This window comes from Oncorhynchus mykiss, chromosome 15, assembly GCF_057628025.1.
Source record: "Oncorhynchus mykiss isolate SJ-2025 chromosome 15, ASM5762802v1, whole genome shotgun sequence".
NCBI lineage: Eukaryota > Metazoa > Chordata > Actinopteri > Salmoniformes > Salmonidae > Oncorhynchus > Oncorhynchus mykiss.
In genome coordinates, this window is record NC_143036.1 from 58,640,578 (window position 1) to 58,784,017 (window position 143,440).

General features: G+C 43.9%; 6 protein-coding genes, 1 long non-coding RNA gene and 1 pseudogene across 14 annotated transcripts; 5 read left to right on the forward strand and 3 right to left on the reverse strand.

Moving 5' to 3' along the window:
* Positions 1–391: 391 nt before the first annotated feature.
* LOC110490344 (calcium/calmodulin-dependent protein kinase type 1D) lies at positions 392–66,307 on the reverse strand. Its single transcript, XM_036944671.2, has 11 exons — positions 65,633–66,307; positions 26,797–26,928; positions 24,296–24,370; positions 15,462–15,600; positions 14,834–14,960; positions 11,585–11,660; positions 9,672–9,784; positions 4,491–4,569; positions 4,310–4,397; positions 3,806–4,076; positions 392–3,694 (listed from the first exon to the last, which is right to left on the reverse strand). Exons 1-11 carry the CDS (start codon positions 65,725–65,727, stop codon positions 3,570–3,572), a joined length of 1,320 nt encoding a protein of 439 aa, XP_036800566.1. The 5' UTR covers positions 65,728–66,307; the 3' UTR covers positions 392–3,569.
* A 1,464-nt stretch (positions 66,308–67,771) lies between these two features.
* On the reverse strand, positions 67,772–78,207 carry LOC110490346 (translation initiation factor eIF2 assembly protein). Its single transcript, XM_021563680.3, has 13 exons — positions 78,073–78,207; positions 77,590–77,661; positions 77,013–77,073; positions 76,842–76,874; positions 76,633–76,728; positions 76,408–76,514; positions 70,277–70,328; positions 70,105–70,180; positions 69,811–69,933; positions 69,705–69,733; positions 69,466–69,594; positions 69,069–69,206; positions 67,772–68,705 (listed from the first exon to the last, which is right to left on the reverse strand). The coding sequence occupies exons 1-13, from the start codon at positions 78,144–78,146 to the stop codon at positions 68,649–68,651; spliced, it is 1,047 nt and encodes a 348-aa protein (XP_021419355.1). The 5' UTR covers positions 78,147–78,207; the 3' UTR covers positions 67,772–68,648.
* Positions 78,176–82,352, forward strand: LOC110490345 (ADP-sugar pyrophosphatase). 3 transcript variants are annotated; one of them, XM_036944672.2, is made up of 10 exons: positions 79,206–79,594; positions 79,954–80,014; positions 80,118–80,185; positions 80,276–80,325; positions 80,400–80,507; positions 80,641–80,736; positions 80,975–81,076; positions 81,216–81,224; positions 81,315–81,368; positions 81,527–82,352. In XM_036944672.2, exons 1-10 carry the CDS (start codon positions 79,551–79,553, stop codon positions 81,634–81,636), a joined length of 702 nt encoding a protein of 233 aa, XP_036800567.1. In that variant the 5' UTR covers positions 79,206–79,550; the 3' UTR covers positions 81,637–82,352. The 3 variants fall into 3 exon arrangements, with proteins under 3 accessions (XP_036800568.2, XP_036800569.2, XP_036800567.1); XM_036944673.2 differs by lacking the exons at positions 79,206–79,594; positions 81,216–81,224; positions 81,315–81,368; positions 81,527–82,352 and adding an exon at positions 78,176–78,463 and having other exon boundaries at positions 80,975–81,183; XM_036944674.2 differs by lacking the exons at positions 79,206–79,594; positions 81,216–81,224; positions 81,315–81,368; positions 81,527–82,352 and adding an exon at positions 78,358–78,493 and having other exon boundaries at positions 80,975–81,183.
* Positions 82,353–82,710: 358 nt separating this feature from the next.
* LOC149978122 (F-box DNA helicase 1-like) lies at positions 82,711–87,655 on the forward strand (annotated as a pseudogene). Its single transcript, XR_016486784.1, has 4 exons — positions 82,711–84,937; positions 85,038–85,290; positions 85,402–85,473; positions 85,559–87,655. The product of XR_016486784.1 is annotated as an F-box DNA helicase 1-like (transcript).
* Positions 87,656–88,743: 1,088 nt separating this feature from the next.
* Positions 88,744–91,177, forward strand: LOC118938815 (uncharacterized). Its single transcript, XR_016486785.1, has 2 exons — positions 88,744–89,481; positions 89,640–91,177. It is a non-coding gene; the product is annotated as an uncharacterized LOC118938815 (long non-coding RNA).
* Positions 91,178–91,235: 58 nt separating this feature from the next.
* LOC110490348 (uncharacterized) lies at positions 91,236–111,369 on the reverse strand. Of its 4 annotated transcripts, none has more exons than XM_090200463.1 (8): positions 111,105–111,369; positions 99,695–99,886; positions 99,474–99,499; positions 95,040–95,150; positions 94,739–94,903; positions 93,378–93,407; positions 93,185–93,257; positions 91,236–93,090 (listed from the first exon to the last, which is right to left on the reverse strand). In XM_090200463.1, the coding sequence occupies exons 2-8, from the start codon at positions 99,700–99,702 to the stop codon at positions 93,027–93,029; spliced, it is 477 nt and encodes a 158-aa protein (XP_090056589.1). In that variant the 5' UTR covers positions 99,703–99,886; positions 111,105–111,369; the 3' UTR covers positions 91,236–93,026. The 4 variants fall into 4 exon arrangements, with proteins under 4 accessions (XP_090056589.1, XP_036800571.2, XP_036800572.2 ...); XM_036944676.2 differs by having other exon boundaries at positions 99,470–99,499; positions 111,105–111,352; XM_036944677.2 differs by lacking the exon at positions 99,474–99,499 and having other exon boundaries at positions 111,105–111,352.
* Positions 111,370–114,850: 3,481 nt separating this feature from the next.
* LOC110511067 (splicing factor 45) lies at positions 114,851–120,360 on the forward strand. 2 transcript variants are annotated; one of them, XM_036944679.2, is made up of 12 exons: positions 114,851–114,999; positions 115,143–115,259; positions 115,354–115,520; positions 115,742–115,860; positions 116,016–116,069; positions 116,220–116,358; positions 116,538–116,689; positions 117,203–117,265; positions 117,714–117,790; positions 117,894–117,992; positions 118,344–118,416; positions 119,927–120,360. In XM_036944679.2, exons 1-12 carry the CDS (start codon positions 114,871–114,873, stop codon positions 120,028–120,030), a joined length of 1,293 nt encoding a protein of 430 aa, XP_036800574.1. In that variant the 5' UTR covers positions 114,851–114,870; the 3' UTR covers positions 120,031–120,360. The 2 variants fall into 2 exon arrangements, with proteins under 2 accessions (XP_036800574.1, XP_090056587.1); XM_090200461.1 differs by lacking the exon at positions 117,203–117,265 and having other exon boundaries at positions 116,538–116,743; positions 119,927–120,356.
* Positions 120,361–122,079: 1,719 nt separating this feature from the next.
* Positions 122,080–131,806, forward strand: LOC110490350 (6-phosphofructo-2-kinase/fructose-2,6-bisphosphatase 3). The gene is made up of 12 exons (XM_036944681.2): positions 122,080–122,534; positions 125,013–125,141; positions 125,462–125,558; positions 125,689–125,830; positions 125,954–126,010; positions 126,179–126,303; positions 126,506–126,713; positions 126,827–126,973; positions 127,069–127,173; positions 127,341–127,533; positions 127,757–127,995; positions 129,951–131,806. The coding sequence occupies exons 1-12, from the start codon at positions 122,462–122,464 to the stop codon at positions 129,999–130,001; spliced, it is 1,566 nt and encodes a 521-aa protein (XP_036800576.2). The 5' UTR covers positions 122,080–122,461; the 3' UTR covers positions 130,002–131,806.
* The last annotated feature ends 11,634 nt before the right edge of the window (positions 131,807–143,440 follow it).

Below are 143,440 nucleotides of genomic sequence, written 5' to 3' on the forward strand. Positions count from 1 at the left end.
ATGTACGAAGGGCTATATAAATACATTTGATTTGATTTTGTGAGCATGTAGATCAGGGTCTTCACATGCACTCAGACACAGTGTCATGGCTGGACCTGAAGTGAGTGTGTGAGAGTAACATCTGGCCCTACATCTGCTAAACGTCTGTCAAATGTGTCTGATGTCTGTTGAGCATCCGGGGTATGCGTCGTCTTTTTGAAGTCAGGGTGTGTGTATGGAAGGGTTATGGAGGGACGCGACTCCTTTCTAATCTTTCTCTGGTTGAACGGAAACTGGTCAGGGGTCAGCAGACAAGCCAATTAGAAGTGGAAATCAATCTAAGTGCAAAAACAAACTCTGAATGGCTTAAAGTGTAGCAGTCCCTGCACACACAGACACACGGAGACGGTTGCTTTATGATCGTTCAGGATTTATTTCAGGAGAGAAAAAAACAACTCAGTCATTCTGGCTTCTGTCATCGTCATGGTAACTGATATGTGCACATGATTGTCGAAGGCATCGGATATACAAGCCCCATAACAGAAGGTCATCACAGCACAGTAAGAGTGGCAGGGCAACTCACTCTGCCACACAAAATGGAAGGAGGTGTCTGCTTAACGAAGTAGGACGAAAGTTGCCCCTTACCACTGATACAAGGTCAGATATTTTCTCATCCCCCTAATGGCTTAGGTTCAGATCAAAGGAGGGTATTCTGATCCTAGATCTACGGTTGTAAGTATCTATTGATTAAGGTTCAGATTTAGGGAGGATATTTTTATGATCTATGTTTATGTTTATATCAAACGGTTAAGGTTTAGATTAAGGGAGAGTTTTCTGATCCTAGATCTGTGGTTAAAGGGAACATCTACCAGGAGTCGTTAGTGAGAGACCGCCACACAAGATGGACGTTTGTTTTGGTCACATGCAGAGTAAATAAGGCCCATTCCCCGGGCTCTGGACCTCACAGGAACCCACAGGGAGATGCAGTGGTCCCCAACAATACTCTGCTCTCTATGGACACATTGATCTTCTTCTTTAGATATAGATACAAACATCATTCAATGGCATATCAAGTTAATGCAAACAGTTGTGGAGGTGGATTTCTTTAAGCACTTTTCAACATGCTTTGCATTTCATCTTCAGAAAAACCTTGTGATGCATTGTGGGATTTTTTTTTCTCATGACAGTTGATCATGGGCATGTGTTTAGGTGTGTTGTGATGCCTGTTGCCGTAGTGTCAGTGAGCAAGGGGGCAAAGTGGACGACCGATGACTTAGGCAGATACGTGTAAAAAAAAAAACAGCTCAGCTCCATAACAGTGGATGTCGTATCAGTCAAAGCTTCAACGTTTACACACATTGCAAACTAAAGCCTGAGTTTACTTTTACAATTTTTTTTTTTTTGATCAGATATTGTTTAGAATGCTGATGGCGTTATCTCCATGGTAACTCTGTAGATGGCAGTTACTGAGTGTTTGGTACAGTATGCTCTGAATATTGTGGTATCAAAGCCCAGTATTGTGTGGGATGGAGGGGTGCTGTAGCTCATTTAAAACACATTAATCATTCCAAAGAAAATACAATCAACCCCCCCACACACACGCCGGCACTGCACAACATTCGCTAAGGTTATCTTAAAAATTATCATTCATATTCACAATTTATTTACAAGACGTTTCCAACAAATATATTAATTCATATCAGAAAACAAAATGCTTGCCTCAATAAAAAATAAATAAATAAACAAAAACAGACCCCTAAAGTAAAGTCTACCCACCCCCTAAAAGAATCCAGTCCATGACATCACTCTTAATGATGGTTGACCCAGCACCACGAAGCCAGGTAATAATACTGCATCATGACCCCTAAATGTAGGCTATATGCATGCTGTGTCTGGCCCTTGTCTGGTTAGGGGACCCTGGTGTCTTGAGCGTAACAGTCCCAGTGTTGGGTGAAACTTCTACAGTATACAGTGAACTGGTCTTAAAGAAACTAGAAAGAAAAAGAGAGGGAGGGAGGGTGGGACAGAGAAGAAAGAAGAAGGCAAGGGGGAGAGAAATCGAAAACATCTCGTCTTCGGTCATCTTTCTCCAGATAATCAGAGTTCAGCCCTTAAGTTTCAAAACAATCCATTTCTCAGTGGGGATCGGCCAGGGTTATAGGTCTAGCTCATAGCTAACCATCAGTTTTTAATCAGGTAAAATCAGTTTGTCCTCATGTTCTCTGTTTCAAGACTGCTTTGGCTAGACATTACAATGACAAAGGGATCGTTGGACTTGCATTTAACAGAGGCAGACCACTGGACACTCTGTAGACAAATCTGTGCTCTCCAGCGGTTTCTATAGCAACAAGGGTCACCACGGCGCCCAGTCCAAATCCCTGAGAACTTGTGTACTGGGTGCCGATTGATGATGTCATCATGATGATGGCTCTTGTGGTGAGGTCATGGCTTTGCAAAAGGGATGGGGGTAGAGACAACAGCTCCACCATCTTGGATCGTGGGAAACTGATACTGTAGGTCAGGGGTTCCCATGCTTACACGACACTACAGAAATGGCTGCTCTTCTACATGGACTTTTTCTGGGGCCCATTTGGAAGTGCCTGGTTTCCTACCTGTAGCCCCTGATCTTTAGGGTGGGAAACCCCACATATAACTAACTGGTGATGGTTAAAACTAACAGCACTCTTCAACTCTATCCTAAACCTGCAGTGCGTTTCATAATATACTGTATATGCGTCCCCTATAGGATGGTCGTTATGAAAGTCTTCTAAAGTAAGACAATAATTAAACATTGTGCATGTTTCCCTTAACAAAGATGTTGTACAATGCTCTTACCCCATTTTGGGCATTTTACAGTTTACATTCTCTATTCTCTGTCTGATAAATTCACGTAGATGAAGAGTCTAACTTGGTGGCTGTACACACATTATCTACGTCTGAAACCGCGTCCAAACCTCATGTGCAAATAGATAAAGCGCTTACTCATGAAACATCACTCAACAGTCTTATGGTACTTTTAAAGCACGTCTTAAACATGGATGCAAACTAAGAGAAATCAACATGAACATGGAAAAAAAGCGCAAGAAAATAGAAATGAAAAATAATCCAGTTGGTAACTGTTAGCCCAGCGGATGAAATATAGAAAATAAACAGAATTTTAAAAACTCACAAGTAGAACCTTATAGAAGATGTAGGAAAAACTAGAGGGAAATTGAGTTTGACTGACATAGACAACACCCAATTCGACAGAAGCTTTTGAAAACACACCCACTTCACTCATCATGGTCTCTGACAGAAACAAACACTCAAAGGTAAACCAATCAGTAATACTCTCGGAGTGGGTGTGGTTCCACAGAGTCGACACAATGGGCGTGTCCAAGGTGAGTATGGCATGTTGTTATTGGTGTAATGGGTTTAGAGTCCTCTGCTCTCCCAGTCCTCCCAGATGCAGCATGGGGGAGGGGCAGGGCAGGGGGCAGGCTGGGAGGGGGTAGTAGGGGCAAGGTAAGGAAAGGGAGGGTGCGGTTTTCGCTCCGCTCTCTCTCTCACAGCGCCGTAGCCTCCCAGCTGGTCCCCCGCGGGACCTGGCGTCACTTAGTCTCTGTTAGTACCGTGGCAACAGTAGAGGGGTGGGGCCGGGTGAGCTCCGTCCCCCCGGAGGGGGAGGAGGAGGCTGCAGATGCCAGGCTGCAGGGGGTGGGAGTGGCTGGGGCACCTGGAGGGAGAACAGAAGCTATGAACACACAGTCAGAACTAACAAACTGGTAGTTGGTGTTTACTAGTTCATGGTTTGTGTGTTTGTGTGGATGCATACATGTCCACTTACAGTCCTTTTGAGGTGAGTCCACAGAAAAGCTCTTCATAATGGCTGCATTAGGGTTCTGGCTCCGAGTCTGGCTTGGACTTGGAGAGGGTTGAGTAGAGCTCTGGCTAGGGGTCTGGTTGGGAGTCTGGTTGGCCTGGTTCCTTTGGTTCTGCATCTGTGCGGCCCGGCTGTTAGGAGGGTGAGGGTGAGAGCTGTCCATGCTGTGGCCCATACTGCTGCTCAACTGCAGTCTCCTCATGTGTCGCACCACTGCAGTGGCATTGAAGGCTTGCTGGAGAAGGAGAAGAGAGAGAGAACGGGAGAAAGAGAGAGAGAAAAGGGGAGAGAGAGAAAGAGAGAGAGCAAGGAAGAGAGAGAGAGCAAGGAAGAGAGAGAGAGAGTAAGGAAGAGAGAGAGAGCGAACAGTATATGATTTATAAAATCTACATGAAATAAGCAATCACTCAGACACACTCGGACACTTGAATGACACTCAGACATTTATTACCATACATGCAAACGTACCCTCCATTTGCTCTTAGCAAAGTTTTTTCTGATCTGTCTGCTCACAGACTCGTGGATGTTCTTGCAGAGGGCTGTGTCCCCAGCGATCCTGAACACACACACACACGCACTCATGTGGGTATTATGGGATGTTAATGTGTGTGTGTGTGTGCGCGCATTTACGATCAGTGTGTTCTCTCACCATGGGTGTCTGAGGGCCTGGTCACAGGTGAAACGCTTCGCCGGGTCTTTCTCCATCAGACTGCCGATAAAGTCTTTGGCTGTGAAAAACAGAACAGTTGCTCACACTCATCACATCATACACAAACAGTAAACAGTCAGTGTAATGTTTCCCACACTCCCTGGCCAGTGTACTGAATACCTGGACGAAGCCTCAGCTCTCTTTCCTGTAATAACTATTGTTGTTTTACGGTTTACTGGCAGGCAGGGGGAATGGTTTGACTGGTGCCAAACTGGAGAATATAAAGTTCACAGATCATGTCTGTGAAGAACTCTTAAAACACCCCTCCCCACCCACCTTTTGGCAAATCTGACCATGACTCCATCTTGTTGCTCCCCTCCTATAGGAAGAAACTAAAGGGGAAGCACCCGTGCTTAGGTCTATCCAACGCTGGTCTGACTAAATCGGATTCCACGCTTGAAGTTTGCTTCGTTCACTTGAACTGGGATATATTCCGGGTAGCCGCAGACAATAACATTGACGTATAGTCTGACTCGGTGAGCGAGTATATAAGGAAGTGTATAGGAGATGTTGTGCCCACTGTGACTATTAACCTCTTGAAGCTAGGGGGCACTATTTTTATGTTTGGAAAAATAACGTTCCCAATGTAAACAGCGTATTTCTCAGGACCAGATGCTAGAATATGCATATAATTGACAGATTAGGATAGAAAACACTAAAGTTTCCAAAACTGTCAAAATATTGTCTGTGAGTATAACAGAACTGATATTGCAGGCGAAACCCTGAGGAAAATCAAACCAGGAAGTGGCTTCTATTTTGAAAAATCCATGTTCCATAGCCTGCCTTTGCTATGGGTGCCAGCAGCGTTTTACTTGGCGCAACAGAGTTTGGGCAGCCATTGCCTTTCCCTCTCCTACTGAGAAAGACAGTTGCGGTTGATATATTATCGATTATATATTTTAAAAACAACCTGAGGATTGATTATAAAAAACGTTTGACATGTTTCTGTGGACATTACGGATACTATTTGGAATTTGTCTGCGTTGTCGTGACCGCTCTTTCCTGTGGATTTCTGAACATAACGCGCCAAACAAATGGAGGTATTTTGGATATAAAAATAATCTTTATGGAACAAAAGGAACATTTATTGTATAACTGGGAGTCTCGTGAGTGAAAACATCCAAAGATCAAAGGTAAACGATTAATTTGATTGCTTTTCTGATTTTCGTGACCAAGCTATTTGATGCTAGGTGTACATAATGTTTTGTCGAGCGATCGATAAACTTACACAAACGCTTGTATTGCTTTCGCTGTAAAGCATAATTTCAAAATCTGACACGACAGGTGGATTAACAAAAGGCTAAGCTGTGTTTTGCTATATTGCACTTGTGATTTCATGAATATAAATATTTTTAGTAATATTATTTGAATGTGGCGCTATGCAATTCAGCGGTTGTTGATGACAATTATCCCGGGATGGGTAGCGTCAAGAAGTTAAAACCTTCCATAACCAGAAACAGTGTATTGATGGCAGCATTCACGTAAAACTGAAAGAACGTACCACCACATTTAATCATGGCAAGGCGACTGGAAACATGACCGAATACAAACAGTGGAGTTATTCCCTCCGCAAGGCAATCAAACAAGCAAAGCGTCATTAGAGACAAAGTGGAGTCGCAATTCAACGGCTCAAACACGGACGTATGTGGCAGGGTCTACAGACAATCACGGATGACGACAAGAAAACCAGCCCTGTCACGGACATCGACGTCTTGCTTCCAGTCAAATTAAACAACTTCTTTGCACGATTCCAGGACAATACAGAGCCACCGACACAGCCCGCTACCAAAGACTGTGGGCTCTCCTTCTCCGTGGCCGACGTGAGTAAAACACTTAAACGTGTTAACCCTCGCAAGGCTCCCGGCAAAGATGGCATCCCAAGCCGCGTCTCAGAGCATGCGCAGTCCAGCTGACTGGTGTGTTTACGGACATATCCAATCCATCCCTATACCAGTCTGCTGTCCCCACATGCTTCAATATGGCCACCATTGTTCCTTTTCCCAAGAAAGCTAAGGTAACTGAACTAAATGACTATCGCCCCGGTCATCATGAAGTGCTTTGAGAGACAAGTCAAGGATCATATCACCTCCACCCTACCTGACACCCTAGACCCACTCCAATTTGCTTACCGCCCCAATAGGTCCACAGACGATGCAATCGCCATCACACTGCCCTATCCCATCTGGACAAGAGGAATACCTATGTAAGAATGCTGTTTATTGACTATAGCTCAGCATTCAACACCATAGTACCCTCCAAACTCATCAAGTTAGAGTCCCTGGGTCTTGACCCCGCCCTGTGCAACTGGGTCCTGGACTTCCTGACGGGACGCCCCCCAGGTGGTGAGGGTAAGAAACAACATCACCACTCCGCTGTTTCTCAACACTGGGGTCCTACAAGGGTGCGTTCTCAGCCCTCTCCTGTACTTCCTGTTCACCCACGACTGTGGCCATGCACGCCTCCAACACAATCATCAAGTTTGCAGATGACGCTACAGTGGTAAGCCTACCACTGTAGTGTCATCTGCAAACTTGATGAGCCTACCACTGTAGTGCCTACCAATGTAGTGTCATCTGCAAACTTGATGATTGTGTTGGAGGTGTGCATGGCCAGTCGTGGGTGAACAGGGAGTACAGGAGAGGGCTGAGAACGCACCCTTGTGGGACCCCAGTGTTGAGACTAACAACAACAACAACGAGACTGCCTACAGGGAGGAGGTGAGGGGCCTTGGAGTGTGGTGTTAGGAAAATAACCGCTCACTCAATATCAGGAAAACAAAAGAGATGATCGTAGACTTCAGGAAACAGCAACGGGAGCATTCCACATTGACAAGACAGCAGTGGAGAAGTTGGAAAGTTTTAAGTTCCTCGGTGTACATATCACCGACAAACTGAAATGGTCCATGCACACAGACAGTAAAGTGAAGAAGGCACAACAGCGCCTCTTCAACCTCAGGAGGCAGAACAAATTTGACTGAAAACCCTCTAACTTTTACAGGTGCACAATTGAGAGCATCCTGTCGGGCTCTATCCCCGCCTGGTTCGGCAACTGCACCGCCTACAACCACAGGCCTGTCCCAGAGGGTGGTGCGGTCTGCATCACCAGGTGCAAACTACCTGCCCTCCAGGACACCTACAACACCCAATGTCACAGGAAGGCAAAAAAGATAATCAAGGACAATAACTATTCGAGCCACTATCTACAGTTGAAGTCAGAAGTTTACATACACCTTAGCCAAATACATCTAAACTCAGTTTTTCACAATTCCTGACATTTAATCCTAGTAAAAATTTCCTATCTTAGGTCAGTTAGGATCACCACTTTGTTTTAAGAATAGGAAATGTCAGAATAATAGTAGAGAGAAAGATTTATTTCAGCTTTTATGTCTTTCATCACATTCCCAGTGGGTCAGAAGTTTACATACACTCAATTAGTATTTGGTAGCATTGCTTTAAATTGTTTAACTTGGGTCAAATGTTTCAGGTAGCCTTCCACAAGCTTGGCAGAGCTGGTGTAACTGAGTCAGGTTTGTAGGCCTCCTTGCACACGCTTTTTCAGTTCTGCCCACAAATTTTCAATAGGATTGAGGTCAGGGCTTTGTGATGGCCACTCAAATACCTTGACTTTGTTGTCCTTAGGGCATTTTGCCACAACTTTGGAAGTATGCTTGGGGTCATTGTAAACTTTGAAGAACCATTTGGAACCAAGCTTTAACTTCCTGACTGATGTCTTGAGATGTTGCTTTAATATATCCACATCATTTTCCTACCTCATGATGCCATCTATTTTGTGTAGTGCACCAGTCCCTCCTGCAGCAAAGCACCCCCACAACATGATGCTGCCACCAATGTGCTTAACGGTTGGGATGGTGTTCTTTGGCTTGCAAGCCTCCCCCTTTTTCCTCCAAACATAACGATGGTCATTATGACCTAACAGTTCTATTTTTGTGTCATCAGACCAGAGGACATTTCTCCAAAAAGTACGATCTTTGTCCCCATGTGCAGTTGCAAACCGTAGTCTGGCTTTTATGGCGGTTTTGGAGCAGTGGCTTCTTCCTTGCTGAGCGGCCTTTCACGTTATGTCGATATAGGACTTGTTTTACTGTGGATATAGATACTTTTGTACCAGTTTCCTCCAGAATCTTTACAAGGTCCTTTGCTGTTGTTCTGGGAATTATTTGCACTTTTCGTATGACGGCTGCGTGGTCCCATGGTGTTTATACTTGCGTACTATTGTTTGTACATATGAACGTGGTACCTTCAGGAGTTTGGAAATTGCTCCCAAGGATGAACCAGACTTGTGGAGGTCTACAATTTTTTTTCATGAGGTCTTGGCTGATTTCTTATGATTTTCCCATGATATCAAGCAAAGTTTGATGGTAGGCCTTGAAACACATCCACAGGTACAATTCCAATTGACTCAAATTATGTCAATTAGCATATCAGAAGCTTTTAAAGCCATTACATCATTTTCTGGTATTTCCCAAGCTGTGTAAAAGCACAGTCAATTTAGTGTATGTAAACTTCTGACCCACTGGAATTGTGATACAGTGAAATAAACTGTCTGTAAACAATTGTTGGAAAAATTACTTGTGTCATGCACAAAGTAGATATCCTAACCGACTTGCCAAAACTAGTTTGTTAACAAGACATTTGTGTAGTGGTTGATAAACAAGTTGAGATGAATCGAACCTAAGTTATGTAAACTTCCGACTTCAACTGTATCTATTCTTTACTATCTACTGCATCTTAGCTGCTCTGTCACTGCTCATCCATATAATTATACTTATATATTCATATATTTATACTTATATACTCATCCCATTCCCTTACTAGATTGTGTGTATTAGGTTTCTTGTGGAATTTGTTAGATATTACCTGTTAGATACTGCTGCACTGTCGGATCTAGAAGCATTTTGCTACACTCGCAATGTCATCTGCTACCCACGTGTATGTGACCAATGAAATGTGATTTGACAATACACAAATTCCAAGAGGACGACATCACAGCATAGAGAAAGTAGCCATGGTGGTGTGGTGTCCATATGTGCCAGGTGGGAGGTGGAAGAGGAGGAAGGTGCTCTGTCTGAAGGGGATCCTCACTCCACCACCCACAGCTTACCTGAATCAGATATGTCGTCCCAGTACGGTGCGTCAAACTCGTAGTCTGCTTTGAGGATCTGCTCAAAGAGCTTGGAGTCATTTTCATCATAGAATGGAGGATAGCCACACAACCTGCAGACAGACAGGAAGTGAGCTCATAAAAGTTAACACATGCATTTACTTCCTACTTCAGGGAATAGTTTACTTTTAAGATGATAATAGAATACCATGAGGATGAATGAGATAAATGCTGGAACAACTATTCAATTGATAACAATAAACTGACAAGGTTAATGTAATGTATCCTAAACCTTTTCTCTGTCTGCTCTCCTAACCTAATTCTGGACTAATTGAACTTCTTCAAGTGGCAAAACGATTTCCATAGAAAACATTAGCCGCCATTATGATCAAACCTCATTAAAATGCCTTTCTCCATCGAACTCTGTTCTGCCTGATGTGGTCGCAATGAGCTTTTTGTTTTTGTGCTTTCACATTTGGTTAAAAGACTTGAACGTCATTCCCCCGCAGGAGCCCGAGCGATTATTCCACCTGATTACCTGATGCGATCCCCTCACACCTGAGGAGAGACCCAACCAGGCATGCCGAGACGGATTGTGTTGAGATGCTCAGGATCGGCTAACGAAGTCCGAGGCCTGTTCTAATGGTGCTAATGGCTAAATGACAAGACGGGAGTAGCTCACTGATCACTGGGAACTCACTGAGGAAACATCAGGGGGGGTCTACCATCCAGAACTGGATATTCTTGGATTTAATATATTTGCATGAACTCTAAACACATATTTTGTCTAATTTAATATTGCCTAGGCTATTCACAAGGATGTTTGAGGACTACTTATTGAATATATACAAACATTGACAGTTTAATCCACCAGCTGGACTGACTGACTGTGTGAACGCTATTTCTCAGACCATTATTTCTCCTCGCTCACATGTGTAGAGGTGACAGGAGCGCGTGCGCGCGCACACACACTCCCACACACACACCCACCTCTAAGGACCCTAGTGACACCTAGTGATCCTTATATCCAAAGCTGTGTAAGCATGGAAAGTTACATAACAGCTACATCAACAAACAGACAGAGATGTATATAAACAGGTGAAAACGGAGAACAGAGGACGTCTGAGCAATTGGGGCGAGAGAAGGAACAAGGGAAGAGGGGAAGGATGAGAGAGAACCAGAGGGCAGAGCCTGCTTTGCACATCACAGAGCTCATCTTGCGACAAACCATTGAGAGCCAAGAACAACACAGAAAGGGAGAGAGGAGCAAAAATGAGGAACGTTTTCAGGGGATGAGGAAGATTTGCACTGATGCTCTAATGACTGAGGTAAGGCACACCTTTCTCTCGTTCTCACAGCCTTTATTGTTCTATTACCCCTATTCACCCTGTCCCTAACCCTGAACTCTAACCCCTAAACACACACACACACACACGTCTGGAACTCAGTCAGCGAGAGCTGAAACACACACAGCGCTAAATCTGCTCTGACTCAGAGGTTGTCCACACACAGACAGAGGGGTGAAAGACAAATGAAAAACAAAAGAGACATGTTGAAAAGTCTGTTTTTTCTCCTCAGAAGCACTATGTCCATACATGGTGACTGAGCAGAGCAGAGTGTAGCAGACTAACATCTGGCTCTGATGAAAGGAAAGAGAGAGGTATGATGTTCTGTCATTCTCCATTAATGGCTATTACAAAACACAAACATCCACGCACACACACAATAAGTCAAACTTGTGTGAACTTGTGTAATGCATCTGCACTCTAGAAGACATGAAAATCACAGAGTGACCAAGGATCCAAACCAAGGCCCTCAATATAAAGCTGTGAATTCTGCCCTCATGGCATTGACTGGTTATGGGAACACATAGCATGTCTGTAGGAGTTGTACAATAGACTGTAAATACTTACAGAATGTATGCAATGACTCCGATGGACCAGCAGTCCACTGCCTTACTGTAGGGCTTCTGAGCAAGAACCTCTGGAGCTGAGAGAGAGACAGAGAGAGATATGTGACTCTGATGACATAACTGGAGACAGTCAGAGATGGAGAGAGACGGACATAGAGACATGTTCTCCGTCCTGGATTACCCTGCTGTCGAGCCCAGAGCTGGAGCTCATCCTATCAGAGGCTGTGACACTCCCCCTCCGTGGGCGATTATCGAGACAGAGAAGCCTGTCCAGACTAATCAATGATAACGGCCCAGACAAATAAAACTGATATCACCCAAACAACAGCCGCCAGACAGGACAAAATAAAAGATTAAGGTAAATACAGATTACGGAACAGGAAACACACACACAGTCACAAGCATAGACTCACACACACAGCATAGATGCGTGTGCACAGAGAGGCTCAAATGTAATACTTTTTTCACTTGTGCTGGGCTGAGCGTGTGTGGTGCGTATCTCCTTTAACAATATGGCCAACGTGTGTGTGTGTGCGTGTACCCAGTATGTGTATGCGTGTGTCCACTCTGACGGTGGGCCTGTCCAAACCACAGAGTCTGGTCTTAATTCAGCCATCCCAGGCGCTAACCCTGGGCTATTCATACCTCAGGAATGCAGGCTTCTCAATGCCATCATCCAGGACCTGCTATATTTAGCAGCATTTCTAATGCAGCAACCATCACATTACAGCCTCTTAGAATGGAAAAGGCCTACAGCAGCCCACAGCAGATGGGGAGGGAGGGATGGAGGGACAACAACTGCAGTGGCCTCATCTGAAGAGATTGTTGGATAGAGGGATGAGGAAGGAGAACAAAGGAGTGTCTGAGCATTTAAAGCCAATGTGATGTGGATGGGACAGTTCCAATGTCATTAACTAGTAAGGTGTTGTTTAGCTGGCCTACAGTACACCGGCTACAGTTCCCTATGGATAAGCTTAAACAAGTGTCTGCTAACTGACTTGTGTGTCGATGTAGGAGCGTGGATAGGACCCGGCAGATAAGACGTCAACATGATGAGTCTTCAGAGTGTCTGACTACCAGAGGCACCGTCCTACAAGTCAACATGATGAGTCTTCAGAGTGTCTGACTACCAGAGGTACCGTCCTACACGTCAACATGATGAGTCTTCAGAGTGTCTGACTACCAGAGGTACCGTCCTACACGTCAACATGATGAGTCTTCAGAGTGTCTGACTACCAGAGGCACCGTCCTACAAGTCAACATGATGAGTCTTCAGAGTGTCTGACTACCAGAGGTACCGTCCTACAAGTCAACATGATGAGTCTTCAGAGTGTCTGACTACCAGAGGTACCGTCCTACACGTCAACATGATGAGTCTTCAGAGTGTCTGACTACCAGAGGTACCGTCCTACAAGTCAACATGATGAGTCTTCAGAGTGTCTGACTACCAGAGGTACCGTCCTACACGTCAACATGATGAGTCTTCAGAGTGTCTGACTACCAGAGGTACCGTCCTACACGTCAACATGAGTCTTCAGTGTCTGACTACCAGAGGTACCGTCCTACACGTCAACATGATGAGTCTTCAGAGTGTCTGACTACCAGAGGTACCGTCCTACACGTCAACATGATGAGTCTTCAGAGTGTCTGACTACCAGAGGTACCGTCCTACACGTCAACATGATGAGTCTTCAGAGTGTCTGACTACCAGAGGTACCGTCCTACACGTCAACATGATGAGTCTTCAGAGTGTCTGACTACCAGAGGTACCGTCCTACAAGTCAACATGATGAGTCTTCAGAGTGTCTGACTACCAGAGGTACCGTCCTACACGCCAACATGATGAGTCTTCAGAGTGTCTGACTACCAGAGGTACCGTCCTGCACGTCAACATGATGAGTCTTCAGAGTGTCTGACTACCAGAGGTACCGTCCTACAAGTCAACATGATGAGTCTTCAGAGTGTCTGACTACCAGAGGTACCGTCCTACACGTCAACATGATGAGTCTTCAGAGTGTCTGACTACCAGAGGTACCGTCCTACAAGTCAACATGATGAGTCTTCAGAGTGTCTGACTACCAGAGGTACCGTCCTACACGTCAACATGATGAGTCTTCAGAGTGTCTGACTACCAGAGGTACCGTCCTACAAGTCAACATGATGAGTCTTCAGAGTGTCTGACTACCAGAGGTACCGTCCTACACGTCAACATGATGAGTCTTCAGAGTGTCTGACTACCAGAGGCACCGTCCTACACGTCAACATGATGAGTCTTCAGAGTGTCTGACTACCAGAGGTACCGTCCTACACGTCAACATGATGAGTCTTCAGAGTGTCTGACTACCAGAGGTACCGTCCTACACGTCAACATGATGAGTCTTCAGAGTGTCTGACTACCAGAGGTACCGTCCTACAAGTCAACATGATGAGTCTTCAGAGTGTCTGACTACCAGAGGTACCGTCCTACAAGTCAACATGATGAGTCTTCAGAGTGTCTGACTACCAGAGGTACCATCCTACAAGTCAACATGATGAGTCTTCAGAGTGTCTGACTACCAGAGGTACCGTCCTACACGTCAACATGATGAGTCTTCAGAGTGTCTGACTACCAGAGGCACCGTCCTACACGTCAACATGAAAGGTTCTGTCATGGAAATAATGTAAAACATCTGTCTCTCACACACTCCACTGAGATGAAAAAGCACGCACGCACACACACACACACACACACACACACACACAGTCAGGGATGCAGTATATAAATCCCCATGTCTGACACAGGGATGGCAGTCGTCTGGCGCGTAGTGCACTGCAGTAGAGCGCCCCGCCATGTTGACTCTCTGACTCAGTCGCTCTGTTAAAAAGGGGAAAGCAGGCGACTGGGGGCAGGGTCTGTCAGCGTGTGATAAGAGCTTCTTACTCCAGAGGCAGGATGTCTGTGTGTGTGAGCGGCACACAGATGCACCCTCTCCCATTGCAGACACATAATTGAAGCAGTGTGATTTTTCCTACACTATACTATATTATAAAGTGTGTCACTGTGAAGCACAGTGATGGCATCACACTCAGTAAGAGTGAACACAACGTAGCATACGACTTTTGGAAAGGATGGTAGCTTAAAAACCTAAAAGGCTTTCATTTGTTTCCAGAATTAACCTTTCAGTAGCCAACGACACAAGGTATATTAACATGTGGCATTAACTTCTAAGTCAGGATATTTAAGATTAAGGGGTGGGGAGGCATCTCTTACCCACGTATCCCGGCGTGCCGCACGCGGTCGACATGACGTCCCCACTGCCCTCCATCTTGGACAGACCAAAGTCACTGATCATGATCTTAGACTCGTCCTGGGGGTTAAAATACAGCAGGTTCTCTGGCTGGGAAGAGAGGACGGAGGGATGAGAGAGAGAGATGGAGCAATAGATTGTGATTAACACTCCCTCTATCACTCAAACTGAGCTCTCCCATCCATTGATCTGTTTACTTACATACATACCCTGAACAGACTGTAGATATAAAATCGTAGTAATTTGTTAGGTAGGCTATAACCGACCACACAATACAGTTATGTTGCTGTCTGTTTTATGAAGCCGTATGACCGTACTCCTCTCTCTCAGGCGATTCCGCTCTGTGGTGTATTTCCCAGAAGCCACTGCGTGTTGTGACCCGCTGAGTGGCCTAAATCACAAATGCATGCTGCACCACATCACCGCAATGAATCATGGTCCATAAAACACAAGTGATCCGCACATGTCGAGATGCAGGGGAGAGTAGACAGGGTTTTTGTGTCTGTGTTTCAGTGTGTGTGTTTCAGTGGGATTGTGTGTGTGTGTGTGTGATGGGAGGGAGGGGAGTGCAAGCTTGTGTGTCACCATCACCTTCAGGTCTCTGTGGACGATGCCCAACTTGTGGAGGTAGTCGACAGCGTCTAGCACTTGTCTAATGAGCGTACTGGCATCTTTCTCTGTGTAGAACCCCTTCTCCACGATACGGTCAAACAACTCACCTCCCGACACTCTGTAGACACAGACAGAGAGGCGGTCAGTAAACGAGGTAAGTGAAACAGATGTGCACACACGCAGACACACATCTGGAGGGAACCTGTTATGAGACAGATCCACTGAGACTTAATTTATGAGCTACACGAATCTGCCTCCATTCAACCGTGTGTGTGTGTGTGTGTACCCCACAGTGGGGAGTGCTTTGACCCATTCCAACCCTCTGTGCCACTAAACGCATCCCTTCATGCTCTATACTATCACAACCAATCAAAGTGCACCATACAGTCTAAAACTAACTGTATAGGGAGAACTGTAGCAGAGAGACAGGACAGGAGATGGGAAGGATACAACATCTAAAAGAAACTGAGAAAAAGGTGCCTCATATTTCTCGGACCATAGATTCACACCATGGAGGATACTTAAGCTTCAGACTGTGTGTGTGTGTGTGTGTGTGTGTGTGTCAGACGGTGCCCTTGCTGTTTTACAGGTTTGTTTTAAGACTCTTAGCCAGATTATGGGGTTTTTAAAGTGCCAGAACAGCCACAGGCCAGAAGCTGAACATCCCATAACTTTCCTCAGTCCTCTACAGCCAACTGGCACAGGGCAGTATAGATGGCTGCTAAGCACTGATCTAAGGACAGATTTGTAGTATGTCCGGCCGTCCCTTATGGTTATGGAAAGGGTAAACTGATCCTGGGTCTGCCACTAGTAGAACAGCTCAGTGCACTGGTCATTAGCTTAGTGGCACTCCGCTGTATGTGAGCAGGGTGTCATCACTTCGTTTCACTGCAGAGAACCCATGTAACACTGTACGTCTGTCGGGGTAAAGCATCTTTCTGTCACATTCCACCACAAGGGGGAGTAGCCAACCACTCATCTCTAATAGTGCCACAGTCCGTAAAGACTAGTTCTGAGGGAGGAAGGGAGGAGATAGGGATACATTTTTACATTTTTTTAAGTCAAATGACTCTATATTAGGTTTAACATGCGTTAGAACAAAGAGATACATTAAAATGCCTAGTATGTACGGTAAGAACATTAAAGAGGTAGAATCTGTCTCTTATGACTGTCTCTCTTGGTATTGACAAGCACAATATGGAAACAACGGAGGAAGGACATTTTGCATTTCCATAGGTACACAGCTCCCTCTCCTGGTTCCTGTATTGACCCCATCGACTGTTTCTGTTGTCTCGCGCTCTCATGTTTGACATGTCCCCTGAAGGCATCTGGCTGCAGTCCTTCTATAAACACTATATTGATAAACAGACAGCTGACCTTCAATAGAACGCCAAGGGCTACCAGGACTCAGCGGTGACAACAAGTACTGTTTTGACCCGCTGATGTTAGTGCTTTCACATTGACCCAATAAAGTCCCTCCTTCTCTCTCTGTGTATGGCATTTGGGAGGCAGATGTACTGTGCCTTCTTCCTCAGTACTGAGTTGACAGATTGTGCAGCAGGAGCCTGAGGGGCTGCTCCTCTCCTCTGATCCCCATGGGGGAGCTGTAACCATGATCATTACTGGTATTCATATTAACCCACACACTGAACCTAAAACAGACGCAACTAGATCTCTTATCGTCTTCTAGTTACTCTCTGAACCTAAATACTGATCTTGGATCAGCTTAAATCAATCTCAATTCTAACCTTAACCGCCATAAGATACAAACATAACTATCAATATAAAATAATAACCTATATACTACACAAGAACAACCAGGTTCACTGCACCTCTCGTTGCTGCACAGAGAGATTGATGGAGAATGAGCATAGGGTCAAATATATTTCTCTCAAAAACTGCAGAGATTTGCATTGGATGAATATTGAATACACAAACAAAAAAGCACATGCACACACACATTGGCGGAGTGAGTGTGAATCTGGGGGGCATCGTCACAGTGACAGATCAAATAAGAGCAGGAAGAAAGTTACATTCTAAGGAAGTCTCTGAAAAAAGGAGATAAGAAATTAATTGCTAATCCGCTCCGCTCTCTCTTGCCCTTTCTCTCCTTCCTCCCTCTCGCTCTATCTATCCCCACGCTCCATCTCTCCCTCTCTATCCCCAAGCTCCATCTCTCCCTCTCTTCACTCTCTATCCCCACGCTCCATCTCTCCCTCTCTACCCCAAGCTCAATCTCTCCCTCTCTTCACTCTCTATCCACAAGCTCCATCTCTCCCTTTCTCTTCTCTCTCTATCCCCAAGCTCCATCTCTCCCTTTCTCTTCTCTCTCTATCCCCACGCTCCATCTCTCCCTTTCTCTTCTCTCTATCCTCACGCTCCATCTCTCCCTCTCTATCCCCACGCTCCATCTCTCCCTTTCTCTTCTCTCTCTCCCCACGCTCCATCTCTCCCTCTCTCTCTCCCCACGCTCCATCTCTCCCTTTCTCTCTCTCTCCCCACGCTCCATCTCTCCCTTTCTCTTCTCTCTATCCCCACACTCCATCTCTCCCTTTCTCTTCTCTCTATCCCCACACTCCATCTCTCCCTTTCTCTTCTCTCTCTCCCCACGCTCCATCTCTCCCTTTCTCTTCTCTCTATCCCCACGCTCCATCTCTCCCTTTCTCTTCTCTCTATCCCCACGCTCCATCTCTCCCTTTCTCTCTATCCCCACGCTCCATCTCTCCCTTTCTCTTCTCTCTCTATCCCCACGCTCCATCTCTCCCTTTCTCTTCTCTCTATCCCCACGCTCCATCTCTCCCTTTCTCTTCTCTCTATCCCCACGCTCCATCTCTCCCTTTCTCTTCTCTCTCTATCCCCACGCTCCATCTCTCCCTTTCTCTCTATCCCCACGCTCCATCTCTCCCTTTCTCTTCTCTCTATCCCCACGCTCCATCTCTCCCTTTCTCTTCTCTCTATCCCCACGCTCCATCTCTCCCTTTCTCTTCTCTCTCTATCCCCACGCTCCATCTCTCCCTTTCTCTTCTCTCTCTATCCCCACGCTCCATCTCTCCCTTTCTCTTCTCTCTCTATCCCCACGCTCCATCTCTGCCTTTCTCTTCTCTCTCTCCCTCTCTTCTCTCTCTATCCCCACGCTCCATCTCTCCCTTTCTCTTCTCTCTCTATCCCCACGCTCCATCTCTCCCTTTCTCTTCTCTCTCTATCCCCACGCTCCATCTCTCCCTTTCTCTTCTCTCTCCCCCCACGCTCCATCTCTCTCTTTCTCTTCTCTCTATCCCCACGCTCCATCTCTCCCTCTCTTCTCTCTATATCCCCACGCTCCATCTCTCCCTCCCCACGCTCCATCTGTCCCTTTCTCTTCTCTCTCTCTCCCCACGCTCCATCTCTCCCTTTCTCTTCTCTCTATCCCCACGCTCCATCTCTCCCTCTCTTCTCTCTCTATCCCCACGCTCCATCTCTCCCTTCTCTCTCTATCCCCACGCTCCATCTCTCCCTTCTCTCTCTCTCCCCACGCTCCATCTCTCCCTTTCTCTTCTCTCTCTCCCCACGCTCCATCTCTCCCTTTCTCTTCTCTCTCTCCCCACGCTCCATCTCTCCCTTTCTCTTCTCTCTCCCCACGCTCCATCTCTCCCTTTCTCTTCTCTCTCTCCCCACGCTCCATCTCTCCCTTTCTCTTCTCTCTCTCCCCACGCTCCATCTCTCCCTTTCTCTTCTCTCTCTCCCCACGCTCCATCTCTCCCTTTCTCTTCTCTCTCTCTCCCCACGCTCCATCTCTCCCTTTCTCTTCTCTCTATCCCCACGCGACATCTCTCCCTTTCTCTTCTCTCTCCCCCCACGCTCCATCTTTCCCTTTCTCTTCTCTCTATCCCCACTCTCCATCTCTCCCTTTCTCTTCTCTCTCCCCCCACGCTCCATCTCTCCCTTTCTCTTCTCTCTCTCTCCCCACGCTCCATCTCTCCCTTTCTCTTCTCTCCCCACGCTCCATCTTTCCCTTTCTCTTCTCTCTATCCCCACGCTCCATCTCTCCCTTTCTCTTCTCTCTATCCCCACGCTCCATCTCTCCCTTTCTCTTCTCTCTATCCCCACGCTCCATCTCTCCCTCTCTATCCCCAAGCTCCATCTCTCCCTTTCTCTTCTCTCTCCATCCCCACGCTCCATCTCTCTCTTTCTCTTCTCTCTCTATCCCCACGCTCCATCTCTCCCTTTCTCTTCTCTCTCTATCCCCACGCTCCATCTCTCCCTTTCTCTCTATCCCCACGCTCCATCTCTCCCTTTCTCTTCTCTCTCTATCCCCACGCTCCATCTCTCCCTTTCTCTTCTCTCTCTATCCCCACGCTCCATCTCTCCCTTTCTCTTCTCTCTCTATCCCCACGCTCCATCTCTCCCTTTCTCTTCTCTCTCTCCCCACGCTCCATCTCTCCCTTTCTCTTCTCTCTATCCCCACGCTCCATCTCTCCCTTTCTCTTCTCTCTCTATCCCCACGCTCCATCTCTCCCTTTCTCTTCTCTCACTCTCTCTCTTCTCTGCCAACAGTGACTTGTTTTTTCCAGCCGAGACGAGCGTGGCAGGGAATGACAAGCAAAAGGCTAAGCTGACAACACACACGTTGGCTGGACATAACGGTGTGGTAGTGACGGAGGAGATGGGCCACCATCCTGCAGGATTGCGTAACCATTTGCGTAGGGAGACCATGGCAATCAGACAGGAGCCAAATCTACTTCCCTTTCAATACACACACACACACACACACATATACACACACACACTAATTGTGCACACACACTATTGTCTTTCCATTTGGTCTCACTCGCTTCTGTATCGCTCTTTCTTGCCATCTCTGTCCCGTTCTCCATCCCTTTCTCTTCCCCCCCCCCCCCCCCCCCCCTAATTTTTGTCGTAGAGGATGGTCGGGGGGCCGGAACATAATTATAATAATTTATGCACTGCAAATGAACCACAACTAAGCTAAAAAAAAAAGAGATTATTACAATAAAATAACAATAATTTCATACCTTGATTACATTGAGACACGATCACATCTCTTTCATTCGTGGGAATACACATTTTAGCTGAATTCCTGGTGAGTTTACAGTATTTGTTTGACCAAAAACTAAAATCCCGTGGGCCGTTGTTGCTGACACTTGCTGTAGTGGTTTCTACAGTAAGGTAGTGATGTGAAGGTGTTGCTGACACTTGCTGTAGTGGTTTCTACAGTAAGGTAGTGGTGTGAAAGTGTTGTTGCTGTAGTGGTTCCTACAGTAAGGTAGTGGTGTGAAGGTGTTGCTGTCCCTGCTGTAGTGGTTCCTACAGTAAGGTAGTGGTGTGAAGGTGTTGTTGACCCTGCTGTAGTGGTTCCTACAGTAAGGTAGTGATGTGAAGGTGTTGCTGACCCTGCTGTAGTGGTTCCTATAGTAAGGTAGTGATGTGAAGGTGTTGCTGACCCTGCTGTAGTGGTTCCTACAGTAAGGTAGTGATGTGAAGGTGTTGCTGACCCTGCTGTAGTGGTTCCTATAGTAAGGTAGTGATGTGAAGGTGTTGTTGCTGTAGTGGTTCCTACAGTAAGATAGTGGTGTGAAGGTGTTGCTGACCCTGCTGTAGTGGTTCCTACAGTAAGGTAGTGGTGTGAAGGTGTTGTTGCTGTAGTGGTTCCTACAGTAAGATAGTGGTGTGAAGGTGTTGCTGACCCTGCTGTAGTGGTTCCTACAGTAAGGTAGTGGTGTGAAGGTGTTGTTGACCCTGCTGTAGTGGTTCCTACAGTAAGATAGTGGTGTGAAGGTGTTGCTGACCCTGCTGTAGTGGTTCCTACAGTAAGGTAGTGGTGTGAAGGTGTTGTTGCTGTAGTGGTTCCTACAGTAAGGTAGTGGTGTGAAGGTGTTGTTGACCCTGCTGTAGTGATTCCTACAGTAAGATAGTGGTGTGAAGGTGTTGCTGACCCTGCTGTAGTGGTTCCTACAGTAAGGTAGTGGTGTGAAGGTGTTGTTGCTGTAGTGGTTCCTACAGTAAGGTAGTGGTGTGAAGGTGTTGCTGACCCTGCTGTAGTGGTTCCTATAGTAAGGTAGTGGTGTGAAGGTGTTGTTGACCCTGCTGTAGTGGTTCCTACAGTAAGATAGTGGTGTGAAGGTGTTGCTGACCCTGCTGTAGTGGTTCCTACAGTAAGGTAGTGGTGTGAAGGTGTTGTTGCTGTAGTGGTTCCTACAGTAAGGTAGTGGTGTGAAGGTGTTGTTGACCCTGCTGTAGTGGTTCCTACAGTAAGATAGTGGTGTGAAGGTGTTGCTGACCCTGCTGTAGTGGTTCCTACAGTAAGGTAGTGGTGTGAAGGTGTTGTTGCTGTAGTGGTTCCTACAGTAAGGTAGTGGTGTGAAGGTGTTGCTGACCCTGCTGTAGTGGTTCCTATAGTAAGGTAGTGGTGTGAAGGTGTTGCTGACCCTGCTGTAGTGGTTCCTACAGGAAGGTAGTGGTGTGAAGGTGTTGCTGACCCTGCTGTAGTGGTTCCTATAGTAAGGTAGTGGTGTGAAGGTGTTGCTGACCCTGCTGTAGTGGTTCCTACAAGAAGGTAGTGGTGTGAAGGGGTTTTAACAGTAACACTCACAAGCCTGTGGCTGAACCTGCTGCTTCCGTAGAACAGATCTGACTGTACAACTGTTTGGTTTGTTTAACTCACATGGTTTCAGTGTTGTTGGGGAGAAGAGAGAAAAAAACATAGCCGTGTTTGTATTTTCTGTAAAACACTACGCACTTTTACAACCCTTTTCATTCATCATTAATTAGCCACCGACTGAGTCGAAAAGGTTCAAGCTTTGCTCTACTCTAGATTCGTTTTTCGCTCTCTGTCTTCTGCCTGCTTGCTTTCTCTTTGTCTCCCCCTTCAAATCCCCTCCTCTTGTTCTTGGCTTCACTTTCTCAGTTTTGGCTTTCACTCATATACAAAATTCCTCCTAAAGCAATCTCCTTGACACATTGACCCACTGAGTATATTCTGAATCCAATCTCATTCTCTCTCCCCCTCTCTCTCTCTCCTCACACTTCCATCTGCCTCTCATACCATTCCCTCTCTCCCTCATTTATTTGAACAGGATTGGATGTATCAGCCATGTATTGATGACATGGTTGTAGAACGCTGGAGACAGCAGGTCTTCATCCAACCAGAGATGGAAGCATCACACCAGACCCAACTAACTAATCACAGCTAGATCGGACGACATGACAACCTCCGAGCACAGATGCCGTTAAACCAAACCCAACGTATCAAACTCAGAGCCAAGTTAAATCAGATATGTCAAACTCAGAGAGAGTACAGGTATATCAGACCTGACATGTCAAACTCAGAGCCAAGTTAAATCAGATATGTCAAACTCAGAGAGAGTACAGGTATATCAGACCTGACATGTCAAACTCAGAGCAAAGTTAAATCAGATATGTCAAACTCAGAGAGAGTACAGGTATATCAGACCTGACATGTCAAACTCAGAGCAAAGTTAAATCAGATATGTCAAACTCAGAGAGAGTACAGGTATATCAGACCTGACATGTCAAACTCAGAGCCAAGTTAAATCAGATATGTCAAACTCAGAGAGAGTACAGGTATATCAGACCTGACATGTCAAACTCAGAGCAAAGTTAAATCAGACCTGACATGTTAAAATCACATCAAATCTAAATCAAACTCCGAGCACAGGTACTGTATATCAGACCTGACGTGTCAAACTCAGAGAAAAGTTTAATCAGACCAAACCTGTCAACCTCTGAGGATGATTCATATCCAGGCAGGATCACAGGGGGCTGGTAAAGACGGCAGACCTGGTCCAACGTTTCTACTCGGAGGTGACGCTTGATACACGGATGATAGGTACCGACTCAGAGCTCAGATGAGTACTGCGATCCCTAACTGCTGAGGTGTTATTCCTGGTTCTACCAAGTTAAGCCCTGTCATAAGTGGAGTGAGGTGACCTTTCACCTCTGTATCCGTGGTAACAGAGCCTGATATGAGAAGGTGCCTTGCTGCAGAAGAGACATGGGAGAATCATTTCACACCTGCTGCAGGTGAAGGGAGAGGTAAGGGGTAAAGGTGAGAGGAGAGGTGGGGAGGAGAGATGAGGTGTGAGGGGGGAAGAGAACAAGGGTGAGATGGAAGAAAAGAGAAGAGAGATGAGGGGAGGATGAGAGGCAGAAGACTGAAGTGAAAGATGGTTCTGATGGGTGGGTGTTTTTCTCCTCTATTCTCAATTCAACAGCCTGTTAGCACTGAAACTAATAACATTACGTGTGCCGTGACTCAGCAATAAACATAATGATCAAAGTTAAGAACTGCTCTACTTTCCTGCACACACACATAACTCACAACACATTTAAATCCATAACTCACACGCCCTCCTTCGACAGACTGATATAACTCAGCTGATTAATTTGGCCAGGACTGCATAGTGGCACGTTGGCCTTGCTGTAACGTTAGAGTAACATTATGTAAACGTTAGCTGAGCGCTACGAGCCAGGTCCCATTCCCTCTCCTGTCGTCCGTCTTAATGGAAGTCTAATTGGAGTAATGAGGGCTTATAAAGTGTGTGAGTGTGTAAGCTAAAACAGTCACCCCCTGCCCCATTCCTCAGTGCTGAGTCAGTCTGAGGGTACGGCAGGTCAGGTCAGTGAGCGAGACAGACAGTCAAAGAGAGAGACAGAAGGAGAGAGAAGAGAGAAAGAGGGTGATAAGAAGAGACAGTAAGAAGTAGAAGGGGAGAAAGAGAATGACAGGAATTAAGATCAAGAAATAAGACTAGATGAATGGAGGAGAGAGAGAGAGAGAGAAAGAGAAAACTTACAGCTGCATGATCAGGTAGAGGTGGTTGGAACTCTCATAGATGTCTTCCAAAGCTACTATGTTCTCATGCTTGATTCTGGAGGGACATAAAACGCAGACAATGTTAGTATATTAGTCATGTACAACTATAACCCTTTAAACAGATCCCAGACCATCTACATCCCCCTTTACCTCCGCTCTAGAGTAATCTCAAACACTTACTAAACATAAGCTCTCTCCCTCTGTCTCTCCCTCCCTCCAACACCATACTCAGGCCTTGCCATGGTAACTGCTCCATGGTGAAAGTGTATAATGTGTACACATGGGACATGCTTGTGCTGCTGTGGTGGTGGTCAGTGTGCCTGTGTGTGTGTGTGTGTGTGTGTGTGTGTGTGTGTGTGTGTGTGTGTGTGTGTGTGTGTGTGTGTGTGTGTGTGTGTGTGTGTGTATCCCTGTTGAGCGGCAGAATCCAAATAAACTAGTAGGCGACAGAGTGGGCAGAGACTGTGGCACGACACTATACCCCAACTTCACATAAAGGGAGAGAGCCTGATTATATCTTTGTGAATGTGTGTCTACTAGTTCTCTATTTTTGACGCATGTGTGTTTCTGAATGTGTGTACACACATGACCACTTTAAGTGTATACATATATATTACAAAGGTATGTGGACAGTTGCTCGTCAAACATTTCCTTCCAAAATTATGGGCATTAATATGGAGTTGGTCCCCCTTTCGCTGCTATAACAGCCTCCACTCTTCTGGGAAGACTTTCCACTAGATGTTGGTACATTGCTGCGGGGACTTGCTTCCATCCAGCCACAAGAGCATTAGTGAGGTCGGGCATGGATGTTGGGCGATTAGGCCTGGCTCGCAGTCGGTGTTCCAATTCATCCCAAATGTGTTCGATGATGAGGTCAGGGCTCTGTGCAACCATGACAAAACAGCTCAGGCCATTATTCCTCCTCCACCAAATTTTACAGTTGACACTGTGCATTGGGGCAGGTAGTGTTCTCCTGGCATCCACCAATCCCAAATTACTCTGTCGGACTGACAGATGGTGAAGCGTGATTCAACACTCCAGAGAACGTGTTTCCACTGCTCCAGATCCCAATGGCGGCGAGCTTTACACCACTCCAGCCGAAGCTTGGCATTGCGCATGGTGATGTTATGTTTGTGTGAGGCTGCTCTGCCATGGAAACCCATTTCATGAAGCTTCCGACAAACCGTCTCTGTGCTGATGCTGCCGCCAGAGGCAGTTTGGAACTCGGTAGTGAGTATTGCAACCGAGGACAGACGATTTCCACACGCTTCAGCACTCGCCGGCCCCATTCTGTGAGCTTGTGTGGCCTACCACTTGGCTGCTGAGACGTTTCTGCTCCTAGACGTTTCCACTTCACAATAACAGCATTTACAGTTTACCGAGGCAGCTCTAGCGGAAATTTTACGAATTGACATGTTGGAAATGTGGCATCCTATGACGGTGCCACGTTGAAGTTGACCGAGTTCTTCATTAAGGCCATTCTACTGCCAATGTTTGTCTATGAAGATTGCATGGCGGTGTGCTTGATCTTACGCACCTGTCAGCAACGCGTGTGGCTGAAACAGACAAATCCACTCATTTGAAGGGATGTCCACATACTTTTGTATAAATAGTGCACATGTGAATGACGATGTTTGGATACGAAGCATTGACCCTGAGGAGGTGTGTCTTGTGACCTATGCAGGCCATATTAGCCTGTCAATCAGCTGGTTGCCAGGAGATGCTGAGAGTGGCAAAAACCCGAAGATCAAACATGGAAGGCGTCAGAGGCTAGGAAACACCCCCCCCTCCACTGACTGGATCACTGTGACAACACTTATCCCGCATGAATATTGTCAGGGTCAGTGGTGTCTCTCCTGTCCCTAGGGAACAAGCATGGTATACTGCAATAATAACACCAACACATACTGTAGCCGCCTACTTCTGGACAGTGAGTGACTGAGTGAGTGAGTGAAACCTTGTGGAACTACTGAGCATTGGGCCAGATCCAAGGTGATATCTGAACACACACACACACACACACACACCCAAGTCCAAGTCCAAGCAGTGGAGAGGGATTACTGTTTATCCAGTGACGTGGAGATGCATATCTTTGGTTTTATCCCCTGGTGTGTGTGTGTGTGTGTGTTCATACAGGTCTCTACTCAGCTACCTGACAATATGTATGAATAATATGTGTAAAATACATAATGTGTTCCTCACTGGAAGAAAAGATTAGAAGGTACATTCAGTTCAGTATCATCAACACAAGGTCGCTAAGCAAAGAAATAGAAGACAGAGAGGGTGTTTTCTATAGTCGCTACCTACCTTAATCTCCTGTTCTGTCAGTGTGAGACTGTGGATGGTGACCTAAAGATAACAGTGAATGGGGAGTAGTGGGAGGGATGCAAGCGTGATGCGCGGTGGTGAAGGGTGGCGGTGTTTCCGTTCGGTCGCCAGGGTAACAGGTGTTAGGAAGGAGAAGGTAGGTGGGAGACTTACTTGCGGAGCACGTTGATCTCGTTCTCGATGCTGCTCTCTTTCCCCTTAAGGGCCTTCTTGGGGATACACTTCACAGCAAACATCTTCCCTGTAGACCTCTCCTGGGCCAACACCACCTCAGAGAACGCCCCGCTAAGAGAGAGAGAAAGAAAATATTTGATTAATCAATTAGCAATTGTGTAAGACAGTTCAACACAAGTACAGATACTAAACACAGACATGAAACAGCAAAACAAGTTAACAATGTTTCCATGAGAGAGCGAGAGAGAGGTGGCAGAGGGGAGCTAGAGAGAGAGATTTATGAAGCGTAGTTCATTAATGCAGTCTCAGCTCCATGAATCTCATTGTTCTCTGTCCAGCTCATCTGAAACCCTCCAAACCACTCACTCACTATATCACCATCTCCAACACACTTTACAGCCACTCAGCTATCACTCTTTCGCTCTCTCCATCGCTGTCTCCCCCTCTCTCATTTCTCTTTATTTATCACTCTCTCGTTGTCCTTCACTCATTGTTTCATGTTCAATCGCTCTATAATATGCTTGATCTCCTCCTTATCCTTTGTCCCAGTTCCCTTGGTCTCTCTCGCTCTCCCTTTCTCCACAGTTCATGTTTATTCTTACTATGTTCTCTCCTCCATATATCGGCTCCCTTCTTCCCACTTCCTCTCCTTCTCTCCCTGCCCCTCCCTCACCTTGTTTTCCTGCTGCGTTCTTCTTGTTAGCTCGGTAGGAAATCAAATTTCATATCTGGTTTGCTTTCATTCATCAGCTGACTAATGGTCCATGCTGCTATGTCAATCAGCAATGAAGGAACGAGGGGAGAGACAGGGTACACATCCTCCCTCTTCCTCTCCACTATTATTCTACTCTTCCGTTCCCCGCCTCTCCTCTTCCCGCTCTCGTCGCTCCTGCCTTTGGGACATGGTACTGGTTATGAATTAATTCATACTTCCTCCTTTCTGTCCTTCTATTTCACTCTGCTGATGGCCTTTACATAAGGCACAACAAGCATGACAACATCATTTTGGAAAGTGTACAATTTTAGTAATACAACCATGGTAATATTCAACCTGTGTGTGTGTGTGTGTGTGTGTGTGTGTGTGTGTGTGTGTGTGTGTGTTTAGTGCTATAGTCCAGATAGCCCTAGAGCCATTTAGAAGCCCCCATTTGTTGATGACCGCCGACTCCAAAACACCACCATCTGACACAACACTGAAAAGCTCTAAAAGCACTGACGCAGAGATTAAACAGCAATGCAGGCCTGTCACCATGCTGCGCACACACACACACACACACACACACACACACACTCCCTTTCATTTGTGATTCGCAATTACAAACTGGATAGTTCTGGTCCCACTTGATGGTTGGTCGATTATTCACAAAATCATGGTCTCAGAGTGTTCGCTCGGTATCGCACACGTTTCAATTACTATTGCAGGGACATAACAGCCAGGCATTGTTTTGGGAACGCACACATGATTCTCATACATCTCCCTCCTCAGTCCTTCGCTTTCCTTCCTTTCTCCTAGCCTCCATCGCCATCCTCTCTTCCTCCATTTCTCTCTGCTGGAATTCTTCTTCTCCCTTATATTTCTTCTCACGTTTATCACCAAAAGATGATTCCCTTCTCCACCCCTCACCTCCTCTTCTCACTCCCTCTGCCCTTTCGCTGAGTTGCTCACACATCTGTCACACATCTGTCACACTGGCAGCTGATCTTATCGGGTGTTCAGGTCTCTTCATGTGAAGAAGGTTTATTCTCAATGGAAACTAGTAACAGACCCATTGAAGTTAATCAAAGCACACACAGCCTTATAAAATACTGTAAACACATTAAAACAAGTGATCTGTGATTAAGCTGGGTGCTGGTCGTCACTTTTACTCAGTGCATGAATTAATGAAGCGAGAGCACACACCTGCTACACACCTTACAGAGGGGTCTGAACTGAGCTCCCTAATCCTACCAGCATGACCTGGGAGTACACATACACAGGCAACCCCTCTTACCCAGGGCGAGGTCACCCAGCCTCCACCCATCTCCCTGGGCTGCAAGAGCCAGCTGGTCCCCCACCCACTCACTCACTCGCTGGTCTGTGTAAGCAGCAGTCCCATTAGGAAGGCTAGGACTGGGTCACCATCTCTTTATACTATGAATGTGGATTTAGTCACTGCCCAGGGAGAAGGAAAGAGACTGGCCACATACCGTGAAACCAAAAGGCCACAAAAGACAGGGAAGGAGAGAGAAGAGGAAACAGGAGATAGAGACATATACAGTAGAAATGGTAGAGAAGAGAGGGAGGCATGCGTGGGTGAATCCTGTAATTGATAGCGAGAGAGAGAGAATCCTATGTGTGGGTTTGAGACAGAAAAGACCCGTATCTGTGAATGAGACCAATAAGAGAAAAGCTGAACGGCGGTGGTGCAGTACAACAAAGACAACCTTTAAAGCATTCACACAGAACAGAGATAGAAGCGAGTTGAATAGAGCCACTACAGGGTACATACAGTACAGTATCAACCCCGTCGATTGGCTGGAAATCTCTTTTTCTAAATTATTTTGGACAGGGAGCGTGTAATACAGCATCTCCCCGGCTGTGTTCACATGCAAAGGGGCTTTGAGTGTGTGTGTGGGTGGTTATTGGGGATTGACTAGGGGTTATGCAGTTCAAGTTTGGCCCTGCTGCTATTGCAGTTGATGGCAATATTGGGCGATTGCTTTTCCTCAGGTGTATAAACCTGGGTAATTGTCTCAGCGAGGCTCCAGTGGGTCTGTGATTGCATTGAATGGAAACTACATGGGCAGCCTGCAGCCAGTGTAGAGTGTGAGTGTCACTCTTAGACTGATATCCATTGTGGCAGGTCCTCTTGGTTAACGGGGGTCCAATTGAATAATGCTGGCGCTAAGTGATCTCTCCTACAGAGACAAAGATAAGCTCTCATATGGGAGAAGCACGCAGACAGACAGACAGACATGCACACAGATGCATGTGTGAGTGTGTGTGAATATTTTCCCAAGGGAAGAGTTGTCAAAATCAGACAGAGTCTTTGTCTCAGAGAGAGAGAGAAGAACAATAGACTCACAAGGTGACAGTGACACAATAACACTGATACAGACATGCAAGATTAGTGGCTTCCCCATTAAATACAGTGGCTTTAGGGGGGCCGATTGAGTGGCTGCTTTAACCTTCCTGTGACTACACTACCTAGAAGCCTCTATTGTCATTCCATTCCATGTCTCAGCTGCAAGCTGTAATGCTTGGTTTCCTCTGAACAAGTGTCAGAAGCATTTTGTATTTTTAGATGATCATTGACTTTCTATCTTTATTTTATTTTTGTACCTTTATTTATAGATACAAATATAACAAAAACAGTACAACCACAACCCCTCATTCTCCCATCCATCCATCCATCAAGGCATCTATAAAAATAAGTTAAATAGGAAAGAAAAACAGAAACAAACAGTAAGAAACAAAAAACAATGGGAAAAAATGTATCTAAAAATTCTTAACAGCATAAATGGCCACTAGAACAGACATGACTGCTTACCGAAACTACGCAAGTTACAAAGTAAAAGACAGGCTTTCCATGTATTGTATTAATGGGGACCATTTTTTTCTTCAATTTAAAGTTTTATTACGTTTTCTTGTTTTTCAAATCAACCAACACAACACATTCCACATTCACAGATGTGACAGGCTAAAAAAATAAATAATAATAATAAATAAATAAGTTATTTTTTACATACATACGTACATGTACATACACACAAAAAAATAAACATATATACACTGCTCAAAAAAATAAAGGGAACACTAGAATAACACATTCTAGATCTGAATGAATGAAATATTCTTATTAAATACTTTTTTCTTTACATAGTTGAATATGCTGACAACAAAATCACACAAAAATTATCAATGGAAATCAAATGTATCAACCCATGGAGGTCTGGATTTGGAGAGACACTCAAAATTAAAAGTGGAAAACCACACTACAGGCTGATCCAACTGTCCTTAAAACAAGTCAAAATGAGGCTCAGTAGTGTGTGTGGCCTCCACGTGCCTGTATGACCTCCCTACAACGCCTGGGCATGCTCCTGGTGAGGTTGCGGATCGTCTCCTGAGGGATCTCCTCCCAGACCTGGACTAAAGCATCCGCCAACTCCTGGACAGTCTGTGGTGCAACGTGGCGTTGGTGGATGGAGCGAGACATGATGTCCCAGATGTGCTCAATTGGATTCAGGTCTGGGGAACGGGCGGGCCAGTCCATAGCATCAATGCCTTCCTCTTGCAGGAACTGCTGACACACTCCAGCCACATGAGGTCTAGCATTGTCTTGCATTAGGAGGAACCCAGGGCCAACCGCACCAGCATATGGTCTCACAAGGGGTCTGAGGATCTCATCTCGGTACTTAATGGTAGTCAGGCTACCTCTGGCGAGCACATGGAGGGCTGTGCGGCCCCCCAAAGAAATGCCACCCCACACCATGACTGACCCACCGCCAAACCGGTCATGCTGGAGGATGTTGCAGGCAGCAGAACGTTCTCCACCGCGTCTCCAGACTCTGTCACGTGCTTAGTGTGAACCTGCTTTCATCTGTGAAGAGCACAGGGCACCAGTGGCGAATTTGCCAATCTTGGTGTTCTCTGGCAAATGCCAAACGTCCTGCACGGTGTTGCGCTGTAAGCACAACCCCCACCTGTGGACGTCGGGCCCTCATACCACCCTCATGGAGTCTGTTTCTGACCGTTTGTTGGGACCCATGCACTATGTACCTAACCTTCTCCAGAGGCAGTGATGAGATCACCTCCTTAACCCACTGCATAAAGGAGGGAGGCTTTGCAGACTTCCAGGTAAAGAGGACAAGGTGGCGAGCTAGCAGCTATCGCATTTGCCTGATGCGTGGTAGCATTCTAGTCTAGGAGAAGTACACCAAAAATGTCAGTGACTGGGTTGGGCCTAACTGTTGTATTACACACATGAGAATGCGTCAAAAATGGGGTCCCAGAGGCCACTCAAAGATTGGCATGACCCAAACATATGTCCCACAGTCGCTGGACTCTGGTGGCATCTCAAACACTTGGGGTTAACATGTGGGTTTATTTTTGCCAACCTGTCATTTGAGTAATGGAGACGGTGCAAAACCTTAAACTGAATAAGCCCATGCCTTATGCAAAATAATGTGTGGATATGTTCAATACATCGTCGGGGACATTGCCACCTATGTCTTGCTCCCTTGCAGATTTTGTATTTGCAAAGGAAGGTGGATTCATGTCCTGTATTATGCCGTATAATGTGGAGATTGGGCCCTTCAGATAAGGGTTAAGATCTAAGCACCTCTCGACTGGACACTTAGTAGGCTCGAGTGGAAATGAAGGGAAATGCTTTTTTGGCAAAGCTGTGAGTTTGCAGGTATCTAAAAAAGTGGCTATTGGGAATATTATGGTCAACCCTCACAGTATCTAATGAGACAAATGTGTTGTCAACAAATAGGTCACAAAAAAACAGCAGACCGTTCCTATGCCAGAACTGGAATGCCGTGTCAATCTGTGACGCTGGGAAGAGATGATTAGATGTTAATGGAGAGAATCGCTCTCACTTGTTTAAGGCTAAAGTGACTTCGGAATTGGACCCAAATTTTAAGGGAGTTCTTAACCATGTGGTTCAAAACATGGGTGCCAAGGTTCATGGGCATTGGAGAGCACAGGAGTGAGACCGGAGAAGTTGGAAGGCTTGACTGTAATATACCTTTCTCATTTGTGGATTTGACTTATTTCAAAGTTGGAAATGCAGCTGTCCAGTTGTTTGAACATCAACTTCGGCAGAAAAAATGGAATAATTTGGAATAAGTAGAAAAACCTAGGTAGTATAATCATCTTAACATAATTCATGTGAACTGTTAATGAAATGGAAAGAGACGACTGACTACCTTATGAAATCCTGCTTAGTGTGCTCCAGGAGGGTTTTGAAGTTATGTTTAAACAGAGCCTTAAATGAGTGTGACCTTTATCCACAAATAAGTAAAGACCTAATGCTCCACCTTAAATGGCAAATTGGCATACCCAATTCCTTCTGCGAACTGATTAATGGGGAGCTTAAGGTTTAACTTAACCAGAGAATGTCCCAAAACCTTGTAGCATGTCCAAGAGATAGGGTATAGACTCCACATAGTTAGAGATGTATAAAACATTGTCTGCATATAAGGACACCTTGAGAGTTATGTTGCCCCTTAGTATTCCCTTAATCCTCTCCTCCGCCCGCAGGGCGATAGCAAGAGGCTCAATAGCCATATCAAATAGGAAAGGGGATAAACAGCAACCCTGCCTGTCCCCCCTGTGGAGAGGGAAGTGGCTAAAGTAACATTGTTGGTGCGAACAGAAGCCACTGGGGACAAAATCTTAATCCAGGAAAGGAATGACGGGCCAAACCTAACTCTCTCTAGTACTGTAAATAGATATTCCCACTCAACCCGGTCGAAAGCCTTTTCAGCATCAAGAGAGATGACAACCTCTGGCTGTTGAGTTGAGTGGGCAGTATAAAGAACAATAAAATAGCCGCCGCATATTATAGAAAGATCACCTACCTGAGAGAAATCCGGTTTGGTCAGAGTTAATTATATTAGGCATCACTGTTTCTAAACGGCATGAAATGACCTCAGTGAGAATTTTATAAAATCCAGCACAAAAAGGCTTACAGGGCTGTATGAACCACAATCTAGGGAATTCTAGTCTTTTTTAAGCAAACCCGAAATAGTCGCCTGGGTAAGTGTCTGTGGCTGTTTCTGACTAGAAATTATTTAATTGTACATTGAGCTGAGGATAGAGGATAATTTAAAGAAAGCTTTATAAAATTCAACAGGGAAGCCATCAGGCCCAGGGGCTTTACCGCTCTGCATGGACTGGATTGCCAGAGTAGCTTCATGATCACTTATTGAGCCGTCCATGTTGGTTTGTTCATTTCAGTCGGAGAAGAGGCATATATGTTGTCCACATTTAGAATGAGTTGAGATAGCTACGGTAAGTGTTTGGTGCGCTGTTTGTTGTATACGCTGTGTATGAAATCATTTGGCCCCTTAGATAAGCTTTTAACGACTCCCACACAGTGAGACACATCAGGGGTGAGGTTGATCTGTAAAAGACAACAATGTGAGTCGATATGTATTTTTTAAACACACCACAGGATAGTAGTAGTGGCACAGTACTGTCCGGAAAGCGGATATCTAGCTGGACAGGGCTATGGTCAGAGATGACGATGCTATGATATTGGCTATTAGTTCCAAAAGGAAGAATTCTATTGTCCAGCAGGAAAAAATAAATCCTAGTGTATAAGCGGTGGACTGGAGGGAAAAAAAGGACTACTGTTTAGCAGTGGGACTGCGCCTCCTCGATGGATCAGACAAATTATAGGATTCGAGAAATGAGTTTTGCCAGATTTGAAATTACAATGTTGGGCTTCGGTCTGGATCTGTCTAGACTTTAATACGATACACAATTAAAATCTCCACCCAATATCAAATGATGAGAGTTAAGGTTGGGAAATGTTGCGATGAGGTCAGATAAAAAAATTGAGCGTCATCCCAATTAGGACCATAGAGGTTAGTCAGAATAACCTGTGTGCTAAACCATTTCCCCATCCCTATATCTGCCATTAGTATCTGAAATGACTTTGGAGGAGACAAACGGGGTGCCTTTTCTGATAAGGATGGCTGCCCCTCTGGCCTTAGCACCAAAGTTGGAGTGAAGTATTTGGTCTACCCATCCTCTCTTTAGTTTATCATGGTCACTGGCCCGGAGATGGGTCTCTTGGAGAAAAACAATGTCCGGACTTAAGATGAGCATACACTCGGCTACACTTGACCACCTGGTTAATTCCTTTCACGTACCAGCTGATAAAGCATGTGGAGCCTAGAGTATGTGAATTAGGCATAGTCGTAGTAATCAGAAATTAATGTTATTACGATCACATGACCAGTGTGCTGAAAGGTTTGAGTAATAAAACATAAATAAAATTTAAAAAACAGCTAAAAACTACAAAATACCCAGAAGAAAACCTTGGACCCCTATGCTGGCCTTCCCCCTGTTGGAAGGCTGCATTCTACCTCTCCTAGACTAGAGCAAAATGCTACCTTTCATGTTAAACTGAACCTCGGTAGAGCTCTATCCAGGGCGAACATAATAAGTTTACACCTATGGAAGAGATTCTGGCAGTGGTGGGTGATGGGAGCCTCTCGCGCTGCCTTACGGAAGACATCCTCCTTCTCCTGAAGGAAGTGGAATTTAACTACTATGGGTCTGGGCGGCTCTCCATTCTTCGGTGTGGACTGTATGCTTCTGTGCGCACGGTCAATGTTGTGGGCGTCTTGAGTCCCTCTCTCATGCCAAAAATGTGACAGTTCCCCCGGCGCTGTCTGTTCTCGAGATCCTCAATCTTGGAAGTAAGTTTGACGACATCTGATGATAGCCGGGTGACTTGCTCTTCCAGTGTCACCACTTTGTCGAAGTAAATATTTGCACCATCTTCCAGGCTATTCAGACAGGTGTCATGTCTCGCCAAGTCTTCATTAACTTCTTTGGGACTGGGGGGCAGTATTGAGTAGCTTGGATAATAAGGTGCTGTTAGTATAATTTAATTAAGCCAATATGCTTTCATCAATTGAAAGCCCTTCATCTATTTTATGAGAATTCATAAGATTTCTTGTTTGCATAAAATAGACGCAGACCAGTCTTTAAATAATAGGTAATAGAATTTATTCTCGGAGCGCGCTGCCACTCAAACACATGCATCAGTTTAAATACAGATCATGACGTCATTTCACTGCCTTAACCGAACCCCCTCCTCTCGACAGGACAAAGTAAGGTGAAAAGTTCATTCTCACTTACTAACACACTCCCAGATAACTTTTGACCCCTCAACATTATCGATCACCACTGAACTGACAGTTTTAATTAACAGAAACCCTAGGAATGCACTCACTGCCTAATCTAAAAACCCCAGAGCTAAGTTTCAGGTTGGGTCAACCATAGGCTAACGACCTTATGTGTTTACAGTCCACAACCCATTTGTTCCTGTCCAGTTGGAATGGTGTTCTTTAACATTTTATTACTCCTTTCTCCTGTCACACAATTTCTTCTTATTAACTCATATTGTCTATTAAACATAATATAACAGAGTATAAGTTTACTTACAGTTCCATTTAAAATGATTTGTTCAGTCATATTAATCATAATTTCCTAACAGGTGCCCAGAGTAAACTGCCTGCTACTCAGGCCCAAAAGCTAGAATATGCATATAATTAGTAGATTTGGATATAAAACCCTCTGAAGTTTCTAAAACTGTTTGAATGATGTCTGTGAGTATAACAGAACTCATATGGCAGGCAAAAACCTGAGAAATAAATCCAACTAGGAAGTGGGAAATCTGAGGTTTGTAGTTTTTCCAAGTCATTGTGTCATTTATGGTCATTTATGGTTTTCTGTGACTAGGTGCTGACCTAACATAATCGTTTGGTGTGCTTTCGCCGTAAAGCCGATTTGAAATCGGACACTGTAGCTGGATTTACAAGAAGTTTATCTTTAAAATGATGTAAAATACTAGAATGTTTGAGGTATTTTAATTATGGGATTTCTGTTGTTTTGAATTTGGCTACCAGCAATTTCACTGGCTGTTGGCGAGATATAAAACGGAGATATATGGTTCTTCGGTTGAAGGGTTCAGTTGTTAGTGTACAGCTGACTACACAGACTGGTGGCAATTCCATGGGAACGGAATTACACTTTTACTCAGTTCTCACTTTAAAACGTATGTCAAACAATAACCATTGATTTCAAAAGTTTAACATACAATACACATCTATCTATCTACAAGGACTACTTTTAACAATTTCCACTGAACATTTTACAAAAATGAATTTAGTGGAAGAACTGTGCAGAGGCTAACTTTAGTAACGGATTTTACCTCCAGTTTCTATTCAACCAAGTTCTCCAAAATCTAACACACTTGCTCCAAACTAAGATTCAAATATGTCTGCAGAAAGAATGGGTTGACATGCTACCTTGAATTTGAACAAATCTATTTTGGTTATTGAACTATAGTAAGTGAAGTAGATTTTACACCCGGTAACGGAATAACACCTAAAGTCCATTGTTGTAGGAAGCTACTATAGACCAAGTGCTAACAGTCAGTATCTGGATAATGTGTGTGAAATGCTTAATAGTGTAAATGATATCAACAGAGAGGTATATTTTCTGGGTGATTGAAATATTAACTGGCTTTCATCAAGCTGCCCACTTAAGAAAAAGCTTCAAACTGTAACCAGTGCCTGCAACCTGGTTCAGGTTATCAGTCAACCTACCAGGGTAGTTACAAACAGGAATGAAATCATAAACATGTATTGATCACATCCGTACTAATGCTGCAGATATTTGCTTTAAAGTAGTATCCAAATCCATAGGATGTAGTGATCACAATATAGTAGCCATATCAAGGAAAACCAAAGTTCCAAAGGCTGGGCCTAATATAGTGTATAAGAGGTCATACAAGAAGTTTTGTTGTGATTCATATGTTAATGTAAAGAATATTTGCTGGTCTGTGGTGTGTAATGAGGAGCAACCAGACGCTGCACTTGACAGATTTATGAAATTGCGTGTTCCAGTTACTAAAAGCATGCAAACATAAAGACAATTACTGTGTTACCTGTTAAATCCCTGTGGATTGATGAGGAATGGAAAAATGTTATGGTTGAGAAGATACCACTAAAAGAAATGGCAAATAAATCTGTCTGCAAACTGATTGGCAAACGTACTGCAAATTGAGAAATCATGTGACTAAACTGAATAAAAAGGAACTATTCCATGAAACAAAGATAAAATATATAAAGAACGATAGTAAAAAGCTTTGGAGCACCTAAAACGAAATTATGGACAAAAGGCAAACTCAGCTGCATCATTCAGATGCCTCATTAAAATCACAAAACCCACTAATTGGCAATATTAGCATTTGTTGCAGGCATGTCATGCCTAACACTACACATTCAAGTATAACTGATACAATTATGAAAGACAAGCATTGTAATTTTGAATTCCGTAAATTTAATGTGGAAGAGGTGAAAAAATGGTCTATCAACAATAACAAGTCACTGGGGTCTGACAACTTGGATGGAAAATTACTGAGAATAACAGTGAACATTTGCCACTCCTATTTGCCATATCTTCAAACCTAAGCCTACTAAAAAGTGTGTGACCTCAGGCCTGGAGGGAAGCAAAAGTCATTCCTCTACCCAAGAATAGTAAAGCCCCCTTTACTGGCTCAAATAGCCCGTTACCAAACCTTAGTAAAGTTTGGAAAAAAATTGTGTTTGACCAGATAATGCTATTTACTGTAAACAAATTGACAACAGACTTTCAGCACACTTACAGGGAAGAACATTCAACAAGCAGGGCACAAATGAGTGATGATTGGCTGAGAGACATTATTGCAAAAATATTGTGGGGGCTGTTTTGTTAGACTTCAGTGGGGGTTTTGACATTATCGATTATAGTTTGCTGCTGGAAAAACGTGTCATGGCTTTACATCCCCTGCTATATTGTGGATAGAGTTACATGTCTAAAGAACACAGAGGGTGTTCTTCAATGGAAGCCGTGCCAACATAATCCAGGTAGAATCAGGAATTCCCCAGGGTAGCTGTTTAGGCCCCTTGCTTTTTTCAATCTTTACGAATGACATGCCACTGGCTTTGAGTAATGATGACTCAACACTATTCACTACAGTGAGTAAAATCACTGCAACACTTAATAAAGAGCTGCAGTTAGTTTCAGAATTGGTGGCAAAGAATAAGTCATACATATTACAAACTAAAAGCATTGTATTTGGGACAAATCATTCACAAAACCTCAACTAAATCTTGTAATGAATAATGTGGAAATTGAGAAAGTTAAGGTGACTAAACTGCTTGGAGTAATCCTGGATTGTAAACTGTTATGGTCTAAATATGTTGATACAACAGTGCCTAAGATGGGGAGAAGTCTGCCCATAATAAAGCACTTCTCTGCCTTAACACTATCAACAAGGCAGGTCCCCCAGGCCTTAGTTGTCGCACCTGGACTACTGTTCAGTCGTGTGGTCAGGTGCCACAAAAAAGGACTTAGGAAAATTGCAATTGGCTCAGAACAGGGCAGCACGGCTGGCCCTTTAAAGTACATGGAGAGATAACAATAATTTATGTAAATCTCTCATGGCTCAAAATGGAGGACAGATTGACTTAACTAACTGTTTTTGTAAGAAGTGGTGACATGCTGAATGCATCAAGGACTCTCCTTAAACTACTAGCACACAGATCGGACATCCATGCATACCCCACAAGACATACCACCAGAGGTCTCTTCACAAGTCAAGAACAGACTTTGGGAGGCGCACAGTACTGCATAGAGCAATAACTACATGGAGCTCAATTCCACATCAGGTAACTGATGTAAGCAGTAGAATCAGATATAAAAAAACAGCTTATGGAAGAGCAGGGACTGTGAAGAGATACACAGGAACAGACACACACATGGTAGCACACGCACTCACACCGTCATATTGTTGTTTGGCGGTATTATACATTTTGTATTGTAGATATGTAGTGGTGTAATAATGTTATATGACGTACGGTTTTAGATTTTGTTTTATGTGTGATGTGCCTTAATGTGTTTGGACCCCAGGAAGAGTAGCTGCTGCCTTGGCAGGAACTAATGGGGATCCCTAATAAATGCAAAAATACATAATGTGTCCTAGATCTGTACTACACAGAAATGCATAATTATGGATATGAATGTCATTCTCCTCGTGCTTCACAAGTTTGGACAGCACAGTAAAGTAGAGTACAGTACACTATATTCTACTGTACTATACTTTTCTTTACTGCACTGTATTGTACTGTGTTCAAATCACTGTACTGTACTATCCAAACATACAGTACGCCTATGAGGTTTAGATTTGTTCCAGTCCGGTCAGTCTATGGACGCTAAAATCAAGGCCAAGGTGGACTGAACAAATGGACTACTTTTCAGCGTACAGTGTCGGTGTTCAGTGGGTGAGGCTGTTGGTTACAGTAAATGGAAAGCGAGGGGGGTCATGGGTCGGTGTCAGTAAGAGCTGGGAGAGGTGACATTAACTAGAGAGTGAAAAAGAGAGGAGAGAGAGAGGGAGGGGTTGTTCAGACTCAGACGGTTTTAAGATCCTTGGTTTGACCACAAGACGATTGGAAATAAAAATATATTTTAAAGATATGTGGGTTTTTGGTAACGGAATTACAAGGCACAAGGCAAAATTTCTTACATTTACAGAAGATAAACAATCTCTCCAAAATGAAATACAAATGTTGATATTAGTTGGCAGGGCTCTTTACTGCAACATTACTGTGTATTTATGATGCCTTTTAAGACTTCCTGGTAGATGTTTACTAAGACCCTTTTCCATCTGTTTGAACACAAATCAAAGACAGTACTTTTGCCAAATCTTTAAGATGGAAAATGGTTGAAAAATGTATGTATTCCTTCATTTCCCAAAAATATAGACGCTTAGTTTTTATAGGAGCATGTCAAATGAAAGCTATGAATGTTGGTGCTCATGGGTCTTTTTCGATGGAAATGGCCCTGACAAAACAACCATCTACAATTAAATCCTGATTGCAGGGGAGGCATGCTGATGACAACTGCTGCTGAAATACATTTACATGAGACAACTTCAAAAAGCCAGAATGATATTTGTTGGGTTCTAACCTTTCCCATAAGGTACTGGGAGTATGAACGTGAAGAGCCTGTATGGAAGCGCTATAGCACTTCAGAAGTGCAACTTTGGTTTTGTCTGATGTTTGCCTGCCATTACACTAGCCCTGTACGCACAACATACCTGACGTGCAGACTTCAGATCCATCTAGAGAACCACTCACCCCGCTGTGTGACAAAGGGACCAACCACTGTTGCAGATGTAAGGTGTCTGATGGGAGGGGCTCGGGGCAATAAATTACATTTAGACTGAACGCCTTCCCTTTTGTGTTACTGGGCAAGGCTGAGAGCTGAGGCACACCCACACACACAGAGAAAGAAGGGGATAATTTAATCTCTCCGGCCGTTGGTTTGGCGGGTGAAAGACATCTGTTCAATTCCATTTCAATCAAACAGGGCACTGCAGAACAGAAATGTCTATTTAGACTGTGACTGGACTCCATGCTCCATGTTAGAGACACAGACAGACAGACAGACAGACAGAGAGAGAGAGAGAGAGAGAACCACACAAACCAAAGCAAGGACAATTATACACCACCGAACTACCGTCATCACTGCCAAGCTCCACACTAACACCACACACACACAAATTCAAAGAGAGCTGGGATGGAGAGAGTGAGAGAGGAAGGCGAGAGAGAGGGACGCAGTGAGAGAAAAACAGAAATGAAGCGGCCAAGAACGAGCATGTGTGTGTGTGTGTGTGTGTGTGTGTGTGTGTGAGAATGTGCTAGTATTACGACAGTGAGAGAGAAGGAGAGATAGAAAAAGAGAAGGATGAGATTGAATGCAGATGAGATGGAGCTCTTGGCCGGTCTGATATAGAACAGCTCCTGTATGGTCTCATATAGCTAACTGGCTAATTGTATCACACACTGCTCAGATAGAGATGCATCATTATACAGGCATTGCGCAGATAGGAGGTGGGAGTTAGAACAGGTGCTGGAGAGGAGGGGGGTACGGAGAAGAATGGTGCGTGATTAAATGACTTAAAAAAGAAGGAGAAGCTAAATCTACAAAGCTGCTCTCATTAGAGTTGATTAAATGTGCCATGTTTTAGGACTTACAGCCAGACTCTCTAGAGTTTTTCTTTCTCCCTTTCGCTCTCCTTCTCGCTCCCTCTTTCCTCTAGAGTCATAAACTTTGCTATGAGGTTAATGTAGCATCTTCATTTTAAATGGAGCTTAACAGCTTTTTAGCATTCAGGACAAAACATCTCAGAATTAGCGAACTGCAACTAAAGTGTGAATAAAAAAAAAGGTCTTGCATCGAAATGCAGAATGTGTTCTACTTAGACAAAACAAATGCATTGCATTACACACACACACACACACACACACACACACACACACACGTTTGGTTTTCTAAGCCAGCATCATCATTCCAATTCCCAAAACTGAGATTAAACACAGCCCAGATTACCAGGGCAAAATTAATCTCCAATCTCCCTGGCCTGCATTGTCCTCCCAGCAGAAACTGTTCTGTTCCCAATGTCCCCATGCACAAATCTCTGCTCTGACCTCAGCACACAAAACATCCCTCCATCAAATACATTCACTGTGGAAGATAGCCCATCAGCCCTCCCATCAAGGTGCCCACGATCAGCCCTCCCATCAAGGTGCCCACGATCAGCCCTCCCATCAAGGTGCCCACGATCAGCCCTCCCATCAAGGTGCCCACGATCAGCCCTCCCATCAAGGTGCCCACGATCAGCTCTATAACAGAAATCCCTATACTCATATCGCAATTACAGCTCCACCATAAAATATCACTATACCGCACAATACTGTATGCTACAATATTATCTACAGAAGTTGCATTGAAAATGGTGTGCAATCATGAAGACTGGCATTGGCACATGCTAACAGTTCGTAAGATATAGGTTGGATGGTTGAGCCTATTCAATTCTGAACGGTCAAGTCCCGTGAGAATATACATAGTGTACAAAACATTAGGAACACCTTCCGAATATTGAGTTGCACCCCCTTTTGCCGTCAGAACAGCCTCAATTTACTGGGGCGTGGACTCAAAAAGGGGTCGAAAGTGTTCCTCAAGGATGCTGGCCTATGTTGACTCCAATGCTTCCCACAGTTGTGTGCAGTTGGCTGGATGTCCTTTGGGTGGTGGACCATTCTTGATACACACGGGTAAATGTTGAGTATGAAAAACCCAGCAGCGTTGCAGTTCTTGACACAAACCGGTGCACCTGGCACCTACTACCATATCCCATTCAAAGGCACTTCAATCTTTTTTCTTGCTCATTCACCCTCTGAATGGCACACATACACAATCTATGTCTCTATAGAGTACCACAGTATGAGTCACAATACCCATAAAATCTAGAGGTCAAACAGGGAAATGGTGCCAATCGTTTTTCCACCATTAATTTTCCCCATAGGGGTTTTTAGAATAAGGGCTGTGTTTAGTGTAGGCTTACCCTGGCGTGACATTTTGATAACCGTGTAAATTTCTCTAGGACAAGGTCATGCCAGAGTAAGCCTACACAAAACACAGCCCTTATTTTAAGTGTTTATAAAATCCCCCATGGGAAAGATTTATGGTGGATAAACAATTGGAACTATTTCCCTGTTTGACAGCTAGGTTTTATGGGTGTTATGACAGCTCCACTGTGGGGCTCCATTGTCTCAAGGCTTAAAAACCCTTCTTTAACCTGTCTCCTCCCCTTCATCTAAACTGACTGAAGAGGATTTAACAGGTGACATCAATAATGGATCATATCTTTCACCTGCATTCACCTGGTCAGTCAATGTCGTGGAAAGAGACATTTTTTTTACACTCAGTGTATGTCTGTCAGTGTATGTCTGTCTGAAAGCACTGGAGAGCAGTGAATGCCAGTGATTCAGCCCCAGAGGCCTAGTGTTGTGTGATGCGTGTTTAACCAGGCGACCAACCCTCTCGTCACAATGCTTTGTGCCGGGCTTATATTTTTAAAATAGCGCTGTTACCACAGCAGCAATTATCTGCCAATTATGGTTTGCATTCGTGTTCTACGAGCGGATCTACACGTGGACGACTGTGTGATTGTGAAAGCTTTGTCAGAGAGAGAGTGAGCGTGAGAGAGAGAGAGAGAGAGAGAGGGGAATGGGTGTGCATTTGTTATGCCTACATATACGTGCCTGTATGTGTGTATACAGTGTCTCTCAAGTTCAAACAAACAGACAGAGACAAGAGAACCTCAAAGAGAAAGCAGCAATCACGAGCCAAAACTGGTCCCTGAGAATTGCGTACTACGTCACATACACTGAGTGTACAGAACATTAGTATTTAGTTGCACCCACTTTTTCCCTCAGGACAGCCTCAATTTGTCAGGGCATGGCCCACGAGTCGAAATGGGTAAATAGTTAAAGTACAAAATGGAAAATAAATAAACATAAATATGGGTTGTATTCACAATGGTGTTTATTCTTCACTGGTTGCCCTCTTCTTGTGGCAACAGGTCACACATCTTGCTGTTGTGATGGCACACTGTGGTATTTCACCCAATAGATATGGGAGTTTATCAAAATTGGGTTTGTTTTCAAATTCTTTGTGGGTCTGTGTAATCTAAGGGAAATATGGGTCTCTAATATGGTCATACATTTGGCAGGAGGTTAGGAAGTGCAGTACAGCTCCGTTTTCACCTAATTTTGTGGGCAGTGTGCATATAGCCTGTCTTCTCGAGAGCCAGGTCTGCCTACGGCGGCCTCTCTCAATAGCACGTCTATGCTCACTGAGTCTGTACATAGTCAAAGCTTTCCTTAATTTTGGGTCAGTCACTCTGCCACTGTGTACTCTCTGTTTAGGGCCAAATAGCATTCCAGTTTGATCAGTGTTTTTGGTTAATTCTTTCCAATGGGTCAAGTAATAATCTTTGTTTTATCATGATTTGGTTGGGTCTAATTGTGGTTGGGTCTAATTTTATTTGTAGTGTGCGTTTACCAGAGATGGTAATGTGAAGAACATGACCTGCATCAAAGTCAGATTAGAATATAGGCCAAGGACTAGATAGTGTATTTTTACTACTACTTTTTTGTACTAATTTCACCACTTTTAGTCTTGAAATCTGTGGTTGTTCACTACACTATCTTAAATCACTCTGTTCAGCCCATAGCTTTATCCTTAAAGAGATGGGTGGAGCTAAGGCTTAAGAGGGTGTGAACGATGATGAATGGGTGGAGACAAAGAAGAGCTCTCCAGTATGTTTACCAAAACATTCACGGCCCATTTTCTCAAAAGTGGGGTTACAAGTTTATCAACTTTCAAAGCAGAATTACTTTCCAATTGTTCCTCAACTGCAATGCATGATAAACAATTGTCTAGCTTTGTCTACTTTTAATCAATGTAAAAAACTATTTCAAATGTTGCTACATAGGACCGATTCCAGGTGGTGGGTCACATCTGTCGCCAACATCATGCTATAAACTCTGGGAAAAACAAGCCTGTGTTTTGCATTCCCCTGTTCCTGATGTTAGCAACAGAGCGGCGGTGTTGCTAAGGAGCTTACCAGCCTATCAGAGTGAGTAATGGCTTATTGATGATTAGATACAGGGGATTGAACCTGCCTTTTCCAACAGCATGGGCCACTATATTGACCCTCACGCAGAGAGAGAGGGTGGGGGGAGCAGTCAGCCCTTTCTACAGCCCAAAAGAACAGTCAGCCTGTCTTATTGCCTCAGCTTCCCTCATCCTGACTCTTTCCATTCCAGTAAACACAGACTATTCAACGCAGACAAGCAGAACAGACAGCGAGGGAGAGAAAAAAAAGAGCAAGAGAAAGGGATGGAGAGAGAGAGAGAAAAAGGAAAGGAGCGAGAGAGATTATGGAAAAAGGTAGACAGAAAAGAAAGATGTTCAGGAGAGAGGGTGAGGGAGGGAGAGAAAGAGGAGAGGGAGAGAGAAACAGGAGGGAAATTATGAGAGGGAGGGATAGTGATGAGGGTTTATAATCATAAGGATAACATGTGGCTGTTTAATTCAATGAAAAATGGCCTGTTTGAGTAGTAATGAAGAAAGGAGAGGACACGTATCATTGTGTCCACCACTACATCACAAAATGAAAATAAAGATCTCTACCAGTCTGGGACTGGGATCCTAACTGCGTTTTCTCCTATTTGTCCTCTTCAATCTGCCTTCAAAATGCTACAACCTATTGTTGAATGGGTGGAAATCAGAAATGAACATGGACATATCCCTCTCTCTCTCTTACATCTATAATGTATACATACAAACTGGGAGGTGTAGAGGTTTTCAAACCACAAAGGATACATTCACCATGGTAACGGCTAGTGGCCATTAGAAGCTGGTACCGTCACGGCCGGCCCGCTCATTAGGTGGCCGCCTATGGTTGCAGATTGACGAGGGCAGCATTTTCTGAGCTAAACTAACCAAGACGCACTTCCAACAACAACACATCAAACCTCACAAAATTCTGCCCAAAAACAATGACAATTTCTCTCAAACATATGGGCACATGGGAGTTTTAGGTGAACGCTGATGACGCCCTGTGATAAGCAGTGCCCACTTTGTCAAAGGCAGGGTTGCAAAATATTTTGCTGGTCCATTCCCAGCGTGCCTCTCCAGGGTGTTGTTGGAGAGATGCATCCACCAACGTTCCGTCACAAACATCACATAGCAGATATAGTCTATGGTGGAAAGAGTATGCAGCCTTTTCTGTAGCCTACAGGCTGGAGATAAAATGTATGACAATGTAATCTGAGACAGACACTTTTTTACATCATGCACGTTTCTCCCATCAAATAACCTTAATTGTGCTAAAAAATAAAAATAAAAAACAATTCTCATGTGAACAAATAACATATCCTAAAAACAGTACAAGTCAAATGGACAATATGGAATGGACAATCACTGTTGTTCAGTAGTGTCACCCCATTGTCAGTGGGTTCAAGTTTGTATCTGTCAATTTTTGACAAGCTGATCACTGTGAAAAATAAAATACTCCTGCATCTCCCGCTGTGTAAACACATTGCAAATAGGCTCACGATAACTCCTGATAAAGTTGAGTAGCTGATATTCAGAGCTCAAATAGCCAAATTGATTGGTCACAGGAATCAGGATTAATAAAGCCAATGGCAACAACCTGTTTCACAAATGGTAGCCCTACAATATAAATGGGCATTCATAACATTCCATTGCAGCCGACATGGTAGGCTGCACCCCAGTAAGCACGAGCGAACATCTTTTGGATGTCCTTTTTTGGTCCTGTCCGGATGTGTTTTTTTGTGTTTTACAAACAGTAGGCTTACCACATAGATGGGCATTCATCAAATTCAATTTCAAGGTACACTGTAGGCTACAACTCAGTAAGCACGGACCGACACCTTCTGGATGTTTGGTTTTTTGGTGCAATCCCGACCGGCAACCACTGGTTAACCTTTGGGCCGCAGCCAACAGAAGACTGGCTCAGCCCTGTTAGGAACTTAACAGTCAGTCAACCACAATGCAAAAATCAATATGACCTGTGTGTTTGTGGTTAATCTATTACGCCAACAGCAGCTCTCTGCTCTGTATGTTGAGAGGTGAGAGAGAGCTGTTGTGATGACAGACCAGAGCCTCGCTGATGCCAGTGGAGTTTAGAAGGTGACTCAGCAGTTCATCTTTATCATGACCTTGCAGATTTCCTATTTACTCTTAGAGAGAAGAGGGATAGCCTAGCATCAGCAGACCCTGTACCGTGTGTTCCCTTGATAGGAGGGCTCACAAACACGCACACCTAATGGACCACTGGGCATTATGCTCAGCTTTCTCGCTATACATACACCTGCTGAGAGGCACGTGGTCAGACACAGCCACGCGGTCTGCTAACAAAGAGAGTGAATGCTGCTACACCAACTCCTGCTAGCACACCACATGGTGTCAGAGGAAGGCTGGGGTTAAATGGAGAGTCCTCGTCAAATCACAGACACGACTTCCTTTTAGCTTGTTAGCATGCTAGTCTCATTCTGCTCACATCTGCAATTAGAGAGAGATATTGAAAGAGATATGTTCCCCTTCAGTGCTCCTCTGTCACGACTTCCGCCGAAGTCGGTCCCTCTTCTTGTTCGGGCGGCGTTCGACGTCACTGTCCTTCTAGCCGTTGCCGATCCACTTTTAATTTTCCATTTGTTTTGTCTTTGTTTTACACACCTGGTGTCAATTCCCCAATTACATGTTCATTATTTAACCCTCTGTTTTCCCCATGGTTTTTGTGTGTGATTGTTTTATGTATGTTTGGTCCGTTATTGTGGGCTCGGTATTACGACATGTTATTGGAATATTTGAGTAAAGTTACTTGTGTTACCGTAATTTCTGGACTATTAAGCGCACCTGAATATAAACCGCACCCACTGAATTATAAAAAAATATGTATTTTGTACATAAATAAGCCGCACATGTCTATAAGCCGCAGGTGCCTACCAGTACATTGAAACAAATGAACTTTACACAGCCTTTAAACGAAACACGGCTTGTAACAAAAATAAATAGGCTTTAACGAAACACGGCTTGTAACAAAAATTAAACAGTAGCCTACCAAGAAAGTAATTGGTCACTATCTTCCTCCTCCTGTGCACTGAAACCACTGAAGTCATCTCCTTCGGTGTCGGAGTTGAATAGCCTCAGAATTGCTTCATCCGATGTTGGATCGTTTTCATTGTCGCTCTCGTCACTTTCATCCGGAGGCAAATTCCCCGCTGAGCTCATGCTGCCCCTTCAACACGCAGCAGTCCAGCCTAGTGGATTTTTTGACAATGCTCCACGCTGTCAGGGCCCACTGGCAGACTTGACCATAAGTTGCTCTTCGCATGCGGCCCGTTTTAGTGAAGGATTTGTCCCCACTTGTCATCCAAGCCTCCCACTGAACACAGAGCGCCACCCTAAATGCACGATTTACACTGATGTCGAGTGGCTGCAAATACTTTGGGCCATCTGCTTTTCTTCCCTCTGAAAGCTTTTGTTGTCTTTTTGCACTGAGTCAGTTCCTCACGCTGTTGTTTCCAACGTCTTATCATCGGCTCATTAAGGCCAAGCTCCCGTGCAGCAGCTCTATTTCCTTTTCCAACAGCCAGATCGATCGCCTTCAACTTGAAAGCTGCATCATATGCATTTCTCCGTGTCTTTGCCATGATGAGGGTAACAAAATTACTACCGTAATGTGGAAGGACCACCAGAGGGCAGGCTGGGCTCATGGATAGTAGCCCAACAAGGCATAGGAGACAAGGTAACCAGAGGCAATTAAGCACAGCTGACGGTACTAATGACATACTCTCCTTCCCCTATAAGAGAGTGGAACCAGCAGAGAAGAGGGGGGGGAAACTATCTCTGGAAGATGGCCACCGAGAGAGAGGAGCTATCCAGGAAGAACCACTAAGACGGTGACAGTCCCGTGACTTTTTGTTGTAGTTTAAAGATAATCCTATTATGTTCTTGTTTCATCTGGAGAAGAAGATGTATGTTTTTCCTTGGAAGATTTTCATTGATTATGTTGGAGTGTTTGTGTTGACCAAATGTCCTCAATAGAGAACTGTGTTCAATCAAGAAAACCTACTCCTGACTCGTTTATTCCACCTTCCCGCTTTAGAGTGACGCCCAATTACTTGGTCCGCTCACAGTAATCAGAATGATGGGAAGTTTGAGCGCGCTCGATTTACGTCACATTATGTGACGGTGCTCAGTTTTTTGGCGGCATGAATCTTGTGAAAGCGGGAAAAATCCATAAATTAGCCGCGTCATTGTATAAACCGCAAGGTTCAAAGCGTGGGAATAAAGTAGCGGCTTATAGTCCGGAAATTACGGTACTCATCTTTGCTGTCCTGCGCCTGACTCCTCTGCACCAGTAACACCCAGACCATTACATCCTCTTCTTTAATAGCAGAAGAACAGTGCACACACACGTGTTCACAGGAAAGCAGGCCGGGGTACAGTTTGACACAGCATTACAGTGATTAAACAACATCTACACTAATGACTCAGTCATTCACTTCATCACACACACACACAGATTGCATGATTGTGCCTCGTTCGGGTGTTGCCTAACCTTAGTCATAGTAGAAGCTGATTGTAAGAGCTGTTGGACCAGCCTTACCAACAACACAACTGTTTGTCAGCAAGCTTATTAGCATAGTCATTGATTAGCTACATTATCTCCAGCACTGCCTCATTACAATGACAAGAACGTGTGAGGGAGGGGATGGAAAGAGAGAGGGAGAGGAGGGGCAGTGTAGACTCTAGAGGGAGGGAGAGAGAGAAGGGGGGCTTGGATGTAGTAGGATGCTGTCATGAGTGTACCCGCAGCTCCAACAAAAGCCCCAATTTATAAAAAAACAGACCTGTTGCTCTGACATAGCTAATAACCGCTGGCAATTATGCTAACAATGCAATTATGCAGATGTTTAGGAGCTGCTGTTTGAATTCCCCAATCTGTAGTTCCATTGTACCTGAGCACACAGTGTGTTAAGAAGAGGGAAGAGGCGGGAGGGATGCAGCCAGGATTGACTTCGAAATTGGACGTCTGTACATGTCCTGAGGACGTCGGGGAGGACATCGGGAGATGCCTTCAAAACCGTCCACTAGGGGCAACAGTGAGCGCTATTACCATGAAGTAAGCTTGGGTTTTGCAAGGGAGCTGTGGCAAACACTGGTTTTCACATTTTATAGATTTAACCTTATCCCAAACCTTAACCGAACAATTCAGAATTAATGCCTAAACTTAATGTTTTGACCCTATCCCAAACCCTAGCCCTTGACTCTTTAGAACCACTTTGAAATTTGACATTTGGAGAAATGTCAGAATCTGAAGTCAAATTGGTAAAACCGGGAGATCTTGACGTGATGCTCAGAGTCTGCCTTCACGCACACAGATATACACACACACACACACACACACAGATGTCTGTGATATGGGAACATGAGACATCAATGTAATAAGTACATAAGGCAGTCTTGCTTTGTGTCCCGTCTTTCTGGGTACACTGCATTTCAGTGTCTGTGTGTAGTCTCAGTGTTTGGCTTCAACCGAATCAAAAGGACAGGCAGCGGGGGAAATGTGATCAGTGGCACACATCAAAACACCAGGCATGATGAGAGTGCGCCTCAGACACAGGGACGCACGCGCACGCACGGCACTGGGTGGCGTTACCTACTAGACGAGCGACCGTCATCCCACCTCCACACTTCACTCTCTCATATAGAGTGGTTTTGGAGATACAAGGGCATGTATCAGGGTAGAGTCTTCTTATCTACACCCGCTCTCTCACCCTCACTCACTCCCAAAGGCAGGGCTCTCTTACAGACATGGATAGGTAGTTTTATAATGGTGTTAAATCTGTAAAATCTAGTTATAGAGAGAGTCTGGCTCTGGGATCTGAGCTGACTCTAGAACACCATTCTGACAGGAGGAGGTGGAGAAAGAGAGAGCGAGATACAGAGGGAGGGGGAGATGGAAAGAGGGAAAGAGAGCTCTTAGGGATTGAGGGACGGAGCACAGTGCATGGAAAATCCTGGATGAGGATACCTACGGAATAGTGTGTGTGTGCGTGCATGTGGACATTGTGAACATTACTGCAACCATGGTGGTGACCAAGACTGCATTATGTGCACGTACGTGTGTGATAGCAGAGGTTTCTGGCTGGCCAGACAGAGCCAGTCTGAGCGCAGCCTTGAGTACCGTTTAAGGACAACGCTAGCCAAGCTATAACACACACACACACACACACACACACAAACAGATCATGAATCAATATGCAGTGCAACACAGCAAGGGCTTTGACATTCTTTAAAATATGACTCACAGACACACACTGCTTCTAAAGAGAAATAAGGTAATGGACCTGAGGTAAGTGTCACCTATAAAACAGAGAAATGTGTGTGTATATAGTGTGTGTACTGTGAGTATGTTTATAGAGGTTCTACACATGTGTGTGCTTTCATGCATTTGTGCCTTTCTGCTTGTGTGTGCTTAAATTGCCTGTCTGGAAGACAAATTGTCCTACTATATACGCCAAACGTTATTCAGACTTTGGTCTTTCTAGAGATGAGATATTATTCCAATGTTCCTCTGTCTCCATATGAGTTTGCCAATGCACTGATTCCATTACCTCTAATCACTTAGTACTGGACTGGATATATCGTTCTTTAATTACCAAGACCATGGCTGATTTCCTCTGATTTTTTTTAATTACAATTTGCACATAAACACACATACTATACGTTACACACACACACAATTGCTTTCCCACAGTAAGGTGTGACAGTGTTGACTCGGGGGAGAGAGAGGTTCATTGTAAGGAGAACTGGAGAGAAACTGTAGCTGCTACCTAACTATAGCACTGGAGAGAGAGAGCGAGAGAGAGAATGAGAGAGAGAGCAGGACAGAGAAAACAGAAGATGATAGGAAAGAAGAAGGATGTTAGAGATGCTTTAGCTAAAGACTTAAAGCTGGAAGGGTTAGGGGTCAGAGGTAAGAAGTCGCAAAAGGTTTTGTTGTTTGGATGAGACATTTCCTCCCACCAATCTGAAGGTTTACCATCAGCCATGCTATTGTGACAGAGACACTTGGCAACAATAGAGAATGACAAGAGAAATCTCTTTTACGTCCTCAATATCCCTCAACTCACCCTCTCTAGGCCTATATTTTCCTTCCCTTAAATCCCGCCTCCCTTCCACTCATCAGTTGGGGTGATAGGATTGGCCCTCAGAGAGCAGGAAGTGGAGGTGAGAGGAACACACCGTTGATAAGTTGAGAAAGGGCAGGGAGCAACAGGATCCATGGTAACAGCAGTCAGGTCCCATCCCATCAAGGCTATAGCATTTAACTAAGGGAAGGTTCCTTGGCTCAAAGCCATCAATTCATAGCCTGTAGATGCACTACATGAACAAAAGTATGTGGAAACCTGCTGGTCGAACATCTTTGTCCAAAATTATGGGCATTAATATGGAGTTGGTCCTCCCGTCATGACGTTGCCCTCTTTGGGTACAGCGAGCACCATCCCCCCCTCTCTGTCTCCTCCACTCAGGCTGCTGCGACCTCAGGTCGTAAATTCCTGGAGGAGATTATCTCCTCATGGCCATAGTATAGAGAGAGAGTGAGTTTTCATAGAGAGAACAAATGAATTTCTTCCCACTCACAGAACTGGAGGTCAGAAAAGTATTCATGTTCTGGAGAACGTATAAAAGATCGGTGAAGAATCCAGCTACGAACTGGTCAGTTTGGTACAATTTTGTGAAAATCATGAGAGACAATATGGCTACATTACCATAACGCTGTTTATACAATAGCCTCAGATATGAGGCTTACATCTAATTGTTGTATAAGATGAATGAGTGAGGATGATACTGCTTGTGAAATTGTGTAATGTGATTTTGGAATATTTAATGAAGTAAACTCCAATTCCCTTTGGAGAATAACTAAATCAGAGGACCGCCCATGAGCACAGTTATGGTCTGGCGTCCTGGGACAGCCCCTTTTCTGCTCTTATGAATAAAACCCCCACCTGGGTTTTCTGTCACCAGACCGAGCTTACCTCAATTTCGAGGGGGCTAAGGGTTGAGAGGAGACCAGCTTCCCTCGATAACGAGAGGCCAAGGTTTGAGAGGAGTCCATAAACCTAAGATTTGAGTAGATGGCTGAATCTTTTAACCATACCACGTGGTTAAACTCTTAGACTATAGATACCGACAAAATAAGAATAAGTCTTTGATATTAATTACTAGTCTGCAGCTAGGAATTCGGTATCATTGAACGCGAAGACCGACAACCGCCGAAACATCTATTCTATAACGACATGAAAGAATGTCACTCTGAACTATCCATTCTAACCACGACAGAGAGGGGGGACAGACTCACCAACAGAAACAAACTTTAACAGACATCCCGAGCGTAATTTTTTTATATTGATTGCAATTATTCCCGAATGAGTGAGCGTTCATGTGCAAAGGATTAGAATTTCAATTGTTATAATTATCAACTTTGTAGTGTCTCATCTCAGTTGACCCCTACTTCCCTTTGTGTCCACCAAGCCGCGATACCGATTTATCCCACTAGGGAAACTCCATTATCCTTTCCTTGTAACTATCTACTGTTTGTTTATGCATTTCTGTGAATTACTTAGTAAATAAAGGATTTAAGACAATTGATGTATGGATGACTCATAGTGAAGACTGGGTTCATGCAGATAACCAACAATTTACGACGTTTGGAATGAGACTAACATGAGGTAAATAATAATTCATTAATTCGAAGACTAAGTGATATTCAAATATCTGAAAGTTATATTAGGAAAATTCTAACTTTATAATCTGAATATTTTCCTTGGTGCCCCGACTTCCTAGTTAATTACAGTTACATGATTAATCAGTTTAATCGCGTAATAATAATTACAGAGAGTTATTTGATAAATAAGCCTTCTGTTTTAATGATGCCAAAGACACGACATCCCTTTGCTGCTACAACAGCCTCCACTCTTCTGCGAAGGCTTCCCACCAGATGTTAAAACATTGCTGCGGGGACTTCCATTCAGCCACAAGAACATTAGTGAGGTCGGGCACTGATGTTGGGCGATTAGGCCTGGCTCACAGTCGGCGTTCCAATTCACCCCAACAGTGTTCGATGTGGTTTAGGTCAGGGCTTTGTGTAGGCCAGTCAAGTTCTTCCACACAGATCTCAACAAACCATTTCTGTATGGACCTCGCTTTGTGCACGGGGGCATTGTCATGCTGAAACAGAAAAGGGCCTTCCCCAAACTGTTGCCACAATGTTGGAAGCACAGAACCGTCTAGAATGTCATTGTATGCTGTAGCATTACGATTTTCTCTTCACTGGAAATAAGGGGCCTAGCCCGAACCATGAAAAAACAGTCCCAGACCATTATTCCTCCTATGTATTGGGGCAGGTAGCGTTCTCCTGGCGTCCACTAAACCCAGATTCGCCTGTCGGACTGCCAGATTGTGAAGTGTGATTCATCACTCCAGATAACGCGTTTCCACTGCTCCAGAGTCCAAAGGTGGTGAGCTTTACATCACTGCAGCCGACGCTGCATTGCGCATGGTGATCTTATGCTTGTGTGCTGCTCGACCATGGAAACCCATTTCATGAAGCTCCCAACAAACAGTTATTGTGCTGACGTTGCTTCCAGAGATTGCATGGTTGTGTGCTTGATTTCATACACTTGTTCGCAACAGGTGTGGCTGAAATAGCTGAATCCACTAATTTGAAGGCATGTCCACATACTTTTGTATATATAGTGCATCTGGAGTCCCACCAATGCTGTTAACCCTTTGAGGAGAATTTACATACAGTACCAGTCAAACGTTTGGACACATACTCATTCAAGGGTTTTTCTTTATTTTTACTACATTGTAGAATAATAGTGAAGACATCAAAACTATGAAATAACACATGGAATCATGAAGTTTCCAAAAAAGTGTTGAACAAATTTGAGATTCTGCAAAGTAGCCACCCTTTGCCTTGTTGACAGCTTTGCACGCTAAAATATTGGTTACTACATGATTCCATATGTGTTATTTCATAGTTTTGACGTCTTCACTAATATTCTACATAGAAAATAGTAAAAATAAAGAAAAACCCTGGAATGAGTAGGTGTCCTAACTTTTGACTGGCACTGTATGTTGTTATACATTCTAACCAGCCGAGCTGGTTACAAATACACACATACATAAATATTAATGTACGTACACACACCTGCATGCAGGTACTTTCTCTCCCTCTCTTTTCCCTACTTTTAACAGCCATTGTCCTTTCTCAAACTTCTGATGCTATGGGACAAATTCATCATGTTACAGGTATGATCCCAATATCCATACAGGATCCTTCTCTAACAAGCCTCTGATAGGCTGTGTGTGAGGAGAGCCTGGGCAATAGAGGGCCTGTTAATCTGCTGTGGGAGAGGTCCTATGGATCTCCGGGAAACACACAGACATCCCTGACAGATCATATCACAGGCAGTCTGACTCCAGCATTGCTTATCTCACTGATACGCTGACAGTTTAAAACAGAGATATGAGTATTATTAGGTCTGCTTTATTTGATATGGTGGGGACTGGTGATGTAATCTGCCGTAAATGCCATGTAAGAATGTGGTGCGTGTGTGTGTGTAATCTAGCGACCTTTCTATATACACCGGACCACCACTTAAACCTCTCCTAGTGAAATGTCTGTTACGGAGGCCTTTTTCTTTTGCGTTCGCAACAAGACTGTTCCCACACCCTGTATGGTCCTGAAAACTGGGCTGCTTTAGAAGGGTAGACTTCAGTAATGCCGCAGCATTAAAACACATCCCAGAAGACACAGAGGAACCACTTAACATGTAGCTTCATGTCATGCTCCAGATCTGATGCGGCCGTGACATTAATTTGGTGGCCAATTAGAGTTTCTCCCCGCGAGCTCCTCTCACGCGTCTCATCAGTCTCCGATTGCAGAGCACGAGCAGCAGATGAGACTGGAGACGCTAACATGGAGTTGAGGTAGTGTGTGAAATCTGAAAGCACACACCCTCACACAAACATGCTCTGTGCCTGACCAACTACAAAACAGAGTCATATAGGAACTAGGCCATGAGGTGTTTGAAACCAAAGTCATTCGGTATGACTGGTCTATACAAATCTACACAGAATCATCGTGACTAATCTGTATAGGCCTAGCTGGAATAAACCAGCTACTATCAAAAACAACTTAGAGTAAGTAAGACTTAGGTCTCCCTCGCCTGATACCAATCCCATTCCCACGCAATGGCCGTTTGGAGTATCTAAATAGGGCTCTGATCCGATAATGGACTGGTGTTGAGGATCATTAATACTCAATAGTCTGTACAGTCACTCGTCATGGAACCTCCCCAAAAGGGAGTGTTGTACACATGTATTGATGCACACACCTTCATTTCAGCCAATTGTGGTGAAGTCAGTGTGGTCGCTTAATCTTTTGAGCAAAGTGAACACTCAAAAGGAACTGACAACCCCCAAAAGAGCCCCCGAAACGAACTGAACTGAGAACATCTCGTGTGGTGGTCGGAGTTCGGTGCGCTTGAATTCAGTGGTCCAGTTCCCTTTTTTAGGGCAATGTGAACACAAAGCTCCCCAGGTTCGCTTGTCATTATTCCAGCACCCAACACTAGACTACTGCAACACTGTTTCCCCTGCCATAACCCCTCCACATTGGTGCCACAAAAAGGAGAAGATGAGTTGACACCTACTCACCTGTGGATGTATTTCAAGGCCTACCTTCAAACTCAGTGCCTCTTTGTTTTGACATGGGAAAATCAAAAGAAATCCGCCAAGACCTCAGAAAAAAATTGTAGACCTCCACAAGTCTGGTTCATCCTTGGGAGCAATTTCCAAACACCTGAAGGTACCACATTCATCTGTACAAACAATAGTACACAAGTATAAACATCAAGGGACCACGCAGCCGTCATACCGCTCTAGAAGTAGACGTGTTCTGTCTCCTAGAGATGAACGTACTTTGGTGCGAAAAGTGCAAATCAATCCCAGAACAACAGCAAATGACACTGTGAAGATGCTGGAGGAAACAGGTACAAAAGTATCTATATCCACAGTAAAACGAGTACTATAATCGACATAACCTGAAAGGCCGCTCAGCAAGGAAGAAGCCACTGCTCCAAGACCGCCATCAAAAAGCCAGACTACGGTTTGCAACTGCACATGGGGACAAAGATCGTACTTTTTTGAGAAATGTCCTCTGGTCTGATGAAACAAAAATATAACTGTTTGGCCATAATGACCATCGTTATGTTTAGAGGAAAAAGGGGGAGGCTTGCAAGCCGAAGAACACCATCCCAACCATGAAGCACGGGGGTGGCAGCATCATGTTGTGGGGGTGCTTTGCTGCAGGAGGGACTGGTGTACATCACAAAATAAATGACACCATGAGGAAGGAAAATTATTTGGATATATTGAAGCAACATCTCAAGACATCAGTTGGGAAGTTAAAGCTTGGTCGCAAATGGACAATGAGCTCAAGCATACTTCCAAAGTTGTGGCAAAATTGCTTAAGTACAACAAAGTCAAGGTATTGGAGTGGCCATCACAAATCCCTGACCTCAATGCCATATAAAATTTGTGGGCAGAACTGAAAAAGCATGTGTGAGCAAGGAGGTCTACAAACCTGACTCAGTTACACCAGCTCTGTCAGGAGGAATGGGCCAAAATTCACCCAACTTATTGTGGGAAGCTTGTGGAAGGCTACCCGAAACGTTTGACCCAAGCTAACAATTTAAAGGCAATGCTACTAAATACTAATTGAGTGTAAGTAAACTTCTGACCCACTGGGAATGTGATGAAAGACATAAAAGCTGAAAGAAATAATTATCTCTACTATTATTCTGACATTTCACCTTCTTAAAATAAAGTGGTGATCCTAAATTACCTAAGACAGGGAATTTGTACTAGGATTAAATGTCAGGAATTGTGAAAAACTGTTTAAATGTATTTAGCTAAGGTGTATGTAAACTTCCGACTTCAACTGTAGCTGTCCGATAACCCGTGTTGGAGAAGCTACTCTGAAAATATTTCATTTAACTAGGCAAGTCAGTTAAGAACAAATTCTTAGTTACAATGACGGCCTACCCCGGCCAAACAACGCTGGGTCAATTGCGCGCCGCCCTTTGGGACTCCCAAATATGGACAGTTGTGATACAGCCCGGAATTGAACCAGGGTCTGTTGTGATGCCTCTAGCACTGTGATGCAGTGCCTTAGACCGCTGTGCCACTCGGGAGCCCTATATAAAGTATATATACAGAGTAGTTTACCAAGCTGCCAATTACTTCACACTGGAAGAAGTTAAACTACACTGAAGCTACCCTTAATAAATAAGGAAGTTCACTACATTCAAACTACTACGTGAAAAATTATCTTATCTAAATATGAAATGCCAGACTACAAAATAACAGAAGAGATCACCCTGGAGTCAGATGTTAACAGAATGTGCAATTTAGCCCATTAAAACAAAATTAGGAATTAGGCAGGTCTGCTGTCAAAAAAGAAAGGAAATTCGAACCAGCACATTTTTTTTTTGAAAAAAAAAAAAGTGTAGTTCCAGTAGTTAGCTAAACTGTTAAAAGGCAAAAAAATAAGTAATTAACAACTGAAAACATTATCAAGATCTAAATTTAGTTCTACTACCACCAAGCAACTGTAAAATGTAGTTACATTTCTAGTTGAACTACCTGTACTTCACTAACCCAACACTGCTGATCTCATGGAATGGCTTGTCCTTGTTTCCTTTCTAAACATAACAATGTGAATGCAAAGAAGACTAGAACCACTTAATAGGTGAAGTGAACTGGCAAAATAGTTGAGTCCTCATTCAAAGTCAAGGGCAGTATGAATACAAAGACAATATTTGCTTTGTTTTTTCTTTTTTTTTACTCCAGAGTTCACTTTAAAGAGGACTGAGATCAGTTATTTTAAAAAGGACTATGTGAAAACACCCTTAAGTTTACTAGAGCACTTCTGAACATGGTTGTATACGTCTTGATAATACAAACAAGTGTGTATTCGAGTCTGGATACACTCCCGCTCAAAAAGGTTGGATCTGTTTTGCCATCTGGAAAGACATGACATTTTAATTTTATAGATTTAAAAAAAAATATTAATGACAAAAATATGGTGAGGAAAAGGTGACTTAGATTTTACCCATTGCTGTAGCCAGGGACCACTGTTTTGGATGGATGTTTCTCAGGCCCTCTATATACAGTGTGTGTATGTCATCTAGATCAGAATGAGCTCACTGTGGTATAACAATACTGTCAAAACAAATTGAGATGAGTCCACTCAGACATAATCTAGGCTTGAATCCCAGGAACTAAATGAGGCCACGCACCGGGAGTCACACATAACAAGAACAACGAGCAAAAATAACCATCACTGAAGAAAAATCTGAAGAAAAGAAGAGGGAACAGCTGATGGAACAAGGACAGATTAAAAGAATGGAGAGATAATGATTGGGGGAAAGAGGTGAGTGGGATGGATGGATAATCCGTGTCTCTTCCTATAATGAAGATGCCCGATTACAGTCTACCCTTAATCCATTAGGCCCAAATGTGTGTGCAAACACACACACACACACACACACACACACACACACACACACACACACACACACACACACACACACACAGAATGATCACAATACAAAAATGCTGTATGCTTTCTGTACACTTGTTATACTCCTGAGACCCAGTGCTAAACTATCAAGGCTGGCTTTCAAAGTTGCATACACTTCATCTGAGGCAGCAAGGTCGGATAATAGGGACAGCTACGCAGAAAGAGAGATGGGGGAGAGAGAGAGAGAGAGAGAGAGTTAACTGCAGTCCCAGAAAGAGGACAATGCCAGGAGCCAGGAAGTAGAGCATTCAATTAAGGGCATCGTGGCCTAGATGGTACACTCCCACAATGCATCTCTGCTTTGCCCTCTGTCCCTTCTCCCTCTCTTTGCCCTACTGTCTCTCAAGTTCAGCTGTGAGAGGTGCGGCATACCTGAAAAACACCCATCTGCAGCATCATGTGAACACCTGGGCCCCCCAGGTGTACACAGTGTTTAATAATTCAACAACAGCATGCTGCAGAAAAACACGCACACACAAGTACAGCAAAATAGGACACCAGGGACGAACACACGCACACTGACTAAAGCTTCCCTACGCGCCACTTGGAAACATTACTCTGGTGCTCTGAAAGTGTTGTGTCAGCCTTCGGGTAAAGCTGGAACACAGGACACCAGGCCAGACAAAGCCCTGTGGCTCTATGGCCTCTATAGTGCTTAACTCCCAGCAGCTACCTTACATGACTTACAGTCGTGGCCAAAAGTTTTGAGAATGACACATATATTAATTTCCATAAAGTTTGCTGCTTCAGTGTCTTTAGATTTTTGTCAGATGTGACTATGGAATAGTGAAGTATAATTACAAGCATTTCATAAGTGTCAAAGGCTTTAATTGACAATTACATTAAGTTGATGCAAAGAGGCAATATTTGCAGTGTTGACCCTTCTTTTTCAAGACCTCTGCAATCCGCCCTGGCATGCTGTCAATTAACTTCTGGGCCACATCCTGACTGATGGCAGCCCATTCTTGCATAATCAATGCTTGGAGTTTGTCAGAATTTGTGGGTTTTTGTTTGTCCACCCGCCTCTTGAGGATTGACCACAAGTTCTCATTGGGATTAAGGTCTGGGGAGTTTCCTGGCCATGGACCCAAAATATTGAGGTTTTGTTCCCTGAGCCATTTAGTCATCACTTTTGTCTTATGGCAAGGTGCTCCATCATGCTGGAAAAGGCATTGTTCATCACCAAACCGTTCCTGGATGGTTGGGAGAAGTTGCTCTCGGAGGATGTGTTGGTACCATTCTTTATTCATGGCTGTGTTCTTAGGCAACATTGTGAGTGAGCCCACTCCCTTGGCTGAGAAGCAACCCCACACATGAATGGTCTCAGGATGCTTTACAGTTGGCATGACACAGGACTGATGGTAGCGATCACCTTGTCTTCTCCGGACAAGCTTTTTTCCAGCTGCCCCAAACAATCGGAAAGGGAATTCATCAGAGAAAATGACAGTACCCCAGTCCTCAGCAGTCCAATCCCTGTACCTTTTACAGAATATCAGTCTGTCCCTGATATTTTACCTGGAGAGAAGTGGCTTCTTTGCTGCCCTTCTTGACACCAGGCAATCCTCCAAAAGTCTTCGCCAAAAGTCTGAGTGCAGATGCACTCACACCTGCCTGCTGCCATTCCTGAGCAAGCTCTGTACTGGTGGTGCCCCGATCCCGCAGCCAAATCAACTTTAGGAGACGGTCCTGGCACTTGCTGGACTTTCTTGGGCACCCCAAAGCCTTCTTCACAACAATTGAACCGCTCTCCATGAAGTTCTTGATGATCTGATAAATGGTTGATTTAGGTGCAATCTTACTGGCAGCAATATCCTTGCCTGTGAAGCCCTTTTTGTGCAAAGCAATGATGACGGCACGTGTTTCCTTGCAGGTAACCATGGTTGACAGAGAAAGAACAATGATTCCAAGCACCACCCTCCTTTTGAAGCTTCCAGTCTGTTATTCAAACTCAATCAGCATGACAGAGTGATCTCCAGCCTTGTCCTCATCAACACTCACACCTGTGTTAACGAGAGAATCACTGACATGATGTCAGCTAGTTCTTTTGTGGCAGGGCTGAAATACAGTGGAATTTTTGGGGGGGGATTCAGTTCATTTGCATGGCAAAGAGGGACTTTGCAATTAATTGCAATTCATCTGACCACTCTTCATAACATTCTGGAGTATATGCAAATTGACATTATTCAAAATGAGGCAGCAGACTGTGAAAATTCATATTTGTGTCATTCTCAAAAATTTTGGCCACGACTGTACATTAACTACTCATAGTAGCTCTATGGATCCAAGCTATAGCCTACAGAGTGGCTTGTGTGACTGATCCAATTGATAGAGAAATGTCTCCGAACTGACATTTTAAAACCGGCAGCAGCAATCAGCCCATTTGACTTTATGGAGTGAGACCAAATTAATCTGTTTCTTCTACATTACACAGGAAGCGATGCAGGTCCTAATCCAGGCACTTGTCATCTCCCGTCTGGACTACTGCAACTCACTGTTGGCTGGGCTCCCCACTTGTGCCGTCAAACCCTTGCAACTTATCCAGAACACTGCAGTCCGCCTGGTGTTCAACCTTCATTCATTCTCCCATGTCACCCCGCTCCTCCGTACACTCCACTGACTTCCAGTAGAAGCTTGCATCTACTACAAGACCATGGTGTTTACCTATAGAGCAGCCCCTCCTTACCATCAGGCTATAAGCAAACCCTACATCTCAATCCAAGTACTCTGTTCTGCCTCCTCTGGTCTCTTGGCCCTCTCACCTTTATGGGAGGGCAGCTCCTGCTTAACTCAGTCCAAACTCTTCTCTGTCCTGGCATCCCGACGATAGAACCAACTTCCCCCTGAAGCTAGAACAGCAGAGTCCCTGCCCATTTTACGAAAACATCTGAAACCCTACCTCTTCAAAGAGTATCTTAAATAATCCCACAGCACCCCCCATCACATCCCCTCCTCACCACTCCCCCCCACAAAAGAAAAACACTTTGATTTGACTTTTTCCTCCTGCTAGCTCAGACTTTGCTGATAGCTACTTTAGAGGAAAAATGTACTTACTATGACTGAGATATGTGCTTGTCAAACCTAGCTAACTGCAAGTCATTCTAGATAAGAGCATCTGCTAAATGACTCAAATGTCAAAAGGGGTCAAAAGACGTGACATTCTGCTTGACTTGAAGCACCGTCTTATGAAGTGTTAATATTGCCTTATAAACATACATACATCTTAGAAATGCAGTCATATAGCATTATGAAACGGTATAGCAAAGCAATAAGGCACAAAAGACCAACGTGACTGGTGCCATGTGACAGGCTCTGTCCATCTTTTTACAAGGTGAATAAAAATGTTCATCTCTCATCCAATTTCTAAAGACTAGCTCATAATGTGTCAGAGCAACATGTTGTGGAAGCTCAGCCCCAACTCTTACCTAACCCCTATTCAATGTAACAGTATTTCTCCTCCAAACCTCTCCTATTCACTTCTGTCCTCATCTCCTCTCTTATCTATTCCTCTCCTCTTCCAATTCCTTCTCTACTCTCAACCCCTCTCTCCATTCCCTCTCCTCCCTCTTAGTGTTGAAAACAAGACTCCAATGGTCTGGAGACTGGAGCAAGATAATAGACTATACGGTCAATGTCCCTGACTCCCTGCTGTCTTTCTTCCCTTCCTCTCTCCCTACCTCCTCTCCCCTTATTTTTCTGCTGATAGAGAATTAAAAAGGGAAAACACCCGACATCAGCAGGAGTGAGGTCAAAGGCTGAGGCTGAGTACAACTCTGGTTAATGTGTTGCTATGGCGTTAACATGAAATGTCTGAGTAATATTTTTAGGGCAGAGAATTTTTTCCTGACCAAGAAAAATTCCAGGTCATACTTATAACCCGAGGCCAAGTGTGTGTGTGTGCCCAGATGGCCCTTTTGTGTTCCAGAGTCCGAAGCACAATGCGCTGGCCAGAGACCAGACGGGAGGACAGGTCCCCAAGCCCCGCCCCTGAGGAAACAGAGAAAGATGTCTCCACCAGGAAGGAATCTGGAGGATTGTCTTTGAAAACCTTTGAAAACCTGTCTTCAGTACCAGTGTGTGTGAAGGGGATGAACAGCACCTCTGGAAATCCTTTGTAAATAACCCCAATCAGTGTCTTTGTCACGCTGCAAATTTATTTAACCTTTATTTAACTAGGCAAGTCAGTTAAGAACAAATTTTTATTTACAATGACAGCCTACCCCGACCAAACCCTAACCCGGGCGACACTGGGCCAATTGTGTGCCGCCATACGGGACTCCCTATCACGTCCGGTTGTGATACAGCCCGGAATCAAACCAGGGTCTGTTGTGACGCCTCTAGCATTGAGACACAGTGCCTTAGACCGCTGCGCCACTCGGGATTCCACTGAATGGTGGTAGGACACAGACACCATGGTAACAGAGTGGAGATTTGAGCTATAAGCAGAGAAACTGAGTGGCCCCTCATTAGTCCATCTGTAAAACACACACACCCAAAATGCACCTGTCCATACTTCCATCTGTTATGTGAATTCCAGGCACACGGTAGAAATTCCGATCTCCTCTTTGTTGATTTGAGTGAAACTGATGTTGCCTTATGAAAAACAAAGATCAGACATGACCTTTGAGCCTAATTTATGCACTCTCTGCTCCAAATGGGCATACCTGGAATTCTGCAAAGGCCATCATGCACACACAGTGCAGAACCATGTTTCAACCCTCCACAACCTTATTAATATACTCAATAACCACGACACATTGCCCACTGAAATGACCTGTTGAAAACGTGTAATAATGATCATTTATTACCATCACTGTTATGCAACATGTCTGAACTGTTACAGTGGCCTATTCCAGGACTAGGAGGTTTTCCATGGCCAGCTAATCCGCTTTAATCCAACTGTCCTCCCTCGATTCTGCCTGTCCAGTCAACAAACTGTTCCTCTGTGCCAAACAGAATGAAGTAACAGGCCAGAGAGAAAATCTGCTATAGCCTCCAGCACCGCACCGTCCGGTCGGCATAACGGTCTTCAAGAAGAGGCTGGGGTATTTGGCCAAGCATTTCATCTGAACAAGCTGTTCAAATGGGTTGCAAATTAACCGTTATGATGCTGTCAAACCAAAACCAGTCGTTCATGTATGAGGTTAGTTACACGGTAGGCCTAATACGCCTAGTGTTAAAATAGGATAGGACATTGAACGATAAATCATTCTGGATTAGATAAACACAGAAAACCATGATAACCACTCACCAATGGTCATATATATTTGTATATTTTTTACAAGGTTGGAGACTCAATTGTTATCAGTGTTTAACTGCCTGCGTCTCCAAAAGGTCATTCCTATGATAGATAGCAGCACAACTGGAGCTGTCAGAGCGGTTGCCGGGACGAGAGGGAGGATGAATGTAGTAGGCAAACCTAAACAATAGCCAGGACGGCATAAAACCAACAGAGACAACGGAACAAGACATGCGTAACCGGTTGTAAAATAGTTTAATAAAACACACAAACCCCCCTTATTAAAGGCACAGGCTACGGTCTATGTTTTTCTACAAACAGTTCCTACATAGTTTAACCTACAAATAGGCCTCGTAGTAATTTGTAATGACATAGGCTAGCCTACAAAAAGTGACATTCGATATTTCTCTATCATAGCGTATCCAACAAACACTCGTCTCATCAAACCAGACATGGGCTAACGCTACAGTCCGTTAAATACCTCGTCATAGATAACCTAACAGCTCTGCTGGCTTCCCGTTAAACCGGGAGTTTAACGGTCATTAAACCGAAACGGATACAAAGTCTCCAGCGCGAGCGTCCCGCTACATTCGGCAACAAAGTTATCAAAGGCCTACCGCGGTTTACCAATGTAAATTCATACCCAATTAGCATTCACAACAATAGGGCTTTTGAAAATGGTATTAAGTAATAACACACTCACGTTCCGAGGATCTCTTTCAATTCAAATATTTTCTTGATATCGTCGACTTGCTTTTTCCACGTCCCTTTCCCGGACTCTCCATTCTCCCGATCCATGGTGGAACAGGGGAAAACCGGGGCAAACGATGCCAGTGAGTCTCAGCAGCCCCCCGCGATAACGCAGCTTTCCCACGCTTCGAGTTACACGTCCTGCTCGTGGGGAGTAGACCCACGCGCATAGAACGAGCTAGGCAGAAAACCTTTTCAAGCTCGTGGCTTTCCCGCTGTAGAAATATCTCCGCAGCTCTCTAAAACAGGTCTCCTGTTTTCTTCGCTTCTTTTTCTGTCTACAGCGTTCCGTTTGACCGACAATGAGCTTTCACCGTTTGCGGTTGCACCTGCAGGGTTCAACTGGTCTAGATTATCTTGACATAAATGGTTTGGGTCTACGTGTCACCGTTGCGCGATCGCCTTGTCTCTCTCTCCAAAAAATGTTCCCGTTTTAATGAAGTCCTCTGTTGAGCCGTGTGGTGCGTAATGCAAGGACCGAGGAGTATTATTTCATCTAACCATGCTGATTGTGCCATCGGTTGTTATGGCAATGAGGGAGGCTAGAATGCTGCTCATCGCTCGATTTGACAGCGTTGCGCACAAGTGTGTGTGTGACTGGATGTCTAGAGATAATTCGCATTGCACCAAAGATACGTTCACGAAACCAGAGTATTTGCAAACCATCAAAAACGGACAAACCTGTTTCTAAATAAGTAAATTATTTTATATTGGCCAATGTTTATTATGATGGATGTTGGGCTATTCCAGATCAGATGATGGAGTCTACATTGGGACCCATGCAACTTGCTGTGAAGTTTGAGAAAGGGTGTCTCCAGATAAAATGTGAAAACTTGCCATATTACTATATCTTGATCAAAACAGTGTTGACAGGTGATGCAATGAAATGCAATTCATGTGTCCTACACAAGTTTAATATCTTAGACACTATAATGGTCATATTATATTCTGATGTACTAATAAATACATTTGAGTTTGGGTGTTAATATTTACATGGTTAAATACTCCCATCTCCAGCAAAGCAGTCTTGACTGCAGTGTCTTATCTGAAGGCGCTGTAATCCACCTAAAAACACACACGGAATAGTATCCTCCAGTTGTGAAGTGCATAACTGCAGACTTTTTTCATCTGACAGGCCTACCAAAGGTTGTGTATAGGAGAAAAGAGTGTGTGAGAGAGGGGCCAAGAGTGAGTCTGCACGTGTGCTCTAGACGCTCATGAGTATTCCAGCTGCAAACTACTGCAGTTCCCTCTCAGCTCAAGAAAATCTATTCCCCACTTACCCTAACTCTCCCTTTCTCCCTCCTTTGATCTCCAGCTCTCTCAAGTTAGACTTTCACATATCTGCCTCCCTCCCTCACAGAAGGATGATTAGTCAACCCAGGCTGAGATGTAGGCTAGGATTTATGTCCATCTTGGCACACTGAAGAGGAGAAGAGAGCGAGGGGGAATTGAAAAGGGAGGTAGAAGGATGATGGATGTGTAGTCTCTTCTTTCTATCAGCAGTCTGGCACCCACCTTCCCTCAGATGGGTGTGGCATCACCCATCATTGATCTTTTTGCCCCCCCCCCCCCCCCCCACCACATGCAGGGCCAGTGTGCTGAAAACACAAGCCCCCGCCTCCAGGCTCAGATAATACAACACTGCAGCTCTCTGAACAACGCACTGCATCTGTATACAGGCTAGGATCTATTGGTTAACCAGCAATATTCTATCCAACAATGCTTTGCTATCGCATTTTATTTACTAGGCTCTACACTAGTGGTAACTATTCAAGACAAAACAGAACATCCAGGCATTCCATCCTAACGGAAATGCGTTTCACGTGAATGGTGATGTTGTTATGCCAGACCACTGTCTCTGCCCAGGACAGCTCACCATCTCTGATGGTTCTCATTTTAGGTAAACAACTCCCCCAAGTGGACCCTAATAAAAATGCACTACTCTCTTTCTCAACCTGCTAGTCTAGTCATTGGTGGAAAATTCCATTTTACTTTTTTAATCACATCCACTGTAGAGAAATGTAATAATCTACCAGTGAAAGTAGTATGCCTTCTATTTTAGTCTACACAAAAACAGATTGACAACAAAGAGCACACACCAGCAATTTATTACCCAATCAGAACACCTCTCTTTGCCAGCACATAGAAAATAAACCAATGATAAGAATCAAAACTAATTCTACAATAACATAGAGCTATAACGACCAGAGAGAGTAAGTAAGGAACTGGAATGTTTGAAATACTGTTTCACAGAGACTTCATGAGTAAACCTTTGTATTGCTATTACATACAGATGTGTGTCTAACGAAACCATCAGAAAGTACATGGAAAAGTGTGCATTTGGTGTGTGTGAAGAGAGAAAGTCCAGTGGATTAAGTCAGAAAACTCTGACCCTTTGGGTATCTCCCTCAGAAATTGCAATCCCATGATGTACCTGCTATACACACAAACTAAGACACGTCTCTTCCCCAGGACTGTATTATAAATTTGAGCATTCTTTATTCCTATACACAGACTCCTGTAACAGACTCCCCTTTACCTTTACACAATGTTAAGTTACAGTATTTATATTTACATTAGACACACCGGGCCAATAGAACAGGGGCACTGCTTAGAACTCCCCTCTTAAATACACACAACCATGAGATTTAATGGGACTTTTACAGTGTTGCAGGTAGAAATGTACCGCATAGAGCGGTCATGATGCTTTTCTCCTCATTATGGTTTGTTGTTTGTTCTATTCAAAACATTTATATCTGCAGCATTCTGGATTGGTCTAAGGTGATGACCAAAAGTATATGGATTCCATCAGAAGATTCAAGAGCTGATAAGGACAAACCTCCATGTGTATAGTGGTCTCTGTGCTAACCGCTAACGCTAGCCTTACAGTTTTAGGGTTATTGTTATGCTAGGCTAACAGTCTGAGGGAACAGTCACCGTGTAGAGACCCTGCTCCTCAGGGGCTGTCACTGTCGTACCTCTTCCTCCACCTCTTCCTCAGAGTCCTCTTGCTGGCGTTTCTTCTGCAGCAAAGAGGGAAAGTGTGAGATAATAAAAACTAATGCCGGGCTCCCGAGTGGCGCAACGGTCTAAAGCACTGCATCTCAGTGGTTGAGGCATCACTACAGACACTCTTGTTCGAATCCAGGCTGTATCACAACCGGCCATGATTGGGAGTCCCAGAGGGCGGCATACAATTGGCCCAGCGTCATCTGGGTTTGGGCGATGTAGGCCGTCATTATAAATAAGAATTTGTTCTTAACTGACTTGCCTCGTTAAATAAAGGTTAAATACAACATTTTAATTGTAAGATGGTTGTGGAGATTGTCTTATAACAACCCTGTGGCAATCTTAAATTGTGTGAACACCACTGCACTGGTTCTCACCAGTTTGAGGAAGTCGATGAGTTTGTATGCGTCCTCGCCAGTGGAGAGGTCCACAAAGTCCCTAGGGATCCGGTAGCTCAGACAGGGACTGGGCTGCACCGTCACATCACTGGTGGTGTAGCGGAACACAGGAGCTTCCTACAGATACAGACATACCACAAACTGGTGTTAACACAGGGCCTTCCTACAGATACCACAAACTGGTGTTAACAAAGGGCCTTCCTACAGATACAGACACCACAAACTGGTGTTAACACAGGGCCTTCCTACAGATACAAACGTACCACAAACTGGTGTTAACGGGATAATAAGCGCAGAAAGACTTTCACACATGAACAAACATACACATGCATATGCACAACAAAGCCACAGCCTGTGTCACATATTTGTCACTGACCTGCTGGGCTGTGTCACCCTCCTCTTGATTGGCTGACAGGCTGTTCCCGGAGGTAAGCTCCTCCCACGTGAACAGCAGTGAATCTGTCACCTCACCAAAGGGGTTGAGATCGATCAGCCACACCTTCCCCTGTCAAACACACACAGGGTCAAAGATGCCCATACTCATAGAAAAGCTTTGGCTATAACCAAACAGAAGCAGGAAATAATGTCTGGAAAAGTAAATGACAAAATACTTACCCAGCTATCTCTGTAGACATCCAACACAACTGTAAAACAGAAAATATATTGCATTACTCTTATTACAATATATTCTAATTATCACATCACATCGAATCCCACTCACAGTCCTCATCCAGGAACTGATACTGGACGTGTTGGCTGAAGAACTCCTGGATGGAGTGGCAGATCTGGGCTTCCTGCTTAGAGATGTGGTGGTAGTACTGGGTATAGTCTCTCTGGGAGATACCTAAAGAACACACACAAAGCTCTCAGAACAGATCTTCAGTCCACACAACAGCCCTAACGCTTGCCACACTGTCTTGGGAACAGTGCAAGTGAACACAGGCTCTCTGAATGTGGCTGAGGGAGGGTGAGAGTAAATGTGAATGGTGTGTTAACGTCTTCATACAGTACTTACCAATCAGCTTGTTCTCTTTGATGAAACACCTGAACTCCCCACCAGGTAGCAGCTCACTCCACTTCCTCAGGACCAGCTGAACTCAGGGGTATAACACAACACTATTAAATAGTGGGAAGGTGTGTGTGTGTGTGGAAAAGAGAGTGAATGAAGGTGAGTGCGTGTTAAATACCTCATAGTTTATGGCTGGATTTGGAGAATCCTCGTCACTGCTGTGAAGGAATCTGTAGAGGGAGATTGGAACAGTGACCATTCGGTTCTAGACTCACATTAAACTCACACACACTTGCATTCACACAAATACAAGCGCTTCACACACATGCACACTTAACAAATGCTCCTCATTGGCCCCTTCACAATTGAAAGTTCAGTACTAAATCAAGTTCTGTATTAAGTCTTCCACCATGCCAGAGCTGTCTGCCAACTGGGCCCATTATCAGAGCGCCCCAATGGGAGCAGTACATCTATGATGAAGCGATCTCACCAAACCTCTTCCCAGCCCACTGCTGTCAGAAAGGCTGACTCACTGCCTGCAGTGTTTTCCACAGCGGGTAGAAAACCCATCTGTACTGAACAAAAATATAAAACGCTACCAGTTCAAAGATTTTGTTGAGTCACAGTTCATATAAGGATTGAAATATATTGAAATAAATTCATTATGCCCTAATCTATGGATTTCACATGACCGGGCAGGAGCGCAGCCATGGGTGGGCCTGGGATGGCATAGGATGTGGAGGTCCTGGGCTGGTGTGGCTACACATGGTCTGCGGTTGTGAAGCCGGATGGACGTGCTGCCAAATTCTCTAATATGACGTTGGAGGCGGCTTATGGTAGATAAATTAACATAAAATCATCTGGCAAAAGCTTTGGTGGATATTCCAATTGTATGCACCTTCAAAACTTGAGACATCTGTGACACTGTGTTGTGTGACAAAACTGCACATTTTAGAGCAGCCCTTTATTGTCCCCAGCACAAGGTTCACCTGTGTAATAATCATGCTGTTTAATAATCTTGATATGCCACACCTGTCAGGTAGCTGGATTACCTTGACAAAGGATAAAATGCCCACTAACAGGGAAGCAAACAAATTTGTACACACAATTTGAGAAAAGCTTTTAGTGCACATGGAACATTTCTGGGATCTTTTATTTCAGCTCATTTTCATGCAAATGACTGCCGGTATCACGGTAATTGACCGTTAACGAAAATAAACACGTCTAGCATCTCCAGGCCTCCACTCATACAAGCCGCTGATCTACATTCTTTTAAAGTATAACAAATCCATTTAATAAACACCATCACAATAAATCCATTATTTATTTTAGGCAGGTCTAAAGAAACATTATGATATGAAGAAAATGTGTATCTCAGAAGAACAGAATATGAGTCAGCTATCTAGCTATGCACCATGACCTATGTTGCTAGTTCATTTAGCAGACAAGATATGCTTATAAGTCTTATTTTAAGTAAGAAGAATATAATTTTATTTAGCTGAATAAAATAGAAAGGACATTTTTACCAAAGACGCATTTAAAGTGGCTGGGAGCGTAAAAGTGAACATTTGAAACAGGCCCTATACACTAGATTGAGAGTTATTTGGCAACTTTAGTTGGGAATGACACAAACCTTAAAATGTCTTAGAAATCAAAACAAATATGGGCTCCATGATGCGACTATAGGCTATTGATGTGAGAAAGTAGCAAAAAGCTTGCCTCAGGCTGCACACGCTGTTCTCTCATCCAGTATCATCATATTTTCACCCATCAAATCCAACTTTACTGGTCGCGTACACATATTTTGCAGATATTATCGCGGGTGTAGCAAAACGCTTACAGTTTAAGTCGGAAGTTTAGATAAACTTGGGTTGGAGTCATTAAAACTCGTTTTTTAACCACTCCATTAAACTATAGTTTTGGCAAGTCGGTTAGGACATCTACTTTGTAAATGACACAAGTCATTTTTACCAGCAATTGTTTACAGACAGATGATTTCACTGTATCACAATTCCAGTGGGTCAGAAGTTTACATACACTAAGTTGACTGTGCCTTTAAACAGCTTGGACAATTCCAGAAAACGAGATCATGGCTTTAGAAGCTTCTGATAGGCTAATTGACATCATTTGAGTCAACTGGATGTGTACCTGTGGATGTATTTCAAGGCCTACCTTCAAACTCAGTGCCTCATTGCTTGACATCATGGGAAAATCAAAAGAAATCAGCCAAGACCTCAGAAAAAAAATTGTAGACCTCCACAAGTCTGGTTCATCATTGGGAGCAATTTCCAAACTCCTGAAGGTACCACGTTCATCTGTACTAACAATAGTACGCAACTATAAACACCATGGGACCACGCAGCCGTCATACCGCTCAGGAAGGAGACGCGTTCTGTCTCCTAGAGATTAACGTACTTTGGTGCGAAAAGTGCAAATCAATCCCAGAACAACAGCAAAGGACCTTGTGAAGATGCTGGAGGAAACAGGTACAAAGGTATCTGTATCCACAGTAAAACGAGTGGACACTGCTCCAAAACCACCAAAACCGAAATCACAAGCCTGCTATTCAGTGGAAAGGTTGTATTTAAGGGTCTGGGTTTAAGGGTTTAAGCGTCTCTTTTCCATGCTTTGGTGTCCTTTCTAATGTTGAATACACTGGCCATACTGTCAGTCCAGCATGATTTCTGCCACTTTCAAAACAACTGGAAAATCGGTACTGGGAAATCTCAGACTTCAGTGAGTTCAAGACAACTGGGAAGTCTGGGGGAAAAAAATGTGTTCCGACTGGGAAAATAAGTTTTGAATGGTCTCTTTCTAGATTTCCGACCTGAAGATCACTGACGTCATGATTCAGCCTTGTTTATCCCCCCCCCCAGAGTTCCCAGTTGTCTTGAAAGCACCATATATCCAGAATTGCAGACTTTGATGACAAAGTTTGATGACATAATTTGCCCACAAGAAGGACCATTGCGCCACCTTCTAATTCAAGTGAGCACAGCACAACAAGGTGTCCCAAAATTTCTTATATGCTGCTGCTGAATAAATGATAGGTATACTGTATGCTACAGTATACCTATCTCCCACGTAATACTAAGTGTATGTTGTGTAGTAAGCTGTTAGTAGCCCATGTGCCTCACATGCTAATAATTTGGTCCTTTTTCCAAATTATTCAAAGTAAAGGTACACTTGTATTTGGGGAGTTTCTCCCATTCTTCTCTGCAAATCCTCTCAAGCTCTGTCAGGTTGGATGGGGAGCATCACTGCACAGTATTTTCAGGTCTCTCCAGAGATGTTCGATTGGGTTCAAGTCCAGGTTCTGGCTAGGCCACAATCAGAGACTTGTCCTGAAGCCACTACTGCGTTGTCTTGGCTCTGTGGTTTGGGTCGTTCTCTTGTTGGAAGGTGAACTTTCACCCCAGTCTGAGGTCCTGAGCGCTCTGGGGCAGGTTTTCATCAAGGATCTCTCTGTACTTTTCTGCGTTCATCTTTCCCTCGATCTTGACTAGTCTCCCAGTCCCTGTCGCTGAAAAACATCCCCAAGGCGTGATGCTGCCACCACCATGCTTCCCCGTAGGGATGGTGCCAGGTTTCCTCCAGAAGTGATGCTTGGCATTCAGGCCAAAGAGTTCAATCTTGGTTACATCAAACCAGAGAAACTCTGAAGCTCTGTCAGAGTAGCAATCGGGTTCTTGGTTACCTGCCTGACCAAGGCCCTTCTCCCCCGATTGCTCAGTTTGGCCGGGTGGCCAGCTCTAGGAAGAGTCTTGGTGGTTCCAAACTTCTTCCATTTAAGAATGATGGAGGCCACTTTGTTTCCAATGGTGCAGATATTTTTTTGGTACCCTTCCCCAGATCTGTGCCTCGACACAATCCTGTCTCAGAGCTCTAAGGACAATTCCTTTCAACCTCATGGCTTGGTTTTTGCTCTGTCATGCACTGTCGACTGTGGGACCTTATAAAGACAGGGGTGTGCCTTTTGAAATCATGTCCAATCAATTAAATTTACCACAGGTGGACTCCAATCAAGTTGTAGAAACATCTCAAGGATGATCAATGGAAACAGGATGCACCTGAGCTCAATTTTGACGCTCATAGCAAAGGGTCTGAATACTTATGTAAATGTGATCTTTTTTTTGTTTTTTTAATACATTTGCAAAAATGTCTAAAAACCTGTTTTCACTTTGTCATTATGGGTTACTGTGTGTAGATTGATGAGTATTTATATTTATTGAATCAATTTTATAATAAGGCTGTAATGTGACAAAATTTTGAAAAAGTCAAGGGCGCTGAATACACTGTATATAGGATGAGCCTTAACTAGAATACAGTATATACACATATGAAGAGGGTAAAACAGTATGTAAACAATTACTCTCAATTTAATCATGTCTTTACTAATATGTCAAATTTGTTTAGATTTAGAATGGCCCATTATAAAATGGGTAGGAACAGGGGCAGGGGGAAAAGAAGTCATCCGTATGCACTCGAATAGCGAATAGAGGCCACTTTCCCACGGTTCGTTTTTCAATTATGTGTGTAGGCTACTCCTGTTTTATAGCGGAGCATGTGCTTCATATTAGCAGCTGAGAAATAAATATAGTAGCAGCTGGAATCCTCCTCTTTTTTAGTGCCAACCATCAAAACTCCACACATCAACCACTGTTTGAGGAGCATTCAGCCTCTCACTGCGCGACAGGTGATATTCCACCCAAACTGAAATTTGTTCGGGAACATCGATAGTAACATGTTTTCCCAACTAAAAATATTGAATTAAACTGTTTACGCCCTATCTCTCTGCGCGATTGAGAAAGGAAGGAGAGAGAGAAAAGGCACACGGTGGTGAGATATTCTGTAGTTAAAGGTATAAAAATTTTTTAAAAAATCCCCATTATTCAAAATCAAATTCACTATAATTGTAGGCTAACTCTGTAAGTCGCCCTGCACAATCAGTGGCCTATATGTTCTCGCCCAGACTCATGGATAGAGGGTTTGGAGAATAGCATAAGGTCCATTCAGTAGGCATAATAATACAGTCCACACTCAAAGGCATAACTAGAATTTGTTTAATTTTCTAAGCTAGACCTATTATGCAACAAAGACATTAAAAATGTTATAGTGTGTAATATGCGGTAGGCTATTAGACTATGTATTGTATAAAAAGCACAAACATTTTAATTCATTTTTTGTGGGGAGCTTGGGCTCATATATATATATGGGTGTTATATATGGGTGTTTCGAATGAATCATCACCTTAGAAAGCGCTGTCCATTTTGTGATCATCACAGTGAGGTGAGTTTTAAAAGCACATACTGTTTTGATAAGTGTTTGATGTGATTTTCCATTGTATTTGCATTGATGTCAGAGTGGTTAGAGGAACAATAGAGGACTGAGCACCAGTCCATTAGGACCTGATGGAGGGACAATAGAGCCCTGAATACCAGACCATTAGGACCTGGTGGAGGGACAATAGAGCCCTGATTACCAGGCCATTAGGACCTGATGGAGGGACAATAGAGTCCTGAGTACCAGGCCATTAGAACCTGCTGGAGGGACAATAGAGCCCTGAGTACCAGACCATTAGAACCTGATGGAGGGACAATAGAGCCCTGAGTACCAGACCATTAGAACTTGATGGAGGGACAATAGAGCCCTGAGTACCAGACCATTAGAACTTGATGGAGGGACAATAGAGCCCTGAGGACCCGACCATTACAACCTGATGGAGGGACAATAGAGCCCTGAGTACCAGGCCATTAGCGAGCTGATGGAGGGACAATAGAGCCCTGAGTACCAGGCCATTAGCGAGCTGATGGAGGGACAATAGAGCCCTGAGTACCAGACCATTAGGACCTGGTGGAGGGACAATAGAGCCCTGAGTACCAGCCCATTAGGACCTGATGGAGGGACTATGGAGCCCTGAGTACCAGACCATTCATAACTGATGGAGGGACAATAGAGTCCTGAGGACCAGACCATTACAACCTGATGGAGGGACAATAGAGCCCTGAGTACCAGGCCATTAGCGAGCTGATGGAGGGACAATAGAGTCCTGAGGACCAGACCATTACAACCTGATGGAGGGACAATAGAGCCCTGAGTACCAGGCCATTAGCGAGCTGATGGAGGGACAATAGAGTCCTGAGTACCAGGTCATTAGGACCGGATGGTCGTTAGTGAGTTGGGTACTATCAACACATGTCCAGGGTGCATAATAGGAAATTACTGTGACTCAACGGTCACGTGGAATTTGATAATACGGTCACCGCAAGTGAGAATGTGAGAGTGTGAGTGAGTGGAGGGGATTCTTACGGCTGTGTGAGGTCGTGGGTGATGAAGTCAGAGCTCTTGAAGAGCAGGAAAATATCGCTCAGACTCTGACACTGCAGGGAGCTGTTCAGAGCAATCCAGTTAGCATCCTGCAAGAGAGAAGGAAACACACACACACTTATTCACTCAAAATTACCACTCAGACAGACACACTGTTGACAGTATTTTAACCTTATATTGGTGGCGTTAGAGGGTTGTGTCTCTCACCCGCGGTGCACTCCAGTTCAGTTTGGGAAAGACACACCCACCTAGGGTGTTGATGGCCTTCAGCACTTTAGAGTTGAATTCTGGAAACTCTGGAGCCTGGAAAACAAAGCATCACAACAGATCTTCACTGTATGCATATCATTTTACAAACTTGACAAAACTTATATGCAGATGGGTTGATCATATTTCACATTATCTACATTACTTACTGTTACAGTGGTGGTTGTCTCATCATCTGACCACTAATTTTGTTGAGAGAAGAAAATATAATCAATCAGTAAATCAAACAGCCAAGCACTGAGCATAAAGTCTGCCTTCTCAGTCTCTACTTTACTAGAGAGCCGAGATGGAGTGCACCTCTATGTCTGGAGCAAAATTACCTGAATGTCTTCCTCCTCTGAGTCACTGTTGTTGGTCTGATTATGCTGAGTGTTGTTGTCCCTGGTATGAGGAGAGATTTTATCAGGAAGTATAAGGGCAATTCCATGGTAACGGAATTACGCTGAGACTAAGATTTTTCATTTTAAAATGTATACCAAACAAGAACCATTGATTTCTATAGTTTAAAAAAAACTCTGAACTCTATACACAAGGACTACTTTCAACAATTTCCATTCAAAATTCTACAAAAACACATTTACAGGAAGAACTATGCAGATACAAAGTTTGGCAACAGAATAAAACTGAGGGAGATTTTACCAAAACTATGCTACCACTTTGCATCGGCAGTTATTTTTTTTTACTGTGTAAATTGTTCAAAGTAGTTATCGTGCATAACGTTTTATGATTTGTTAAACTTTGAAAATCCGTTTTTTTGTTTGTTTTGGGTATACATTTTAATTTTAAAATTGGTGTCTCTGGGTAATTCTGTTAGCATGGAAATTGCCCATAAATTCTGGTGTATGGGAATAGATACAGGACACTAGATGTATGTGCTTTATGGGTAAGTATGCTTACCCTCCAGAAACTACTAGTGTTCCATCGTCCAGCAAATAATCTATTACATTCTGAGGCAGTGGGAGAATCAAACTGAAAAAATATAACACCAAACATTAGGCCTACATAACAAACTATCAGACTAGTATTGACCAAAGATAAGAGACCTGAAAACAAACAGTCTCAAAAGGTAGAGATTGATCTGATACAATATCAATGACAATATCATCACAGAAGCAGTTACACCTGGCACTTCTATCCAATTCAAATGTTTAATAACAGTAAAGGACAGGTGTGGTTTGTGAGAATTGACAATTAGCTGATAAAAGTAGTTTGGCTGTGTTACAATATCAGACGCACACGGGTATCACACACACAAGTTATATCATATTGGCTAACACAGCTTGCTAGCTAAACAGACAACTATACGTTAGCTACTCAAATTATAGCAGAACCAGTGTTTATTTGATAGTGAGACTGTGCTGGTCAAGTTAAGGAGTTCACCTTTTGATAGTATGCTTCTTAAATATCGGATACCAGACCGAAAACTGACAATTTACAACTTGCTCCTTCTTCATACTGCAAATGATTTACCGGAAGTGAGTCCAACCACATAATAGTTCCCCTGAGAAAAAGGCGATTAATATTGGTTTCATGTACTTTTCAACCTTTCCATAACACTAAAATTATAATGGCTTGTATTTATTATCGAGTTTTAATTGCATTATATTTCGGGTTAGGTTATCTGGAATGGTTGTAGACCTTCTCTAATGTATTATAATATTTTACAGAAGAGGGAGATTATTTGTGCGTTGCACACGTAGGCGTGATCAATGCTTTATTTATTTTTTAACTTCTTTAACTTGACTTGTGACTAAAACCACTTCATCTTCATGTGAGTACTGCACATGTATCCAATTTAGAAGTAACTATGTTTTTTATTTTATTTTAATATATTGATATGTTTTAAGAATATTTACATAACAGCATGCATGTGGGTTTTGCTAGGAATGAGCTAGCAGACTATGCTCCTCTCCATAGTGAAGGAAGTTTGAAGTTCATCAGAAACTTCCTACATCATGGAGTGCAGTCTAGTTTAGTCCGCTAGAAATTAGCTTGGTAGCTAGCTAATTTAGTTGTCTGATTAATCGGGCTGTAATAGACAATTACTTGGTATAGTATATAGCTAACTAGTTAGCAAAATTACAGCCTCAAACGAATGCCTACAAAATAGTGTGAATGTTATTTACAAGCCAGAATGTTGAAAATAATTACATTAACTTGCTATACCGGTTTTCTGTGCGGTTTGTCAAAACTATTGTTTACCCGACATTTTACTGAGCTGGTAGTTGGTTCGTTTCAGCATCGAGATAAAGTTCGTTTTATGTGGGATATTAGGTTCTCTCGTCTAACTATTTAACCAAGCATGCCATGAAATGTGTGTATTCCGAATCTAAAAAAAATGTTAAGATTGAAATTCGAATTAAAAAATTAAACAATGAAAACTTCACACACTAAAAAGCATGTAAATATTCTCCATTCACCCCGATTCAGAATGGCCCATGTAAAATGACCTAGGTGCCAAAGCGAACCATATAGAGGACACAGTATAAATCATAATACCCATAAAACCTTGCAGTCAAAAGGGAAATGGTTCCAATCGTTTTTCTGCCTTTAATTTTTCCCATAGGGGATTTGAGAAACACTTAAAATAAGGGCTGTGTTTTGTGTAGGCTTACCCAGGCGTGACGTTTTGATAACTGTTTAAATCTCTCTCCGACAAGTTTACTTTTATCAACATAACGGATTTGTAGTCTTGCAATAAGTCTACTTTGACTTTAACTAGCATTTTTTAATCTGAAAGTAAATAGATCCGAATACATTAATAGCCACCTTGTCCGTGAGAGGTTTGCATGTTTATCAAAACGTCATGCCAGGTTAAGCCTACATGAAACACAGACCTTATTTTAAGGGATTCTAAAATGAATGGTGGAAAAAAGATTGGTACTATTTCCGCAGACAACAGGTAGAGTACGTTTTTAAATGTAATTGTATTTAACATTCTGGCTTGTAAGGAACATTTACAATTGTTTTTCAGGCATTTGTTTCAGGTTATATATACCAATTACCTGTGTATTACTGCCTGATTAATCAGATTAGTTAGCTAGCTGCTTCAGCCAATGCTGCTAGCAACTTTATTGTGTTGGACAATAAAAGTTGGTAAAACTGGCCTGCGATGAAGTTTATGTATAATAAACTTAATGCATGCCTTATAACTATCAGCATTGTACAAAGCTCTATTAATTATGAACTCTTGCATGTAATATTTTTTTTTCTGGATTTGGGCATACAAACTAAATCCTCCATCCATTTCCCTGAGAACAGTACTGGAAAGATGAGCAGCCCTCCCAAACCGACAACCATACCTCACATTGTAAAAGAGGAGGTAGATATGATACAATATCATGCACATTGTGTGGCGTAAATGTCAATATTACAAGAGTCTCTTGGTTTAGCAATATCACATTACTCAACGGTATTCTCTTCAGGTCATTGCATCTGGGAAATGGTTGAAACTTGAGAAGACCACCTATGTGGACCCTGTTGGAAACACAAGGTTTGGAACAGCTCAATGAGTTCCATAAGCGACTTTTGATAAACACTTTTTTCCCTTCTCCATTTTACAATAATTTTTTTATTTCAATAGAACTTGGGAGACTACGAAAAGGACAACCAGACAGGCCAATGCAGCAGATGGTGTGTGTACATACATTTCATACTGATGGATAAGCAGTGACATTATAGAAATTGATTCCTGAGTTATATTCCAGGTGTGGGGATCATCGCCCTCTTGAAGAGGACCCTCCACAAAGACTGCGTTGTCATGGTGAAGCAGTTCCGTCCACCAATGGGGTGCTGTACCCTAGAGTTCCCTGCAGGTGACATGGGTTTACGGTCACATCTCGAGACTCTGTTCAGACACAGTGTATGTATGCCTGTCATTGCTGTATTTTTCCTGCTGTGTTCTGATATCCATGTTTGCTGTCTGTGTGTGTTTTTGCTGTTGCTCAGGTCTGATTGACGAGGGTGAGAGTGCAGAGATTGCTGCTCTGCGAGAGCTGAAGGAGGAGACTGGTTACAAGGGGGAGGTGGTAGGAGTCACCCCAGGTAAGGTCTTATGAACACACACACACACTCTCAAAACACAGGGCAGATTATGTCCATGTACCAGTTCCATCAGCGAAGACAAATTCAATATGCCTGTGATCTTCTGAGTGGCCAGTTTTACCATTGGGAATGTGAGAGTGCAGTATGATGTCAGTGACTAGTGGGGCAGTAACACACAAGCAGATTACAAGTTTGAACTCCCCTTCATCCCCCCTTTCCTCTCCTCCTGACCTCACAGTGACCTGCTTGGACCCTGGCCTCTCTAACTGCACCACACAGATCGTCATGGTTAACATCAATGGAGACGACCTTGAAAACACCAACCCCACACAACAGCTGGGTAAGTTAGGGGTCACACTCTTGGAATGTTATGAATCTAGAACATGTTTTTTTTATTGTCAAGCTGACATGTATTGTACATGTTTTTCCTGAACTTGTTCTTATTTCTCTGCTTTCCTCTCTCTTTTACTCGTTTCCAGGTGATGGAGGTAAATATTATTTTCTTTATCACATTTTGTTATTTCACTATTAGAATAACATTGAACTAAATCTTATTATGGCATCTGTTTTACTTCCAGAATTTGTTGAAGTTCTTCTTCTACCTCTTGATGAATTCCAGAGGGAAATTGATGGTGAGGAACAATTTGAAGTTTCTTCTTCACAATAACACAATTTTTAAGTCATAATGGAATCCAATTTGAGACAGAAAAGCATATTATTACTGTTGTTATATTCTGCTAGTGATTAGCTGAAGAGATCATATTTGCATGATCCCCCCCTCCTCATACAGACCTGATGAAGAAGGAGAAGATTGTGGTGGACTCTAAGGTTTACATCTACGGCATGGGGATGTCCCAGGCCTTCTTTAAACCCAATGAACTCCGAGTGCTCAAACAGTGAGAGAAGGATGGGGAGAGAAAGTAAAGTGGAGAGAGTAGACTAGATGGATGGGAATAGAGGGAGAGGGTATTAGGCTGCCGACTCCTTTTTTTTGTAGTCTCTCTGTTACACTACGAATATGGACTAAGCCAGGGACGAAACTGTGGCCATTTTGTGGCTTTAAGCTGTCATCTTGGGGATCAGGCCATGAGATTTATGGAGTGTTACCCTACAGCTTGTATTATCCAAGACCCACCGCCTTTATCAGTATCCTCTCTTTATATTGAGGTATGCGCCATACGTCCATGCACCTTTACCTGTGTGGATATTCATAATTAGATACCATATTTGTGGTTAATGTGATATTACAAGCTGTCTGATAATACAAATTCTTACACTGATTGGAATAGAATTTCTAAATGATAACTGATTACATACTGGAACATTCCCAACTTTCACTAACTCGACTGACTGAGCTTCACTGTAAAATAACTTTTAAAAGGTACTGTTATAATAATGTGCCTTGAAAGATGTTACTCGCAACGGCAATACTTTTGTGCATGTCGGTGCATTTATGTTGACACCCATTAGTTCACACCAATGCTCTGTTAGACCAAGGTACAGGTGTAGATGTCTCCTTACTGGTATAAAGCTGACATGCAGCTGATCCTCACATTTTATTGAGCAATTAACAGTAATTGAATTAACTTGATGTCAATAAACATGTTATTCTTAAAGCAACATGTGGGCCTACTTTTCTTTTGACTCTTTTGCTATTCTCCTACTGACAAATAGGTGGCGCTGTACAAGCAAAAACACGTTGAACTTGATCCTAAGTAAATTCACCAAAGAAGAAGTAGCCAATAAACGCTTAGCTAGCTGTGTTATCAACAACAATGAATGCTAGACATCATATCGGTAATATGCAATAGTATTTAAAAAGGTGAATGTCTTCCAGCTAAATCCACAAGTGAAATTACGGGCTAGAGTTGTTTGGGTGCTCACGCTAGCATGTAGCATATACGCTAACATTTAGAGAACTTTATTTCTTTCGAAAAAGCAGGAAACGAATGATTGGACATGAGCAGGTTTTTTTTTAAATTTTTTTTATTATGAACACCACAAATACAGAAATATACAAACAAGAGTACATAAACCTTACAGACAGGTGTATTACATATCAAGATTCATTTTCAATTTGTTAAATACTTTTTATGGTGCCTATTGCTTTTTTGTTTTTACAGATAACATTTCAGTTCTATTTTGAAATTCTATCTTAAATAATGTGAAAAGGGGTTTGTTCTCTGCCCACTTCATTTTATGGATAAAGAATCTACCGTGAAAGATAAACAAATTAACAATGGAAGTTAAATCAGGGTCCATATAATTTGGATCAAAATAAAACATAATATCAGAGTCTATCAAATTAACATTAATAGTCGTTTATTTTCAAATAGAATCTAACTCACTCCAAAATCTTCTGACATAAGAACAGTCCCCAAATCAATGGTCAAGAGTTTCTGGGTCACAACCACAAAATACACATTTGTTAACAATAGCTATTTTAAATCTGTGTATAATAAAGGTCTTTACAGGGTAGATTCTATGAATGAGTTTATGATACTTATTTCACCTTATTAGATATACAATATTTACCAGACAACAACGAAACTTTGTTCCAGTTCACTTGTCCTAGGGCTGCATTCCAGTACATTTTAGCAGAGGGAATAGTAACACATTGACAGTTTCCTTATATACATGTTATTACATTTATAGTTTAAAATGTCAATTCCTTCTAATTGTATTGAGGCTACAAAATCCTCAACAGTTGTACTTGGAGTATTGTTATATTCTCATAAAAGAAGAATAGCACCTTTAGGGACAGCTCTAACAACAATTTGATTCTCAGGAGTGAATATAACATTGTGTGTTCTCATAAATTCTGGAAAATCATATAGTTGATATAATTATTCAATAATTGTTTAACCCAAATAATGTTGTCAAACCAGTCCTGGAAAATTAAAGACTTGTTTTTGTATTTTTGGACATCAGCAGGTGTTCTTGAAACAACATGATGGAGTCGTCCACTATTGCCATGGCCATTGCTAGCTAGCCAACTACTGTAACTTGCTAATCCATGTCACCCATCTGTAAACTTAACTGTATGTTAATCGGTACGCATTCACCTCAGTACTGACCCAAAACACAGGGCTGGTGTCATGAAGTTGTGTGTGAGAGTGTAGCATTGATGTAGAGATGTACTCACGGCCCTGGTGATGTTTCAGAAAAAGCCAAGCGAAGGCACCTGAGCTTAGATGAGTTTCGTGAAATTAGTAGGAGGCCAGGGGGCAGCCAACACCTCACACAGCCCCACTCTGTCACTCGCAGGCACAGCAACTCAGACCCCAACCTGGGGGTTGTACCCCAGAACACCCACAAAGAGAAAGAGAGGTACTGTACATTTGTGTATTTGAGTTTTTTTTACTCTTGAGACCTGAAGTGATGTAACATTTTGTACACATATCATTTACCTTGTCATCCCCTCCCTTTGCTCCCTCTTCTCTCTTCCCTGGTTCTCGGATGCGAGTGATGACCAGCAGCAGGGGATCACTCAGTTTTCCCCTGTGATCGGTGTGGTCAGAGTGTTCAGTCCTCAGAAAGCAGCCCTGTCCCAGGGCTCAGGTTCCATAACACCGAGGGACTCAATGGAGAGCTCCTCCCCTAAATGGAGACTGAGGAGGCACTAGCCACCCCTATGAAGGAGGAACCTGAGGATGAGAAGGTGGACTATCTGGAGGGGCTGACAACGGACATGTTTGGGGACGACAAGGAGTTTGAGCGCTGTTGGTCAGATCCAGACCTAGCCTTTATGAATCACCATGAGGAGGCGGAGGCCCTGCCTGACGCCCTTTATTGCTGCCTCTTGGGAAGCAGCAGAGGCCTGTCCCATCCCCAGGGTTTCGTGGACGTCCTCCCAGAGGTAGTGCTGATGCTGGTTTTGAGCCTCCTGCCTGCTGAGGACCTCTACTGTAATGTCAGCCTGGTCTGCCAACGCTGGAGGAACGTTATCACCCAGTCACTGGTGAGAGCCTGGGACAGGTGGAGGACGTTAGGGTTAAAGTTATCAAGATAAGCTAGTGTAAACATTTGAATAGATGTGCTGTATACATTATTTTGGGTTCGGTTGTGTCTTTGGGCCCTGGAAGAAGCTGTATTACCACTACACGAAGAAGGAGATCGACGCCATGAAGGAGATCAACGCCATCCTGGAAAACCATAGAATCATAAAGAACGACCAGGAGAGCATCCTCCATATGGTTGAGTAAGGACTCTTTACTGTAAACTGTTCCTTTGGGCCAGTTCTGTTCATTTCTGATCTATTCTCTGTGTGTGTGTGTGTGTTTTTTATTTTTATTTTCCAGGTTCATGGCCCAGTATAATCCCAGTCAGAGGGTGAAGCCTGGGGCAGTGTTACAGAGTGTGAGGACACATCGTCTGTTCCCTCAGGCTGATGCCTGCATTACACAGACTCCCCAAAAATGGAGGGTATCGAGGGGGTATGTAGCCCCACACATACTCTGTGATGGCGCTCCCTTCAGCCATCACAGAGTACCTCAGCGCCATGGCAACCATGCTGCTCGCCGTGAGGAGGAATGACATCAACATCAGCAACAGGTAAAGATGGAAGTTATATAGAGATGGAAAGATGGACATGTACAAACAGATGGATAGACAGGCGGACATTAACGGTCTCTCTCCACCTCTGTTCTCCTTCCTCCATTCCAGGTTGCACTACATCTTCTACGTCCTTCACCTGATGGAGAACGCCCTGCCCACAGCAATAACCAATCAGAGTGGGTGAGGACTGATATCTTTCTGGAAGGAAGTATTTTGAATGAATCAGTCATAACCCGTGTCTCATGCCCAGTCCTCTTTCTCTCAGGAGAGTCCAGGTTCAGGTGACCCACAAACAGCAGATCCTCAACCACGACATCCATAGAGACCACGTACCGCCAGACCGCTACTACCAACATCATGTCACAGCTGTGTTTTTACAGAAAACAAGTTAGATATAGGGTTGGTACTTTTGCTAGCATTCTCTGAATTGTCGCTAGAGGGCACCCTCTCCCTGTCAGTTCAGCTCAGTTTGTGATTCATCAGTTCAGGATGAGGATACTCTTTCTATATCGTGACAATTGTCAAATCAAACTTTGTCACATGCGCCGAATACAACAAGTGTAGACTTTACCATGAAATGCTTAGTTACAAGCCCTTAACCAATGCATAGGTAACAAACAAACAGTGAGTAGCAGCAGTGTACAAGGGGGGGTGTCAATGTAAATTGTCCGGTGGCGATTTTTATGAATTGTTCATTAGTCTAATGGCTTGGGGGTAGAAGTTGTTGAGGAGCCTTTTGGTCCTATACTTGGTGCTCCAGTACCGCATGCTGTGCGGTAGCAGAGAAAACAGCCTATAACTTGGGTGACTGGAGTCTCTGACAACCGCCTATTATATAGGTCCTGTATGGCAGGAAGCTTGGCCCCAGTGATGTACTGGGCCGTTCGCACTACCCTCTGTAGCGCCTCGCGGTCAGATGCTGAGCAGTTGCAATACCAGGTGGTGATGCAACTGGTCAGGATGCTCTCGATAGTAGAACCTAGAGGATCTGGGGACCCATGCCAAATATTTTCAGTCTCCTGAGGGGGAAAAGGTTTTGTCATGCCCTCTTCACGACTGTCTTGGTATGTTTGGACCATGATAGTTTGTTGGTGATGTAGACACCAAGGAACTTGAGACTCTCGACCCTGTTCGGCCCGCCTTTTCCTGTAGTCCACGATCAGCTCCTTTGTAGAGTAGTTCAAGTGGATACACACACACGAATGGTCCACCCCATTTCACAAAAAGGCCACATTGTGAGCTGTTGATTGTGCCCTATGTGTGAATGTTCCTTCTGTGAAGTAGTATAGGGTTTAAATTTTGTTGCTGTGTTCTAGTCACAGGGAAGACCACCACCCTAATTTGGTACGCTCAACAGAGGCCACACCTCCACATGGCCTTCAACAAGTCTGTGGCCACCCAGGCCCAGCGCCACCCAGGCCCAGTCTGTGGCCACCCAGACCCAGTTTCCCCAGCAACGTGGACTGCAGGACGGTCAACTCCATGGATTTCGGGTCTGCTTGTCTGTCGGTCTAGACCAGTTTCTGTCCATATGTCTAGAACAGTTTTGCTCCATATGTCTGGTTGTCGTCAGTCTTTCAGTAAAGCCATTCAATCAGTCATCCAGTTGGTCATGTTCAGGTCCCTTTCCCCTCTCTCCCAGTTACCAGGAGTTGAAGACGTTGTCTAGTAACATGAAGCCCTTCTCTGTGGCCTGAGTGCTGCCTAAGGGCAGCGGGGCTTCGTCAACGTCAAGGTGGTCACCCTGACCCTCAATGCCTACATGGCCTCGGCCGACACACACATTACCCCCAACCACGTCCCAAACACACATGGCACAGTGACCGTGCCCGACCGCAATGCAAAAAGGGTAAGTGTTATACCCAAATCCTTTAGCATAGTTCCTTTTACATCCCTGATTTACCCCTACCAGCTAACCACTAGCAGCCTTGAAACACATCACATATACGCAGCTCAGCACATCAGTATTTATCCTACTGTTGAACAAAATCAATATACATCTTTACCATCACAATAGATATTGAACGTCTATATGTAACCGATGTGAAAGGGCTAGCAAGTTAGCGGGGTGCGCGCTAATAGCGTTTCAATCGGTGAATAAATAATTATCTGATATTATTCTGACATTTCACGTTCTTAAAATAAAGTAGTGATCCTAACTGAACTAAGACAGGGAATTTTTACTATAATTAAATGTCAGGAATTGTGACAAACTGAGTTTAAATGTATTTGGCTAAGGTGTATGTAAACTTCCGACTTCAACTGTATAATGGCTACCATGATATCCTGCAGGTTATGTCGGCAAATAATGTTCGGGCAGTTCAGTAAAAATTGAGCCATACCTTGAAATAAACAATTACAATAATCCGATTGGTATTTGACAATTTATTTTCTGTAAAACGTAGAGTATCATGTTGATGGAGTTGTTGTAACTTGCTTGATAACGTTAGCGAGCTTTTTCCATCCCCAAACACCATGCTAGACACTGAGCTGGCAAACATCGTTTTTTTTATCACTCTTCCACTATTGGTAGCAATCGTTTAGGGGTAAATTGAGTCCCGCATTATGACAGAAGCGCCAGGTGTTCGTCTGGCCCAGTCTATCGTACTATCCTCACCAAGCGTTGTCTTACCATCTTCTCGCATTTCGACCAAACATGCATGCTGGGGTTGTGCCGCAAATCTCCCCCGACAGAATTCTGCCCCCCCCCCTTCTAATTTCCTTACTTTTGTGGCTAGAGTCAAATACTTTCTATAGAACAAACTAGACGTCAGGATAGACAACCAAAATGAATAATTAATGTATGTGTGTTATTAAACATAGAGGTACGGGCGACATGGACAGCCGCCCAGGTCGGGCTCTGAATGGGGGTTCGCCCAGGGTGCCATACAAGCTAGAACCGCCACATACACTTAAAACAAATAGCCAAACCGAAAACTACTAAGATCAGTGAAATGTAGGCTAAACTGAGTAATTCCATGAACTGTCATTGTGTCCTTATCATCCATTGTGCTCTGTGTACATACCTAGATTGCAGTGTTACTGTAATTCCAAAAGTGTACATTCAGATTTGATTTTATTTTGTATATTTTTTTTATTTAGGCTGCTGATTTTGAGATTTGGTCAGAAATTTCAACTAGCAAGCAAGTCGCAGCATTGAAGAACGCGAAGGGGGGGACAATTCTGCCGGGGAGATTTAAGGCACAACACCGGTAAACAGCGGTTGTAGTTCACTGCCGCCGCCACCACCAGGCTGTTCCATTCTTGACATCAAAGATGCAATATATTGTTGGTATGAGTTTTTGATCAATGTAATTCAAATGGAGAAAATAGTGTGTGTATACATTTTTGCATAAAGACCGTTTTAGATGGAATATCATCATTCTACATTGTTAGATTTGTGGAAATATATAGTGCAACCTGCCCTTTAGTGTGTGTGTCCATCCACAGGCTGTGTGCAGGGTAAGGCTGTGGACTTGCTGTGTCCCCTGGGGTTGAGTCCTGGCCGGGGAAAGTTAGCAGTACTGTCTTGCTCTAACATCTCCGTGTTCGACCAAGCTGTCAGACTCACCGACACCAACCCCCGCTGTAGGCTGCACATCGTAGGGGTGAGTGTCCCCCCCCCCCCCCCCCCCCCCCACACACACAATGTGTTTGGGTCTTGTGTAAGACATTTATTTTCCACTCCAGGGGGTGAAGAATTTTGGGCTGAACAGAATCATGGGCATTTGGGTTCTGATGCAGCCAGAAAACAACCGCTCCTGAGGTGAGTAGCACACACACTGCCCCTTGCCTCAGTTCTGCAATTCTAATACAAGTAAATTAATACAAGTAAATTAATACAAGTAAATTAGAATGTTGTACCTATCTGTTTTTGGTAAGCCAGTATCCTGCAGTGGCTCTCTCAATGCTCATTGTTTTATTGTTAGGGTCTTTTGTGTCAATAGGTTTAGCTCTACCCTGCAGTGTAACTAGCTCTCTCCCTTTTTAAACATGCTCCCTTCTCTCTCTGTTCTCTAGTCATCAAGGACAGATTCATCCGTAGGTTCACCCAGCAGAGTTATGCTAAAAAAACAGAGGACCGTGAGTTGGAGGGCAAACTCTCCATGGTGGAGAAATACAACAGCCACATCCCTGAGCTGGTGGAACGCCTCTACGGCTGCACAGAGAGAGAGGCCCAACACGCAGGTACACACACAGTTACATACTGTACACACACACACATAAACATACACACAAGTACAGTACATGCCACCACACACACACACAGAGTTATGAATTGCTGTATTTGTATTTCAGAGTCTGATCATTCTCATTTGTCTCAACTCTCCCCTGCTCTTTCTCAGATGTTATCCTGGGGACAGTCCATAAGTCAAAAGGTCTGGAGTTTGACATGGTGGTGATCACTGATGATTTTGCTAAGGTCCCCTGTCCCCAGACTTTCCAGCTGCTCAGGAGCTGTGTGTGTGTGCAATCATTAGGAAGTTGGGAAACCATATCCAAATACCAACTATGATCTAAGGCCAATGACTGTTTGCATTGGTCCACGGCCTACGCCCAATCAGAACATTGGTTGATGTATTACAGTCCAGATTATAGTACCAATGTTTGCTAGTGGCTGACTCCACTGTTTTCTCCCTCGTCCTCGGGGTGACATCCCAGACGATGAGTGGAACCTGCTGTATGTGGCAGTGACACAGGCCAAGAGCTCTCTGGTCATCACCAAGAACATCCTCACACTGGCTGGGGTGAGAGCACTGATCACTGGAGGCTGGTGAGTGGAGGACGGCTCATAATAATGTCTGGAATGGAGTGTAATGGAATGGTTTCAAACACCTGGAAACCATGTTTGATTCCATTCAGGCCATTTATTATGAGTCGTCCTCCCCTCAGCAGCCTCCACTGGCACGGAACCTCTCCACTACACTCCATCCCTCTTCACTTGTCTCTCTCTCTCTATTCTTCCACTCCACCCCCTCTACCCCTCCATCACTCTAACACACTCCTTCGCTATACTTAACTCCTATTCCCAGTCTCTTTCTTTCTTTTATGTGTGTTCTTTCTCAAACACCATCTCAGATCACAGAGAAATGTACAAGTTGTTCATTGAAGCAGGAAGTTGTGGTAATGTAATTCTGAGAAAGCCTCATTCCTCTTTGGGTGACATTTATGTGACGCAAATGAGCACGTCACTGTGCAAGTGAATGTGTTCCAATTTAATTTGTGTTCTGTGAAAGCCTCCTCCTATAGCCTGGTGGTCTAGTCTGTGTTGTTAGCCAACCCTCTGTGTGTATGGCTTGACAGTGATTGGAAAGTAGAAAACACTACAGCACGTACAGTATGGGACCAAGGCTCAAAAAGCTTCTCAGAGCAGGAGTGCTGATCTAGGGCCAGGTCCACCTGTCCATATCATTCTTTTCCGTGTGAGCTAAAATGCCAAACTGATCCTAGAACAGCACTCTTTGTGAGTCCGGGACCAGGCTAACTCCTCCCATGGTTAAGAAGAATCCTTGTGTCAGCTAAAGACTTGAAGAAATCTCTGGAACATGCTAACATCTCTGCTGATGAGTCTACGATACATAAAACACTAAACAAGAATGGGAGGACATGGTAGCTACTTTACAGAATCTCAAATATAAAATATATTTTGATTTGATTAACACTATGGATTTGATTAACACTATTTTATGATTCCATATGTGTTATTTCATAGTTTTGATGTCTTCACTATTATTCTACAATGTAGAAAATAGTAAAAAGAAAGAAACCCTGTAATGAGTAGGTGTGAACATTTTTGGCTGGTAATGTATAAACAAGGAATAAACTTATGTATAAACAAGGAAATGTAAGTTAAAACGTTTAAAAATAAATTGGTACCAATGCAGATGTCTTCTGTTTGGGAGTGACAGACAATTTAGTGATTAATACGAGGTGCAATGCTGTGTCTTATAATAACATCTAATTAATTTAATAACGTTTAATTCACAAAGTAAGGTCTTGGTTGTGTTTTGATAGATATCACCATAATCATGGACAGAAAGCAACAGTTGGGTTTCTATGGTCTTTGTAATGGATACAGTAAAACAATTGTTAGATCTGTATAGTAACCCAAGTTATACAGTTCATTTGGAAATGATTCACTTCACTTATTCCACATTTTTTGATTTAGGTTACAGACTTATTCTAAAATGGATAAAACAAATCTTTTCCCCTCATCAATCTACACACAAAGGAAAAACAGGTTTATACATTTTTGCAAATGTATAAAAAAACAAAAATACCTTATTTACAGAAGTATTCAGACCCTTTGCTATGAGACTCGAAATTGAGCTTGGGTGCATCCTGTTTCCATTGATCATCCTTGAGCTGTTTCTACAACTTGATTGGAGTCCCCCTGTGGTACATTAAATTGATAGGACATGAATTGTAAAAGGAACACACCTGTCTACATAATGTCACACAGTTGACAGTGCATGTCAGAGCAAAAACCAAGCCATGAGGTCGAAGAAATTGTCCTTAGAGCTCAGAGACAGGATTGTGTCGAGGCACAGATCTGGGGAAGGGTATCAAAAAATGTCTGCAGCATTGAAGGTCCCCAAGAACACAGTGGCCTCATCATTCTTAAATGGAAGAAGTTTGGAACCACCAAGACTCTTCCTAGAGCTGGTCGCTCGGCCAAACTGAGCAATCGGGAGAAGGGCCTTGGTCAGGGAGGTGACCAAGAACCCGATGGTCACTCTGACAGGAAACTGACAGGAAACCAGGTACCGCTCATCACCTGGCCAATCCCATTCCTACTGTGAAGTATGGCAGTGGCAGCATCATGCTGTGGGGTTGTTTTTCAGTGGCAGGGGCTGGGACACTAGTTAGGATTGAGGGAAAGATGAACAGAGTAAAGTCCAGAGAGATCCTTGATGAAAACCTGCACCAGAGCGCCTAGGACCTCAGACTGGGACGAAGGTTCACCTTCTAATAGGACAATGACCCTAAGCGCACAACCAAGACAACGCAGGAGTGGCTTCGGGACAAGTCTCTGAATACCATTGAGGGACCCAGCCAGAGCCTGGACTTGAACCCGATCGAACATCTCTGGAGAGACCTGAAAATAGCTGTGTCACGACGCTCCCCATCCAACCTGACAGAGCTTGAGAGGATCTGCAGAGAAGAATGGGAGAAACTCCCCAAATACAGTTGTGCCAAGCTTGTAGCGTCATACCCAAGAAGACTCGAGGCTGTAATCGCCGCCAAAGGTGCTTCAATAAAGTACTGAGTAAAGGGTCTGAATACTTATGTACATTTGATATTTCAGTTCTTTATTGGTAATGCATTTGCAAAAATGTCTAAAAATCTGTTTTTGCTTTGTCATTATGTTTTGATTTTTTGAATAAGGCTGTAACTAAATGTGGAAAAAGTCAAGGGGTCTGCATACTTTCCGAATGCACTGTAGTTAATTGTTTTTTAATATAACCAATATGCTTCCATATTAATTTAGAATCTATCCTCAAAATAGTTTAAGGATATTAATTAATAAATGAAATTAATCAATATGTCTTAAATTAATCCATTTGGGTGATGCTTTAGGTATTTTCATTTTCCACACGAGGTCGGGGCCATACATTTTTGGTCCACCTCTTGTCCAATCCAAGGTCATTGTCCCCCCACCATCAGACTGATGTACCTTTGTCTTTTCTAAGTGGCTGCTGGTTGTCCGTCAGGGCACTAAGGAGTGTGGCTCATGTCACAACATTAATTTGCACTATTTCGTCTGGTGTTGGCGACAGATCAAGCCGCTGCATCCTGTCATAGGAGAGAGAAAGTGTTTGGAATTCAACAGAGACGTAATAAGACCCCCTTCCCCACAAGGAAACACTGGTTGACCAGCCAATCTTACCGTTTCCTTCTCCAAAACATTAGTACTCCAAACGCTGCAACCAGCAAGATGGTTACTACCACCCCACCTACACCTAGGATTTCCATTCAATGGGAACAAGAGAGAAACAAAACCATCAGGAGAAAGGACTCAGACTTACTTCCTGTTATACTCCTTCTCTCCCTCCCTGTAATCTGTGTGGTAGCCTACTCACCCGCATATATGGCTGTAGCAGTGCTTCCATCTGAGAGTGAGAGAGAGAGAGAGACCGCATAAGTAATTAAAAGTCTTGAGTGATTCATGACTGTGGTAATAATGATCAAAGAATGATGCCAGGAAATGGTTGTAGTGAGTGTGTGGTTAGCATGGGAGTGAAGCCAGCTGGCAGAGGAACACAGGAAGTTTTCTCTAAAGACTAGCATCGTCTAGCACAGCGGTTCCAAAACGAGGGGTCGCGACCATAAGTGGAGTTAACGGATATAAAAACGGGGTTACAGGAAAATGTTCAATGTGTGGGGAGGCACCAGCACAGAAGCTCACATCAATACCTTTGTCAGATAACACTGTTAAACAAATAATGTATGTGATTGCTAGCATTCAAGAGGAAACTGAGTGAACGACTCAAACACTTCCCAGCTTATGCTCCAAATTAACGTTAGTTGTGAGAGCAGAGATGCCCATGCATTGACTTTGGCTCGCTATACATGTCGGACATAACGTTCTGTCTCACGATTACCGAGCATGAAACAGCACAGGGGATGTTCAGTGTGCTGCGTGGCTATATTGACGAAAAACAGATTCCATGTGATCGAATGGTGGGCTTTGCACAGATGGGGCTCCATCTATGGTGAGAAGGTGGGCAGGCCTCTGCACCCTAGTTATGAATGTCTCCCTCTGCCATATTGACGCATTGTATGATACACCAAAAGCAACTGGCGGCAAAAGACCTGAGCACAGAACTCGGGAGATATACTGCAGCAGGTAACTTTGATTGTAAACTACATCAAACCACATCCACTGCGAGCACGCCTGTTCACAAAACTGTGTGGAGATATGGGATCAGAGCATGACAACGTTCTACTTCACACCAAGGCTTGGTGGTTATGGAGGGGAGTATTGGAAAGATTTTTCACATTGATGGAGTAACTGTTGTCATTCATAATGGATGTAACAAAAACAGACTCGGTTGAATTTCTGTGTAATGAAAAGAAAATGTGGGTCCTTGCCTATGTAATAGACACATTTGGGAAACTGAACAAACTGAACACAAGCATGCTGGGTGGGGAAATACAAAAACATTCTACAGATGACTGACCAAATCAGTGAATTCAGAGGAAAGACTTGTTATTGTAGAGTCTTTCAAAATCTGAAAATTGTCACGGCTCCAACCATGTTTCTGTTAGAAACATGGTTGGAGCCGTGAGAATTTTCAGATATCAAAATGGGGTAGTGGGCCAAAAAAAGTTTGGGAACCCCTGGTCTAGCATGAACAACAAAGAACAGTACACCAGAATGGAACAAAAACATATCTGTACTACTCAGTAGAGTGATATACTATGGGACAAGTCTCCTCACCGCCAACTGGATCCTCACTGGAGGCTGGGGTTCTGTTGGAGACACAGTAACTCTCTGATGGAGAAACAGTCTTTGTGAAGACAGAGGTCACCGCACTGGGCACTAATGTAAGGTCATCGATGATGGTGGTTGTCACTGTAACAGTAGTAATGACCTCTTGGTTCTCTGTGACAGGATCCAGGGTTAGGGGGCAAAGGTCAGAGCAACAGTTTTAACTGACCTGTCCAACCATACCTCACATTGATCATTAACATACGGAGAGAAGAAAGGCAGCAATTGATGAAAATTGGTAGGGACATACGCAGTATTGGAGATAAAAGTGAACTGGGAGTGGTTGGTCTTGGGCTAATTCTCTCTGTGGGCACTGAGAGGTGCACTATGGGAGATGGAGTCCTCTTGTGGGTTATTGAAGCTGTTGGGGGAGAGAGGATAAAAGAGGTCAGTCATAAGAAATCAATACAGCCAGGGCAGGGACTTACAGTGCCTTCAGAGAGTATTCACACCCCTTGAAATTTTACACATTTTGTTGTGTTACAACCTGAATTTAAAATTGATTGAATTAAAAATGTGTGTCACTGATCTACACACAACACCCCCATAGTATCAAAGGGTGAATTATGTTTTAAGAAATGTTTACAAGTGAATTTAAAATAAAAATCTAAAATGTTTTGAATGTTGCTTAGCCACATAAGTTGCATAGACTCACTCTGTGTGCAATAATAGCGTTTAAAAGGTCTAATGCAGCTGTTTTTAGCTTAATATCAAATAATTTCTGGGTAACTTACTGCGAAATGGTTAAAAGAAACCAAAATAGCAACAATTTTGCTAGGACTGTCTGGGAGTGGTCTGAGTCGGAGGGGGAAAGAACATTTGCTGTTAGTGGCAGAGGTTTGGAACTCTTTCTTATTGGTCTATTAACTAATTTACTGCATGGTGATGTCACCATGTAGGCCAAAACGTCATCCCTCCAAAACAGTTTGAAATTTCAGACGGGCTTTTCAAACAGCTCCTACACTAAAAGGGTATTGACATCATTTTAACAGTATTATTCCAACCTAGCATGGAAATATACAGTACCAGTCAAAAGTTTGGACACACCTACTCATTCAAGGGTTTATCTTTATTTTTACTGTTTTCTACATTGTAGAATGATAGTGAAGATATACAAATGATGAAATAACACATGGAATCATGTAGTAACCAAAAAAGTGTTAAACAAATCAGAATATATTTTATATTTGAGATTCTTCAAAGTAGTCACCCTTTGCCTTGATGACAGCTTTGCACACTCTTGGCATGCTCTCAACCAGCTTCAGGAGATAGTCACCTGGAATGTATTTCAATTAACAGGTGTGCCTTGTTAAAAGTTAATTTGTGTAATTTCTTTCCTTCTTAATGCGTTTGAGCCAATCAGTTGTGTTGTGACAAAGTAGGGTTGGTATACAGACGATAGCCCTACTTGGTAAAAGACCAAGTCCATATTACGGCAAGAACAGCTCAAATAAGCAAAGAGAAATGAGTCCATCATTACTTCAAGGCATGAATGTCAGTCAATGCAGAACATTTAAAAAACGTTAAAAGTTTTTTAAAGTGCAGTCGCAAAAAACATCAAGCGCAATGATGAAACTGGCTCTCATGAGGACCGCCACAGGAAAGGAAGACCCAGAGTTACCTCTGCTGCAGAGGATAAGTTCATTAAAGTTACCAGCCTCAGAAATTGCAGCCTAAATAAATGCTTCACAGAGTTCAAGTAACAGACACATCTCAACATCAACTGTTCAGAGTAGAACGTAAATAAGGCCTTCATGGTCAAATTGCTGCAAAGAAACCACTACTAAAAAGGACACCAATAAGAATAAGAGACTTACTTGGGCCAAGAAACACGAGCAATGGACATTAGACCGGTGGAAATCAAATCAAATTTGATATTTTTGGTTCCAACTGCCATGTCTTTGTGAGACGCAAAGTAGGTGATCTCCGCATGTGTGGTTCCCACCGTGAAGCATGGAGGAGGAGGTGTGGGGGTGCTTGGCTGGTGACACTGTCAGTGATTTATTTAGAATTCAAGGCACACTTAACCAGCATGGCTACCACAGCATTCTGCAGCGATACACCATCCCATCCAGTTTGTGCTTAGTGGGACTATCATTTGTTTTTCAACAGGACAATGACCCAAAACATACCTCCAGGCTGTGTAAGGGCTATTTGACCAAGAAGAGAGTGATGGAGTGCTGCATGAGATGACTTGGCCTCCACAATCACCCGACCGCAACCCAATTGTGATGGTTTAGGATGAGTTGGACCACAGAGTGAAGGAAAAGCAGCCAACAAGTGCTCAGCATATGTGGGAACTCCTTCAAGACTTTTTCAAAAACATTCCAAGTGAAGCTCGTTGATAGAATGCCAAGAGTGTGCAAAGCTGTCATCAAGGCAAACAGTGGCTACTTTGCAGAATCTCAAATATAACATATATTTTGATTTGTTTAACACTTTTTTGGTTACTACATGACTCCATATGTGTTATTTCATAGTTTTGATGTCTTCACTATTATTATACAATGTAGAAAATAATAAAACAAAGAAAAATCCTTGAATGAGTATGGGTGTCCAAACCTTTGACTGGTACAGTTTATATATTATCATTTTTTCCACTTAGACATTAAGGAGTATGTTGTGTAGATTGTTGACAAAAAATGACAATTAATTCCACTTTGTAACACAACAAAATGTGAAAAAAAGTCAAAGGGTGTGAATACTTTCTGAAGGCACTGGAGGTCCCAGCCCAAGTTTTTTTTAAACACCTGCACACAGAAACAGCTCAAAGCACAGAGAGAATCACATCGTGTACTCAGACAGTTGATAACTACAATCTGATCAATGTCAGTGGACCCTTTCCCTTAGGTCGGCGTTTCCCTAACCAAGGAGTGCACATTTTGGTTTTTCCCTAGCACTACACAGCTGATTCAAATAATCAACTTATCCTCACGTGTTGAATCAGCTGTGTAGTGTTAGGGCAAAAACCAAAACGTGTAACCCTTGGGCTCCCGAGGACCGAGTTTGGGAAATGCTGCCTTAGGTCCATTGGCAATGTACAGAATGTTCCATACAATGTTTCTTTACATAAACTGTGTCATACAGATCACGTACCCAAAAGGATAGGAGAGAAAGTGAAAGTTGTGGTGATGGATGACAAGAAGAGGAAAGGAGAGAGGATATTACTAATGTAGACTCAAGGGCGGTCAGTTTCTTTTTAGTCTATGGTATTAAAATAAATCTGCACCCTTTCCCCTATGGTACTTTCCATTTTACTTTCAAACTTGTACTTATTTATTTTTTGAACTGCCTTATGTTCAAACCATACAGGAACATTATGGAAATGTTGTACAGCTACTAAAGTGTATTTAGACGGTTTCACTCTACGTCTATGAGGTTAACAGAACACAAGTCCCATGCTAACCAATTGGCTAATTTCCCAGATATCAGAGATAATGATTCTCTCTCTCTGTCTCGCTCTGTCCTTCCCCAATTGGTAATTACAGTCCTGTCCCATCGCTGAAACTCCGCGCGGACTCGGGAGAGGCGAAGGTCGAGAGCCGTGCGTCCTCTGAAACACAACCCAGCCAAGCCGCACTGCTTCTTGACACAATGCCCGCTTAACCTGGAAGCCAGCCGCACCAATGTGTCGGAGGAAACACCATGCACCTGGCAACCGTGCCAGGGTGCACTACGCCACAGGAGTCGCTAGTGCGCGAAGGGACAGGAACATCCCTGCCGGCCAAACCCTCCCCTAACCCGATCGACGTTGGGCCAATTGTGTGCCGCCCCATGGGTCTCCCGGTTGGCTGCGACAGAGCCAGGATCTCTAGTGGCACTGCTCGCACTGCGATGCAGTGCCTTAGACAACTTCGCAACTCAGGAGGCTCTCTACTGACAATTTAACCCAGTGTTTAACCCAAAAGGCTCAGACTTTTCTGTTTCCCTCTATGCGGGCTGGCACCCGTGTCTCCGGTGGACCTGCTCTGAGGCAAGGCAAGGGCCTGGGTACTTTTCAGCTGTCATTTTATTTTTTACATTTAACCTTTATTTAACTATGCAAGTCAGTTAAGAACAAATTATTATTTACAATGACGGCCTACCCCGGCCAATGCTGTACCAATTGTGCGCCATGCTATGGGACTCCCAATCCCGGCCCAGATGTGATACAGCCTGGATTCAAACCAGGGACTGTAGTGACGCCTCTTACACTGAGACGCAGTGCCTTAGACTGCTGCGCCACTCGGGAGCATTTACATAACAATGGCTAACCGTGAAATTTAACACCTTCTTACAAACGCAACTATCTTGAATGATGCCGAGGTTGTTGATTCCGCTCGCCACAAGTCTTTAGTGTCAAACTCCTGATGGAAACACTAGAGCTGACATTAACACTGGTGACATTAACACTGGTGACACCTTGGTGTGGGAGTAAGTCTAGATGGAAAAGTACCAATAAGGAACTGAGAACAACTCTATAGAGTTTTTATCTGCACTGTTTCTCTTTCACAGCCTGAAAACTAAACTAAAACTAGAAAGATGCTGGCTTTAAACTCACTGATCTCCCCTGACATGAAACTCACTACAACCATTTCCTGCCATCCCGCTTTGGCAATTATTAACAACATTCATGAATGTCTCTTCTTCTCTCTCTGGCAGACAGGCAGGCAGGCATGCATGCAGACAGGCAATACTCACGTACTATTGTAGTTGGAATAGATGGGTCGGCTGGAATAAGCATGAAAGAATCAGCCAGAAAATACACACATTTGTTCCAAATATCTAGTCTCATACCTGCTCTTTATATGTAAATGATATGCATTACAGATGTAGTCTATAGTTATTGCATAATTGGAATACCTGATCTTATAGGTGTGGCTTGTCTGTCTTAATGTGTCATAGGTAGGTAGCGCATCTACTTACGTATGCATATCAGTGTTGGGCCTTCCCACTGAAGAACCTGATTAATTCGTTTGCACCTGATGCGACTGGAGGTCCCCGCCATCCTCACATAGCCATCCACACACTGGTAGTGTACAGAGTAGTTTTCTTGATAACTATCCAACTTTTTCAAGGGCTTGGTGAGCTCACACTGAGGCAGGGGTGGGCACACGTCTGAGGGGTGATGAGAAGGTGACTAAGTAAATAAGGTGCGCTCCCATAATACTGGGGTGGATCCAAAGTAAAAAAATAAATAAAATTGTGCTAGGACTGTCTGGGAGTTGTCTGAGTGGGGAGGAAAGGGCATCTAAGCAGTGCACGAACCACAATGTGGCTCAATCCACCAGAGCGGAGGGACCTATTGGGAGGGATATGTCATCAGAAAATTAGCTGTTATTGGCAGAGAGGTTTCAAACTCTCTTTGTTATTGGTCAACTAATTTATACCATCCGGTGATGTCACCAGGCAAGCCAAAACTCCTAATCAGCACATTTTACATGGATGAAGGTCCTGTGTAGATTGTATTTTCAACCAACAACTATTACATCACACATCATCACAAAAAAAAATCACACTTTTACACTGTTAGTTTCTTCAGTTGTTGCATAATATAATAAATAATAGAGAAAGAAAATGCATTTTGACTGCACCGGGCCTTTAACAATGTTCGCCATTACTCATGGTCTCTCTGGAAGGTTAGTAGAAAACATAGCAAGAGAGGAAAGATATGTTTGAGTAGTGTTTTAAGGACAATATAAGCAAGACAATGGGTGTGAATAGGGTTGCAAAGGGTCGGAAACTTTCCGGTAAATTTCCGGAAATCTTCCGCAAATTTTCCATGGGAAGTTAAGCCCGGGAATTTGGGGAATTTTGCTTAAATTCATCAAAAAAAGTTAGCTTATAACAGTGAACCTTTTTTGTGGGATACACATAAGGCAATTCTAAGTCTTGTGGTATATTATGGTTAAACTATCCCCTATTCAATGGAATTGCACAGAGCATTCTTCCATCACATGTACAAGACCTTGCACACTAATGAGATGCTATTGAGCCCACACTACTACACTGTCTGAGCCAAGGACTACATGCTTTATGGTAAGTTTTGATTACAATACTGGGTGGGGTGAATATATTTTATATGACATACATGTTTTTTTGTTAACTAGTAAATAGTAGCCTACAGCAAAGTTTGTTTAAATCATTTCTAACTATTTCTGCTAGTTAGTCTTTGCTACCATGTGGGTTTTAGCTTGCTTCAGCCTGCTATCTGGAGTGTTAATTCACCTGTTTCCATACATGTTTCATTTTAAAACATGTATCTTACAAAGGAGTTGTTTAATCTGCTTAACTATTTATCTGTACATTGAATTGTATTGGTTTGGTTTTTTTTTACTGTAACGAGTTTCGTCTTCATACGAAGGAGAGTCGGACCAAAATGCAGCGTGTGGTTTACGATCCATGTTTATTAATAATACGAAACACGAATCTCCAATACAATACTACAAAACAAAACGTAACGAAACCCTAACAGCCTATATAGTGTGAACACAGGGACACATAGGACAGGAACAATCACCCACAAACACACAGTGAACCCCAGGCTACCTAAATATGGTTCCCAATCAGAGACAATGACGAACACCTGCCTCTGACTGAGAACCATATCAGGCTGAACATAGAAATAGACAAACAAGACATGAAACATAGAATGCCCACTCAGATCACACCCTGACCAATCAAAACATAGAAAATACAAAGTAAACTATGGTCAGGGCGTGACAGTACCCCCCCCCCAAGGTGCGGACTCCGGCCGCAAAACCTGAACCTATAGGGGAGGGTCTGGGTGGCATCTGTCCGCGGTGGCGGCTCTGGCGCTGGACGTGGACCCCACTCCATGACAGTTTTAATCCCCCTCCTAAACGTCCCTAAATAGGTTACCCACCACAATGATAACATGGGACAGAGGGACAGCTCGGGACAGAGGTAACTCGGGACAGATGGGTAGCTCAGCCCTGAGAGGAAGCTCAGCACTGAGAAGAAGCTCAGCACTGAGAAGAAGCTCATGCAGGTGGTTTGATCCGGCAGATCCTGGCTGGCTGGCGGTTCTGGAAGATCCTGGCTGACTGGCGGATCCGGAAGATCCTGGCTGACTGGCGGATCCGGAAGATCCTGGCTGACTGGCGGATCTGGGAGAATCTGGACGACTGGCAGATCTGGGAGAATCTGGCCGACTGGCAGATCTGGAAGAGTCTGGTCGACTGGCAGATCTGGAAGAGTCTGGTCGACTGGCAGATCTGGAAGAGTCTGGTCGACTGGCAGATCTGGAAGAGTCTGGACGACTGGCAGATCTGGAAGAGTCTGGACGACTGGCAGATCTGGAAGAGTCTGGACGACTGGCAGATCTGGAAGAGTCTGGACGACTGGCAGATCTGGAAGAGTCTGGTCGACTGGCAGATCTGGAAGAGTCTGGTCGACTGGCAGATCTGGAAGAGTCTGGACGACTGGCAGATCTGGAAGAGTCTGGACGACTGGCAGATCTGGAAGAGTCTGGACGACTGGCAGATCTGGAAGAGACTGGTCGACACAGACTGGCTGCTCTGGCTGCTCCATGCTGACTGACAGCTCTGGCTGCTCCATGCTGGCAGACTGCTCTGGCTGCTCCATGATGACTGGTAGCTCTGGCTGCTCCATGCTGACTGGCTGCTCCATGCTGACTGGCAGCTCTGGCTGCTCCATGCTGACTGGCTGCTCCATGCTGACTGGCGGCCCTGGCTGCTCCATGCTGACTGGCGGCCCTGGCTGCTCCATGCTAACTGGCAGCTCTGGCGGCTCCTTGCAGACTGGCAGCTCTGGCGGCTCCTTGCAGACTGGCAGCTTTGGCGGCATCCTGCAGACTGGCAGCTCTGGCGGCTCCTTGCAGACTGGCAGCTCTGGCGGCTCCTTGCAGACTGGCAGCTCCATGCAGACTGGCAGCTCTATGCAGACTGGCAGCTCCTTGCAGACTGGCAGCTCCTTGCAGACTGGCAGCTCCTTGCTAACTGGCAGCTCTAAGCTAACTGGCAGCTCTATGCTAACTGGCAGCTCTATGCTAACTGGCAGCTCTATGCTAACTGGCAGCTCTATGCTAACTGGCAGTTCTGAACAGGCGGGAGACTCCGGCAGCGCTGTAGAGAAGGCAGGCTCTAACAGCGCTAAACAGGCGGGAGACTCCGACAGCGCTGAAGAGAAGGGAGGCTCTGGCAGCGCTGGACAGGCGAGGCGCACTGTAGGCCTGATGCGTGGTGCTGGCACTGGTGGTACTGGGCCGAGGACACGCACAGGAAGCCTGGTGCGGGGAGCTGCTACCGGAGGGCTGGGGTGTGGAGGTGGTACTGGAAAAACCGGACCGTGCAGGCGCACTGGAGCTCTTGAGCACCGAGCCTGCCCAACCTTACCTGGTTGAATGCTCACGGTCGCCCTGCCAGTGCGGCGAGGTGGAATAGCCCGCACTGGACTATGCAGGCGAACCGGAGAAACCGAGCGCAAGGCTGGTGCCATGTAAACCGGCCCAAGGAGACGCACTGGGGACCAGCTGCGTAGAGCCGGCTTCATGGCATTAGGCTCGACGCTCAATCTAGCCCGGCCGACACGCGGAGCTGGAATATACCGCACCGGGCTATGCACCCGCACTGGAGACACCGTGCGCACCACTGCATAACACGGTGCCTGTCCGGTCTCTCTAGCCCCCCGGTAAGCACAGGGAGTCTGCCCAGGTCTCCTACCTGGCGTAGCCATACTCCCTGTTAGCCCCCCCCCAAGAAATTTTTGGGGCTGCCTCTCGGGCTTCCTTGCCAGCCGTGTTCCCTCATATCGCCGGCTCCTCTCTCCGGCTGCCTCTGCTCTCCTAAGTGCCTCCACCTGTTCCCATGGGAGGCGATCTCTTCCAGCCAGTATCTCCTCCCAAGTGTAACAGCCCTTGCCATCCAAAACGTCCTCCCATGTCCATTCCTCTTTACGCTGCTGCTGCTGCCTGTTGACACGCTGCTTGGTCCGTTGGTGGTGGGTGATTCTGTAACGGTTTTCTGTATGAGTAGGAAGGAGAGTCGGACCAAAATGCAGCGTGTGGTTTACGATCCATGTTTATTAATAATACGAAACACGAATCTCCAATACAATACTACAAAACAAAACGTAACGAAACCCTAACAGCCTATATAGTGTGAACACAGGGACACATAGGACAGGAACAATCACCCACAAACACACAGTGAACCCCAGGCTACCTAAATATGGTTCCCAATCAGAGACAATGACGAACACCTGCCTCTGACTGAGAACCATATCAGGCTGAACATAGAAATAGACAAACAAGACATGAAACATAGAATGCCCACTCAGATCACACCCTGACCAATCAAAACATAGAAAATACAAAGTAAACTATGGTCAGGGCGTGACATTTACTCATTTTTTTCTAATCTTTACAGGAAAATTCCACAGGAACTATCTGATATGTGGAGACATTTCACTGCTGCTAGTGTAGAAGGAAAATCTGTGTACATTTGCAAATACTGTGCCAAATCATATGTGAAGAATGCAACAAAGATGCAGAATCATCTGGCCAAGTGCATAAAGTTCCCTCAGTGCTCACAACAAGCAACCTCTGACAAAAGTCCCTCTACTTCTATTCGAGGTGAAAATTATGAATCAGACACCTTATTCGATAGCAACAGCTCATTGTCCTCCTGGAATCAGAAGTTTTGACTCAATGGAGGAACGTAGTCAGAGAAATGCTGATGGATGTCTTGCTCGAGCTGTGTACACAACTGGTTCACCTCTGATGCTCACAGGCAATGTGTATTGGAAGAGATTTCTAAATGTTCTTCACCCAGCATACACCCCTCTAACCAGACATGCTTTATCTAGTAATTTGCTGGATACAGAGTTCAACAGAGTTCATGTGAAGGTCAAGCAAATCATGGAGAAAGCAGACTGTTTTGCAATCATCTCTGATGGGTGGCCAAATGTTTGTGGGCAAGGAATAATTAAATACATAATCTCCAGCCCTCAACCAGTATTCTACAAGAGCACAGACAAGGGACAACAGACACACCGGTCTCTTCATTGTAGATGAGCTGAAGGCAGTCATCAATGACCTTGGAACACAGAAGGTATTTGCACTGGTGACAGACAATTCTGTGAACATGAAGGCTGCTTGGTCTAAAGTGGAGGAGTCCCACCCTCACATCACACCCATTGGCTGTGCTGCTCATGCATTTAATCTGCTCCTCAAGGACATCATGGCACTGAAAACAATATATACACTCTACAAGAGAGCCAAGGAAATGGTTAGGTATGTGACGGGTCATCAAGTTATAGCAGAAATCTACCTCACCAAGCAAAGTGAGAAGAATAAGAGCACCACATTGAACCTGCCCAGCAACACCCATTGGGGTGGTGTTGTCATTATGTTTGACAGTCTCCTGGAGGGGAAGGAGTCTCTCCAAGAAATGACCATATCACAGTCTGCCGATATGGACAGCCCTATCAAGAGGATTCTTCTGGATGATGAATTTTGGGAGAGAGTGGTAAGCAGCCTGAAACTCTTGAAACCTATAGCAGTAGCCATTGCACGGATTGAGGGAGACAATGCCTTCCTGTCTGATATTCAGACTCTGCTGCAGATGTAAAGAATAAATCTGTACTGCCCTGCCCACTTCATTGTTGCTCTAAGCAGAGGAAACTGCAGTTCTGAAATACATGAAAAGCGTGAAGACTTCTGCCTGAAACCCATACATGCCGCAGCAAATACGTTGGACCCCAAGTATGCTGGCAAGAGCATCCTGTCTGGTGCAGAGATCAACAAGGACTCTGGTGTCATCACTATCGTGTCTCACCCCCTTGGCTTGGATGAGGGGAAGGTTCTTGGCAGTCTGGTGAAGTACACTTACAAGCAAGGTCTTTGGGATGGAGATGCAATATGGCAGTCGTGCCAACATATCTCATCAGCCACCTGGGGGAAGGGACTTTGTGGATCTGAGGCTCTTTCCCTTGTTGCCTCCATCATCCTTAAAATCCCACCGACATCAGCCACCTCAGAGCGCAACTGGTCCTGGTTTAGGAGCACACACACCAAAGCATGCAAAAGGTTGACCAATACAAGGGTTGAAAACTTGGTGGCCATCCGGGCAATTCTGAGGCTTTTTGAGCCTGACAACGAGCCATCCTCAACAAGGTTGGAAAGTGACAGTGAAGATGAGGCCTCAGAGTCTGATGTTCAGGAGGTGGACATTAAGGAGGTCATTGAGGAGGTCCGGGGAGAAGACATGGAAGCCTGAGGGGAAGACAACTAAAGCTTTAGTTTCTAGACTATCATTTTACAGATGTATGTTGAAAACGTTTTTGGGAGATGCGATGGATCATTGGAGATCATTCAATATTCCCTTTCTTTTGTTGTTCAGTGAAATCATCCCATGTGAAGAGTCAACTTATTTAATTAAAGTTTAATTCGTAACTAAATAGTTTTTAAAAATGTATTTTGGAACGATTTAATAATTTGCAATTAAGTCTACTTATGATAAGGTAAAAAGTTTATGTCCATATGATATGGTAAATATATCCAATGCAAAAAACATCTACATTTTAATGATATTAATTTGCATATATTTCCATTAATTCCCATATATTCCTGTTAATTCCCATATATTCCCACGGAAAGTTTCCACCTCTGAATTAGGGTCGGGCAATATGGCAAAAATAGTATATCACGGTATTTGAATTTTTTTACGGTATGACGGTATTTTATGTTTTTTAATAATAAAAGTTCAATATTTGCTTTATGAGTAGTGTGTGACCCTAGGGTGACAACACATACAATCTAAGTGATTTCAATGGGTCTTTCTCCATTCTGATTGTTTTATACTGTTCAATTCAACTTCAACCCCCCACAAAATCTGCATTTGAGATCATTTCTACTCTGCCACGTAGGGCTACACAATATGGGCCTTGATTTTAACCAAATGTTGCAATTTAGAGCAAAACACTAATGTCAACTGTTGGAATCATGGAAATAGAATGTATATTCTAATTATTTAGTTAGAATATGATAGTGAGCACTTTTAATACTATGTTGTTTGACATGACAACGAATGAAAATGCCAAGGAGATATTGCGACAGGGTAGGCTCTAAAGTGTTTATATGCCTTTTCTACGGGACCATATAATCTTTGGCTACATTGAATGTTTTCTCTTAGATACTTACTTCATGTAGCTAAGACATTCTAGCTTTGTGTTTACCTATTTAATTTAGAAGACACTGTTGCACAAACAATACGCTGATTTAGGTCTACACAATCACTGGTATTCTCAGGCTGAATGGCTAATTACGCTTGCTCTTACTCAGTGCATTTATTAGCATTAGCAGCTAACAAGATTTAGGAACAACTAGCTGTTTGCAGATTTAGAAACACAAGCTAATAGTGTAATTATAGAATGCTTGTAGATTTATATTAAGAAGCAAGGGGACAACTGCATCGTTGTCATCAACATGTTGCATGTGCTGTATTGACCATGCAGACTGAACGCAAGTGTCTTGTGGTCGAGGAAAAACAAATGCGCTCCTTGAGTGACACGAGCTGGGGCTAGGTCTGTGTGGAAAGCGGCATGGAGAGAGAGGAAATGGGTGTTACACACTGCGTATTACATTTAACAAACAAAACATTCAAATTCAGAGAGCCTTTAAAAGAGCGTTCATTGGGTTGGCCCACAGATGTGGCAGGTCCCTGTCATGTTAAATAGTGTCCACTGCCAAATTGTGTTCACCCCATGTTTCACAATGGGCTAAAACAGGGTCACACATGGTGTTTTTTGGTAATCTTAAAAATCTTCATGGTATCAAAAGTATACAGCTCACACACACATGGGTATTGGCGCAAATTGAAGAAGACATCTGTACCATGTCAGATATTGAGTTGAAATGCAGTCTGAGTTTACATCCCAATATTACACTAATATACAACACAGAAGTTCAAAACATAAAAAAAAACCCTAGTTTGTTTTTGAGGTGTACATGAAGAGTACTATTCAACGATGCTCTGTTGATCAATATTTCCCTTCGGTGAATCCCCATCATCTTGTCAACAAGCAAATATATTATACCAATCTGTCTGTATAGGCTTTTATCCATAACAAGTCCCAGGCATCAAATCTTCTGTTTCTGTAGTATGACGCCTCTTAATGTGCAAATATACCCCCTAATCTGTCACAGGGCCTTACCCTGAATCCACTCCTTAATGCTGTGTGCCAAGCAGAGAGGAATCAGGTCTCATTTACAGTCTTTGGTAGGACTCACCCGGGGATTGAACTCCCAACCTTCCAAACTCAGGTTGGGAGGCTGCTGAGGTGGTTTTACATTTTAAAAATCTCTCCAAAATATATTTTAAAAATACATATATTTCTATAACTTATATAAAATGATTTCTTATGGCCAAAATTACATTATTTGATTATAGACAAGTTCATGTTTTTATGAGTGTTTGAGTTTAGGTCCATAACTGGCCTCTTTCGGCTTAGACTGCTTTCAGGGTAAGGTAACATGGTTTCTTTCAGCATTTCTCAAACAGGGACCGGTGATTAGGCCCTCTTCCTCTGGGGACCATTTGGGTAAAGGATAATTGCCCATTGTTTTTTAAAATTAAAAACACATTTTTCTTTACTAACACATAGGCTATGATTGATTTAAGATAGTAATAACATGGACAATCATGTAATGATTTTCATTGGTGGAAGAAGGTGAAGAGGACCAAAGTGCAGCGTGGTACATGTCCATAATACTTTTAATCAAAACTGAATACACGAACAAAAACAACAAACCGATAACCCAAGTTCTGACAGGTGCAACAAACACTAACCAGAAAATAATCACCCACAAATCAAAACGGGAAAACAGGCTACCTAAGTATGGCTCTCAATCAGAGACAATGATAGACAGCTGCCTCTGATTGAGAACCATACCAGGCCAAACACATAGAAAAAGAAAACCTAGACCTACAACATAGAATACCCACCCACGTCACACCCTGACCAAACTAAAAATAGAAACCTACAAAGCAATCTACAGTCAGGGTGTGACAAATCAAGCTATTTCATTCTCTATTTGAGGACACCTGGACATCTGAAACAAATGTGTAAAAATAATTTGATGAAACTGCACTAAATAACACACAAACACACTGAGTGTACAAAACATTATTGAGTTGCACCCCCTTTTGCCCTCAGAACAGCCTGAATTCGTGGGGCATGAAATCAACAAGGTGTCAAAAATGTTCCACAGGGAAGCTGGCCCATGTTGATTGCTTTCCACAGTTGAGTCAAATTGGCTGGATGCCCTTTGGGTGGAGGACCATTTTTGATACACACAGGAAACTGTTGAGTGTAAAAAAAAACAGCAGCGTTGCAGTTATTGACACACTACAACCGGTGCACCTACTACCATACCCTGTTCAAAGGCACTTAAATATTTTGTCTTGCCCATTCACCCACTGAATGGCTCACATACACAATCCATGTCTCAATTGACTCAAGATTTTAAAATCCTTATTTAACCCGTCTCCTCCCCTTCATCTACACGGATGGAAGTGGATTTAACAAGTGTCATCAATAAAGGATCATAGCTTTCACCTGGATTCACCTGGTCAGTCTATAACATGGTTCCATGTAGAACCCTTTCACCAGAGGGTACTACATGGAACCAAAAAGTGTTCTACCTGGAACCAAAAACGGTTCTCCTATGGGGACAGTCGAATAACCCTTTTTTCAAAGAGTGTATGGGAGAATGATAGTTCTACCTGGAACCAAAAATGTTTTAGGTTCTAGATAACACCTTTTAAGAGTGTTGTTCAATCTATGCAGATGGCAGCCCCCAACAGGTGAGTAGCATCCTCAACAACACACACAGACACACCAAATAACCATTAATGAATAAATAACAGAAAGAAAAACACATATGCTCATTATTCAGTGTGAAATAAATGAATAAATAGTAAGTAAGGGATAAAACACCGACGTTCTGTACATTACCTTGGAATTATACAACGAGTCGATCTAATCCTGTATGCCAATTGGTTAAAACCACATTCTAGCCGGTGTCTATTCCACCTACTAAATCTATGACATTGCATTTACTCTGTTCCATCTGACTGCGCAATCCACTGTCTCATCAGCTCTGCCAGGCAATGTATACTGATCAAAAATATAAACGCAACATGTAAAGTGTCCCATGTGTCATGAGCTGAAATAAAAGATCCAAGAAATATTTCATACGCACAAAAAGCTTATTTCTCTCAAATGTTGTGCACAAATTTGTTTACATCCCTGTTGGTGATCATTTCTCCTTTGCCAAGATAATCCATCCACCTGACAGGTGTGGCATTTCAAGCTGATTAAACAGCATGATCATTTCACAGGTGCACCTTGTGCTTGGGACAATAAAAGGCCACTCTAAAATGTGCAGTTTTGTCATACAACAGAATGCCGGCAATTTTTTGAGGGAGCGTGCAATTGGTATTTTGACTGCTGGAATGTCCACCAGAGCTGTTGCCAGATAATTGAATATTAGTTTCTCTACCATTAGCCTCCTCCAATCTCATTTTAGAGAATTTGGCAGTAAATCCAAACAGCCTCACAACTGCAAGACACGTGTAATCATGCTAGCCCCTCTACATCCAGCTTCTTGAACCTGTGGGATGATCTGAGGCCGCTATTTTTGTTCAGTATTTACACTAGATCTACACTGTAAAAAGCATCTAGACATTATCTCCCATTTATTTTAGACTAGCATTTGGTTAAATGTTATTTCTAACGGTAAATGTGTGCTTATATTATTGTTTTATTTGGTAACTGTGGTATAAGTGGGATAAACAGCGTAAACAAACGCAAAATACTACAAGTGGCTGTTATTCTGACAGCAGAGCCGGGGCGTGACTTTGTAGCCGTAGCTAGTTGGCTAGCTAGCAGTAAGCAAGGGATTCGAACGTTGCCACTGAGCATGGCAACCGAACATAAAGAACGAACGACTGGGTCGCTTATTTAGCTAGATAAATTGTTTGCTGCCAGCAAACCTGCTTATATGACAAATTAATTACAAAATATCCGTTTCTGAAAACAGCTGGTCAAACTAGAAACAATGGGAGGATAAATATCGAACTAGCAACCAAAATATAAGAAAGTATGAATTCGTTTATAAAAAAAAATCTACGGAAGAAAAAAGATCCACAGGTAAATGTTTTATTTGGCAACTGTACTATAAGCGGGATAAACAAAGCCGTTCTGTAAAATACATTGGAAAAATGAACTCTGCACATGGACGAAGTTTATCCCTTACTATACATAATTGTAACAGACAAAATGTACTGACCTCGCCTTACAATATTGAGTCGACACACTTTGATGATAAAAAGGAGGGAAAGGAGACACAGCCGCATGACACTGGAGCCTGCTATTCCAATGTTTAAATAAAGGAGTGTCTATAAAGTCTCTCTGATGATGAACTGAGCCACAGGAAAATAATATGCATCTCCGAACTTTTGAAGTGGTATGTGATAACGCCGCAAACCTTTCATCCAAATGTGTTGCTGCCACACTGGCACTTTCACTTTCATTCTCAATCATTCAGGTCTACTGCTGTAACCTGGACTCAGGGGTAGAAGTAACATCGTAAATGTAAATCTTCTTTATTAAAATTAGTATGATAGTTCTGCATGATGGGATTTGAACACACAACCTTTGGATTGCTAGACGTGTTGGTTGGATTCTAATATACAATAATTGATTCCAATTGTAAGACTATGTCATAGATTTTTATAACTAACCAACGATAGACCACAGCCTGCCGTTTCTGAAGTGAACAAATTAGTCATAGTGGGCAGAACAAGCAAGGAGGAGGGTAGAGCCAAGCACGAGCTAGCGAGATCCTATTTGCGCGTTCTAGCATATATTTGCGTATATCCGTTAGGGAACGCCTACTCTGTGAAGCGTGCCTGAGCAATTACTCAATTCGCCCTTGCACTCCTTCTAAAACAACGGCATTTCTTAGACTTTGGCAAAGGGTAAAATCTACTAAACTTGATCTACTCTGTTAGTAACAGATTATAGTTTTCGGAACAGACAACTATATTGAAATCAAATATTTAATCGGTGGGAAAATGTGCAGAATGTCAGCCAAAATCCATCTCGCTCCATCTTCTCCTACTGTCGGCCACTGGCCTTCTTTCCATTATCATATTTGGTAGTGAGCGGAAACGCTAACCGGATGCTTCACAATTATACATCCGGAGAAATATCTGGCTCATTGTTCTATGTGACTATTTCATATCCTTTGAGGTCCGCACACGGTCAACGCTTGTATAAAAGTTGTAATCTAGCTCCATCTAGTGGTCGTTTGATTGTTTTTTTTATTTTTGTTTTCAAGTTGTGGTTATTCGAACGCTAGGTGGAAAAAATATAGTGTTTGATGAGACCACAGGGCCTCACTTACACCCTAGGTATCCGACTAACTATGTATGCCAACAGCATACCACTGCTGGCTTGCTTCTGAAGCTAAGCAGGCTTGGTCCTGGTCAGTTCCTGGATGGGAGACCAGATGCTGCTGGAAGTGGTGTTGGAGGGCCAGTAGGAGACACTTTCCTCTGGTCTAAAAAATATACCAATGCCCCAGGGATGTGATTGGGGACACTCCCCTGTGTAGGGTGCTGTTTTCTGGATGGGACGTTAAAACGGGTGTCCTGACTCTCTGAGGTCAGTCAAGATCCCATGGCACTCATTGTAAGAGTAGGGGTGTTAACCCTGGTGTCCTGGCAAAATTCCCATTCTGGCCCTCAAACCATCACGGTCACCTAATAACCCCCAGTTCACAATTGTCTCATTCATCACCCTCCTCTCCCCTGTAACTATTCCCCAGGTCATTGCTGTAAATGAGAATGTGTTCTCAGTCAACTTACCTGGTAAAATAAATAAAACTAATGGTGTGGAGAAAGAGGTAGGTGAAATTAGTTTGGTTAATTGGAAATTGTAGGTTATTAATATTGTGTGGTAGCCAGGCTCATCAAGAGAAGATTCTCAAAATGGGAAGAAGATTAAAAGCTACGTCCCTGGTGCTTAGATTGAGGGAGTCATCACTGGGGTCCCAATATCTATGTCCACAGATGATATTCAAGAAAATGTGAAGGGAGGCAGAGTGATTGAGGCCAAAAGGTTGATCAGCAGGAAAGAGGGTCAAACAAGTGAATGCCTATCAGTGATGCCGAGGTTTGAGAAAGTCTTACCAGGAAAAGTACAGATTCAATGTAAGAGGATCTGTCCCATGGGACATGTAGCTGCTTAGTGTGAAGGAAAGAAAAATTAGCCAAGTATGGAAGGGAATGTGTTTTTTTAAATTGATTTAACTATTTAACTTTTATTTAACTAGGCAAGTCAGTTAAGAACAAATTCTTATTTAAACAATGACAGCCTAGGAACAGTGGGTTAACTGCCTTGTTCAGGGGCAGAATGACAGATGTTTACCTTGTCCGCTCAGGGATTCGATCTAGCAAAGTTTTGGTTACTGGCCCAACACTAACCACTAGACTACCTGCCACCCTCGGTGAATGTGAAAGGTTAAGTGCTGTAATTGTGGGGGAGAACACAGTGCAGCATTTGGTGGATGCCAGGTGCAGAGAGTGTCTCAGAGATATAGGATCAGTTATGATATGCAGAGGCCTTAAAACAGATTGGTAGAACTACAGTGCGGACTGATGGAGCTTACATGGATATACCCGTAGTAAGTGGACCTACTGTCAGGACTGGTGCTTCTGATGGTCCTGGCATGGTTTCGAGGCCTGTTCAGAAATCCTGTGCTCATTAATGTGCAAGGTGTGTTGAACAATAGTGTCCTGTCCTTCCAGGCTGCCGGGGATGCATGATCGGATCAGATAGGGCCAAATAGTGGAATAGTGGTGAGGTTTTAATGGCTGTAGGGATAGTCGGTAGGGCAATTTTCTTGCCTTTATCCTATCCTTTCCCATTTTGTGTCACAACGTATAAGTAATTCACACTCCAGAACAGTAGGCAGAAACACAGGGCTAGAAAAGAGAAATAGATTAAAAGTAGTATAGTACTCCTACACTCCAGTATAGTAGGTGGCAGTGTATGCATCTTGCAGTTGGTTGCGATCCGCCAATATAATTTTAAAGAAGAAGTTGACCATTTTTGATGACGTTTATTGTATCGATTTGAAAGTCCGTGTAGCAAGCTGTGTAGCGATATGTGCTAATAAAAAGGCACGTATTCGCACATTACAACGATTTATTTGTCTATTAGTTATATTTTATAAGGTTAGTATTTGATTCTTAGTTGGAAAGGGGTTATATCTGTGGGAAGTATTGTTAGTGTGCCTCCGTGACAAAAGACCGATACAATTGTTTTTTAACGTTAGCTAGCTGGCTACGTCCTCACAAATGCAATGCAATTAGTTTATTTTTATATATATATCTACTCGACTGTCTTTGGGGGGTGGGTATAATTTGTGGAACGTTCCAACAGGAGTCTGTCCCAAAAATGTCGTAAAGTACAAGATTGCCAACAAACAACGCATACAAAGTAGCATGCTCAATTCACCTAGCTAACTAGCTGCCGAATAGTCATCAACTCACCACGTAGCTTATTCTTAATGTTTGTCCATAGGCTACCAGATACATTTTTCGGAATCAACGTGGTGAGCGAAAACTGAATGAAATAACCCTCTATCCGGTATCTTATTCGGCCGCTATACAACTTTGTATGCGTTGTTTGTTGGCAATGTTGTTATTTACGAAGTTTTTGGAACAGATTCATGTTGGAACGTTCCACAAATTATACCCACCACTATGTCAGTTATATATTTTGTCTTGACGCTGCTTTTATTTACAGGTCTATTTACCCTGCCAGGAATATCTTTAGGGGACACACTTTTCACGCCACTTCGATACAAAGTTATTTTCGTAGCAGGTTAGGAGAACCTTTTCGCCAATCCGAACCCTTTTCCTAACCTTAAGCCCAGTGTCCGAACCTGCTACGTTAATTCTCCTAACATACTAAGTAAATTATTCTAATTTACTGCGTACGTTCTCCTAACCTGCTCCGAAAAAGTTACTTAAACTCTGAGAACGATGTCGCTTTACGACGACATGGGTGTCGGGAGTGCGACCAGTGACACCAAGACCGAGGGCTGGTCCAAGAATTTTAAGCTACTGCAATCACAGCTGAAAGTAAAGAAGGCAGCTCTGACTCAGGCTAAGGTGGGTTCCAATGGCACCGCAGGTTGATGAAAGCTTGATTCAGGAAGACTCAAAGCTATGTTTACCAAAGCATCCCTAGCCATATCTATGAACCTTTTCCCCTCATCCAGAGAAATGGATGATGATGTGTGTGTTCCCCTCAGAGTCAGCGGATGAAGCAGGGTACTGTCCTGGCACCAGTTATTGACTTAAAGAGAGGAGGTTCGGCTGATGACAGACAGATAATAGACACACCCCCACACATTGCAGCAGGACTCAAGGTGAGGGATGTGTGTGTTTCTGTGACACAAGTATTTGTGTGTCCTATGTGAAGTGTGTGTTAATTATGTGTGACTTATGTGATGTGTGTGTCAGGACACAGCACCCAGCGGGTTCCCCTCGGGGGACGCGCTAATCCCCCTGGCTGATGAGTATGACCCCATGTTCCCCAACGACTACGAGAAGGTGGTGAAGAGACACCGTGAGGAGAGGCAGAGGCAGAGAGAGCAGGAACGACTGAAGGAGATAGAGGACAGAGAGAAGTACGACCTCTGACCGAACAGCACCAAAGCTACACTTCTAGAACATTCAACAGGATTCTGTTATTGTTGACATAAGTTACAATGTTATATCCTTCAGGAAACTAAGGATGACGTATTGTTTAGACCTTTTCACACTGTAGGAATATGGACCTGACTATGACCACATCATTTCAGTCCATGTTCTGTCCTTCATTCTGACCTCATGTGTGCTTCTTGTCCAGGAAGAGGAAGGACAGACACGAGGGCAGCAGCGCTCCGAGTGGATTCTCCCGCTTCCCCGCGGCAGAGGGAGAGTCTGATGAGGAGGAGGAGGACTATGAGAAGGAGAAGAGGAAAAGGAGTGAGTAGACGACCTATGGTTTCACTGAGCCTTCAAAGCAGATGAGACATTTAGGCAGATGGACTTGTTCTTAATGTTAGGATAATGTTGTGATTACTTCAGGATAATGTGTCTAACTATGTGGTGCTTGATTCTTACCCATCTGTCTCTCTTAGGTATGGGTGGAGCAGCCATCGCCCCACCCTCCTCACTCGTGGATAGTAGAGACAGTGAGTAATGGCTCACAGAGGGATTTGTGTCTGCCTGTTTGGGATGTGGGGGAGTTTGTCCAGTAGATAGCAGTGTTATTTAACATCAGGATGACATTCAGCATGCTTGATCAGGATGAGGTGAGTGTGCTAACTGTCTCGCTTCTCCAGGCTCGTCATACTCCTATGAGGATGAGATGCGACCCTCCCGTGGTTCTAAAGCAGCCATCCCTCCCCCCATGTACGAGGACTCCGAACGCCCCCGCTCACCACCTGGCGGTCCCACCAACTCATTCCTGGCCAACATGGGGTGAGTCTGATACCCCCTACTGGGATAGAATGTCCTGTTAGTTGTATGTAGTCTCACGTGCCCTACTCAAAACACAACACACCTGAACACTGGCCCTCTAATGGCATCAACCAGTATAGTACAGCAGCTCAATGTTCTGTCCAGTGGTGTTGTCTGATGTTGTGTCCCTGTCTCCCCAGAGGGACCGTGGCCCATAAGATCATGCAGAAGTATGGCTTCCGGGAGGGCCAGGGGCTGGGCAAACACGAGCAGGGTCTCAGCACGGCCCTGTCTGTAGAGAAGACCAGCAAGAGGGGTGGCAAGATCATCATAGGAGACGCCACTGAGAAGAGTAACGCCCTGCTTCACATCTCACTTTCTGCCGTCTCACTGCCCTGTCTCGCTCGCTCTCACTCATTCCTGTCTCAGCTCTCCTGTCTTTCTCTCAGATTTCACTTCTTTCTTATTATATATTCACACAGTCTACTCCCTCCCTCTCTCCTTTTTACACCCCCCCCTCCCCCCTTTTCTCTAACACCAATATTCATGATCTCTTTCTACTAGATAAGATACAAGCTTGTTTTCATTGTCTCCTCTTGTTACATTAGCCTGTCCAGATGTTTTTTAAATTTTTTGATCATGTATTACATAGGCCCAGAATGAATGGTCTTGGTTTCTAGTTCCAAGACTGTCTATTGTAACATTATTTGTAGCTGTGTGATCATCCTCAGTCAAGATTCCGTTTTTAATTGGTATTTTTCATTCATTGATGATTTTAATCTTCAACATTTGTGATCTTAGTTGTGTGTATTGGTGTTCTTTTGTTTTTTGTTTTGTGTGTGTGTGTTTGTGTCCCTCTCTAAAGCACCAGGATCCAGTAGCCAGACGGCAGCAGCTGAGCCTTTAGGCTGGGGCTCGGCTTCAATAGGTTTGGCACTGTTACATCACTTCCTCCCTACCTTGACGCATCACATCCGGTTTCGCCCTGTGTGTCTTGTTGTCCCATGTCTCTGCTGTCTCCATCTATTCGCATCTCAAACCTTCTCATTTTGACAGGCAAATTCTCAATTTTTTTGTTATACAGTTTGCTCATCTCAATGTGGGTCAAGTTTCATTATGGAACTAGTAACCACATTTATTTTGGGCCTACATTATGATGGTTGATAACCTAGAAAATTATGAAAATATGATGTGTTAATTGAGTTTTTAGGTTAGTACCTGTAACCCTCATCTGATTGATTTTAACTAGCTTTGTTAAAACATCAGTTGTGGTCCACATTCTGGTCCAATCTACAGTCTTGAGTCTCTTCCTGTTTACCAATATATTCAGTTGTTTTACTTATTGTTGAAATATTCTGCTCTCTTTCTCCCATCAGTGGACCCCTCCAAGAAGTCAGAGGCCAACCCCCTCACAGAGATCCTCAAATGCCCCACCAAAGTCGTGCTGCTACGGGTGGGTGCTATGTGTGTGTCTTTGTCTGTGCATGAGTATTTATTGTCAATTCTTGTTTGTTTATGTGCGTAGGTCCAATAAAGTGTGTGTGTGTGTGTTTTAGAACATGGTGGGCAGAGGAGAGGTGGATGAAGATTTGGAAGGGGAGACCAAAGAAGAGTGTGAGAAATACGGCAAGGTCATCAAGTGTGTCATCTTTGAGGTGAGAGGAATAAGTCTGTCTGTGTGTGTATAGTTAAGTGCTGAGTCATATTGTGTTGACTAATTAAGCAGTAAGGCCCGAAGAGGTGTGGTATATGGCCAATATACCACACATCCGTGATGCACAACGCATCACGGAGAGCTTAGACACAACCCTTATCCGTGGTATATTGGCCATATATCACAAACCCCCGAGGTGCCTTATTGCTGTTATAAACTGGTTACCAACGTAATTAGAGCAGTAAAAATCTGTTTTGTTATACCCGTGGTTTACCACGACTGTCAGCCAATCAGCATTCAGGGCTCGACCCACTCTCTTTAGAATGTGTATTAAACTATATGTTCTCCTCAGATTGCTCAGGTGACAGATGATGAAGCAGTGAGGATATTTCTGGAGTTTGAGAGAGTCGAGTCAGCCATCAAAGGTCAGTACAACCTAGTGTGTTTGTATGGTTACTTTGTGTGTGTCCTTGAGGTTTCTGTAAGATGTGTGTGTGCTCGTTTGTCTGTAACTATATTGTGTGTCTATATAACTTATGTGTGTGTCTAACTGTTACGTGTGAGTGTATTCTAACTGTTAGGTGCGAGCGTCTAACTGTTAGGTGCGAGCGTCTAACTGTTAGGTGCGAGCGTCTAACTGTTAGGTGCGAGCGTCTAACTGTTAGGTGCGAGCGTCTAACTGTTAGGTGCGAGCGTCTAACTGTTAGGTGCGAGCGTCTGACTGTTAGGTGCGAGCGTCTGACTGTTAGGTGCGAGCGTCTAACTGTTAGGTGCGAGCGTCTAACTGTTAGGTGCGAGCGTCTGTTAGGTGCGAGCGTCTGTTAGGTGCGAGCGTCTTAACTGTATAATGTGTGCGCGCGTCTAACGGTTAGGGGTGTGTCTAACTGTTATGTCTGTAATAAGGCTAATGCTGGGGCCAGTTTTAAATGGGTTGTCCCAGATCAGAAAGCAGGTGAGACTGTCCCCCCAGGTGTTACATCACAGCTGTCCCAGCAACCCTCTGTCCCTCCACGCACGCCGTTACATCACATCCTCTAAGGGAACAGAAACACTGCCTGCATAATATATACACACTAGACTGGGCCGGATACATGCACCCTGTTAATTTCTATAGAGACTAGTGAGTGCTACTAATACCAGACTGGACACACACATTGTTGCTATTTTTTCCAGGTGTTTTGACTTTAGACAGTAAGGAATTCAAAGGGGGAGACAGGCAAGTCTTAGAGAAACCGTGGGAAAGGTGGGCTCTCGGCTTGAACCCCGGCATCCGGTGAGGAGACGCGTGTGACTTATGCCAGGGAGTCTTCCCAATACACCACAGCTCTGCACATGTATCCATATTTGTCCACACAAGTGCCAGTTTTACTGGGAATGTCCCGGCATTGGCATTAGGATAAGTAGGTACTTGTCATCACTGCTCAAACACACACGTCCCCATGAGGTCATGTGCCTAATGTTTATAAGGAATTCTCACACAGTGTCCATCTCACTATTGTAGACTGGATGTGTGTTTGAACTCTGCCTCCAGGACTGTTTGTTGTTGTTTATCTGTGACATTCTTGGGAAGGAGAAGGGAACTTGGGTGATGTCACGGCTGTGTTTTCCAGTGTTTAAAGACCAAGAAATACCCAAGCCTCTGATAGCCACAACGTTTTGGTTTTTCAAGCTTTGATAATAATGAATTACGGGTTAATGATGAAAACACTGTAGACTATCAAAGAGGAGCACCATCCCATAGACCGTGTTAGGATGACCGTGTTTGTTCACGGTCCAAACGAAACAAAACAACCCAATTCCTCACTAGTCTTCACTCAATGATACATCAGCAGTGATATTGCAGACCTGTCTGGCCTAAGCTGGCAAAGTCAAGTCTGTAATGTTGATAAATGTTTGCACAGTAATAATGTTTGTTTCCTGTCTTCTCTCCTCCAGCTGTGGTGGATCTGAACGGGAGGTTCTTTGGTGGTCGGGTGGTAAAAGCCTGTTTCTATAACCAGGATAAGTTCAGAGTGTTGGACCTGGGAGAGCAGATGTGAGACACAGACGCGCAGTCCATCCCACCTGAATCGTTAAGACCCGCATCATTCATACCCACAGGAACAGAAGAAATGCTCTGACACACACACACACACACACACACACACATTGATAATCACCAGTAGCTCTTTCTGTCTCTAAGTAGCTAAACCATTATACTCTCAACAGCAGCACAATGTGTCTGTATTTACCTAAGTGTTTCATCTGTAGTTTGTTTTGCCAGCAGAAAAATCCTGTATGTGAGGTAATGAACTACTGTCTTGGTCTCTGTGTCCTGATATGAACATGTACAAGTGAAACCTGAAAATAAATGTTCCTTTTGTTTAAAATCTTTGGTTTTAATCTCTCACTCTTCTAGGGCAGAGCGTAGTCTAGGAAGCCCAGTTTCTTTCTAATCTGTCTGACATAAGAGGCTCCCAGAGGACCAGACCCCCAGCTCTCCATCTTTACATAGCCCGGCACGGTGAGGGGGTACTGGGGCAGTTATGAAAGAAACACAGCCCTCCCCCTCATTTGGATCTTATGTAAAACAGACAGGGTTCATAGGGGAGTTAGAGGACTGTCATAATGACTGATCTCTGGAAGATAAAATCAGAACAAATTTATTCCTGTCGGGTAGTACACAGAAATGAGCTAATTCATAGAAAGGGAATTAAACTGACATGGACTCTCTCTACTCAGATTTTATGACTAACCTCAAGAAATAAAGGTTGCTGAAACCAGTGGAGGCTGCTGAGAGGAGGACGGCTCATGATAATAGCTGGAAACGACTGGAATAGCATCAAACACATGGAAACCATGTATTTAATATCATTCTGCTCCAGCCATTACCACGAACCCGTTCTCCCCAATTAAGGTGCCACCAACCTCCTGTGATAGAAATACAAATAGGTTTGGGTAAAGCAAAATTGAGATTAAGTGTGTGTGTGGGGGGGTAGGTTATGAGGGAAGGTTTGCAGGTCAGGCATGCAGAGGGTGGAAGGAGAGCATGCTTGGCTCATGCAGGGGGAGTGGGATAGTGTCTGGGCGGAGGAGTGACAGTGCTCTTTGCCTAACCTAAATATCACTGGTGGAGTTGAACTGGGTCTGAGAGAGCGGAGAGTATGTGTATTAGGGAAAGGGGGGGCACAGTGTGTGTGGGGGGGTGGGGGTTGTCTCTCCCCTGGCACCCAGACTGGGTCACAGTCTTGTCAAGGGTAGGTATTCCCTAGAATCCTTAGTGTGGGTGATTGGGGTCAGGCTCTGACCTGGCCTGGACCAGGAGAGAAACAGATGGGTGAAGAAGTAGGCTAGGCTATGAAGAGTTGTGTGTGTGTGTGTGGAGAGGTTGACGGGCCCACATACAAAAAGACTGCATCTATTTGTATCTTCCCCACTCTGAAATATACACCTTGCATGTGGAGCCAGAAGAATTTAGAAATAATTAGATCCAAATGGCACAATACCATTATTCTCTCTCTCTATTCACTGAACAAATCCTTTCACTGGTATCTTAAGTTTCTTAATGATATAAACTCAAATGGTCCTATGTGACTGCAGGCTATAGCCATGCTCAGGGCACGTCTACGTGCCACCAAGGCAGTCACGTAGCCTATAATCACTGTTACCCAGAAGTAAAATTGTTTGCGAAAGTTTGTCACTTCCCGTTTTATGCAAACTCTGTCCAAGAGAGATTAAAGAGCCTATTGAGTGTGGAGCCCATTATTTTGAAACTCAGCACTTCTCTACTTTGTATTTTCCTGCACCATATCCTGTGTTGCTGGAATGAAAAACATTTCACTTGAAAATATAGGGTGATATAGTTGTTGCCAAATTGTTTTAATGATTTGTATAAAATAAATATTAATCTGCACCAGAAAGTGTCCGAATAGGACATTGGCATGACACTACATAATATTTGGAGGCAAAGTGCAAATGCAATAAAAATACAAATAAACTCTCCTTGAGTCATATTTGTACCTCTCTGTCTGAAGGTTTACTGAGGTGCAATTCTGCACGTGCACCGCCGGGATACTCCCATTTGCCATGATAGTGGATTTACCGTCATCAGCCACAAGGTCGCGCAGCGTCACTCTCCCTGAGAGCGCGCGCCCCGGTGGAGTCATCAAATGTCACGTTGTTTCCTGCTCGGACAGTTTAAATAAAAGAACTGGGGCACAACCGGATAGATTAATGCACCCGCACAGGCTGAACGATATTAGAATAGAACACAGCAGCTCTTAACGACTGCTTAGCTCGCCAATATATTCTGTTTCAGACTACTTGTCTGGTAGAGAAAACGACAGCTGATTCAAATCATTTGGAATTGTATTCTACTGTTTTTATTTGATCTGTGCTGGGCTGAAAGCGCGTAACGGTGGTATTTTGGGGGGACTGATATTAGTGGAAAACCTAGGTTTCTTTCTTATTTTATTTCACTACCCTCAAGGAATGCTTACTCAGAACAGGATACAAAAGATCTGGATTCCTTCAAAGGATGACAAACCGGCAGTCCCCCGGCGATGTAAGTAGTAGCCTAACCCGCGGCTGGCATCCACGTCCACCTGATTCATTCAGGTTTCATTTAGAAAAAAAGTCCATAGGATAAAGGTATTACTTGGCATTATCTTTGATAATTATGCTATTGATTTATTCACAATAATCAGACAAACAATAATCTCATTGAGCCTATAATAATCTCTACAATGTAACAGCTGGTTGGAATATTAGGCGACATTAGCAGTCCAGGTTGGGGAGACCCCAGACAGGCCACCAGGAATCAGAGAAAGTTGTTACAAAATGTAGTCTATTGAACTTTAAATTCGAGGGTGTGATTGCATGTTTTGATGCATTGCTCGCATGGCTTTATTTTCAATGGGCTGTTATGGGCCTAGGTAGCCTACTTTTTGAAACCATTCAACAGAATCATTTCAAAGCAGCTTAGTTTTCAAATGAACCAAACGACTAAAAAAAGTACACTGTTTGTAATTACTATAATTATGCTAAAAGTTCCTAGATAGCATATGCCCTATTAGCCTAGCCTATCCAAACTGGCCATTGGCACGCACCCAGGTCAGGATTCACAAGTAGCTATAGAGGGTAATGGTTGATAGTGCTCACCATAGCAACCACTCAATAGCCCCCATCCAGTCCATAGTTTCCACTAGTTACCACAGCCACAAAGTGGACGTTAAAGAATACGTTTTGGTCTTCATTTAAGGTTAATGCTAAGCATACAGTTAGCAGTGTGGTTATCGTAAGAGTTATGTTCAAAATCACATTTTAGGAAGAGAAATTGTAGAAATAGGCGACCTGTATGACTTCATTGCTGTGGTCCCGAGGTCTTCCCGCTCTGCTCGTTTACAGCCAGGAACCGTTGTGTGGGTGGGAGAGACGGGGGGATTTCACATGCAGAGACGCATCGGGCTCCGATTGGATGAACTATCGTGCGTGTCTGCATGGGGCGAGCTGGATAATGGCTGAAAAATGGCAGAAATAGGCGGGGGTTATGACTTTGTGGCTGTGGTAACTAGTGACGACAGTTTGTAAAGAGCCGACTGATCAATATCAACGGCCTGAATAGCCACTGCTTAATTCAATGACGTCAGTGTGTTTGTCCTGCTGCGTGTCATACAGAGGCGAATGAGTTTATGCCGCGTTCATAACAACGGTGAACTCGCAACTCGGAATTCTCTGACTTCGAAAAAAAGGAGCTCAGACTTGGAAAATTGTTTTGGACGGTCATCCAACTCGGAATACAAATCGGAAACTCGGGCATCTTTCTAGAATTCCAACTTTCCGACCTGAAAATCACTGACATTATGATTTGACCTAGTTTCCCCCCCAAGTTCCCAATTGTCTTGAAAGCACCAATAGCTGGTGATGTCTGTATCACATGGAGATTCAGGCAATGAAAACTAATACCCAGAAAGTCCTAGCCTGTAAACAAACACACACCATCATAGGCATTGCATTAAACCACAATAACAAAGTATTTAGCTAATGCCGGAATGCCATCTAAAATCTAAGTGTATTCGTCATGTACACAGGATACAAAATGGTGCAATCAAATGCTTACTTGCAAGCTACCTCTCAACAGTGCAGTGAAACATCTAAGAAACAAAGAACACAGGCACCTCTTCCCCAGTCTAAGCTATGTCTCACTTCCCTGCATTGTCTCCATAAACCCTTACATGCCTTAAAGACTGACTTGCATTCACTCATGCACAGTGGTCCTGACATTGGAATCATCTAGTAGGAGGTTTATCAGTCAGGGTGGGGGGTGGGGGGGTGTCAGCTTCAGTAGTGTCTCTGCAGGTAGACGCACCAACTTCACCTCTGGGGAACTGGGGAAGGGTCTAGCTGGGGGCAGCAGACAGGTGGGAGGGAATTAGTATTAACGTCTATCCACGACCATGACCAACACTGTGCTGCCAGGACCAGTAACACAGACAGTCTCCCCAAGTCTATAAGAGGATGTACAGCTCTCTGACACTGAGGGAGGGAGATAGATTAAGTGGGATGCTGTTAGTAGGTGAGGGAAGGAGAGAGAGGGAGGGGTGGATAGAGAGGGAGGGGTGGATAGAGAGAGAGGGATGGGTGAATAGAGAGAGAGGGAGGGGTGAATAGAGAGAGAGAGAGGGGTGAATAGAGAAAGTGGGAGGGGTGGATAGAGAGAGAGGGAGGGGTGAATAGAGAGAGATGGAGAATGATAGAGGGAGGGAGTGATGGCCTAAAAGCTTTATAGCTGTTTTTCCCATCGAGGAGGTACTGTGTCCTGGAAAGTGGATTAGAGCTGGTAGGAGCATGTGAATGAGAGGCATTCGTCACCGAATGAAGATGCAGTAGTGTTTACACTGTAGACAGGTATTGGCAAATGGTTTGTGTGGATAATATGCAGTGTCATTATTGTGTGTAAATTAAGAGTACACAATTAATCAGGTTGATTGTGTTTATGGCCATTGAACCATATTCTAATATTTCTGTCTCTCTCTGTCTCTAGTGACAGGGGTCCCCCATCTGGCCAACCCCCCCACAGTGATTGTGATGGTGGGTCTGCCAGCCAGGGGGAAGACCTATATGTCCAGGAAACTCACCCGATACCTCAATTGGATCGGCATGCCCACCAAAGGTACACAGCACACACACTCAGCACACACAGTCAGCACATGACGAGACACATCAACAGGTGTAGCTAACAGATTAGTAACGTTTATTATTAGTCATAGTAATGTTTACTAACGTTTATTTGTTGTATTTACTCACTAAGAGGAAAGTTGGGGTTACAAAGGTGGAGGTTGAATTATTGTTCTTGAATTGGAATTTCCTGCCATTTCATCTAGTTCCTTTTCCTCTGTTTTAGTTTGCAGATTTACCACAAACTGGGCTTGTGCTCACTGCCTCCCTCCAGAACATTCTATTTACCATTGTTAGTTTGTTCTTTGCCTCCAGTCTTCAACGTGGGAGAGTATCGCAGAGAAGCAGTCAAGAACTACAGCTCGTATGACTTCTTCAAGGCTGACAACGAGAGTGCCGTGAAGATCAGACAGTGAGTCCACCCCTGCTCCCCATCCTACTCTGTGTTTCACCATGACAAATTCTGAGCATCATGTGACGTCATTGATCATCAGAGTGTACTTGAAACAAGGCTAACAGAGATGATTTATTTTCTTGCTTAGACAATGTGCCTTAGCAGCTCTGATGGACGTTAAGTCTTACCTGACAGAGGAGGAAGGCCAGGTTGCAGTCTTCGATGCCACCAACACCACTCGTGAGAGACGAGACATGATCCTGGACTTCGGCAGTGAGAACGGCTTCAAGGTCAGTGGTGTTTCTATGGTTACGAGAGGCTTGATGCGATCTCAAACAGAGACGCGATCAAATGACTCACCATGTCGTTCAATGTAAAGATGATAAAAGGACTCTAAATGTGTGCGTGTGCAGATCTTCTTCATCGAGTCGGTGTGTGATGATCCCAGCGTCATCGCCACAAATATCACGGTGAGTCAAAAATCTGAACAGAACATCTGAAGAAACATGTTATTGGTTGGCTCATGTTCCTGCAAGGTTCCTCTAATGTTGCAGCCTGACGTTAGCTACTGAGCTATAATGTAATTCTTAGTGAGTGTTTTACGCTGTCACCTGACCTTTTACTTCCTCCCATGACAGGAAGTGAAGGTGTCCTGCCCAGACTACCAGGACTGCAACAAGACAGACGCCATGGAGGACTTCCATAAGAGGATAGAGTGTTACAGGGTTCACTACGAACCCCTGGACCCAGACCAGTACGACAGGTAGCCCCTAAACCTCATATAGCTTATTCACTGTTCATACCTGTTGACCCTAGCTACTGTTTACTGTGTGATCTGAGAGTGGCTTAAACCTGATTTAGAATCAGTTTGGCCTTTTAGATAATAATAAATAAGATTATATGGAACTCTGAGATGTTTCGTGAATTCAGGCCCTAGACTTAACTTGTTCTAACCCCCTACGTAGGAGCCTGTCCTTCATCAAAGTGATAGATGTAGGCAGAAGGTTCCTGGTGAACCGGATCCAGGACCACGTCCAGAGTAAGATCGTCTACTACCTGATGAACATCCACGTCCAGCCCAGAGTCATCTACCTGTGTCGCCATGGAGAGAGCATGCACAACCTGCAGGGACGCCTGGGGGGAGACTCAGGGCTGTCGCCAAGGGGGAGAAAGGTACGAGAGTAGAAACACACTCATATACACACGTGTACACACACACTAGTTTGATACATAAATACACACACACACACTGGTCTCTTACTCTCTCCTCCTTTCTCTTTGTGTAGTTTTCTGGGGCGTTGTCGATGTTTGTTAACGAGCAGAACTTGACGGATCTGAAGGTGTGGACCAATCAGATGTGTTGCAGCATCCAGACTGCTGAGAGCCTGGGAGTGCCCTACGAACAGTGGAAGGCCCTCAACGAGATAGACGCTGTGAGTCACACACACTAGAATAGACTACTCACTGGACTGTGTGTGTGGTGCTTCATTTAAACAGCTCTAATGTGAGGTGTGTGTTGTGTGCACAGGGGGTGTGTGAGGAGATGACGTACGATGAGGTGAAGGAGAAGTACCCTGAGGAGTTTGCTCTGAGAGACCAGGACAAGTATTACTACCGCTACCCCACAGGAGAGGTTAGCACAGTACAATATACTACTAGAATCAACCTGCTACTGCCAACTACTGTACAGTTACACATGGACATAGTTATAGTGTTTAAAATGCTGTGAATCAATGTGTCTGTGAAAATGTAAAGTTAACCCTTCTCTCATCTTTCTCTCTGTCCCCTCCCTCCCTCCAGTCCTATCAGGACCTGGTCCAGCGGGTGGAACCAGTGATCATGGAGCTGGAGAGACAGGAGAACGTTCTGGTTATCTGTCACCAGGCTGTGATGCGCTGTCTCCTGGCTTACTTCCTGGATAAGAGTGCAGAGGAGATGCCCTACCTGAAGTGTCCCCTTCACACGGTGCTGAAGCTCACCCCCATTGCCTATGGTAAGTACGGTGAGAACTTGTGTACACCTTTCACTTTACCGAGCCAAGACAATATTACCAGAAAATATCAGAGACAGGGCAGTACGGTTCAGATTGGCTCTATGGTGTGAATCAGGCATTAGGGTCAATTCTATGTTCTCTAGCTTGTCCAGGGCAGGATAAATAAGGTGAGGTCTAAATATCTGTTCTGACTGTGGTGTGTGTGTTTTTACTCTGTGTGCAGGCTGCAAGGTAGAGTCCATCTCGCTCAACGTGGAAGCGGTGAACACCCACAGAGAGAGACCAGAGGAGATGAAGAAGTATCCTGGGACTCTGATCAGGAGGAACAGTGTGACCCCCCTGACCAGCCCCGAGCCCAACATCAAGAAACCCCGCATCGACGGCCTGGACGAACCCCTCCAGGAGCTGCCCCCCTCGCCCATGTCCCTCTGTACTCCTTCCCACCTCACCTTGGCCGGACAGGTGAGTGTCTCTCTCTCTCTCGCTCACCCTCTCACACATACACACATCTTTGACTCCTCAAACCTACTGAAGGACATCTTTTATCCCTTTCTCTTCTGCTCTAAGCAATTTTCCATTCTACGCTGTTTGTCTCTTCACTTTCTTAACATTCACTCTTTCTTTCTTTTCATAATTTCTTCCTTCTCCTCTTCACTGTGCAGCACTGGCTGGGCAAAGTCTGCCTGTAAGTACCTGTCTCTCTCTCCTCTCTCCGCCTTTCTTTGTTTCTTTGTTTCTCTTTCCAATCCTCTCCTCCATAGCATGAAATAAATCATCCTCGGTCAGTGTTCCATTGAAAGTACTGTGTAAGATCCCAGTAGTTTTCCCAGGCTGGTTTCTCACAGACACGCTACAATGTGGTTTTGAAAACCATCCCGTTACTCCCTGAGGAATACATGTGCCAAGTGCCTCCCTCCCTTTTCCCCCCTTCCCGCTCACGATGACCTTGTGTACCATTTCAGCCCCGCATTCCTTCCAGCTGATGTCAGAGTATTGTACAAGCATTGCAATCTGCATGTTACGACGCCAACCCCCACACACTGTTCTGTGACTTACGTCTTTAGAACGTCTATATTTTCAATGTATTTTCTGATCTGTTTAAAGTCCTCCGCCCATCTGCACCATCCTTCACTGTCTGAAACTGGTCTCTCTTTTAGTGTTTCAAAGGTAAAGTGAGAAACAGCTAGATTAAGCTCCCAGCTTATTCTGTAGTAGTAGTAGTGTTGTGTCTCAGACTCTGCAGGTACATGTTGACAGGTGATAATTATTCAGGATGTGGAAAGATCCAGTCAACTTAAGTCACAATCAGAAGGGGCACTTGTACACTGAGTGTACAAAACCTTAAGAACACCTTCCTAACATTGAGTTGCAACCCCTTTTGTCCTCATAACAGCCTCAATTCGTTGGGTCATGGACTCTACAAGGTGTTGAAGGCGTTCCACAGGGATGCTGACCCATGTTTACTCCAATGCTTCCCACAGTTGTCAAGTTGACTGGATGTCCTTTGGGTGGAGGACCATTCTTGATACACAAGGGAAACTGTTGAGCAGGAAAATCCCAGCAGCGTTGCAGTTCTTGATACAAACCGGTGCGCCTGGCACATACTACCATAAACCATTCAAAGGCACTTTCTTTTGTCTTGCCAATTCACCTTCTAAATGGCTCACGTACACAATCCATGTCACAAGGCTTAAAAACCCTTCTTAATTTTTTAAAAACCTTTATTTAACTAGGCAAGTCAATTAAGAACAAATTGTTATTTACAATGACGGTATAGGAACAGTGGGTTAACTGCCTTGTTTAGGTGCAGAACAACAGATTTTTACATTGTCAGCTCAGGGATTCGATCCACCAAGCTTTCGATTACTGGCCCAACGCTCTAACCACTAGGCTACCTGCCGCACCTCACCTGTCTCCTCCCCTTCATCTACACTGACTGTAGTGGATTTAACAAGTGACATCAATAAGTGATTATAGCTTTCACCTGGTCAGTCTCATGGAAAGAGCAGGTGTTCCTAATGTTTTGTCCACGCAGTGTACAGTAACACCCATAGACAAGTAAAGACACACACTCGTACACACCTATTGTAGCTCTATAGTTAGTTGTTGAGGTGTACTTACATGTGGGATAGGGAGATTGGATAATCGTTTTTGAGCCCACACATGGTTTATATTTACCATGGAATATGAATGAGTAGCTCATCGAGGCTTCAGACGACATGGATGAGCAGACCCAAAGCCTCTGTCATGTTACGTCATCTCATGCTAAGCCTGGAGTCACTTAGCCTATAGGACAGGATCTTTCCCTCTCTTTATGTTTTACGTGTCTTGTTTCACAGATGACTCTTAGTTTGTTTGTTTGTTTGTAATGGTTTCCCCATGTCTTCTTAACAATTTGATGCTTTTGTTTCCCTCAGAACATGAAGAGAAAGTCCAACAATCGCCATGAGATCCTGCAGCTCTGCTAATGAGATCGCACCGCCTCGTCACCTGATCCATGACCCCAGGAAGTGATGCCGGCAAAGAAGATTCAACAATGTCACCAAAATGGATATTGTTGTGTTTCCCCCCCCCCATCTTCCTCTTTCTGGAGATCAAAGGGCACTACTGTTCTCTTTTCTCACGCAGACGTGTTAGTGAGTGTCTGGTCTGTGTGTTATCTGCCAGTGCTTGTAGTTCAAACACTTTTCCTCTGGGAAAGAGATAGTGAGAACACTGTACATTAGAGGTCTTCTCGGGTCCACCCAAACCCAAAATACCTGAGACTCGAGCAGGCCCGGGTCCAAAATTCTAAGTTTTCCATCGGGTATGGGCCGGGTCCTGTTTGATTGTAATCGGGTCTTGGGTCTATGTAACTACAGCTGATAGACCCGAGTGGACCCGAATGGACCCGGCCATGACTCTGCATAGCCTATAGCATATTTATTTACCAGTAAAACATCATGTATGCTACTGTACAATATGTTCAGTGAATGTCTTGAGGAACACTGACTCACCTAAGCTGTGGTTGGTTCTCACAAGGTTTGTATAGAAGATAGGGACAAACTAGCACGAATCAACCACTCTGTTTTCTCCTCTGGTTTCTCCTCAGTGAATCTGTAGTGACAGCTCACCCTGGAATTATGGTTTAATTAGGGTAATAGCTCTGATTCTAAGGAGCTATTATATCTGGTTTGAGTGACTACTTGGCAGTCGGCAAGGCATCCTTCAGAGAGCTGGAATCAGGCCAAATATTTAAGTCTCCCTTTCTTGACACCCTCCTGAGATCTGAGTGATGAATGGTTATATCACTCTTTTAAAAACAGTTGGAAACGTTTAGTTTACGACGGAAACATTTTCCTATAGGGATGCCTCTCCAAATTGTGTTAATGACTCTGACTTGTTGACATTGAGCACTTATTCACTTTTTTGTTATGATTTAAGATTTGAGTATCATACTGTTACTTAAAGGATGTTAAATTGAATGACTGGTGTACTCGTGTGCTATGAAATGAATGATCATTTTGCACAGCAAAGTTGACATCCCTGTTGAGTTGTGTGTATGACTGTGTCCATAGACACAATTGTCTCTTTCTGTGTTTCTCTCCGAAAGGAGATTCGGACCTAGAGTGCCTAGTGTTTGTCCTGCAAGCCCAATGCGGCTTCTGCACCCATATAGCTGGCCATAGAAATTCAGACATATGGTACCTTCAGAGTACATGCAGTGTAACGTGATTCACTTTTATTTGTAAGACAGCTGTTAACATGTGTGAGCACTTATATCTTTGTTATGAAAATGCGTTCTGTAAATAGACATGTAAATATATCAGACTTGAAGGAACGCTCAGTGTTTTGGAATGTTCAAGTCTAGAATTGAGTGGGAAGGTATTTTGTAGATGCTCGTTTGTACTGCTCACTGTTTTGAAGGATTAATAGTTCATTGTAAGGAGTGTACTGTTCTGCCTCACAAAGGTAAAACACAGTAACCACGCCAACAATGAAACTTGAGATAAATGACTTTAAAGTTTTTTTTTTGCTAGCCAGCCAAATATGTTCTGCATATCATATTGGCAGTACTACTTTTGTTCATTTGTTTGCTTCTGATACTTGAATTTTAGTTTTTTTGTAAGACATTTTTTCTCAAGCTATTTATTTCTATGTAGATTTAGATAATGGTTTGGAGCGGATGGCACCTGAGTACTGTGTATGACTTGTGTATGGCAAGCAAAGCGTCTGAGAGAACAACATGTGTATATTCTGCATTTGCTGGGCCAATAAATCTCTGGGAAAACAAGCCATCTTGTGGATGTCATGTCTTCATTATTTATGTGTGTTGGGCACACTATCTGAAAGGCAAACACCCTAACAATCTGTTTCCCTTTGGAGAAGTATGCTAGAACCTTTTAAAGCAACTAAATTGTCACCAAAACACTTCCGATTCTTAAAGGTACTATAGGACAATATAGAAGTGTATTGAGAGTGCTGAGGCCTGTAGAAAAACGACTTGATAGGCAAACACCCTATCCCATCGATGTGTTTCAATTTGCAGTGGGAGACCAGAAACTTGTTTTTAAACTGGAAGCTGGAATTTGTTGTTGTACCATGCCACATTTGAACACATCTGTTTAAATAGTGTCACCACAGAACCAGAGCCAGCTTAGCTGTCAACACCTAAACTGACCTGCAGGTAACTGCCAAAATAAAGGAAACACCAGCATAAAGTGTCTTAATAGGGTGTTGGGCCACCATGAGCCAGAACAGCTTTAATGCACCTTGGCATAGATTCTACAAGTTTCTGGAAACTATTAGAGGGATGCAACCCCATTCTTCCATGAGAAATTCCATCATTTGGTCTTTTGTTGATGGTGGTGGAAAACGCTGTCTCAAGGTGCCGCTCTAGAATCTCCCGCCTTAAGTGTTCAGTTGGGTTGAGATCTGTTGACTGAGATCTCTTATTCTAGCCACGGTAGCCAAAATAATGGGCAACTTGGCATTTTTATACATCACTCTAAGCACGATGGGATGTTAATTGCTTAACTATCTCAGGAACCACACCTGTGTCGAAGCACCTGCTTTCAATGACTTTGTATTGCTCATTTACTCAAGTGTTGGAAGTTACTTTATGTGCTCTATGTGTCTGGTGCTGAGAATGAATGAAAACATTCTCTGTTAAAAATACACTCCCAAACAGTCCATGGAGTAAAACATGTTGGAGTAGCTGTTTTACAGGTCAGTAGAACACACACACAAGAACAGTGATGCGTGTTTCACAGAGTTTCTTAATCCTGGTCCTGGGGACCCAAAGGGGGGCGCATTTTTGTTTTTGCCCTAGCCCCTACACAGCTGATTCAAATCATAAACTCATCATCAAGCTTTGATGATTCGAATCAGGTGTTTGGTGCTAAGGCAAAAACAAAAACGCACCTTTGGGTCCCCCGAGCCAAGATTAAGAAACACTGGTGTAATGTAATTGGACACAATACAGTAGCCTGTGACTTTTGACCAAGGCCCACAGGGCTCAAAATAAGTGTACTATGTAGGGAATAGAGTGCCATTTGGGACACAACCTATTTCCATGTGGTGGTCCAGTACCCTTTGACCTGGTGAGATACAGTAGTGTCCATAAAACAGCTGCACCATCAGGCCCATGTCATGTGCTGTTGATATGGCAGAGGCCAGAGGGTTGATGTGTAAACCAAGGGCAGGTCAGCAGCACTCTAGCTCTGATGGCAATACAGTACTATTTACAGTGGTCACATGGCTGCAGTTACATGTAACTCAATCACTCATGATTGCAAGGTCTTGGCTTTTTTGTCTTGCAAATAGTCAGACTATGTTTTCTGGGCAGAGTTAAAGATGTTACTCTTGGTAGTTGTTGCTGTGTTGTTGTTGTATCATTCATTCAGATGGGGTTTGTGCAGGGAGCGTGGGGTAACTGTGGCATGCATGCTGCGGTGATTCAACTCCAGCCAAACGTACACTTTTGCTACTTGCCAACCCTGGCAGGCGCTGTCTGATTCACAGCCTGGTGTGGTTGGCCTGTGCTGGGTTGGCTGGGGTTTTGGTCTACAGCGGCCAGAGTGTATGTGACTACTCTCATGTACACTTCTGTCTCTCAGTCTCGACCCAGTCACATGACCTCATGCAGACACACAAGCAAATGTCAGGAAAGTGAATTTGCATTGGATTTTGCATACCCAGCTCAGGCTAAACTAAAGTTTGATAGACTCAGATAGAAAGTTTATATACGTGACAGATACCTGCATAGGCTATCTACTCTCGCTTTTGTAAGGTTATACATAAAGAATGAGTCCTGGTTTTGGCTGTAGGCTATTGGGCCAAGTTTCTGTCTTTGTATGTTCTGTATGTGGTGGTGCAGACCGGCGTTCTCCCTGTGTATGCGAGTGTGTTTGTTCAGGGAAGCTAGAAACCATTATACACAGGCAGTTAGAAAAGCCAAGGCTAGCTTTTTCAAGCAGAAATCTGCTTCTTGCAACACTAACTCAAAAAAGTTCTGGGACACTGTAAAGTCCATGGAGAATAAGAACACCTCCTCCCAGCTGCCCACTGCACTGAAGATAGGAAACACTGTCACCACTGATAAATCCACCATAATTGAAAATTTCAATAAGCATTTTTCTACTGCTGGCCATGCTTTCCACCTGGCTACTCCTACCCCTGTCAACAGCACTGCACCCCCAACAGCAACTCGCCCAAGCCTTCCCCATTTCTCCTTCTCCCAAATCCATTCAGCTGATGTTCTGAAAGAGCTGCAAAATCTGGACCCCTACAAATCAGCCGGGCTAGACAATCTGGACCCTTTCTTTCTAAAATTATCTGCTGAAATTGTTGCCACCCCTATTACTAGCCTGTTCAACCTCTCTTTCGTGTCGTCTGAGATTCCCAAAGATTGGAAAGCAGCTGCGGTCATCCCCCTCTTCAAAGGGGGGGACACTCTTGACCCAAACTGCTACAGACCTATATCTATCCTACCATGCCTTTCTAAGGTCTTCGAAAGCCAACAAACAGATTACCGACCATTTCGAATCTCACCATACCTTCTCTGCTATGCAATCTGGTTTCAGAGCTGGTCATGGGTGCACCTCAGCCACGCTCAAGGTCCAAAACGATATCTTAACCGCCATCGATAAGAAACATTACTGTGCAGCCGTATTCATTGATCTGGCCAAGGCTTTCGACTCTGTCAATCACCACATCCTCATCGGCAGACTCAACAGCCTTGGTTTCTCAAATGATTGCCTCGCCTGGTTCACCAACTACTTCTCTGATAGAGTTCAGTGTGTCAAATCGGAGGGTCTGTTGTCCGGACCTCTGGCAGTCTCTATGGGGGTGCCACAGGGTTCAATTCCTGGACCGATTCTCTTTTCTGTATACATCAATGAGGTCGCTCTTGCTGCTGGTGAGTCTCTGATCCACCTCTACGCAGACGACACCATTCTGTATACTTCTGGCCCTTCTTTGGACACTGTGTTAACAACCCTCTAGGCAAGCTTCAATGCCATACAACTCTCCTTCCGTGGCCTCCAATTGCTCTTAAATACAAGTAAAACTAAATGCATGCTCTTCAACCGATCGCTACCTGCACCTACCCGCCTGTCCAACATCACTACTCTGGACGGCTCTGACTTAGAATATGTGGACAACTACAAATACTTAGGTGTCTGGTTAGACTGTAAACTCTCCTTCCAGACCCATATCAAACATCTCCAATTCAAAGTTAAATCTAGAATTGGCTTCCTATTTCGCAACAAAGCATCCTTCACTCATGCTGCCAAACATACCCTTGTAAAACTGACCATCCTACCAATCCTCGACTTTGGCGATGTCATTTACAAAATAGCCTCCAATACCCTACTCAACAAATTGGATTCAGTCTATCACAGTGCAATCCGTTGTCACCAAAGCCCCATATACTACCCACCATTGCGACCTGTACGCTCTCGTTGGCTGGCCCTCGCTTCATACTCGTCGCCAAACCCACTGGCTCCATGTCATCTACAAGACCCTGCTAAGTAAAGTCCCCCCTTATCTCAGCTCGCTGGTCACCATAGCATCTCCCACCTGTAGCACACGCTCCAGCAGGTATATCTCTCTAGTCACCCCCAAAACCAATTCTTTCTTTGGCCGCCTCTCTTTCCAGTTCTCTGCTGCCAATGACTGGAACGAACTACAAAAATCTCTGAAACTGGAAACACTTATCTCCCTCACTAGCTTTAAGCACCAACTGTCAGAGCAGCTCACAGATTACTGCACCTGTACATAGCCCACCTATAATTTAGCCCAAACAACTACCTCTTTCCCAACTGTATTTAATTAATTTATTTATTTTGCTCCTTTGCATAAAATAAAAAAATAAAAAAATGTACGTGTGCATGCATGGGTGTGTACAGTATATGCATGAATGCGTGACTGTACGTGCATGTGTGTATGTGATCATCTCTGTGGGAGAAAAGAGAAGCTGCAGTCGGAGACATGAATGGAACAATGCATTCAATCGTTATTTCCCCCATCAATCTACACACCATACCACATAATGACAAAGCAAAAACGGTTTTATTTTTTACAAATGTTTTTTTTTTAAACACCCCTGAAATATCACATTCACATAAGTATTCAGACCATTTACTCAGTGCTTGTTGAAGCACCTTTGGCAGTGATTACAGCCTGGAGTCAACTTGTGTATGACTCCACAAGCTTGGCACACCTGTATTTGTGGTGTTTCTCCCATTCTTCTCTGCAGATCCTTTCAAGTTCTGTCAGGTTGGATGGAGTGCGTCACAGCACAGCTAATTTCAGGTTTCTTCAGAGATGTTCGATCGTGATCCTGTCCGGGCTCTGGCTGGGCCACTCAAGGACATTCAGAGACTTGTCCCGAAGCCACTCCTGCGTTGTATTCACTGTGTGGTTAGGGTCGTTGTCTCGTTGGAAGGTGAACCATTGCCCCAGACTGAGGTCCTGAGCACTCTGGAGCAGGTTTTCATCAAGGATCTCTCTGTACTTTGCTCCGTTCATCTTTCCCTCGATCCTGACTAGTTTCCCAGTCCCTGCTGTAGCTGAAAACTTCCCCACAGCATGATGCTGCCACCACCATGCTTCACCGTAGGGATGGTTTCCTCCAGACGTGACGCTTGGCATTCAGACCAAAGAGTTTAATCTTGGTTTCATCAGACCAGAGAATCTTGTTTCTCATGTTCTGAGAGTCCTCTAGTCTCCAAGGGCGCTGTCATGTTCCTTTTAATGAGGAGTGGCTTCTGTAGAGTGCTGCAGAGATGGTTGTCCTTCTGGAAGGTTCTCCCATCTCCCCAGAGAAACTGAAGCTCTGTCTGAGTGAGCATCAGGTTCTTGGTCACCTCTCTGACCAAAGCCCTTCTCCCCTGATTGCTCAGCTCTAGGAAGAGTCATGGTGGTTCCAAACTTCTTCCATTTAAGAGTGATGGAGGCCATTGTGTTCTTGGGGACCTTCAATGCTGCAGAACTTTTTTGGTACCTTCCCCAGATCTGTGCCTCGACACAATTCTGTCTCGGAGCTCTACAGACAATTCCTTCGACCTCGTGGCTTGGTTTTTGCTTTGACATGCACTGTCAACAGGTGTGTGCCTTTCCAAATCATGTCCAATCAATATAATTTTACCACAGGTGGACTCCAATCAAGTTGTAAAATCAATGGAAACAGGATGCACCTGAGCTCAATTTCAAGTCTCATAGCAAAGGGTCTGAATACTAATGTAATGTCGGCCTCCCGGGTGGCACAGTGGTTAAGGGCGCTGTACTGTAGCGCCAGCTGTGCCACCATAGACTCTGGGTTCGCGCCCAGGCTCTGTCGTAACCGGCCACGCCTGGAAGGTCCGTGGGGCGATTCACAATTGGCCTAGCGTCGTCTGGGTTAGGGAGGGCTTGGCCGGTAGGGATATCCTTGTATCCTTGTCTCATCGCGCACCAGTGACTCCTGTGGCGGACCGGGTGAAGTGCGCACTAATCAAGGTTGCCAGGTGCACGGTGTTTCCTCCAACACATTGGTGTGGCTGGCTTCCGGGTTGGATGCGCACTGTGCGGCTTGGTTGGTTTGTGTATCGGAGGACGCATGACTTCAACCTTCGTCTCTCCCGAGGGAGTTGTAGCAAGTTGTAGCGATGAGACAAGATAGTAGCTACTAACAATTGGATACCATGAAATTGGGGAGAAAAAGGGGTAAAAATTCAACAACAAAAAAATAATACAACTAATGTAATGTTGCTAAGTAATTTAATTTCCTCTCTCATTGTCATGTTCAGGGGAAGTTAGTTTTAAAGTGTTGTCTCACTTGCTTTCTTTTCTCTCTCTCTCTCTCTCTCTCTCTCTCTCTCATATTTACTAAAAATATGTTTTCGCCTGGTCATTATGGGGTTATGGGGTGCACTGTATGGGGTGCATCTGCTAAGCCAGCACTCCACAAATAGATCCCTAATACTGCACTGACTAACTGATGCCAATCACTGCCTTATCCATTCATGTTCTGTATGGGGAACTAGTGTTGCAGTGCTAAGTAATTTCATTTTTGCTCATATGTCATGTCCTCGTTCAGGGGAAGTTCATTCTTTCACTTGCTATCTCTCTCTCTCGTCATGACTCAGCTCTCTGTCCTCACCAAGGTGATTAGCTCTTCCTCATAAACAGATCATGTGATCATGTTTTCTTATGTCTGATAAAACGAACACAGTAATCCTGTCAGTCTAATCTGACCCTTTTGATCTACCCAGCATAATCACACACATGATGTCAGAAGTTTACACACACCTTAGCCAAATACATTTAAACTCAGTTTTTTAACAATTCCTGACATCTAATCCTAGTAAAAATTCCCTGTTATAGGCCAGTTACGATCACCACTTTATTTTAAGAATGTGAAATGAATGTGAAATGAAATGAGTAATAGTAGAGAATGATAGTAGAGATAATTATTTATTTAAGCTTTTATTTCTTTCATCACATTCCCAGTGTGTCAGAAGTTTACATACACTCAATTAGTATTTGGTAGCATTGCCTTTAAATGGTTTAACTTGGGTCAAACATCTCACGTAGCCTTCCACAAGCTTTCCCCAACAAGTTGGGGGAATTTTGGCCCAATCCTCCTGACAGAGCTGGTGTAACTGAGTCAGGTTTGTAGGCCTCCTTGCTTGCACACGCTTTTTCAGTTCTGCCCACAAATTATCTATAGGATGGAGGTCAGGGCTTTGTGATGGCCACTCCAATACCTTGACTTTGTAGTCCTTAAGCCATTGTCCTTCAACTTTGGAAGTGTGCTTGACATCATTGTCCATTTGGAAGACCCATTTGCAACCAAGCTTTAACTTCCTGACTGATGTTTTGAGATGTTGCTTCAATATATCCAAATAATTTTCTTTCCTCATGATGCCATCTATTTTGTGAAGTGCACCAGTCCCTCCTGCAGCAAATTGCGATTTTTTTTCATTGACCTACACACAATACATCATAATGTCTAAGTGGATAAAAAAAAATATATATTTGCTAATTAATAAAACACAAAAAGCTGAAATGTCTTGAGTAAGTATTAAACCCATTTGTTATGCCATACTAAATAAGTTCAGGAGTACAAATTTGTTTAACAAGTCACATAAGAAGTTGCATGGACTCAATCTGTGTGCAATACTAGTGTTTAACCAGATTTTTTGAATGACTACCTCATCTCTGTATCCCAAACATACAATATCTGTAAGGTCCCTCAGTTGAATAGTGAGTTTCAAACACAGATTCAACCACAAAGACCAGGGAGGTTTTCCAATGCCTCGCAAAGAAGGGCAACTATTGGTAGATGATGGGGGAAAAAATACATTGAATATCCCTTTGAGCATGGTGAAGTTATTAATTACACTTTGGATGGTGTATCAATACACCCAGTCTATACAAGGATACAGGAGTCCTTCCTAACTCAGTTGCTGCAGAGAAAGGAAACCGCTCAGGGATTTCATCATGTTACAGAGTTGAATGGCTGCGATAGGAGAAAACTGAGGATGGATCAACATTGTAGTTACTCCACAGTACTAACCTCAATGACAGAGTGAAAGGAAGGAAGCCTGTACAGAATAATAATATATTACAAAACGTGCATCCTGTTTTGCAACAAGGCACTAAAGTAATACCGCAAAAAAATTGGCAAAGCAATTAACCTTTTCAAGGGGTGTGAATACATTCTGAAGGCACTGTACGTGTACATATACACTCACATACACACACCTGGAAAATGTAATCATGATGCGACCTTGTGAGCATTAATCATCATGTTGTAAACAGTCCTAAATGGCTTTATTACTGCTACATCAATCACAAGACACACCTTCACACACACTCACACTCACTTATGAGGCCTGTGTTTGTCAAACCGGCCTGTAGCTGTCTGTAACCTTAAAAGGAAATTAAACGAGAGACAGACACAGAGCCATCCTTCTCCCTTTGTCTGGGGGTCATTGACGGGGAGATTCCATCCCTCTCTCTTTGTCTGGGGGTCATTGACGGGGAGATTCCATCCCTCTCTCTTTGTCTGGGGGTCATTGACGGGGAGATTCCATCCCTCTCTCTTTGTCTGGGGGTCATTGACGGGGAGATTCCATCCCTCTCTCTTTGTCTGGGGGTCATTGATGGGGAGATTCCATCCCTCTCTCTTTGTCTGGGGGTCATTGACGGGGAGATTCCATCCCTCTCTCTTTGTCTGGGGGTCATTGACGGGGAGATTCCATCCCTCTCTCTTTGTCTGGGGGTCATTGACGGGGAGATTCCATCCCTCTCTCTTTGTCTGGGGGTCATTGACGGGGAGATTCCATCCCTCTCTCTTTGTCTGGGGGTCATTGATGGGGAGATTCCATCCCTCTCTCTTTGTCTGGGGGTCATTGACGGGGAGATTCCATCCCTCTCTCTTTGTCTGGGGGTCATTGATGGGGAGATTCCATCCCTCTCTCTTTGTCTGGGGGTCATTGACGGGGAGATTCCATCCCTCTCTCTTTGTCTGGGGGTCATTGACGGGGAGATTCCATCCCTCTCTCTTTGTCTGGGGGTCATTGACAGGGAGATTTTCAGAGTGAACGGAATGGGCCCACTGGGCACACATTGGTTGAATCAATGTTGTTTCCACCTAATTTCAATGAAATTGTGTTGAACCAACGTGGAATAGACATTTAATTGATGTCTGTGCCCAGTGGGGGAGTATTCATTCACTGGGGCTTGAATACAGCAGAGCTGACAGAATGGACCTTACCCTAACGAAGAAAGAATAGGCTGGTTTAATTTATTCATTTATATATTTTTTACCCCTTTTTCTCCCCAATGTTGTGATATTCAATTGGTAGTTACAGCCACACCAATGTGTCGGAGGAAACACCGTCAAAGGTCAGCTTGCAGGTTCCCGGCCCACCACAAGGAGTTGCTAGAGGGCGATAGTACAAGGAAAATCCCTGCCCTCCCCTAACTCGGACAACGCTGGGCCAATTGTGCGCCGCCTGTCTGTAATAATTTTAAAATGTAAACCTTAATTTAACTAGGCAAGTCAGTTAAGAACAAATTCTTATTTACAATGACGGCCTACCCCTGTAACCCTAAAAGGAAATTAAATCAGAGACATTTCAAAAGAGCCACTTCTCTTTTCATCCCTCTCTCTTGTCTAGGGGTTATTGATGGGGAGAGTTTCAGAATTAATGGAAACACTGAAACAGGAAATCTCCGCCAGCCAAAACGCTGGGTCAATTGTACACCATCTCATGGGTCTCCCGGTCACGGCTGGCTAGCCTGGGATCAAACCTGGGTCTGTAGTGATGCCTCAAGCATGGCGATGCAGTGCCTTAGACCAATGCGCCACTCGGGAGGCCCTAAGAGTAGGCTGTTTAATTACAAACCGAGGGGTTGTAATTAGACAAGCTGTTCTGCTGTATAAGAATTGGTTCCAACTGTTTCAGTATTTCCTGTGACTGTTTCAGTATTTCCTGTGACTGTTTTGGTATTTCCACTAAAGAAACAAAAGGCAGTGTTTCAAATTTTCGACAGCCTCTAGTCATGATGACCCAGCTGAAACTACCAGATGGGCTGGGAAGGATTGTTGTCGAGGGGAAGTTAGAGTACAGTCAGTCTGACATATTTGGTGTACAAGCTTAAGGGGGTTATAAAATGGAGGTATAATCTGGGCCTCCCTGACTACAGTAAATGGGTTAAAGCTTGCTGAGGGCTAACAGGATTGCTGCAGAGGACACAGCAATGCCAACTGGCACTGGTACAGATGGCATCACCCTGTGTGTGCATGTGAGTGTGCATGTTCCTTTCCTCTCCAGGAAATACACTCTAGTCTCCACCAATCCCCTTTCAGACTTTTCAGCCTCAATCATTTTATTTTGACATCTCCTCTCCCTCCCTCTCCACTATTGAGCCTGACCCACTCAGGGGCACGTGAGCCTCCACACATCACTTTACATCGCTCTCCGGGATCAATTATAAAGTCACGATGGAGGCTCACGTACCCCTGAGTGGGTCAGGCTCAATAGTGAGGATGAGGAAATAGAGAGGGAGAGGATTAGAAGGAGGGTGGGGTCATTTAGGTGGACGTGAGTTCACTCACATCCCACTGAGGGGCATGAATCAGGATGGCTGTGTGAAAGTATGTTCCAACACTACTGTTCCAGTAGGCTGACTACAGTGTAGTATCTTCTCTCTCACCGCTGTATCTGAACATTACAGCTTCCGACTCCTTCAGCCTGTCTGGCTTCATGAGAAACCAGTCAGACTCATGATCCAGGCTGCCCCCAGCCCTCTCGTTCTCTCTGCTCCACTTCACTCCCCAGTGACAGATGGAATGGGGTTGGTGGACTGCGAGACCAGTATCCCCAGATACCACTTACCCAGCAACAGAATCAACATATGACCCATATCTCCCATGAGTGACCTGCACTTGCACACAGACACACACACACACCCAAACACCTACTGCACACACACACACACACACACACACACACACACACACACACACACACACACACACACACACACACACACACACACACACACACACACACACACACACACACACACACACACACACACACACACACACACACACACACACACACACACACACACACACTTCACCGTTCATCCACATTAATGGTCAACTGACACACTTACTCACATAAGGTGACCTGTCTACCCTCACCTATGCCAGGCAGGTGTGAAGGCGTGTTTGTACCTTCAACCATTGAATGTAACCCACCCTGTCTATGTGGTGGCATAGTCTAACCTATATTATATTACCATTGGAAGGTAACTACATTGATCTACTAAGGTAAACTACACAGATCAGATGATTGAGTAGAAGAAAGGTTACGATAGAGTTAACTCTCCCTTTTGCTGGGTCTACAAGGCCTTGTATAGATGTGAGCTTTCATACTGTCCAGTAGGGATGTGAGCTTTCAAACTGTCCAGTAGGGATGTGAGCTTTCATATTGTCCAGTAGAGATGTGAGCTTTCAAACTGTCCAGTAGGGATGTGAGCTTTCATATTGTCCAGTAGGATGTGAGCTTTCAAACTGTCCAGTAGGGATGTGAGCTTTCATATTGTCCAGTAGAGATGTGAGCTTTCATACTGTCCAGTAGGGATGTGAGCTTTCATACTGTCCAGTCAGTGAGACTCTGGTTCAGAATGAGAATAATAATATTGGGCTTAGCTTCACACTGTTCCAACACAGGGAATCAATGTTTTATATGAGAAGAGCGGTAGGAGTGGTCCCCAGTTGCCCGCAAAAAAAGACTTCCATTTCCTGTGAGCTCTCTGAATGGTCTCTAGCCTGTGTGTGTGTGATGTAGTAGTAGCAGCAGCAGCAGCAGTGGTCAGAGGCCCGGCAGTAACAACTATGGAGATTTCCCCTGAGTTTAGT

Excerpts from the sequence above, each read along its gene's own strand:
- LOC110490346 (XM_021563680.3), bottom strand. The coding sequence starts at position 78,146 with ATGAAGAAGGAGCAAGTTGTAAATTGTCAGTTTTCGGTCTGGTATCCG. Across the intron at positions 70,181-70,276 it reads ATCCAGCCATAAACTATGAG|CTGGTCCTGAGGAAGTGGAG; the intron begins GTATTTAACACG and ends CCCTGAGTTCAG. Across the intron at positions 69,207-69,465 it reads AGGGTGACACAGCCCAGCAG|GAAGCTCCTGTGTTCCGCTA; the intron begins GTCAGTGACAAA and ends CTGTATCTGTAG.
- LOC110490344 (XM_036944671.2), bottom strand. The coding sequence starts at position 65,727 with ATGGATCGGGAGAATGGAGAGTCCGGGAAAGGGACGTGGAAAAAGCAA. Across the intron at positions 4,570-9,671 it reads GGACGACATATCTGATTCAG|CCAAAGACTTTATCGGCAGT; the intron begins GTAAGCTGTGGG and ends TGTTTTTCACAG. Across the intron at positions 4,398-4,490 it reads CAGGCCCTCAGACACCCATG|GATCGCTGGGGACACAGCCC; the intron begins GTGAGAGAACAC and ends GTGTGTGTTCAG.
- LOC110490348 (XM_036944676.2), bottom strand. The coding sequence starts at position 111,171 with ATGCGGCTGTGTCTCCTTTCCCTCCTTTTTATCATCAAAGTGTGTCGA. Across the intron at positions 99,500-99,694 it reads CCCAACACTGATATGCATAC|CCGACCCATCTATTCCAACT; the intron begins GTAAGTAGATGC and ends TGCTTATTCCAG. Across the intron at positions 93,408-94,738 it reads CAGTGAGGATCCAGTTGGCG|ATGGAAGCACTGCTACAGCC; the intron begins GTGAGGAGACTT and ends TCTCACTCTCAG.
- LOC110490345 (XM_036944672.2), top strand. The coding sequence starts at position 79,551 with ATGAATGGTGGAAAAAAGATTGGTACTATTTCCGCAGACAACAG. Across the intron at positions 79,595-79,953 it reads ACTATTTCCGCAGACAACAG|TACTGGAAAGATGAGCAGCC; the intron begins GTAGAGTACGTT and ends CCCTGAGAACAG. Across the intron at positions 80,186-80,275 it reads GACCCTGTTGGAAACACAAG|AACTTGGGAGACTACGAAAA; the intron begins GTTTGGAACAGC and ends TTATTTCAATAG.
- LOC110511067 (XM_036944679.2), top strand. The coding sequence starts at position 114,871 with ATGTCGCTTTACGACGACATGGGTGTCGGGAGTGCGACCAGTGACACC. Across the intron at positions 115,260-115,353 it reads ACATTGCAGCAGGACTCAAG|GACACAGCACCCAGCGGGTT; the intron begins GTGAGGGATGTG and ends TGTGTGTGTCAG. Across the intron at positions 118,417-119,926 it reads AGTCGAGTCAGCCATCAAAG|CTGTGGTGGATCTGAACGGG; the intron begins GTCAGTACAACC and ends TCTCTCCTCCAG.
- LOC110490350 (XM_036944681.2), top strand. The coding sequence starts at position 122,462 with ATGCTTACTCAGAACAGGATACAAAAGATCTGGATTCCTTCAAAGGAT. Across the intron at positions 126,011-126,178 it reads TCATCGCCACAAATATCACG|GAAGTGAAGGTGTCCTGCCC; the intron begins GTGAGTCAAAAA and ends CTCCCATGACAG. Across the intron at positions 127,174-127,340 it reads ACCGCTACCCCACAGGAGAG|TCCTATCAGGACCTGGTCCA; the intron begins GTTAGCACAGTA and ends CCCTCCCTCCAG.